This window comes from Pteronotus mesoamericanus, unplaced genomic scaffold (genome assembly GCF_021234165.1).
Source record: "Pteronotus mesoamericanus isolate MK-2021 breed Mesoamerican mustached bat unplaced genomic scaffold, CSHL_Meso_final contig_163, whole genome shotgun sequence".
Lineage (NCBI taxonomy): Eukaryota > Metazoa > Chordata > Mammalia > Chiroptera > Mormoopidae > Pteronotus > Pteronotus mesoamericanus.
In genome coordinates this window covers 26,526-170,704 of record NW_026555064.1, presented here as the reverse complement: position 1 = coordinate 170,704, position 144,179 = coordinate 26,526, and the positions used below count along the sequence as shown (strand labels likewise).

Here is a 144,179-nt window from a genome sequence, read left to right as displayed (position 1 = left end):
CTGTTATGGTTAAGCGTAGAGTGAAGGATTTAAAAATAGGAATGAAGAGAGACATCTTTTCCTCTAACACAGGAGTGCACTGTATATACAAAATAGACTTCTATACAAAGACATCTGAATCATGGGGAAGGAACTGAAGACAAGTGGGAATTCAAAAGCTGCAAAGTGGGTAACTTAATCTTCTATACGAGTCTCATGTCTATTCCATAATACAGCAGACCCTTTTGATTGCCCACGCAACACCTGTTCTCCCCTCCTTTCTTACAAACAGAACAGCGATTTTATTCAGGTTCCTAACCCTCAGGGAAGGTAATCTTATCCCCAAAACATAAGTAAATCTTGGTTAGTCCAAATCTGCTTGGGTTGTCCCATCATTTTGCAAATAGCTGGCTTAGGAACAGGCATGTAATCCAGTTTTAGACAATGAGACAGACATAAATGGAAATTCATGAAGGGAAGTAAACCTGAGAAAGGTTTTCTCATTCTTGAACTATGACACAAGAAAGTAACATAACCTCTTCTTCTGTTCTACCTTGTTCACTCAGGATGCAATGCCTACAACAAGGACATCTTATGACCTTGAGAGAGGCTAATGTAAGGACCCAGCTAACTGGGGATGGCAGAACAGAAAACTAGAAAACACATGGATGCTTGATGACATTGTTAAAACAATGAATTAACCAAACCTGGAAACACCTAGTTCCCAAATTTTGTTATTGAGTTTATCTTTTAATTTTCAGCTAAGACATCCTAATTAATTTTCAAGGAATACTAATGGTATGGTATGTTAAAGTGTGTGACATGAAAAAGACATTCATCACCAGCTACCACAACAAAATACCACAGACTCTGTGGATTTAAAAACAGAAATTTACTTTCTCACAGTTCTAGAGTCTGTAAGTCCAAGATTAAGGTGTTGGCAGAGTTGCTTCCTTTTGAGACCTCTCTCCTTAGTTTAAGGATGGCCATCTTCCTCCAGTGTCTCCACATGTTCATTCTACTGTGTGCACACATCTGTGTCCAAATTTCCTCTTCCTATAAGGACACCAGTCATATTGGATCAGCATCTGCCCACATGACCGCCTTTTACCATAATTGCCTCTTTAAAGCCCTGCCTCCAAATACAGTCACATTCTCAGTTACTGGGGGGTTAGGACTTCAATATACACATTTTGAGGGGACACAATTCAGCTAATAACACTGAGGCACACAGAAGTTAAGTAGCTTGCCCAATACCATATACTAGGTCATAGAGGCTCGCTCCAAAGTCCACACTCAACATTTATGGTATAACTCCTTTCTTCCTCTGTTATAGAATTTACTGTACTAAAAAGGATTTATATCTTAACATGGTCACCCCTTTGCTCACTGATGAACATTTTTTCTGTTTCAAGCCCCACTTCCTGAGTGAGTTCACGCAGACCCACTAATTTAAACACCCGTCTCTTGCTCACCCTCAAACTGCAGTCCTGACCTCTCTGAGCTCTAGATTTGTATGAACACTACTCGATATTTCTTCCTGCATATTGAACGAGCATCTCAAACTGGATACCTTCAGAGCAGAGTACTTGCTTCCTTCCTAGCGGAAATACCCTTCAGTCCACCATCCCAGCACTAGTAGTCCACCAGTGGCTCAACCAAAAAATGTAAGAATATTTGATTATCTCTTTTTTGCTTACCTCCACATCCAATCTATTAGCAAGTTTTATAAACTTCATTCTAAAATATATCCCGAATCTTTCCAGTTCTCATCAGCTTCTACTGCTGTTCATGTTCCCCCAGCTCTGCCTACAACGCATTCTCTACAGAGCAGCTAGGGTATTTTTTAAAGAAGAAGTCGCATCTTGTCTTGTTGCTCTTCTTTTGAATTAATAATAAAATCTAAAATCCTTATTCGGATCTCCACAACAAGCATTTAAGCCACCAGCCACTCCTCTCTATTTCTAGCTAACTCCGTCTAGATCCAAGCTCTGCAAATTTTTGACCCACAGTGGGCCACAGTAGCTAGACCCTATCCTCCACCTCCCTCATCTCCTCGTTCACTTCTTTGGACAGTTTGAAATCTCTGATCAAGAATTATATTCAGTCTTTTGCATATATACTTTCAAACCCCTTCTTCCTTTCTTACTATTTCATATTTATTTGGCAAACTTCTACTGTTAGTTACATTCATCTTAACTGTATACCATGCCTGTGTCCACACAAATGAATAGAACCAGAGAAAAGCAAACGCCCAAGCTGACGGTGCCTCTGGCGTGAAGGAGACGAGACCATCAGTGCTGCCTGGCAACACTTCTGGGTTTCTCTGGCCCATCCCCTTTCCCAGTCCTCCAATCTGACCAGGAAGAACAAAACTTATTTCCCTGGGAAAATAGAAGCAATCAAAAAAAATCTTCATAAGCTTCCACCATTACATTCGTACATCCAGCTACCTGCATGTATGCCCATGCACTCTGCCTTCCCTGCTCACTTTGGATGAGCTGTTCATTTTCCCAGCAAAGCCCAGTCACTCCATCTCTGCACTGGATCCCACGTCCACTCATCTACCCGAAAACATCGCTTCAGGGCTCTCCCACTTCTTCCCAGTACCATCAAATTTCCCTTCTATTTTTCTTTAAGTACATGGGATTTATTTCTTGAATGAATTCTTTCAACCTGGAAAAATTGGAATTCAAAAATGTATCTACAGTTTGCTCAAGATAAAATTATTAGAGATGAGATCTGAAGGGGATGAAAATAATGGATGATAGATTATCTATTTATTAATTTATATTTAGAGATACTATAGGTTTGTTGTGTTTAATTACACATGATTGGGAAAAGGTAGGTTTATAGTTTTGTATGGAAAGTAATACAATAATTAATAAATAATAACACAAGAATAAACTCTGTGTTTCGTGTACTCACAACTGAAAACCTAGTTCTTCCCCATCTTGAATAATTAAATAAATTCTTTGTTACATAAAAAAATGTTTTCTTCTGTACTGGATCTTCCAATAACACATAAATGTATTACTATTTCTCCCATCTTAAAAAACATGTATTAAACTCATATACCCCTCTAGTTGCTTCTGCATTTCTCTCTTCCCTTTTACAACAATATACCTCAAAAGAGTTTTTTTGTCTTCAATATTTATCTTTTCATTCTTGGAGCTGACTCCAATCATCCTTGTCAACTACTGAGGAGGAAAAACGTACTACTCCTGTGTGTCTCCTTTACTCTCACACTGCTACACTTCTTCACAACACTTACTCTGGTCACCAAATGTGTGCAGTTTTTCCCCCACCAAATAATACTGACACCAGCTGGGTGCCCTACAATGTAACTCAATTCTGACACTGCCTACTGGAGATAGCATCAGATTCCAAGGTTCAAGGCTCAGTCCCACCAGAGTGCCCCTCACTTGAGATGCTAATTGCAAGTCCAAGTCCCACGCTTTTGATAACCAGCTATAAATTGGGGTTCTCATAGCCTCCTCCTTGGGTTTGACTATTTGCTAGAACAGCTCACAAAACTCAAGGAAACACTTACTTATGTTTCCCAGCTTATTAAAGGACACGATAAAGGATAAAATGAACAACCAGATGAAGACACACACAACGAGATCCAGAAGGGTCCCAAGTGTAGAAGTTTCTGTCCCCCATAGGGCTGAGGTGTGACACCCTCCTGATATTTGGATAATTCCACCAACCCAGAAGTTCTCCAAACCAGGCGCCATCCAGAAGCCCACCCAGAGTCACCTCATTAGAACAAAAACTCTATCACCCAAGAAATTCCAAGGGATTTAGCAGTGCTGTGTCAGGAACTGGAGTCAAAGCCCAAATATTAGAACAAAAAATGCTCCTAGTATTCTTTTTATAAATCACTACCTGAGCATATGTTTGTTGACTTGAGAGAGAGAGGAAGGGGGAGGGAGAGAGAGGAAGAAAGAGAAACATCAATATGAGAGAAACATCGATCAGTTGCCTCCTTTACAAGCCTGGACCAAGAACCAAACCCACAAACTGGTTTTGATGTACAGGTCAACACCCCAGCCAACTGGGCCACTCAGCCAGGGCAATGCTCCTAGTATTCTTATCACTTGGGAAATTATAAGGATTTTAGGGGCTCTGTGTCAGGAATCAGGCAGAAACCAATACTTTTTTTTTCTATTATTTTACAGCTATCATTTCCACGAAACTGCTCTTATCTAGTTCACAGATTAGCTCCAAGTTGTTAAAACTCAATGCTCAATTCCCAGCTCTCTTTTATAGGACTTTCAGCAGTATTTGAGACAGTTCTCTACTCCTCTCCACTCCATCCCCCACACTAACGTTTTACTCACCAGATGTCTGGCAAACTGTACTCACCTGCCTTTCCTCTTACCTCACTGGCCATTTTTTCTATCTCCATTACTGGTCCCTCCTCTTTCCCCCAACGTACGGATATTGATGTACTCTGGGGTTGAGTCCTCAGACCATTTCTCTTCTCTTTCTACCCTGAATCTTGGATGATCTCATCCAGGCTTATGGGTTTATGTATCATCTATACGCTGATAATTCTCAGATTTATAACCCTAGCCTGGACATCTCCCCTGAACTTCAGATTCACACACCCAAACACCTATTCAATAACTTCACTTATATGTCTAATAGGCATTTCATACTTAACATGTTCAGACCTGAGCTCTTGATCTTCACTCTCAACCATTCTCCTCCTAAAGTCTTCCCCATTTCCATGTATGTCAACTCCATTCTTCCAGAGGCCTCAGCTGAAATCTCTCATTCTCTGACATCACGCATTCAGTCTGTCAGCAAGCTGCACTGCTACCACCCGAGTGTGATCTACCAGGCTTCCTCTTTCGCTACAAACTACTATCATGTCTTGTATGGATTATTGCAATCACCTCCTAACAGGTCTTCTTGCTCTTCCTTATCTTTGCCCCTTTACCATAGTCTTTTCTCAATGCAGCAGTCCAAGTGACCCTGTTAAAAAGTAAGCGATCCCAACAATATCCTGTAGTACCATCCATTTCAGTGATGGGAAAATCAAAATCCATAGGTTGGCCTGCAAGGCCTCAGATTATCTGGCCCCCTCTACTGCTCTGGTCTCATACCCTATTATGTCCAAAATCTGCCTTGTTTACATCATTCCAACACATGGGTCTCTTTATTGTCCCTGGCACATGCCAGCACGCTCCCACCCCAGGACCTTTGTACCCACAGTTCCTCCTCCTACATCACTCTTTCCCCAATAGTTCACATGGCTCAATCCTTTATCTACTTCAGGAATTTTCTTAAATGCCACTATTTAACATTATAACCTCTCTTTCCCCACCAATACTTTCTATTCCTCTTTTTCTGCTCTGTTTTTTCTTCACAGCACTGATCAACTTTAGTTGTTTCTCAATTCCTTTCTCTGGGATTTCTTCAACCCCTGCATACCTCCATGCGTGTGTGTGTGTGTGTGTGTGTGTGTGTGTGTGTGAGAGAGAGAGAGAGAGAGAGAGAGAGAGAAGGAAATGCACGAAACTGAACCTGCTCCTTTAGCATGAATGCAAGCAGAACAGAGTGCAAGATTTAGTCCTGGGTCTCTTATGATCCCCAGTCAATAGTATAAATTAAAATCTGAGAGCCCAAAAAACACCATTTAATAATAAGCGTTAGCACTATTTTTACAAATGGAACATCTCACGGAAGCTTTAAGTGACTTGCCTAAAGTCACCCAGTCAGTAAAAGAGGCTGAGCCAGAATGTAAACCCAGGTTATTCTGACCCCAACTTCACACACAAAATTATTTTTCTAGGCCAACTGTCATAAATCTGAATTATGTAATATGTAACTTTCATGGAAAAGCACTTTTTTTGCCATACGCTAATTGATTAAAAGATATTCTGCCTAAGACTGCTTTTAAAACCTGCTATGACCTCTTTGTCCTTTTTCCGTAATATGTAATTCTTTGTCATTGTAACTTAGAAATTTCATCCATTCTAGACAGAACACCTGTTTACACCTTCAGTACAACAAATATTTATTTAACAACCCACTCTACTCTTCCTACTCTGCTTATTACATTCATAATTGCCATTCTATTCATTGAGGCTGGGATTCATTTTTCACATTCAACAAAGGCCAAATAACAGATGCAGACTTGCACTTCGTGAAAACGAACCATGATTCACAGCATCACAAATTTCTCCAGCCTTTATTTGGGAAACAGCTAAAGATATCTGAAGATGAGTCTCCAAAAAATTCCAACCCCCTCATCACCCTTCACCCACTCCCAGATTGATGACATAGATTTTCGCTTCTCAGCAGGGAGGCAGCAAGAGAGAATCTTGCTTTCCCCTCATCTGAGATGCACTGCACACCCCCGTGGTGAAGACCAAGGCCAGTTCTGTCTCTTCTGATCAGATCCTTTCCTCCCCTGCTTCGCACTTGGCACCTGTTCCCTGACAGTTGGCTAACACCAACCTACTCCTAGTACAATTGCCCAGACAAATACCTTGCATTTTACGGAAAAAGAAAACTTTAGAAATAATGGGGATTCCTGTGGTCTGGAATGGATAAATCATTTTATAAGCTTTTTCAATCCCCGTCTCAATACGCATATGTGTTGAGCTCTAAGAGAAAAATCACGGCCTGAAATTCTTGCTCAATTGACTCAAGGAGTTTGAACGTTTCCTATTGCCTCTCTTTCTTTGATTTAAGCGTTGGACCTTTCCTGGACTTATTTTAAATGTGAATATTTTTGAAAGAAGTAAAACATTATTAGTATCACTTTACTGCTGACTGGTTTATCAAATGTTTTCATAGGACAGAAGGCATAAAGGTGGCATTAGGACACCTAAAGAAAGAGAGGTTTATAACAAAAAAGAGATGGATCTTCTGGTCCAGAAGAGGGAAATAGGAAACACAAGAGTTAAATCTGTTTGTCTTCCAGAGCCCACTAGTTAATTAAAAAAAAGAAGGAAGGAAGGAATGTAGGAAGGTAGGAAAGAAGGAAAAAAAGAGAAGGAGGGGATTCAATACAGTTTAAACTTAGTCCAACCTAATAACTTTAATAGACCCTTTGGTAGTACTCATTGTTTCTTCAGAAAACACACACACCCCACAACTTTCAAGTAGCCTGTGTCTGAGAGTGTAAACAGAAGGGGTATTCACATGACCTCATGGTGGGGGAAGGACTGGAGCCTGGGCATGGGGGTCCTCTTGCTTCTGTGGTCTCTGCTGCAACATTGCTCACCACCACGCCAGACTCAGTCGCGGTGACTGTGAGATGCACTTTTTTGGTTGATGGACCGCTCTCAGGCGCTCCCGCATTCCGACACGCCCTGGCTCCCACTGACTCACTGGGCTCCTCTGGAAGCTGCCTGGGACTGGCATTCAGACCCGGCCTGGGCGGTATCCCTGGCAGCCCTCATTTACAGCTACCCCACCCGCAAAGAACCACACCCTTGGAAAGCTCCCCACCCACACACCCTCGGCTCCTTCTAAAACCTACAATGATCTCAAGAACCAAGTTATAGGTGGATAGCCCACAAGAAGCAGTCTCCTGATCTGAGTCCTAATGTAAAATAACCACAGCAGCTCTTTTTAACCTCAGCGTTTCTCCAAACATGCTCAACACGGGTAGGAAAAGCGGGACACAGGGGCCTAAAAGCTGAGCATTCTTCACGGCCGCCTCCCGCTGCACCACACCCAGGCCTAGGAGGGCTCGAGTTTCCCCTCTACTGTGTTCTTTCTCTTATTGAGTCCTACCTTCTGGCCCACAGGGGTATTTTTCTCTACACAGTTGGAGAAATCTGTGAGACAATTTTTCAAGGATTGGAGGTTGCTGTTCTAAAAGAGGAAATCACAGTTTAGAAAACCTTCTGAAGAAAATGATCTGATAGAAAGGAAATTGTCTTACTGCATAATGCTATTTTGCATTCATGCTATTTACATTCCTACCATAATAAATCTTAATCTCCCCTTACATGAATAGCTATATGAAGACAATTCAAGACAAAAATCATGTCCTCAGAGTAGAAAAAAAGTAAAGCATGTTAATAACTTCCAAAACTATTTTAAAGGTACAGAATTTCAGAGAGAGGGCAAAAAAGCTTACCTAATAAATATACTTAATAAACATATCCTCTTGACTAATCTAAAAGTTTTAGGGAACAAAAGAAAAGTATATGTTTTCATGGAAATACAATGAATCCAAAGATTTTTTTTTTTTCCCCTCTTGAGTCTTCTAAGAGTTATGTAAGTTTCAACAAGACAACATTACTTTCATGTCAATATTTCTTTTTTCTAATAATATCTTGAATCCAAAGTTTCTCTTCAATTTTTTCCTGGTCCCTTCTTTGTCCATCATGCCTCCTCAAAAAGCACTGTGCCATCTCTAAGAACTGCCCCCACGCTCCCATTTCAGACACCTAGGACCTGAAAAGTACATGTTGGTTGTCGGTTTCCAGCCCTACCTCAACTCTTCCCAGGACTAAACTCGCCACAGAAGGATGGGCCCCTTGCCAATAGTTGCCTAAAGACCTAGGTGGTAATCTGCATGCTTTGTACTTCTCCACTGTACAAAGGGCACAGTAATGCCTTGAATTCTTGAAACTTATTCGGGTTTCCTGACATAGGGGAATTAACTCAAAAGGCTTTGTGGAGGTCACGCAAGCCTGATCGCTCCCTATGGAACATTAGAACAGACTTCAAACATCTTAACCTCTGTTTGCCCAGCACCATCAGCAGTTTTCTGCACTTTCACTGAAACTGTCTAAGGATTCACAAGCAGTTGGCTGTAAGAAGAAAAGATCCTATATAAATACCCACGTTGTTTTTGCTATTTCCTTCTTCCAAGTACACTGGAAAGGACAGGGTTTCACACAGGAAACACTTAATGATAATATTTGGAGGAAACCTGCTGACTTTGTAAGACACAGTTGGCCAAAATTCAGGTCAGAAGTACCCAGGGAAGTAAAAGGCTCCTAGAGTTACAGGAATGAGGTTTCTGCAGGCAATGAAGCTCTCTGTAAAGGACAAGGGATAATTACGCTTACAAAGGAAAAAATGGGAACATTAGCAAGGCTGCAAGCAGCCCACGAGTGCACTGCACAGGTGTGCCAATATGTAACTAAAGTATGACGTTGCAATTAATGAAGGAACGAGGACCCTCAGATTTAATGATAACGGGAAAGGAGAAGGAGAAGGAAAAAGGGAGGGGGAAGGGAGAAGGGAAGAGGGAGATAAAGATGAAGGCGGGAAGGGATAATAACTACCCAGGAAGAAATCCAGCAAAATAAGACTCAGGCTTTATGATCTGAGGAGATAATTCTCTAATATGCCAACTGAGAGAATTCTAGAAGAAAAGCCTCTACTGTTGAGAGTATTCTTGCTGTAATCATTAAAATTATTGGTAATTATAAAGTGCTGAGCCCATGGAGTAAAACTGTCACTTCCTGTGTTTGTTTCATAAGTGCATAACTTATAACAAGGGATGTTCATTTATTTCCTCCTAAAGGAATATGAAGAAAAATGTGGTTTTGACCTACTAAACTCCCTGGAGAACAAGTTCCAATTGTCTAATACTGAAATATATGGAAAGATGTTTATACTATGATGTTTTTAAAGCCAGTAGGTATCTTAAGTGTTTTTATGGGTTGAGAAACAAAAGCTAAATGACAACTCAAGGTCATGTCTAGTTAGGAAGAGGTGAAATCTCACTACCCAATTATTGAGACTTGCCATAGGGGCCATTTCTTAGAGTGGCATGGAGAGGAAACGGAGGAAGAGCCCATTAGCCTCTCAACCCAGTGTGCCAGGGTGCCAAGCGCCGGGCAGCGGACTGGGGATATTATGTTGACCCCTCATAGAGTTCACGAGCTGAAGAAGAGGACAAGCAAGAGACACACTTATAAATAACCAAAACCTACAAAGATATATTCATGACGACGTGAGAACCTATTCTGGAGTTCTGGGGTGATTATAAAGGGACCCGAAACAAATGGGGTCATTGTTGCATTACTGTTCTGCCTTTTCTTCCTCTGCCCTGCCCTTAACTCTTGGTCACTGGAGGGGTACTTATCCAGGCCTCATGTCCAGGCCACATAAAGGACTTTCACGGAAAGCAACACTTCCAGTTTCTCCCCAGCTCTGCCTCATTCTTCTCCATGGGGGAAAAATGTGGCTTATTTTATTGCTGAACTTGGGAGAGGGACAAAGATCTGTGACCTCGGGTCTTTTTCTCCAGGAAGTCTACTTCTGGGCCAACTGAGATGACAGCAGTGGTGGACTTTGTGGGGTGGCAGGTGAGGGATATATATACGGGCATGTGGGTATTCCCTGAGACGGGAGCCGGAATCAAGCCCATCACTAGCATGATGATAATTAGCATTTTTCTTACATTAAGTCATTTAAAACCTTACATTGTTCTTTTTAAGGGGTCTTCATATTCCAAAACAACCTGTTTTTGTAAGCAAACATGTGGGGTTTGGTCATAAGTGCTATTGCCTTTGGGTTGTATTGACTAGTGAATGCTTAATGATACTGTATAATTAATGACAAGGCCAATGGCATCCTAATAAAACCTGAGTGCCCTGTTGCTTTTACTTAGAAGTTCAGATTGGTAGAAACCACATAAAATGAGTGAGTAAGCAGTTTTTCACTGTGATTTTATTACCACAGCCATCAGCACCTTTTCTAGCACATTCTTGAAAATGTGAACTGTGCACTGTTGCTAGATTTCAATACAGTCAGGAGCACCTAGTGCCTGTGAATTAAAATCAGGCAGGTAAAAGAAATTATGGAAATTACAAAATGTGCAAATATTTGCATCAAAGATCTTCAGAGACACAGGATGCTATAAATTACAAATGCCTACAAGGCCCTTTTCTGCTTGAGGAGACCAGAGCCTGCTGCGGTATTCCTGTCTGTCAAGGAACAATTAAGGAGATATATACCATCTCGGAATTTCCAAGTGAGGCCTGCAGAAGAAGCTGCAGACAGATGGCCGGGTGCACCACCCGAAAGGGCAGCGCAGGAAGCATCACAGTGAAGGAAACTATTACCTCACTGAGTGTAATTTGGAGCTGTGTTTTCAATAAGTCAAAAGACTTCAACATGTTGGCTGTAACACACAGTTCAATGTCAAGATGTCTGGATCTTCCAGTGAAGCCCCGTAATTTAAACGGCAGGGTTCTTCGAAACAGTTATTTCACATAAGTAATAAGGACATCTGACTGATTTCCCAATTTTTCACTGCAAAAAGATCCAAGGGATGTAGTTCATGAGACGGTGTTTTTACTGGCATCCCCAGCTGACAATGACAGTAACAATGAGATGCACAGAGTGTTCAGCCCTCATTCAAAGGTTCATGATTCAGAGCACCCTCCTAATATCACTGCCGGATACTACATAGAACGTGTCCATCATTACCCTCATTATAGAAGGCCTAGGGTCAGAAGTGTTATTTAATTCTCTAAGGCAAAGCAGGACCCAAATCCCTATCTCTCTATATCTAAGTCTCAACTTACATTCTCACATTGCTTATATAAAGTGCAATGAAAATAGCAGGATTATATAAAAAATTTGGTATTTGTAGTCAACCAAATTAGATTGTTTGAATTTTTTCAGTCTCTTTAACACCATCTAGGTCAACCTAAGTGTGAAAGGTTGTGTCTACACAGGAGAAATCACCATACTTAGACCCTAATAAAAAAACCAAACCTAAAACACAGGACATTTATGCAAGATTTACATTAAAGTTCCCATTACCTTGTTTCCATGTTGAAATCAGGATAAACAACTGTTTTGTTTTGGTTTTTCTTTAACATCAGGGGTATGAACCACGTGGGTCCACTTAGCAGACTTTTTTCAAAACAGCAGCATTTCGCGTGGGTTTCGCATCTGCTGATTCAACCAGCTACAGATGGCAAACAGTATTTTCGCATTCCCTGCCACGGATTCCTCACTGCAAACTCCCAGTTCCTATGGAAAACACAGTTTTCGATTGGTTGAAGCTGGTATGCAGAGGACTGACTGTAGAGTCAAAACTTACACACAGATTTTCAACTGCTGGAGGGTGGGGAGGAGATCAGTGCCCCTAATTCCATGCTGTTCAAGGATCAACTGGGTCAGCCCTTTGAACATGGGGATTCAACCAACCACAGATTGAAAACAGCATTTTCCATCCAGTTGGGAATCCAGTTTGGAACCCTCAGTTGTTAATGTGAAAATACTGTTTTCAATCAGCGGTTGGTTGAAGCCACAAATGGGAAACCTGAGGACAGGAACAGCTGGTTGAATGTCTAACTACTGGGTGAAATTCTATCAACGCCTTTTAGCTCAGAACTACACTAATGTTCTCCAATCAGCTCTATCAGTAATCAAGGTAACATTTCCATCTTTAACTGTCTCACTTCTGTGTCTAGCTACACGTTGCTTTCAAACTCTATAGGGGAAGAGGAAAGTTATATATTGATCGTCTCTGACCTCAGCATTTACATGCACCCAAAGTCTATCCTTTCCTCTGCACATGCATTCCACCCCTTCAGACAGTATGTCCCTTCCAATGACACAGCAGCCCGTCCACTTCTGGGACAGACCACTCCTAGAATGTCACCACACTGTTCAAAATCGAATTCATATCTTTGCTCTGGCCATGATCCCCCTTATTCCCAACTTCAATGTCTGTGTCATTCACCTTGTCTCCCAAACCAAAAACCCTGGAGTTTTCATTGATTCCTTTCCTTTGCTCACATCACATGTTCAATTTTATCTCCATTATGTGTCCCATATTCTTCCTTTCCTCCTCATTTACCCTTCCATGCCCTTAATCTGGACTCTCCTCATTTCTCATATTAACAATTTCCTATACTTCCACCCTGCCACAAATCTTTTCCCCTCCTCTCCATTTGCCAACTACTGTCAGAGTGATCTTTCTAACACAGCAAACAAACAAACAAAATAAAATCAATGTTACATCTTTCCTGGATAAAGGCTGGACTCCCCAGGGTAAGGGCTCCTGTTATTTTGCCCTTGCCTAACTCTCTAGCCCAATATCTTGTGACTAATCTCTGTTGACATGTCCTATGTCTTAGTCATACTGCACCTTCTCAAGAACATTGAGATTTATTGACATGACTGATTAGGAGGTTTAAGCAGAAAAATAATATATGTGATCGAGATGAAATTAATTGTACTATCACCATCAACCCCATCTAATATGAATTCCATCCTACCTAATATAAATAAATATCTTTGCATACTTCAAATACATATACAGATTATTATATTTTAAAGGTAACACTGGTTAAATCAAAGGATGTTTTCCTTTATGTCATGTCAATATTAATTTCCTATTGTCAGTGAAAGAAATCTCACAAATTACCTCTCAAGTTTCATGTCACACTGTTCTCGGCCTGGAGATCACCAAAAGCAGTCCCTCAGTCCTCTAGGCATTGCAGGGTGAGCCCCTTTTCCTGAAACCGACTTCACTTTCATTGCCCTCTTAACCTTCTGGCATCGAGTTAGATCACTTCCTTCACAGAGCCTTTCCTAATCGCTCCCATCCCCCACCACAATTCCCACAACACCCCTTATTTGACTATTAGGATCCTTAATACATGCTGTTGTAATTGCCTCTTTACCTTGACTGTATGTCCTCTCCAAACTCATTTAAGTCAGGTACCACATCTTGTTGGCCAGAGAGTCAGCACCACTTCTCATCATTTGCACATAGTAGGTGTTCAATAACTGTTAAATAAACTAATGGCTAAAGTGTTCATACCACACATTATTTTAAATACAAAAGATAGAGGAGTGAGATAGAGGAACACAGAACAAAGTAAAAGGTACTGTGCTGACTTTAAGAAGCTTACAGTGTACTTTGGGGAACAAAATTAAGTGGGACAGACCAGTTATTTTAATGGTTTTTCCTTATTCTTCAAGTAATAAGTATCACTAATTTTCAAGTGCATTTTAATGAGCAAAAAAATCTGAAGAATTACATTTATTGATAACATGGAGTTCAAAGAAAGTCAATAATTGTGTTTTTCACAGTGTATTTCAGAATTGTATATTGGCTTTAGTGACTCCTAATCAGGAAAATGTCCCATCCCCTTCAGCAGCCATAGCCCTCATTGCTTTGATTTCAAGTGAGTAGAACACACTTGCCACACCTAGTTAATCTTTGTGTGATAGTTTTACATTTAATTAATTTGGACCACAGCTGATGGTATTTTTTTCTGTGTTCTTAAATTTCACTCTTGCAAGTGCTCATAATAATGTCACCCTGTCTTGGAGCATGGCTCTATGAAACATGTCATCCTGAAGCTAATCATAGATCATGTTGCTGTCACTGATTTCAAGCTTCAGTTCTTAACAACTTGATAAAGTTATGGGCGAGTCTACCACTCGTTTAGTACATTACTAGGGCAATGTCACTAATTTTATTCACACTAAAAAGTCAGCTTTGAGTCATTTCACTTTTTGAACAGAACATTGTGAGCACTTTCCACCAAAACTTAATTAATCATATTTTTAATCGGCGTCTTGTTGTAACATGTATGCCAGACTGTTCTAGGAAAAACAGCAGGTCAGTCAGCCATCTAACAAAGCTCAACTGGTAAATTGCTGAGTTTACTTCTTGCTGCATATTATAGCAAGAAGTCAGACATTTCTGGGTCCTTAGACATGACTCAGAGGCTGCAAATGTCCTGCAGGCACATTCACAGACAGCTTACCAAGGACCATTGAGACATTGTGTTGGGTTGTTTTTTTTTTAACCTATGGCTCTAAACAAGCTCTAGGAAGTGGGCTTAAATCAGTTGCAAGGCTGTTTTACCTGATGACGGCGTGCTTGAATTGTGTTTGTTGTAAGCTGGGAAAGAGGAGACTAACCTAACCCCGATCTACCAGACATGTAGAAACCCTGAGATTTGTGCCTGGACTTGCAGCCAACCCATTAAGTTAACGCAGCATGTTCAACATAACTGTTCGGGTTTTAAGAGTACTAAACATAGCCAGCTGAGAGAATAGAAATCCAAACAACATCTAAATGTTGCACACAAATAATATTTTCTTTTTATGCATGTCTCCAATGCATGAGGGTTGCTAGTGGACTTTCTATCTTCTCAGAGCTTTAAGTCAAGGGAATATATCTTTTATAAAGGCCTGACTAGCAAGCCACAAATTCAAGGTCCCCACTGTGTTATGTATAATGAGATAGTTAAGAGAGAAGAAAATGGGAAGATTCTGAGTATTCATCTAACACAATCTATAAATGTAAAATGCACTCAGTTTCCTAAACTGAGGAAATTATTATAGAATCTATTAAGTGGACCACTGTATGATGACAGATGGGTCCTTTGTTATTTAGATAATTTCCTCAAATGTATCAAAATGACTCAGCAAGACATGGTACCTGACTAGGTAAGTCTGGAGGGAACATACAGACTCAGTAAAGAGGCGATTTAAAAAGAGCAAAGAAGTGTTCTAATAGAGCCAAGTAATGGTTGCTTTGAGGACCATGGTTGGGGAATGGGAAATGTTAATAAAAGCTCTCTAAAGGAAGTGATGTCTAACTGGAGATCTAAAGATGAAGAGGACAACAAAGGTGAAAATTTCAGGGAAAGGAAGCAGCCTATGCAAGGCCTGGAGGCCTAAAAGACTCTCTTCAGAGCTGGTGCACTTCAAGTGTCTCATATAGAGTCTACCTAAGTCCCATAAGTATACTAACCAAATATATTGGAAAGGGGGTATGGAATTAGAATTTTGTTGTAGTTTGAATACTCTGCTAAAATCACTGCCATATACACACACTGGAGCCTTGTTCTAGCAATATCCTGATGGCTACTCACTTGGGCTCTTAGAAGAAATATGTCTCTTAGTTCTTTGTTTTTACACCCATTGGATAACAAAGAAGGAGACCTTGGTTAAATTGAAATCCAGTCTCCAAAGCAATGCATTAGCAGAGGCCTCAGTAATATTGCTTTCCCTTGCCCAAACCTCCTTCCACCCCACTCACTCATGTAAGATGTCCAGATTTTTAGAAAATGTTTAACCTAGAACCAGAGACAGCCATTCTAAAGTTAAGCAAAAGTACCAAATTTTTTAAACTTCCATCTCAAGATATGAGCTTATATACTGAGTATTTGTCCTTTGACATAATTATAAACTGGCATTACAAAATAAAATGGCCATTTCTTTGCAACTGGAAATTAAGCATATTCTTTCTAGTGGCATATCTGTTATTCCTTCTAGTTTGACACATTTGTCTTGCGTCCACTAGACTATCAGCCCAGTAAATGTTAAGAACTTGTCAAAAAAAAAAAAAAAAACCCAAAAGAACTTGTCTTAAACTTCTTTCCTCATGGACATAATAAAATTTCTTAAAAACAACCAATAATAAATAAATATCATGGATTTAAAAGGCATATGATATCATGATAATGGGTTTTATTCAGAGCCCAAAGTTGGAAAAAAGTTTTCTAGCCAGAAAGGATGGAAGAGCTTTGAAAATAACAATACCTTAATTTTGTGTCTCAGCAGAAAAATAAAATAGTTTTTAAACTAAAATGATAACCAGAACGATTTCACATATTCTAACACTCAGTCTCAAAGCAAGCTAACAGGATTTGTCATGGAACGCAAAGCAGCTTGCCTACGTAACGAACCCTATTAAAATCAAATCATAAATGTGGAAAGTTTGAACATGCATATTACCTAAGCAAAGCTTTGTTTATGCCAAGAAAGCTACTTTGTGCTTCTAACAGATACATCCCAGGGCTGTGTGTGAGTGTGTATGTGTGTGTGGCGGGGCGGGGGTGGGGAGAGATTATTGATCCTGATTTAAATGTATGCCTATGATCCATGAAGGCACAGAAATCACTATTAAGCTTGAATTTAAAAGTAGACTGGTAATAGCAATCAACACAAGCATTGATACAGGGAATACTACATGCTGGATACTTTTCTCATACTTTACATACATTGTCTCAATGTACTACAACAACCCAATGAATTAGGTGCCATTCAAACCTCCCCTTCATAGATGAAGAAGCAGAATTAAAAAGATCAGGTCACAAGCTCATATGTGACAGGTGAGCATCTAATCTAGGCAGCCTGACTCCAGCATTCACACTACACTAAAATATCTTGAAAAGAAAGACAGGATTTTTGAAGAGAAACTACCCTCTTTATCCAATTATTATGTAATCATTTCACAGTGTTCTAATAAATGGTCAGATGGATGATATAGTGTTTAATAAATGAGGGGAGATAAGGAAGAAAATATTTTTGAAGAGTCCAAAAGTTGAAATATAATGAAGCAAAACATTTACTAGAAAGGGACCAATTTGGGCAAGAATTTCTCACATTGTTCTTTTTTATCTTTCAGTATTTATCACAGGAACACATATCTATCATTTGAGCAGTGCCTGCGAAGGCCGTTCTCAGAGCTGTGTTCTCTTTTCCCATCTCTCAGTCCGATCTCTCAGGCGACTACTTTCAAACCATTTCATTGTTTTACTTTTGCATTGCTTATTTCTGGGTTTCTAGTGCACTTTTATTATTTGTTTTCTATTCTTGACATTATCAACCGACTTTCTAACTGTAATATATGTTGCCGTGGTTTGTGAGCAGCCAGTATTGTTGTTGGCTGTTCCACTCTCATTCTGATTCCTGGAGCTTCATATCTGACCTTCCTCTCTGTGTCTCGTCTTTTTCTATCTCCAAAAGCTTTTAGGCTGTTCTCTTTTTCCCCTGGGATTCTCAAATGTATTAATGATGCCACTTGGTGGGTGGTTTTTTTTATTTTTTTAAATGGAACTCCATGGGCCATTTCAAAATAGATATAACTTGTTCTTCAGTTCTAGGAAATTTTCTTATTTCTTTGATAATTTCCTCCTTTTCATTTTCTCCCTTATTTTATTTTGGAGCTACCCTCTTTGAAGTGTTCAGCCTCATGGACTGATTTTTCCAGTATTCTGATCTTTTCCCACTTGCTTTTCAACTCTTTGCTGTATTACACTATGTTATGGAAGGTTTCCTCAAGTTTTGCTTCCAAAATTGCTATTTATTGTTCTATTCCCATTTATGAGTGCAATATTCTTTTATCTCTTGGAAAAGAGCTTCTCTGTTTTGTCTTAGTTTTCAGTTCTATTCTGCTACTTACATTATCTCCCTTTTCTTTAAGGCCTTTTTTTCCTGATTGTTTTGATTCCTACCTTTCTCTAAGAGCCTTTACTCAGATTCCTGGTATTATTCAGAATTTACATTTAACCATGAGATGCTAAAACTCAATTTGAAGCTCTTTGGCTTGTCAATAGGTAGGTTCACTGAAGGGTTATCATCCTAAAATCCCACCGTTAGCAGGGGGCTCCCAAATGTCTAAGAGACAATTATAACCCAGCCTTTTCTCTTAGGTCAACCTAATTCTTGAGGAAAACTTTTCCAATCTAATACCTGAGGGGCTGAGGTGAAGGTCTGGGGACAGGGGGTGGAGGTAAAGCGTTAACTAGTGTCTCTGTATGATGTTTCTCCAATCCTTTTTTTTTTTTTTTTTTGAAAGGCCCATTTCATACCCTTGTTATCAGCTGTGTTGTTCCCTAATTCTAATTCTGGACCCTGCCTTACTTGTTTTTTTTCTGAAGGATAAATCTCTCTCCTGCCAGGAAAATATATGTATGTGGAGAGGTCATGGGAGCAACTACAGTTTTGCTGAGAGTGGCAATTCCTGGCTGTACCAGGAGGTATGGGAAAGATCTAAGGGTCAAAATATTCTTTATAAAGGCTCTTAGTCAATCTTCTTATTTTTATTTCTACCTATCAAACCAACATTTCATAGAAATCTGGTGCTTCAAATTCCTGTGCTTTTTCCTGGGATCCTGACACGTAAATCATCCTGCTCCATATCACTGACCACGTATCTTTCTGTTCATTGTGTGTGTGTGTGCGTGTGTGTGTGTGTGTGTGTGAGAGAGAGAGAGAGAGAGAGAAATAGAGCTCACATATACATACATATCATTCTTTTTTTATCCTCACCTGAGAATATTTTTTGTTTTGAGAGAGAGAAGAAGGGAGGAGGAAGAGGAGGATGAAGAGAGAGAGAGAGAGAAACATTGATCAGTTGCCTTCTCACACACACCCTGATCAGGGATCAAACCCATAACCTGGGTATGTGCTCTGACCAGGAATTGAACTTGTGACCTACCAGACAATGCTCCAACCAAATGAGCCACATCAGCCAGGGCCATATAATTATTTTTTTTTAATGTCACTCAGCTTAATAAACAAATATTACTAGTGCTTTTTGAAGTTCCCCTTTGAAAATTTGTCCCCACTTATATCCCCACTTCTGTTCTGAAGGTAACCACTGTTTTGATTTTTGTGTGTTTATAATTACCTTGCTTTTTCATGTAGCTTTACTACATATACTATATACCAAGTAGAACAAAACTATGCTTACAGTTGTTTGTATGGAAAATACTACAATAATTAATAAATAAGAATAAACTTTCACATAAAACTGTAAACCTACTTTTGCCCCCCCAAATGTGTGCACCCCTAAATAATATACTATTTAATTATGCTTGACTTTTATCACTATATAAACAGAATTATATTTTGTGTGTCTTCTCTAATAGGCTTTCTTCATTCAATAGCGATTTTTTGCAATTTACCTACATCCATGCTTTTAGATTAGGCTCTTCATTTTTTTTACTGCTATATAATATTCCTTGTATAAATATTCCACAATTTTATTTATTTTTGTCTGCTGTTGACAGGCAATTGAATTGATCCAGCTTTTATCTCTATGGACATTCTTGGCATGTCTTCTGCAGCATATGTGCAAACATTTTCTGAGCAATTAGACAAGAAGTGGAATTACTGAGTTGTGTGGATGGCATCTTCAGCTTTATAAGCAGTTGTCCCAACTTACAATACATGTTGCATATATGTCACTTCCCAGCATTGCTCATCCTCTCCAATTTTTGGTATTGTTCCCTTTGCTTTGCAAATTCTTAAATTTGGTTGGCATTTCTCATATGTTGTGTGTCACTTTTTTCACCCTTGGTGAATCTCTATTTCTGTTGCTCTACTATTATTTTAATTGGCTTTTAGAAAGGAACAGAGAGAAATTAAGTAGTAAATATTTAACTGGAAGATTCACATGTGAGGTTTTATTCTTTCTTTCGGGAAAGTAGGACACCTAAGGAAAGAAAACAGCTTTTTATTTATCCTGTTTTTCTTAGGCAATGATTATTTCTGACATTGAGTCATCCTGTGAGCTATTCAAACCATTAGTCTTTAAGATACAAACTTAATCCTCTTAGGAACAATGGTTAGGTTTGGCAACTCAAAAAACAAAAGAATTACAATGGCTTATCAGTAGCCCCCTTTTTAATTGCTGACATCGCAAAATATTGGAGGCAAAATTTTGTTATATAACTAACTAACTAAATAAATAAATAGCTGTTCACTTTCCTCAGATTTGTGCTGCATTCCCTTCTCTTGTTTAGAGTAAAATGTCACTACAGCTTTTCACATATTCCTTCCAAGATTCAATAGCAGTGTTCTATCTTCAATAATTAACCAAACATTTCTTCTTTGACATCTAGATGATATTCCTCTTTTGTCCCAGAGTTGTCTTTTCTGTGAAACAGAGGAATAAACTCCAGTTTTAGAGCCACAATGTTCAAGTAATAAGGAAAACATATTGGCTCAGGTAATTGGCAATTAAGTTCTCCAGAGACAGCTCTGTATTTAAGTGAGTTCTGACTCAGTGGTTCAGATGGGCCTTTGCACTCTTTTTCTGCCACTGGCATCATCCTGGTTTTTCGTGGGGCTTTTCTCCGCGCCTGCACCTGGACCGACCTTGCAAAAGCCCACACCTGGACCAGCTCTTGCAGCTATACAGCAGCTTCCCATTCCAGAACTCACATTCTGCAATCAGACCATCCAAGTGAATATTGATCTTTTGGACAAATGTTTCCTTGCATCTCTTTAGTGCTGATTGGCTTACAGACCTATTCCTAAACCAACAAAATACTGTGGTCAAGGACTATGAGAAATGCCAATTGGTAAGAACCTGTTTGAGCTGGGAATGGTTATTGTCACACAAACCACACAGTTGAGAATGGGGAAGGTGGTTCAAAGGATATTCAAAATACTATTCGGTGGAGGGATACTGAACAGCCAAAATGCAACGGATGTCTACTGAAGTCTGAGTTTAAATGTATCTTCTCACTTGGATAATTTTTTTATTAAATTTATTGGGGTTTTATATCAAAATAATAGGCCTTCCCTGGGTGTTTTTTAAATACTATTTTCCTCAAATCTGAATGGAATCCTTGAAAGTAAGGGCAATGGAAAATCTGAACTCACATAACTAATTTAAATGTGACCTGATTACTTGTTCTTTGAATGTCAGGAGTCAATTTTATAGCGCCATCTAAAAATGAGTATGTACGTAGTAAGTATGCCTTTTTGTAAGTTCAAAGGGAAAAGATAAATTAGAATACACTTTCTTTATATATAGTCCTCCTCTTGAATCTCTCTTGCCCATCCTTCCAAACAGAATTCATCAACTTCTTCCACTCGTGTCCGAGATGTGTGTCAATGGTAAGGTTTTTAATAAGTAGTTACCTAAATTCTGGGTGTCTTTCCACATCACGTAAGTCAGTTCTCCCTTCCAGTTAAAGATTTTACTTTGAAAAGAGTTTCATTTAAAATGAGATTATCATCCAACCTTAGGAAGAAAGAAAATCCTGTCACATGTTACAACATGGATGAACCTTGAGGACTTTATGTTAAGTGAAATAAGCCAAAATATAAATACTGTAAGATTCCATTAATATGAGAGACCAAGAGCGGTCAAACTCACAGGAACAGAAAGTAAAATTATGATTACCAGGGGTTAGCGGAAGGGAAAAATTAGGAGTTACTTAATAGGTGGAGTCTCAATTTTGCAAGATGAAAAATTTCTGGAGACTTGGTTGTACAACAATAGGAATATACTTAATCCTACTGAACTGTACACTTAAAAATGGCTAAGATAGTAAATTTTATGTCATGTATATCTTGCCACAATTTTAAAAGGAGAGATTGTTCCCTGCAAAAAGAGTTTGAAACACTGAGAGATTAAGTGAGCAAGATTGGGGAATAACTGAAATACAGTTTTGGGAAAGTAAAACAATTATCATTCGTTTCTTGGAGCTCCTGGAGCAATGGAGAGACAGAAAATAAATGAATACGGCAGCAGGACTTGATTTAAAAGATCTGTCAAGACTGCAAATACTGACTCTAAAGCTCCAAAGCTACTGTTCTGTTAGATTCAGATTGGAATCATATATATTTCACTTATCATTTGATCGGATTGCAGGCCTGCCCAGAGAGAACATAACGGCAAGAGTGGGGACTGAGTAGCTGATAGTGCCCAGCCCAGTGCCTTACTCATATCAAGAACAAAGTGAGTGCCTTTTGAAAAGTTGAAGAGAGAGAAGTTGGAGAAGCCAGGATCCAACCACCTCTCACCACTTTCACTTGTACCATCATGATCCAAGCCCCATCACTTCTCACCAAGTTATTGCAACATCAGCTGGCCTCCCTGCATCTTGCCTTTGACCTCCTGAAGCATATTCTTAACAGAAAACTCACAAAGATCATGATAAAAGTGAATCAGATCATGTCACTCCTCTGTTCCCAATTCCCCATGGCCTCCCAGCGCAGCCAGAGTAAAAGCTGATATCTTATCAGGACCTACAAATTCCTGTCGAGTTTAGCCCTCATCACCTGACGCCGTCTCCTACTGCTCTCTCCGTATTTATTCCCTCCAACCACACCGGCCTCCTCACTTAGAGAGTAAAGTATGAGCTCCTTCCACAGCTTTTACCATATAAATTATGGTGCCTCACTTTGTATAGCTGATTCTAAGATTGGTGTGCAATAGTGTGGAAATAACGTGTGTGAGACAAAATATTACCATTGGTCTATGAATATATTGTGCTTTATATGAAAATTTTATAAATAATTTTTAAAGTTTTTACCTTTATTTAACAAACTAAAAAAACACAGAACTAGATTTAAAAATTAAAAAATATATATACATAGATTTTCTCTTTTTCTCTTTAGCAATTCTGTTTTTGTTTTAAACGCCACATTTTAAAAAAATCCTCACTCAGGAACATTTTTTTCATTGTTTTTTAGAGAGAGAGGAAGGGAGAGAGGAAGAGAGAGAAAGAGAGAGGAACATTGATGCAAGAGAGAAACATAGACTGGTTGCCTCCCATATGCACCCAAACCAGGGATCAAACCCACAACCCAGGTATGTGCCCTGACTGGGAATCAAACCCCTTTGGTTACAGGATGATGCTTCAACTGAGCCACACCAGCCAGAGAAACTTCACATATCTTGAAAAGTACTAGAAGTTGGTAGTAGAAAGAGGCTTTAACATTTTAGTTGTGAAATACCTCTATACCTTGTATGCTTAAAATATTAAAGGAAAACTTCAGTACTATTGTACTTAATTTGATAGGTTGTACCTACACACGCACGCGCGCGCGCGCACACACACACACACACACACTAAAGTACTTATGAGTAAACAATGCAAATTAAAACAACTAAAAACACATATATATTTGAAAGAAACAAAGAATGGATATTTTCAAACATACTGCATAGTTGTAGAATCCATGGAATTTTTTGGTAAAGGTAAATTGGGAAAACAATAATTATTTTAATTTTCAGAGATTTGCAATGCCCCACTCTAAGCCACAACTACTATCAATCACTGCTTAATTTTCCTCTGGATTCATCTGCCAGCCTAGGAACAGTGCCCGTCTTCTCTTCTTAAGGTCAGAAGGGACTGTGACCCCTCTGGTCTCAGGGCAGCCGCATTTGGGCTGGGCGATGACAGTCCCCTGCGTCAGCAGGCTTTTCTGCTTCGGCTTGTTAAAGACCCAAGCAATGGTAGAAGCAAGCCTATTTATCCGACCTAACTAAAAATAAATATTTGCTCTTGATTCTAATTTCTAATTCAGTTTTTTTTACCAGGGGGATTAAGCCGTTTGCTCTGTATGATTTGAATTATCAGTGGAGAGCCTAACATACCGGTCTTTCCAGAAACTGCCACAGGTTAAAGTCAGTGCTGTGCTTTTTGTCCCACGTCATGGGCATTAGTTCCATAAGGAACTAATGTATATTAAATTATTTTTACAAAGGGTATCTGTGTTAGCCATGGAGGTCCTCTGTTCTAACTGCCCTTCAAGAGGTTGCTTGGATACCCTCCCTCGTGGCTCAGTTGGTTGGCACATCATCCAGTACACCAAAAGGTCTCAGGTTCAAGTCTCAGTCAGGGCACACACCTGGGTTGCTGGCCTTGATGCCCAGTAGGATCCCCAGTCAGATCCCCGGTGGGATCTGTGGTTGGGGCATGTGTGGGAGGCAACCAATCAATGTTTCTGTCTTATCGATGTTCCTCTCTTTCTCTTCCCCTCCTCTGCTTCTCTCTCTCTCTCCCTTCCTCTCTCTCTAAAATCAATAGATATATCCTCAGGTGAGGACTTTTTTTAAAAAAAGGAAGAAGTTGCTGGGATGGAGGTAACTGGCCAGACAGCCTCCAACTGCCACATCTCCTGATCAGTGGAATTTTCGCCTGAGGCCATCTCTCCACAGGCTACCAGCCAATGACTGAGTTGGGGCAGTGGAGTTGGGTCTTCACTACTCAACTTGGAACTCCACCAATGGACAGTCTTTGTTCTGGAGCTCCCCGCCAGCCTAGCCAAGGCTTTCAGAGCCACACAGCGGTCTGAAGCTTCACATGCTCAAACCTCTTCCCCTCTTTATCAGCATCACGGTCTGAAGGCTTTCTCTCTTACTCCTCCTGCTTCTTCTCCCCTTTCTCCCATAACACCAATTAGCTCATAAGCATTGGGCACATTGGGCAATGTTGTTAGTATACTTTGGACATTGCAGTGACTCATGTGCACTTTTCTGGTAGACTGGATAACCTTCCATTGAGAAGAAAGAGAGCCCTCAGCTCTTCCAGTGCCCCAAGTCCTATCTGCTCTACTTTAGGCAAACTGAGAATTACACTCAGAGCTGCCTCCCCTTGGAGGCCCACCCCACCTCTGCCTCTACACTCCGGGCAGATTCGCCCTTCCTCCTGGGGCTCCTTTGGGACTCCACTTCCATCTCTAACATCCTGGCTGCATAGCTAGCACTTACACCCCACGGGTTTAACAGCAGCTTCCAGCAGCACTGAACTGGCCTGCTCTACTCAGGCTATTACCTGGAATTCCAGCTGTCGGTGGTGGTGGTGGTGTTGTTTGGGGTTTTTGCCTCTTTTTTTTTTTAGCTCTATGGTTACACATTAAATAGATGTGCAGGTTATTACACTATTGTGTCTTGGCTTCAAACCCACCTGTATTAATATCTTAATGCTGTGTAACACGTGACCCAAACTCAGTGCCTTAAAATGTCACCCCCTGATTATTTCACGTTTTCCCAGGGTCAGGAGTCTGAGCAGAGCTAGGTAGATCCTCTGCTCAGGGTCTTGCAAGGCTGTAATCAAGGTGTCAGTAGCACCGTGGTTCTCCTCGGGAGCCCAGAATCCTCTTCCAACTTACAGTATGGGCAAGCCGAGGTTGCCTACAACCTGTTTTCTCGCTAACGGTTGGCCAGGGACGGCTCCCAGCCCCTTCAGGCTGCCCGCGGTTCCTCGCTACGCGGTCCCTGCAGGCAGCTCACGTGTGGATGCTGGCCTTCTTCATGGCCAGCGGGAGAGGGCCCCTCTGACTTCCAGTCCCTCTTCAGCCAGCTCTGAGTCTTGGGAAGTAAGGACTCACAGCAGTGACTATCCCGTCACTGTCTGCCATATAATGTTACCTAATCAAGGGACCCACTGTCCCAGCACATCCTCGGGTTCTGCCACTCGCAAGCGCAGGAGTCACGTACAAGGCGCGTACACTGCAGAGCGAGACCCATGGAGCCGTCTTAGCATTCTGCCCACCCCACTGCCCCCCGGCACCCTGCGTTGTGATGTTGAAGCCGAGCTCTGCAAACCGCGTATCTGCCCCTCCATCTGGCTCCACTCGGTTCTGCCGGTGACGGGCACATAGGGAAACGAGAAGGCTGGGAAAAGAAGGATCTGATTCCTTTCGGTGTGCCCTCCATTCTTGCCTCAGCAACAGCCTTCTGCGCTGGCAGCAGCAGCAGCAGCCTTCAGGTTCCCAGCAGGAACAGCCTCACTGCACCCCGCAGAGCGAGGCCCGCCTCCTGACTCAGCTCCTGCTGAGCTGCCTTCGTGAGCCCGGTAGTGCCCCAGCTCGGAGGTTTTCCTGACGGCCTCATTAGCTCTCTCCCAGTCGTTGAGGACCCCATTTTCTTCCCTAGGATGTGAGCATTGGCCTTCTGTTCCTGTATTTGTATTAATTCAGTGTCCCTTTTTTACTTTTTTATATATTAAATTTGAACACAGCCTCACAGGTCTGTGGGAGATTGTCAAAAGGTCTAGAATACACGTAATTGGAATCCCAAAAGGAGACCAGAGAAAGGAAAGAGCAGAAACGCTATCTGAAAAAAACGGCTAAAATTTTCCCCAATTTGGTAAAAGACATAAATTTATACAACCAAGAAGATCAGAAACCTCCAATTGGAATAATTGTGAAGAATAACGCACTAGGTATTTAATAGTCAAACTTCTGAAAAGCAAGTAACAAGAGGAAATCTTAAACATACATAGAGAAAAACAACATATGAAATATAGTGTTCTCCAGAGAAAGAGAAGCAACAAGATATGTGTATATACAAAGAGAAAGAGATTTATTATAAGGAATTGGATCACCCAACTAAGAAGGGCAGCAAGTTCTAGTCTGAATGTTAGTAGACTCGAGACCCGGAGAGCCAATGTTTTAGTTCAAGTTCACAGGCAGGAAAGAACGAATGTGCTAGCTCAAAGCAATCAAGCAGGAGGAGTTCTGCCTCACTTGTGGGAGAGTAAATCTTTTTGTTCTATTTAGGCCTTCAGCCAATTGGATGAGGCCTACTCACATTAGGGAGGGCAAGCTATTTGACTCAGTCTATTGATCCAAATGTTCACCTCCTTCCTCCAGAAATATCCCACAGACACCCCAGGGTCATGCTTGGACCAAATGTCTGGGCACCCTGCTGACGGCCAAATGAACAAATAAAATCAACCATGACAAGTCCACCCCTTGTCAATTGGTCACCGATTCACATCTCAAACCATACTTAATCTTCAAATAAAGGCAATACCAAGGTCATAATTCAACTTAACATAATATATCTATTCTACTTATACCCAAAAATACACTAACCCCTTCCCCAGAAGAAGTAAAGTCCTTGAATGGTATTTAGTCTTTTCCTTGATGTCCTATGAAAGCGGATGCCCAACATGGTTGGCGAAGAAGAGTGAAAACCTGACCAGTTGCCTAAGTTCAAAACTGTTGAACAGCTCAAAATAAAGCCTCTTCTTTTTGTAAAATGAAAGATAGATCATATTACTATAAAGTGTATCCTGCAGAGAGAGAAGTGATTAAGAATACTTAAATACTTTGGGTTATTAATAATGGAAATAGAACAAATTTAACAAGAAAGCAGTTTGCCTCCTGTTCCATTAAGACTTTCTGAGCATGGCTGATGTAAAGGAACTAAAAGGATCAAGGGCGTTGAATCCCACGGGAAAAGTAAACTGCTAGAATGGCCACAACTCTGTAATCACAGATGATCATTCATGAGAATGCCACTAGCCAATCTCCAAAATTGAGAAAACAGGCGTGGGGGACTGATCTCAAATTTTGCAATGCCAATTCCAAATATTTATGCATTTGTTCAAGAGAAAGAAAGATTTCTCTCACCTACTTCCTAGTGACAATTTAGACATTTGTTTCCATAGAAAACAGGGTTGGGATGGAAAGCTAATGGTACTCAGGATTGTCAGCCCCTCTCAAACATGTGTAAAGAGAACATTCTGATGGATTAAGAAGGCAAAGATTTTTACATCTGAAGGACATAATGGTTGAAGAAGAGTGTGTGTTAAAGAAGACGTTAAAGTCGTGAAGAGCATGCATTTGTTGACCATAAACACAAACCACCAAATCCCCAAATACTAAAAATGAGCTATAAAGGAGGTAGTTCTGGAACAACTTTACTAAACATATGGAATTCATTTCCCCCAATAAATTGTAAGAGACAAAATTGGAACATTCCAAGAAGGGATTGGTTAGAGCTCTTTTGTTCATGGATTTAATATATCATAAAAAAAGAATAGTAACATTAGCCATGAACACCATCAGCGCAGGAAACAGCCAAGTTCCTCCAAATGTGTGTTCTTTGTCCTTGTTAGTCACCAAATAGACTCTAGGCAATGCCATCTCTTATGTTTTTTACCTGCACTGGCACAGTGCCCAGTACATGGTGGATACTAAATGCATATTAATTCAGGACAGCTGAATACAGTCTGTATATCCTAGCTTCTCTGAACCATCGTTAGTCTTCAGTGTGCCCAGCTCTTGGTTGGGGGCCGGGGCGGGGGGAGGGACTAAAAGGCAAAACCCTTATCAGAATTGTAACCCCCAAAATACTTCTTAAATTCAGTAAAAGCATGGCAGTTAAACATTCTCTCTTTATAGAAACATTTAAAAGGTTAAGATAGAGTCATTAAACTACTCTTGAGTCTGCAGAAAAAGTAGAGAAATATTACCAAAGTATTGTATTAAAAGTAAGCACATAGCAGGTATTCAATTAAAATCACCCATTTTTTATATCTGTCATTTGATACAAAAACTCCACTAAGCAAAAAATCCCATGATGCCACATCTTCTCCTTCTTCATCCAACAACTGTTTAAGGAAATTTTGTTACTTACCAACCAGTCAGTATTTTAAAGATCTGTGACAACTACAAAGTTGTGACTTGAGTTCTATCTTATCTTTGGAGAAATGAAATTTATGAGAAAATAAACTCCCCTTCCTTTCCTCTCTACCATCTTTTCTTGTGTGGAAGGCACCCAAGAATATCCCTTGCAAGTAGTTCAAAACTCATGACTACTTTGTCAAGGCTGCCAAAATCTGTCACCGAAAGGAGGCAGACAAAATACTATAAAATGCACTGACGTGATGGATTTAAAAGATGTTCGTGTAAGAAGTCTCCAGGTATTTCCCTCTACCCGTTCCAAGGATCTTTTAAGCCTTCCCCTGAACCATAAGGAACATGCCACATACTCTATTGTATTTCTTCACTGGCCTTCTGGAACCCACTCTTGCAGCTGCAGAGAATAACAAGAACCAAGGTCCTCTCAAAGTCCCTCGCTGTCATTTTGCATATTAATCAAAAAAGAGTCCTGAAAGAAAGTGTATCCTAAAAATCTAAACTTGCTTTCTCTGCAGCGTCCTCATCACTGCTGGAAAATGGGGTGAGTCTCCTCAGAGCTAAACTACACACAAAAGATGAACTAACAAATGAAAGAACTTAAACTTTCTGGAATGATAATGAAGAATAGAAGAACCTGAGGCAAAAAAAAAAAAAAAAAGAAAGAAATATTTTCTCCCAATGATTCCCAGAGGTAGTATCTTTTATCTCTTTTATTTTGAAAAAGTTCAAGTCCACACAAAAATTAAAGAATGATACAATGAACACTGGTATACCCCTTACTTATATTCACCAACTATTAATCTCATTGCACCTGCTCCATTTCTTCAAGAGGTGCCTACAAAAACTTCCTTCTGCCAAGCCATCCAGAGGCAGGTTGTAAACAGCAAGACGCTTCATCCCTAAATGCTCTGGGGCCTATCTCCCACAAACAAGGCCATTCTCCCACACCACCCGATGCCATTACCCAGGCTTTGAAAAATTAATTGAATAACAACACTTAACATCGAAGCCATATTCAAATCCCCCTGCTTGTCCATAAAAGGTCTTTTATAGCTTCTTAAAAACGCAATATCTAACCAAACTCCCCTCACAGTTGCAGGTCACACCATGTAGTCTCCTCTCATCTCCCTCTGGCCTTCATTACACTGAATCCTTTGATGAATCCAGGCCAATTGTTCTTTAAAATGTTCCACCTTCTGAATTTGTTCTATGGGTTCCTCAGGAGTGAATTTAGACAAAGCATTTCTGGCAAGGACCCCACCTAGGTGACTCCGGGTACTTTCCACTAAGTCCCACCAGAAGGCACCTGATGTCAGGCCAGGCCATTGTTGCAATGCCAAGCTTGACCATGTGGTACAGTAGTCACTGCCAGATGTCTCCCATCGTAAAGGCATATTTTGCCCCACTGAGATTAACAAGTACTGTGCGGTGTGATACTTTGAAACCCTGTCAATACTCTGTCCCTCAATAACCTGCTACCCAGTGGTTTGTCACTCAGAGATGTTCCTCACATAAATCAAGTATTTTCTGCATTTATTAGCTGTCATTCTGCTTTTTAAAAGAGAGATTTTAGTTGCTTTTTATTCCTGTTTCTAATATCATTATGTCATCAAAATTGCTACGTTTACTATGCTTTATTACCCTTATTATTGTTTTAGAAGCTCATTGTCCCAATTTTGGTTAACAGAACCTTTTTCCAGTCAGCTCATAAGCTTTTTGACATGGCTCCATCTTTCTTTGAGCATATTCTTGTTCTCCGGCCAATAAAAGATTCCAGGTTAAACCTGGACGTTTCCTGCCCCAGACCCAGAACCAGCCATTTCTTCAAGGAACCCAAACTGATTTTAGTGGGGTAACGGGCACTGTACGTGCTGACACTGAAGAGATATCTATGTAGTTTGAACTAAAAGCAAAAAAGATAAGCCCTGCTGGGCAGCTTCGTTGGTTGGAGCATTGTCCTCATACACCACGTCTGCGGGGTTCAATCTCCGGTCAGGGCCCATACAGGGAGCAACCTGGGAATGCATGCATGAGCGGGAGGACAAATCCATGGTTCTCTCTCTCTCTCTCAGCTCAACAAACAAAAGATAAAAGCATAGGTGATAGACTCCCACTAAGATGTCTAACAATGTCAAAAAGTAATTTGGCCCAAATTTCTGAAAAAATAAAATTAACAAATTCCCCCTGTTTCTACTGTAGTATGTCTAATGTGGCCACAAGAATGTTTAGGATATTATGTGTGCCCTATAATTGAAAACTACAGATTTTTATTGTTAATAAGAAGCATTAATAATATGAACCAGCTGAGAAAATACATCTTAAAAGTTCTCATCATGAGAAAAAATAATTTGTAACTATATTTAGTGACAGATGTCATTGGACTTATTGTGGTAATCACTTCACAATATATACAAGTATCAAATCATTGTGTTAGCCGCCTGAAACTAATGTTGTATGTCAATCAGACCTCAATAAAGTAATAATAATAATAATAATATGAGTCAGGGAAGCTCTATCAGATATTGACACAGGTTACATAGACTATATATATATATATATATATATATATATATATATATATATATATTTGACACTATTTATCCTCCAAGTTATATTTTACTTAAACCCATTATAAAATTAATTTACCTTCTTGCAGTTCACACTGACCACATAAAGCAAAGTGTACAGGGACCTTATCAAGATGTAAGGGAAACTACCTTAAGTGCAATATTTTCTAAAGGTACTTTCCAAATGAGTAATCCACACCTCTCTTACTTCATCCCCTCCCTGTATTGCTCCTGCCCTACCTGAGGCACTCATTGCATTGCCCCTCACTCGGACTTTTACATAACCTCCTAGAATGTCTTTATTTTTAGGATTCACAGGTTAAAGTACTTGGCAATGAAGAGTCGTAACACCTGAAACTTACCTTCAAATGGTTCAAGAGAAAAAAAAATACACAATGTTAACAGTTGAATCTAGAGGCTGGGTACACAGATTTTCATTGTTCTGATCTTTCCACTTTTCTGTGGGTTTAAATTTTTTCACAGTAAAATCAGGAAAAATAACTTCCTATTGGATTTAACCTGTTCATCCTCAGAGGCTTTGTAAGGCAATCAGTCTCATCTTCTTCAAATCTAGTGATGAGCATGTCCCTGTCCTCCTCAAAAACCTCTAAGAGTTACTCACCTCACAGCATTGGACGTGTCGTATATCATGCTGACTAAAGACATGGACGCTGCAGTCAGACCACCTGGCTTCAAGTCCCGGCGTTACTACTAGTAGCTTGCAACCCTGGTCTGTTTCTTAACCGCGCTGTGCCTCAACTTCCACACAGGTGAGGATAATAATAACAGCACCGACCTCTCAAAGTGTGATAAGAATTAACTGGGCAAATAAATGTAACACAGAAAACAGTGCCTAGCACATAGTTATGCTAAGTGTTAACTCTGTGTAGATTTAAGGTACTTCCTTCCATATGATTATGATTTAAAGGAGTCTGTGGCGAGAAGCCTTTAGAAAATGCTGGGTTAAACTCAGTAAAACAAGAATCTTTACTGCAGCATTTTTCCTTAGATTATTAAGTATTCTAATATCCATAATGAATCTTCAAATCTGTGGGCTGTCACACTCAGCGCACCTCATAGGACCAGCACTTTGCAGACCTGGCTAGGAAACTGCTGACCTAGAGAATAAATCTAAACTCTTTTGCTTGATGTTTCTTTCTATTATACTTGGCATTCATTAGTTTCAAGGGTACAGCATAGTAGTTAGACATCTGCATAAACTATGGAGTGACCCCCCCACCCCGCTGCCCCTTCAAAGCCAGCGCCCATGCAGCAACGAGCATACCCGTTACGATACTGCTGACCTTGAAGAGCTGACCCTTATAAGGTTCTACCCACCTGTCAATCTCTGGGCCTCCTGCTTCCACTCATTCTGCTCTTCAGCCAAACTTCAAACTCCACTACTGCCCAATATACCCTTAAGTTTCCTATGAGTGCTTTGCTCTCTGCTGCCAGGATTTCCCTCCCACCTGCACCTCCCCAAAACTAGCTCAGGTAGCACTGCCTCTACAAAGTCCACCAGCTGTACCCAGGTACATTAATTTTTTCCATCCTTGCTCCCCATGAGTATTTTGTTTAAAATACTCTAACACTCTATGAAAACACATGACATTCTCTCTTGCGTTATGGGGCTTTTATCATTTCTTTAGATTATTTATAACAACATAAAAAGAAAGGCACATTTAAGTTAAAAAGGGAAACTTTTACCTACCACTTATCTTTCATTTCTTCGCTATATGCATTGTTTAATCCTTGTGACACAAATCAGCAGTACTATATCATGTTTTGGATGTATTTGCTTCTGGAAAAAGAAGTGTAAATTCTTAGAGTGTAGAATTAAAGCATATACAACTCATAGTAGGTAACAGAGTTCGATAAAACAGTACATGCTGCATAAATGTGTAGGGAGTTATTAACAGTACACAGTCTGTGCTCATAACACCTTTGATTCAGAACAGGAAAAAAAAAAGAGGAGGAGGAAGAGAACCTACACAAATAATTGATATCTTAAAGGCTTGGCTGCGTTCTCTCTATTAGAGACCCTTTGTTTTAAACAATTTAAATTTTCAGAACCGTTTCTGGTTCTCCCGTTGAATGCTACAGAGTAGACAAAGACAAGAATTCTGTAAACAGACTGAACACTTTTGTTGCGTTTCAGTCACTGGCCACAGGCACGTCATAGTAGTCAGAACTTACGAAGGAGAAAGTAATGTCCTCTGGGCAGAAGCGCAGCCCCAGGCTGGCACGGGTTCCAGTGGGAAATGGTAATTAGATATGTTCCGAATCTGACCATCTGGAACTATAGGAAGCTTCTAAATTTGATTTGTGTTGGAGGAATTGTGGTCAAGAAAGGAACATGCACACGATGACTTGGACTTACTCCAAAATGTGGCCTTTGGGGACCCAGAAACATGTAATTCTAGAAGAAAAATGTGAGCAAAGTAATGTTCTTCTTGGCCCCAGAGCCGTCTCCTGGAAACCTGTCTGAAGAACACACAGAGTTAACTAATAAGTATCTACCCAGAATTTCTAATTTCACAGGCAATAAGCAACTTGATATTTTGCCTTTACATTAGAATCAAGATGTTCTACAAAAAAAAACAACAACAAAAAAAAATCGTGCCTCTGTAGGTCCTGTAAGTGTTACGCATTGGGAGTGCCCACGAAACAAAGAAAAACAGCCGAACAGTGTACCAACAACATTTCACTCCCATGTGGTAGTGACATCAGCAGGGCCTCCTTTTAGCCATTTCCCAGCAACGCCGGGGAGGGGTCAGAGATGTGGCTTTGGGCTGGTTTCAGAAGGAAGCTAATGGCATTGGTAGAAAATAACAACCTGAAAGTCCAGTGGAGGCGTAGAGATTGGATCCCAAGCCGATCTTTATGGAATGCGAAGGCTTTGCAAAGGGCCCCATCGTCTCTCTCGGTGCCAGCGTGGTATGCGAACGACTGGACAGTGTAAACTGACACAGAGAATGATCTGGCTCAGCTTCTCCGGTCATCACTGAGCCAATCACTGACTTCAGCCAAATGGGGTGCTGTCAGCCAAGCTCACATGTCCTAGAGGTTTGGCTGTGTTTAGTAATCTAGGTGGATGTGAGAAAATTGCCCAGATTTCAAGCTCTTTATGGAAGAAAATATGAGAATATAATTACCTTGTTTTCTGCAAAAAAAGAAAAGGGTGTATGTCTGTATTAACATTCAAAGTAACAGGTATGTTCTCACATGGTTTTCTTCCTACTCCTCAAAGGTGAATTACTACGCGAAAGCCTTCAATTATGAGCAGTAAGGGTTGGATGTGATCCACTGAAATCCAAAAGGCTCTGTCGTCAGAGACAGCGAGGAGCGTGGTTTGAAAAACTTGAAAGACTAACAACTTCTTTCAGATCCTGTATCTGCCATTCATTAGTTGTGTGCCTTTGGTGAAGACTCCAAACCCCAGTTTACTGATCTATAAATTAAGGTGAATTCTACCTACCACACAGGATGGTAAAGATAAAGTAAGATAATACATGAAAGGTGCTTCACTTGCATTAAGTGCTCAATAAATGTCTGCTATTATTTTCAGTCTTACTGTTTGAGAGTCTAGGTAAAAGCAAGTGGGAGTCAATGCTAAATGGCAAATAGATATTTTATTACCCAACGTGGTCTATTTTTCTAAACCAGAAATACATCCGATGCTTTTCTCTTCTTCATCTTAAAAACTAATTCCATGGTGATTCGCAGCCATAGCGTAATTACCTACTATTATTGAAGCCTTACTGTGTTCCAAGCATTTGAAGTAATTTACCATACTCTCATTTCATCCTCATAGCAAAACTAGCAATCTGTTTGTTATACGAAGACAGAAACTAAAGCACAAAAACGCTTAAACAACCTGCTTCAGCTTTCACAGCCTGTACATGGCAGCATGGAACTCAGCCCCACACGGCCTGCCTCAGGGGCCGGTGCTCTCAGCCACAACTGCCTCCCTGACGACCTACCAACCAGCACTCATAAGTTCCCAGAATGCTTTTGTTCCCGGCGAGGGAGCAATGTATGCTGTCACTAGTCGGTGACAACTACCCTCATTATGTCTGCCACTTCAACACATAAATACCACAAAGTCATTTTCAGTGATAAAGATCACACCTCAGTTTGATGTGAGACACTTTAAGAACTATCAGGAACTATTCTAGGCTGCCACCTACTTTAACGTCACATTTGAAAGTTCATAGGCCTATTAAAGGAAAGCCACCTTCTCACCCTGACAAACTAGGATTAGACTATTCTTCCATTCCTCACTGTGTTACTGGACCAGTGTACTAGTGGTACCATTGAGGGAGAGGACTCTGCCTCCCACGCTCCTCCCAGCCAATTTACTCATCTTTCAGATCTCTGCGGGGACATCACTTCTTCACAAAAGACTTCCTGTTCCCCCTCATGCGTCCCTGACTAAGCCATTCAATTAACCAACTTTGTGGCTTTTAATACCATCTAAATGATGTCAGTTCCCAAATTTACACCTCCAACCCATACCAAATGAAACAACATATCTATCTTTGGATAACTAACAGACATGTGAAAGTTGACACGTCCTAAATTGAACTCCAGATCTTTGCCCCCAAACCCTGCTCCCACCTCAGCCCTCCCCATGTCGGCTCATGGCTCCGCTACCCTTCAGTGGGTCAGGCCAAATGCCCAGCCATCATCCAGGACTCCTCTCTTGACCATGTAAGTCCCACCAAATCCATCAGGAAATCCTGTTGGCTCTACAAAATCCAGCCTGAATTCTACCACTTCCCCATACCTCTGCTACTTACTACCACCCAGGTCCTAGGTCCTATATCTCCTCCCGGATTGCTGGCCTCCTCACTTCTCTCTTTGACCCCTTAAAAGATTTTATTTTAACTCAACCACTAAAGTGATGCTCTCATAAATAAGGTGATGTCTCACCTCTGCTCGGAACCCTCAGTGGCTCCCTGACTCAGTCCAAGTTTAAGTTACAAAGGCCTACAAGGCCCCATATGATCGGCTGCTCATTACCTCTCTGAACAAGTGCCCTAAACTTCTGTTCACTACTGTCTAGACACTTTAGGCTCCACGCAGTTCCGTGAGCTCACCAGATATATTTCTGCTCCAGGACCTTTGCACTTGCTACTCTGGGCCCAGACCTTTTCCTTTATTTCTCTCAGGCTTTCAAGCCTATGTCACCCTCTGAGGCAGCCCTCTGTGATCAAACTATTTAAAATCACAGATTCCTCCTCAATCCTGCTTCCCCTTCCCTGCCTTATATTTTTTAATAGCACCTTCCAATGTACTATAAAATTAACTTGTTTTGTTTTATGTCTGTGTCCCTCAACAAAAAAGTATATTTTTTACATGTATACATAGACACCTATATATGGAGAGGAATCTTCTTCTGTTTATTCCACTAATGAATCCACAGTACCTAGAACAGTACCGAGCTCTGAGTAGGCAGTCAATATGAGGATGTATGGAATTAATCAAGTCAGCCCTCCCATTATATAATCATGTGGTATTGTATCTTTCTGTAGGCTTTCTTATAATTGATTGCTTTTGCTAATTGTGAGATTGTTTACTTAATTGCTCTCTCCTCTGCTAGATTATAAGTAACATGAAGACTGAGGCTGTATCTTTACCCCAAACAACTAGCAGAATGCTCATGACTTCGTAGCTGCTCGTTTATGTTTGTTGATGAGTAGACTAGACAAAGAAGCATCTAGACACAGGTTCTAGTAGTTCAGGCTTCATATTCTTGACTGTTACAAAGAGATCACCTGCTCCAAGAAGTGCCCTAATGGGACAACAGAGTCGTCTGTGTACATTAGGAAGAAACTGAAAACAGATGGGAACAAGTAGGTAACAAGGACCTAAGGCAAGTATACACATAGTTATACCTCAATACAGCTGGGCGGGGTTGTTTGGGTTGGGGTGTGGTTTCCTTTTTTCCTATGGCAAAAACAGAGTCATCTTTCTTCAAAGGCTTGTTTGCATCTGAGAGGTCATAAAACTTCTTTTGAGAATTAGAAAGAAGAATGTTACAAGATTATTTCAGCTCGTTCAAAATGGGAAAATCAAGTTACAAACCTTAATTTTCTGAGAGCTAAAAAAAAATTTTCACTCTTGAGAATAATCTGGTTTGCACTTTAAATTTTTAAATATTAAGTGTGTATATATGTATATATTTTATTCTTAGTACACAGTTACCCTCTCTAGAGAATTTTCTTTAGACCGTCATAGCATAAAAATACATTAAACTTGCTTTGAACGAAGGAAAATAGGTTTCCTAGTTATTTCCTTGGTGTTATGCTGCCACCTAGTGGACATAATGTATATGACTCACCTGCACATATGAAAATAAGTGACAGCTGCCCAAGGCAACAAAAGGCAAAGCAGCTGACCTAGCCTATCTAGGTTTCTTTCCATAAGACACCCATTCCCAGACAACTTGTTTGGTCAAGTGTTCCTCCAGACTAATGCTTGCTACTGATATGTTGCATCATGGAAAAGGAACTTTCATATTTATCTTCCCTGTACCAAATAGGCAATTTGTATGTGCTTTATAAGTCACTTTAATTGGACTCAAAGTAAATGCCCTACTTGGGCAGATGTAACTAATTAATATCTCTTCTACTCTGACTTAGTAGCAATCAGAGGATGTTTCAAATCAGGTGGACTTCAAACACATTCCTATCCATTTAAATACAGACAAACTGGTAACACAATTGTGGTAAAAAGCATAAGGCAACCATTCAAATATATGTGAATACAAACACTTCTGCATATTTTCTGGCATCAACTACAATAAAAAAAATGCCTGAATTATATAAAATTATTTATCTTCTAATAAATTTAAATCATCACACTCAACATACCTTTAAGCCTCCGCAAATGCCTAGCTTTTGCAGACAGTTAAAAAAGAGTCTTCAATTACAATATACTGTAGCACAGTTCACAAGATTATAAAATCTATAGAGAACTATTGTTCTGGCAAATAAGCCCAAACTGCTAGTTTATTTGCCTTTCATTTCTCATCACAATAACTTTGTACAATAAAGGTGACTTGTCTGTTTGATCTGCTTCATCTTTTTCTCAACAATTTCCACATTCATTTCTAAAAATAACACAAAAAATATGATACAGAAATTGGAGTTCATTCACTTAGTTGCTTTTCATCTAAACAATAAGGGTCAGTGTGCCCCTGCAGGATCATCTTGTCTGGCGAGCATCGGGCACAGACCCTTCTAGACAGTGAGAAGGTCGCCACCTTTACACTCCCAGAGAAACCGCTCTAGAAGACCAAAAGCAAATTTACAATATGAAACAGGGGATGGCGGTGCAGGCCTTATAATCCAGTAATCCATTGCCATTGAAGAAGCAAGGAATTTTTAAATTTTAATTCAAGGGGATGAAATGTATGTTTCACATGTGGAGGATCGTTAGAATTGAGGATGCTGGATGCTGCCTCAGTCTGTTCGGGCTGAGGCGTAACTACCATCAAGAGTGGCTTGTAAACTGCAGGCGGTTTCTCTCAGTTCTGGAGACTGGGAAAGCCAAGATCAAGACGCCACTACGGCTTCCACTCTTCCCAGGCCGAGATCATGACCACTCCTTACGCTTCCACGATGCTGTCCACAGATAGGCAGAAACTGCCACCCATAATGCTCTTGGTTTGTGACTTACTTGCCCCTTGATTTCTAGAAGCCATGGAGAGCCTCTTGCCTAGCAGCATACCTAGCACACAGTGACTACCTAATAAATGTTTCTTGGATGAAAGAAAGACAGAGATATTAAAATCAGCTGACTGACTTAATTTTCATATCAAGGGGACCTTTCCATGAAAGAAGACTATATAAAAATGTTTTAATCCTCACCCAAGGATATGTTTATTGATTTTAGAGAGAGAGGAAGGGAGAGACAGATGCATATATGGAGAGAGAAACATCAATGCAATAAAGAAACATCGATTGGTTGCCTCCTGCATGCACCCAGTCCTGGGATCGAACCTGCAACCTGAGTGCATGCCTTGACAGGGAATCAAACCCACAACCTGTTGGTGAATGGGGCCAACGCTCCAACCAACTGAGCCACCCAACCAGGGCCTAAAGCAGACTATTAAAACAGAAATAGATGCTGTCTTAGTAAAATGGTAAGATCATGAAACAAATCTTAATTTTAGCCTTGTATCCCCCAGAAACCTGTAGGTGTGAATTTGTCTGCATCATATGCAGCTGAGCATGTGGTAAGCAGTTTCCATATGTCGTCCCCAGTGACAGAGCAACTGCCATTGTCTGTCTAAGAAAAACACCAGACATGCACCTTACCTCCTCAGAAAAACTCCCTTCTTCCCCACCTCTTCCTAGCCCACATATCTAACTGAAAAACAAAAAATTGATTATTTTTCATGTTAATTAATCTCAATGTATACAATATATAATCCAAATGTTTACAAATGAAGAATAATGCAATCAACTCTTAGCTTTCAGTAGTCTTCACCCTTTTAATTAAAATGTCGGTTAAGACTACTCATCTGCAAGGCAACGTGGGGCAAAATGAGGATAAACCAGACCTGTGAGAGCTAAAGATAAAATAAACTGTAACTATTCTACAAAGAGGAGGAAGTACTCAAGAAGAATATGAAGATTTAGACGAAGCTGCTGCTTTCCCAAAAGTTTAAAGTCAGCCCTTAACTCTTAGCATTTCCCTTGGGAAACTCCTGGGATGGTATACACAAATTTCTGGAAAAGGCAACAATTTGGAACTACAAAGTACCCTTATTGTCACCAGCAGAAGCTGTCTGCCACTGAAAGAAGACCAGGGAGCCACCTTCCCAGATACCCCACGGACAGCCGGCAGCAGCCCCTGCGGCTGTTAGAGGAGAGCTACCGGCCAGAACCCCAACCACCCGACACCCTGCGCTGGCACAAGGCAGGGAGCGCTCCCCGGCCCTGAGGACACACAGCACACGCGCCTGCGTGCCAGACTCTGTACCAAGAGGGGACACAGAGCATTCTGCCTGTGAAGAAAATAAGGAATTTCAAAATATTTGTATCCCTCTGGTTCAGGCCCTTAGAGCATTCCCTAACATGCTAGAACCGGAAAACCAAGAAACCTTCTTCTCCCGCTACCGGTCTTACACCAAACACCAAAGAATAGTCATCTACCAGTAGCAAGGACATGGGGAAAGAGACCCCCCCACCCTCCATGGCAGAGTCATGCAAGAGCTGCTGAAATTAAAGATTCTGAGAGGGAGTCTGGCGCTCTGGGCCTCATCCAAGCTCAGGACAGCAGCAGTGCCCCGCTAAGGGAATTGAATGACTTTCGTGCACTGAAGCACCGATAAAGCCCAAGCCCAGCTCAACGACAGTCCGGGCTGACTGTACGTCTCCCCGCCCCATACACACTAATGGCTTCATAGAAGAAAACGCATCCCTGTTTCTGGGCATAAAGTCATTTGCCTCCATCTCTACTGTTGTTTTATACATAATTTCCAGCATTCAATAACAAAATTATAGAACATCAAAAAATATATACGACCAATCGTCAAGATATAAAATAGTGACATTGTCAAGAGATAAAAGATCCAGCAGAATCACACCCATAAATGGACTATGTTGTTGGCATTGTCTGGCTGAGACTTTGAAAGAGCTGTGATTTTTTTTAAAGGGGGGGCGATATGTGTAAACAGGTGAGGAATTCCAGCAGAGAGACGGAAACTCTTTCAAAATGCATTAAGTAAAAAACACTATTCCAAAAATGAAGAATTCCTTCAAAGGGTGAAACATAGCAGAGGAAAAAAATTAACTTGAAAAATGATCGAAACTGAAACAAAATGAGGAAAGTTGAAAGGAAAAGAGCAAGTTAAAAGAAAAAGAACATAAGGTTTCTGAGAATCTTAAATGGTCTTTAAAAAAACAGGTAGTTGAAATACTAGAAGAGGAACCAAAAAAATTAGATCAGAAGACCTATTTGAAAATATAAAAGTCAGCAACTTTTCAAAATCAATCCAAGACAATAGGCTACAAACGAAGCTCAGAGAACTTCAAGCAAGATAATACAAAGAAAATCTCTCTTTAAAAGATAGTAAACACTGCTCTCGGTCTCTCTCTCATGGGTTTATTTTAAAACATAATATATATATGGCAAAACTTTTGCATGATTTATAGATATTGTTGTAATTGCCCCAAAGCTAACTTTTCGAGTGTGGCTCAAGACGGTTTCAGACTCACTCTGAACAGTAGAGTGAGGGAACTAGTAATTCAGGAGCCCCTACCGCTTGTCAGACACTCTGTTATATTCTTCAGAGATCTCACCTCTTCCAGCCACAACAAATCATTCATTCACTCTATAAATATTCATCAAATGCCTACATGTTGTGCCGGGCGTGGCATCTCTGAGAAAGTTAACAGCAAGATGAAAATTAAAAGGATGAGGAGAAACCACACGGGTCTTTGCTGGGGAGGAAAGGGGTAGCCTGTCTCCAGCCACAGGAAACCACGCTGACTGTCCTCAGGTGGGAAGGAGCCTGACGCGTTCTAGAGACTGAACTGGTGACAGGAGAGAGGCTTCAATGCAGCCACTCTCGGAAGACGAGGCCTGAGCGCTCGGAGTCCCAGGCCTGTGGAACTCCGCACGGTGCTCGGCAGAACAGGAACTTGAGCGCCGTGCTCCCTCCTCCGCTTCTCTCCCCTCCTCTGGGGTAACCAGCAGCTTGCGCAGAGCTTCATGGAGTCTAGGACACTCCCCTACTCCTTATGTGTCTGAGAACCCCAGAACTGGATGGCCGATTTGCAAGTGTCTTGGGTCTTTCCTCCACTGCCTAATACCACGCTTCAGGGCCGAAATCTTAGTGCCGGCCAGAGGAGAAAGCTAAGAAGCCTTCCAACTTAGACTCAAAAGCTTGATGTTTTGAAGGTCATGAGTGATGGCTGCCTTTGCATGATGTTTTCTGTTTTCTGTGTAACTAAAGGACTCCGCATCAACTGCTTGCCACAAAGGATGCAATGAAAGGTCATCTTTATCTCACCTTTCCCCGTGTTTATCGATGACACGGCAATGAAGACCCGCAGGGCAGCGGCCGCCGACCTTTCGGCCTCATGGCACACGCAGACTGACCGCTAACGTTCTGCACCGCACCGGAAAGCATGCTGTATTGTTTGCCAACTGACAAAAAAAAAAATAGGTGCAATTTTTATTTATTCATGTTGGATGGCTATTGTTGTGTTGGCTGTTGTCATTTTTTTTATTTTACAATTTATATTTGACCATATAAAATTCAGAATATCTGTCCCTTTATGTGTATCGGTTATGTGTTTTGATGATGATGATCATTATGATTAACGTAATGATTCTAAAACATCACATATGTTAGACCAAATAGGAAGTATGAGACTAATTAATAAAACAGTTCATCTTTTTTTTAAAAAAAAAGGGTAGAAAAGGAGTTTCCTAGTAAATGAACACAAATTATATCACTTATGGAAACTAGTTAATATTTATGATTAATTATTACACAGCTTAGTTACATATCATGAATATAATATTTTATCATAAATTTTATTTGACCAGAATATTAAACTATACAAATATAGTTCCCACCCCCTAGTCTGGCTTTATCCAATTAGCCCATTACCTTAGAATGCCAGCAAAAAGTAGAGGAGCGTGTCGTCATTCCGCATGTCAATCAATGGAAAAGCAGGAACGCAGGTTGCCAGTCCCAGGCTACAGCTGCAATTCTGCTCTTTCACCCACGGCTGTTTGGTGGCCATGCCAGGTTTCCTTTACCTGAACACCTGTGTGGGGAATTCACTGAGAAAAGTGGGATGTGTTGCCCTAGTTCCTTTTTCAATACAATTTTGTAGGCAAGTCAGGACAGTGTTTCTTCAATGAAGCCATTTAGAAAGAGATCCTATGATAAAGTTAATAATCTGCTAACAACATCACAACATGATGAAAGAACGGTAAGAAGCTCTAATACCGCTGCAGTACGGGAAAGAAATACCTATGCTCACTTAATCTGTTCCATTGATTATTTTTAAATTTGCCAACAACAATTTTAAAGAGGTTGTTTTATTTCTTAATAAAATTAGAAGAGCACAGATATACACAAAAACAAACTGATAGTAATTTATTAAGTTGTCTGAAAGGCTTTAGCTTCCTTTCTTTGAAATCTTACAGCTATGCAAAAATTTGCAGTTGACCTCACAGAGTCTGCCTGCCAAACTACCTCTGATATCTAATTCAGGAAAAAGTTAAAGCAGCAGAGTTGGGGAGGGGGTGTTTGTTTATTTTGCCAAATGCTAACATAACCAGAGACGTTATTTGGTTATCTGGAACTCTTGTGTTCTAAGCAACAGCAGCAGTCCTATCTGACTTGCACTTTGACTTGTATACTATTGATATTGAGCTAGCAACCAGCAAATCTTAATGTAGCCCCTGGCCGGTGTGGCTCGGTTGGAGCATCATTCTGTAAACTGAAAGGTCACAGGGTCAATTCCTGGTCAGGGCACATGCTTAGGTTGCGGGTTTGGTCCCCAAGAGAGGTGCATACAAGAGACAACCAGTTGATGTTTCTCTCCTACATTGATGTTTCTCTCCCTCTCTCTCTCCCTCTGTTTCCCTCTCTCTAAAAATCAATAAGCATGTCCTCAAGTGAGAATTTAAAAAATTAAAAGGTCTTCATGTAACCACAGAGATAGAGTTTAAATGGGTATAAACCCCTATCAGGTTGTCTCCATTTTAGACGGACACTGAGATTGAAACCTTGTTTGTATTTTCCTTTCTTGTCATTGCAAGTCTGAAAACAAGAGAGCCCTAAGTTTCAGGTTTTTAAATCAATAGTCATCACTGTGTGAAAACTATGCGTAAGTGTGTGGAAAGGCAGCCAGCATTTAGGGAATTAGACATGGTCTTACAATCCAATCAGGTTGAGTTTGAGATCTGCTTGCTCACGAGGCGGCTGTGTGACCATGAGCAGCTGTCTCTATCCCAGCGGCATCCACATGGAACATAAAATGTACATGTAAAGAAGGAAGATGGAAAACACTTTTGAAATAGCCTTTAATTTTAGAATTTGCAATGTGACAGTTTAATTTTAAATATCCCTATAAAGCTTATTGATTCCCTAATAATGAGTTAACAGAACCCCTCTCACAGGAGGTGGAAAGGAGAAAGAGTAGATACCTCTCCTATGTGTTATTTGTTAATGAACAAAATGTTTATATTAATGGTTGTTTTTGTAAAGCCAAGACTTCCTGTAAATCACTCCCATCTTACCTTGGCATTCTGTAATCGGATCATCGAATTGCCTCACACCCAGCTAAGATACAAGATACGCAGCAAGAGAAGCTTGATGGGGCAGGGTCCCGCTAGAACAGAAGCTCCGCGAGGACAGGATTTGGGTCTGTTGGTTCAGTGTGGTCCTCTCAGCACCTGGGACAGATGATAAATAGTTGTGTGACTGAAGTTTCAGTCTTCCAAGGGAAGCACATTCTCTTGTAGTCCAGAGATAATATGAGGTACATTAGGTACCTGTAAGATGAGAGAAAGGATTAGGTGAGGTTGACAAATGGAGGCGGAGGGGTGAACTCTACCTTGAGGTCTAGAGGGTAGAATGATTTGGCGCCAGATCTAGCTTGCCACTCTAAGTTGCCAGTTGTTAAAACATCACAATATCATAGAGCAGAAACTGTTTCAAACAAAACACTGAGTATATTATAATGTTTATTGACATATATTTGAGAGAGAATGCAACACAATCCTGAGTGTAAGCTATACAACATACAAAGGAAATGTTAAGTGAACTAATTTTTCATTGCAATTTATAAACTGGAATCAGTCTTTCTTACAAAAAGGAGAAATTACTGGACAAGTTATGTTTAGTGAATATATCAATACGTTAAACTTGTTTGAATTCTACAAATTCGGACAAGGCCAGGGAGTATGCGTGTGTGTGTGTGTGCGTGTGTGTGTACACACACATATATGTTTTATATATTTATGGGGTGTATATATATATTTATATATGCAATAAATAAAAGGTGAAATTTAGATCATACCTCAAAATTTCCTACTTAGATTCCTAAATTAATAGTTCCCTGAGATGACAATAGTCCCCAGTGGTGTGGTATATTTCTGAATGATATTTCTAACAGGTAGGCAGTGTGGAAGTACGGGATGATCAAGACTTGGTGGTGGAAAGGTCTGGGTTTCAGTGCTGTTTCTGCCATTTTTAATAACCTCTGGCAAGTCATTTAATCTCTCTGAGCCTCAGTTTGTCATCTCTACAATGGGCACATTGATAATATTTGTACAGGTGATTGTGCGGATAAAAAAAGTAGAGAAGTGGCTGGTTACCAAGGGCCGTACAGAGACCCATCTTTCCCCATCACTTCCCTAAGTGTCGTTACCGCATACCCAGCCACCCTGATTGTCCTAAGGTGCTCTTTACCTGATAATGTAGTCAAGAAACTCATTCAAATGTTTGCTCTTAATTGAGCCACGCTGTTGGACTCAACTGACTCTTCAAAGGAATCAAAACAGTTCAACGGGTGCCTTTTAGAAAAAGCCTTGGATTTCAGCAGAACATTGGAGCAAGTTTTCTGGAGGATTATGTGCGTCGTTCTCTTTGAAGAGAAGCGGTGGCGTGACTGAATGCAAATCCTCCCAGGGCTCCTGGACCCTGACAGTATGAAACTTGTCCCGGGTGATTGCTCCACTGTGCTATAAAACATCTAACATTAGCTTCAAGGGGAGAATCCTGTTGTTATTGCAGCTGTACATTTTTTTCCTGGGATTTTGAAACCTCAGGAGAAAAACAGCAACAATTTAGAATCTCTAGAGAAAAGGTCAGTGTGCTACTTGAATCTTATAACTCACCCCACTGCTTAAGTGTAGGCCAGAGGCCTGTGGAAATGTAACTTAAAATCTAAAGCTAGTGGTTCTGGCCAGTGTGGCTCGGTTGGTTGGACCATTATCTCATACACCAAGAAGTCGTGCATCCAATTCCCAGTCAGGGCACATACCTACATTGTAGGTTCAATCCCCAGTCAGGGTGCATACGGGAGGCAACTAATCAATGTTTCTCTCTCTCCCCAACCTCTAAAGATGTCCCAGGTGAGGAATTTAAAAAAAAAAAAATCTAAAGCTGAAGTCTAACTGCCCACAGTGGGCTCAAGAGCTCTTGGACAAAGAGCTCTAGAGAACTTAGCCTCTGCCATCTGCTCCTGGTGGGTGGAAAGGCCAACTCAGTACAGTTAAGGGTTTGCCCGAAGACAAGGTTAAGACTTTTCAGTCTCCACAACCCTACCCTTGCCCCATGCCACCTGATTCAAGTCCAAGGTCTCTCAGTTGTTCCTTCTCAATCCTGCTGCTTCTTCCCTCAGTGGACTGACTTCTCCCAATTTCCTCCCACTTTCTAGATGCTATGATTACCATTGTTTTTACTGCAAGATGCCTGGCAATGTCTGCTGTAGTCAGTATATTTCCATTAGGATATATAATAGTAAGTGATTCACAGCATTTTGTGTTACATATGTATGTAGTTATATGCAGTCATGCTATAGCGTTTAAGTTCCATTTGTGTCTCTGTCTCTGGTTACTTTGAACAGGTTACGTACATGGAGTTAGGCTGCTGTGGAGTTTGAGAGCACAGCCCTGCTGGCTGCCGCGTCTGCTCAAGCCTTCTGACCCTGCTTGCAAAGACTTAAAATCCAACAGCAAAGTTATAGGGAAAAGTGCACACAAGAGTCCCACTCATTTCTGACACCAACTCAAGTTTGGTGGGTCCTCCAAACTACCCTTGAGTTTAACAATTTGAGAAAAAGACCCACAGAACTCGCTGAAAGCTGTTATATTCATGGTTGTATTTTCTAACAAGACAAAGCTACAAATTAAAATCAGCAAGGAAATTGATGCCTAAGGCAGAGTCTGAAGGGATTTCGAATGTAAAACTTTTGTTGTCCTTAGGACATGTTACCTTCTTAATATTGATGTGTGACAATACACACAGAGTATTGTCCACCAGGGAAGCCCAGTCAAGCTTATTCAGAGATTTTATCAAGACTTCGTTACATAGACACGATTGATGGATTCATTGAACTCAGCCCTGAAGGTGACTGGTACAGTTGGCTCCCAGCTTACCAGCGTTGACATACAGTTTTTCAGCTTTACAAAGGTGCAAGAGGAATAGGTACTCAGTAGAAACTATGCTTCAGATTTTGAATATCAGTCTTTCCGGAGCTAGTGACGTGTGAGCAATCCTCTCCGGTGCTGCTGGGCAGCGGCAGCAGCCCAGACTCCCAGCAAACCACGCGACCGCAGAGGTCAACAACCAATTCCCTCCAGTGCACCGCGCTGCCAGCATGTTTGGGGGCATTGTGTTTTCACATCCTGCCATATCTACAAAACATTCATCTGTGTCTCCTGCTTCTGGTGAGAAGAAAAAGGCAATTAATCTTGAGATGAAACTCAGGATAATTGCCTGACTGTAAGCTAATGTAAGTGTCCTGAGCACATTTAAAGACAGGCTAGGGGAAGCATGATGTTTGATAGGTTAGGTGCATTTAAATGCATTTTTGACTTACGATGGGCTCATCAAGATTTAATGAGGGCTTCAAAGACTTTTTTCAGAGCATGCAATACTTGGACGTATTGCAGTGAGATTCCATCTCCCCTGAAGCCTTTTATACTTCCAGGTACCCAGAGGCCCTTTTTTATGAAACCTGCTGTTGTCCTAGGTCACCGTTCTTCACTCCCTGGAATCCTGAGAGAAGCAGCCCAACTCCCACCAGCGGGCAGTGCCTTCCAGCTCTGCTTCCTTTCCTGCACCGCTGAGCTGGCTGAACAACCCACAAGGGAGGATTTCCCTTGAGTCTTCAGAGCCAGCGCCTGTTTCTTTTCCACCAGGCCCTGTGCAAGCACCACAGACGTCCACAGAGCCAGAGAGACATGAAAAGGGAGGCAGGAGGGTACACTCGAAGGCCCCCAGGAACCTGGGCGCTGCCTTCAAGCCAGATGTCTGCGATTAAATCTTCCACAAGCCAACAATGCTGCAAATACACCAAACCCCATAACTACCCTCCATTCTCCGAGACCTGGTGTTTTCTCTCCTCTTTCCAAAGACCCCCTCTCCAAGACCTGCCCCCTCACCCTCTTTCACTTGCCTTTAAAATTAGAAAAAATGAAGCAGTAACAAAGAAAGAAGTGATATTTATTATGTGCTGCCTTTACCATCAACAAGGTTGGCATTCTTCCACACTCTCCAGTGCTTTTGCCAAAAGGCTCTAGTGGGTGGGGTCAGATGTAGCCCAGGCCTGGTACCCAAGGAACAATGTCCATTCACAGAAGGAAGGATAGAGGGAGGGAGGGAGCCACGGAGTCCAGGCTCTGACATTGTGTTACCCGCCACAGAGAGCTGCTTCATGGCACTGAACTTGGCTCCGGCTGCTATGGGTCAACCCAGAAATGCAATTCCCTGCTATTTTGAAGAATGATTTATAAGCTTTCAGTGGTTTGGTTCCAAATACTAAGAGACCAATTTTCTCACCTATGCTCTGCTGCAGCCAAAGGCGATGGAGGTTTCATAAGCAAAACCAAGGGACAGATGCAGACATGACCTGCTCCCGAAAGAGAAGCCTATTCCCCCACAAAGGCCAGCGCTCCTTGACTACAGCCAGGCCAAAGGACCCAACAGGAGAAGACCTCACGTCCTCATCTGAAAGGGCCCAGAGCCAACTTGTCGGAAGCTTTGCCCGCTCATGTATTGTCAGAGTGGGGGGAATGAATTTGAAACAGAGCTTTTGTCTGTAATTCCAAGAAGCAGGCACAGACTTTATTTCTAAACAAACTAATGCTGTGTTTAGTGTTGTGATCAGTCAGACTCTGGCAGAGATCAGAGGGCACATCCCACTGGCTCAGGCAGTGAGTGTAACAAGGGAGGGTAGACTTGAGAAAGCCAACAAGGATGGTGCATCACTAGGGCCAAAAACAACAGAGCCATGTGTCCCCCCCCCCCAACTCCCCCCGGGCCCAGGGCAGGGGGTGGACCCAAGGGAGCAGCTGTATGGTGATAACCACCTAACAGGAGCTCTGGGATTTAGTAGGAGAACACAGCCAACCCACAGCACCAGGGCAGGGAGGTGGCCCAGTGCATAAACACGTTCCCCCTGACCTCCAATTCTGATGCCTCCCATTGGTGTTACCTAACCACAGTTTTGAAAACAAAGGAGCCCACAGATGCCATCCAGAGCAGAGCATGAAAAATGAAGAGTGGATCTGGAAGAATAAACAGAAAATGATTTGTGCAAGGATTCTTCATATGTTCTACTTAATATGGGAATATGCCATGTGTTGGGGGTTACATTGTGCCCTCCACAATGATATTTTCAAGTCCTAATCCCTAGGGCCTTTATTTAGGTGACTTTATTTAGAAATAGGTTCTTAACAGATGAAATCACATTATGACGAGGACTTGCTGGCTGAGGGTGACCCTAACACAATGATTGGTGTCCTTGTAAGAGGAGGAAAATTTGGACACAGACCCAGGGAAAATGCTACATGACTATAGAGGCAAGGTTGAAATGATGCATCTACAAGCCAAGACATGCCTAGGACTGCAGGAACCCAGGTAGAGACAAGAAGGGATCCTCCCCTAGCGGCTGAGAAGAGACCATAGGCCTGACTAACCCATGATTTTGGATTTCTAGTCTTCAAAACAATGACGTGGTACATATCTATTGTCTTAGGCCATCTGAATTTGCGGTCATGTATTCCAGCAGCCCTGGAAAACTAATAGACTATGTAGACAATGGATGACAGGTCATATGTCAGAATCAATGTGCAATTGTTACTGTGTGTCAGAGAGAATACGACATGAAAAACTTCTAGAAGCAATGATTTCAGGAAGGATGAGTTACCTTTTTAGGACGAAAAGGGCAATGTCATTAGTATTCACATGTGTTCATAAATGTTATGTTGCTGACCATCCCAGTACCTAGGCAATACAAGATGTATGTAATATTTTTGTAATTATCTTAGAAGGTTTTCTAAAGGCTTTTCTAAAGCAATGGTTTTCAGCCGGGGCTATCGTATCGCCCGGCACCATTTGGCAATGGCTGGGACATCTTTGGCTGTCAGACTTGGGAGAGTGCTGCTTGTGTCTATTGCATGGAGGCCACGGATGCTGCTAATCATCCTCTAATGCAGAGGGCACCCCCCGCCGCCCCCGCATAGAGAATTATCCATTGCAAAATGTCAAGAGTGTTGACACTGGGAAACCCTGATCTAAAAGAATATTCCAGAAATGTCAGGTGGGAAAATAGTTCGTAACTGCAGAAACAATGAGCAAATCTGCATTAACCCTGATGGAGGTTATTAGTAGAAAGCTTACAAGGCTACGTCTCAGAGATACTAGATGGCTACTTCCTACCCCACATTGCACACATGGGCTTCATGGGCTGCCTCTCACTGTTAATTAATAGCATGTTTAACTGTGCATTGGTTTCCTCGTCTGTGAAGCAGGGATCAGAGCTAGTATAGATTTGCTTGGAAAAGTAACGGAAAAGAAAATGTAGAAAATGTGCTTAACGTGTTCCCTGTCACACAGTAACTTCTCCAATTATGGCAACTACAATGGTGGTTATCACGGTGATTATTATTACGATTACCACCACCTGAGTCTTGGGGACCATCCATCCCATCACTACCTTGCCCCAGAATAACCCTCTCATCCCAGTCTTTTGACATTCACCCGACTCCATGAGATTGCTGGAAAAAAGGAGTGTGATCTTAGACAAAAATTCTAAAACCAACCCAAAAATCCACTTGCACAAAAACAGATCAAAGTGTAACTAAATGCTAAATGGAAGGCTTATTTTCCTTGAACTACCAAATATCATTACCAAGGCAGACTCAGGCTTCTGTTCTCCATTTTCTTATTTCATAAATAAAAAAGAAAAAAGAAATCTCTACTCTATACTTGTTTTTGTCTTGGTTTGGCCAGAACATTTCTAGAATTTTCACTACTCACTTATGTGTCTAAGAAATGTTTCTATTATTTTATTTTAAGCTAGTTACACAGTTCTTTAAACATATTTGTTTGTTTTAAAAGAGGCAGGAGACTGCTTTCCGTAAATCATGAATTTGTCCCGAAAGAGACATTGATCATTGTTTATAAGCTGAGGTTTGTTTACTTTGTCTCAAGTCATTCTTATTTTTAAAAAAGGCAATGGAGGTGTTTTTGCTTTGGGGTTATTATTTTAAGTTTCCAAGTTAAGTAACTTGCCCAACATCACACAGTTTCGAAGTGGCTGGATTTGAACCTAGAGATGCCCTACCCCATTACCCATCCGCCCTTTCCAGGATGTGTCATGGTCCCAAAGAGCAGCATGTACTCCGGGCCCTCACCTGTGATGCTGAACAGGGCAACCAGAGATCAGTATGGGGCATTCGAAAGGTAACCTTAGCGAATGTGGCTCACCTAGCGAACAGGCTGCAGGTGCCATGGGGGCGGGTTCTACCTGACAGTCCCTTAGCAGCTACCTGCCGAAAAGCAGTTACTCCTCTTGCCAAAGTCTGTCCTCTAATAACTTTAAAAACAATTTTGAAACACCCCATACCTTTCCCTTGGATAAAATCTACAACTCTTTGCCCCTTTAAATGCAATTTGCTTCTTGCACCCACCCTTCCATCCCGCTGCGGTTAGTCCTGGAGCACAGAAGTCGTGAATGCTGGAGCAAACAGACTCTGGTTCTCAGACAGAGGATTCCAAAGAAACCCAGGCCAAACCAAATCTAAACAGGATGGGGAACGAGCACGGGAATGTTCATCTTCTTTTCCTCGTGACCTCTGGTGGCTGCAACCTGAGTTCTGTGACACCATAATTTCTTCTATGCCCCAGGTACATTTGGCTCATTTGCCTGACAGATTCTGTGATGCTTTTTTTTACACATATTGTAACTCACTGTTCAAAGGATGCCAAAGTAAGCCAGAGGCAAACAATAGGTAGCATTTGGGAGTCATTCACCATGACCTTCACACTGTGCTAAGCACTCCCTGGAGACCATCAGTGTGTGCATAGGGAGGGAAGAGAAAAGAAGAGGGAAATGAATTCCCTCTGAGTGTGACTTCCAGCAAATGAGAGGCACCAAATATGATTTGCTAGCGGCGGGGGCCTGCTGTTGTTTAAGTTTATACTGGCAATCCTGCCGTATTTAGCCAGGGGCTAACCAGCATCCTTGGCCTTCTTCTTGTCTCCTGCTCTTTAAAGGAAGGGGGTGGAGGGTGGGAAAGACTTGCAAGAACAGGACAAAATCTGACATTCAAAAATTATGAGAATTTTACATAATCTGAAGTCTACAAAAACTTCAAGGCAGCTTGAGGCAGGGTGCCTTTTTCTCACTTGGAGACCAGTATATACTTAGTCTTTTAGTAAAACAACCTACTACAAGAAAAATTAAATATCCCTTTTAAAATTCAGAGATACCTTTTGCTAAGCAGTTATACGCAATTTCCCCCCAGTAGCATCTTAGCGGTTTTGCTGTTACTTGGCACACATCGACATGGAAATACATCATCATCATCATCGCGCGCGGATCAATAGCACAGTAGCTTTTTCACACAATCTAATTTGTTCTTCAACGTTATTCTGATAAGCAAGCAGGAAAGCTATTTTCAAAATGCTGTGTAAGCAGTAGTGAGAAGTTTAAAGACAGCTTATTTCAGCGCTAAGAATTGGTCATTCTTAACACAAGGTTCTTAAAAGTGAAAAAGAAGCAGGTCTCTTTACGGCCTAGACCGTAGACCAAGGCAGAAGTGGCATCATCTGCCTGCCTGTCCTCTCCCCTCACATCTCTGGTTCCAGGACAGAAGTCGCTCAGGGCTCTAGTCCCTCCAACCCCCAGGGGGTGTGCTTGATGCTGCATGAGGTGCTCACAGCTCCTGGGCATAGCTGGCTATGGAGAAAGACGATGGAGATGGAGAAGGTGAGGAAGACAGACATACAGACAGACAGACCTACATCAGAAGGGCAGGATTGGCCTCAGAGCGTCATCCCACACTTTAGATTTAATGCCGGCTGCAGCGTTCCCGCCCCCACCACCTTGCTCCCTCTTGCCCTGGCTGTGCCCGCCCCCCCCCCCCCCTCCCCGTTATCAGCACCAGTTTCACTGATTCCTCTCCCCCTAAAGCTGCTGCATCAGCCTCAGAGGCCTCATTACATTCCTGAGATTCACTCCATAGGGGTGTGGTGGTGGAGGGAGTGTGTCTAAGGATTTGATGGTTTGTCTTGCTCAAGGAGTCAACATTACTGACATTTACGAGTCATAACATTTTATGTCCAGATTTGCTGGCAGTACAAAGCTATTTCTGAGCCATGGTGCGTTTGAATCAAAATATACTCAGCATCCCAACCTCAAGATTTTAGTGTGCCTTCCATGTTGACCTCCCCTTACATGATATCAGGCATTTCCTATTTGTAGACTTATGAGATAGTTAGGAAAAAGGACTTTAATAAATATCTTTAAGGAACTATACCATCTCGTAGTTAAGTATGAGAATACCAAGGTTCTAAAAGGTGCCAAACTCACCTGACCTATTATTCAACGAGTTGCAGCTTCTGTGCAGGTAGGTGTTCTGAGCTGAGTCTAGGGCTCTTTCTCCTCTACCACACGGCCTAATCAGAGTTCATCCTTCCTGATGGCTCATCAGTTTGGCTGCAGTTTCTCATGTTTGTCAATAGTGAGAGAAACAACATAATTCTTTATGAAAATTCAGTTTCATTCAGGAGACTGATCTCAGATGAAGCAGGGCAGACTACAGAATGAGGATCTGGGCTCCTGGGGTCAGGGCCCAGATTGGGGGTGTTATAAGGGCTGTGGAGAAGGTCAAGGTGGTTCTCCAGAGAGCAAGCTGACCAGAGAACGGCTGGGGCCAGGGAAGACCCTTTGTGAGGAAGACCCTTCCAGAGGCAGGGCCTGTGGGTTAGTCTGTGCTGCTGGACTTCAGCCGCCTTCCTGGCTAAACGTCGCCACAGTGACCCAGAGGGGTCCAGAGAGGCAGAGGGAAAAAATGCAAAGGAAGACAGAGGGGCAGAAGAGGAGGAGAGAGGACAGGCAAAGGGAAGATACGGAAACTCAGGACAGACAAAATGTATATGAGAGGCAGCTGGCCAGAGAAATAGAAATGCAGAAATGCAAGAGCAATCGGCGCCATGTTTTATGTTGCAAAGACTCAAAAATAAAGCACTAGGTTTGCATGTGAGTCCAAAGAGGGGGAAAAGTGGCTTTCTGCTTTTCCATTTTTTGTTTGTTTGTTTGTTTATGTGCAAACCCCAAGGATCTGTCAACGCTGGGCACACTAGCCAAACATCTAAGCCGGCCACGAGCAACGGGCGTGGCTGGGTGGTTCACAGATGCCCGGTTAAGAATTTAGTCTTGTACTGTGATTGCCAGGGATGTGTTCTCACTTCCGCGTGGGTGAGAAAAAGGAAAGGGAGATAACACGACCCAGTCTGTGCGGGCAGGAGCCTGCAGGACCCACTTGACAAAGGACTCGGCCCCACATCCAGCATTTAATCCTGCTCACATCTGCCTGTCTGTTTGCGGGCGTCTCCTGTGGACCGACAGAGAGCACATAGGGCGGCCTGGACCTGCAGCCGTGCACATAAAACAGGCACTTTCCTATTTAATTATACATATCCTTGGCTTTGAAATACGTCCATTTAATGCACAGGGAAAAATCTTTCAGGTTTACAGAGAAAAATGCTGCACCGCCCACCACCTGGATCTTCCGTCACCAGATCCCCAAACCCCACAGCAGTGGTTCAAAGCCAGGTCGGCCATGGCAAAAACGTTACAAAGCCCTGGTTAGATGCGAGGCTATTGGCTCACCATCTTGCTCTTCAAATTGAACGGTGACAATAAACACAGAGGAAAGGCTGCAGTGGCGTTTCTGGAGCAAAGGGAGGCTGTAGGCACATGACGGGGGAGCCGCCTTGTGATTGCGTCAGCACACGGGCAGGGAAGGGAAGAAAAGGGAGCCTGGTAGTGTCGGCACTGATCTTTCAGGAATTCATAGAATAAATATTAGTGAAAATGTGGGTAAGAAGGAACAGCACTTTCAGCCCGGGGGTTCACCGCGAAGTTGTAAAAGCCATTTGATCAGCACGATGACAGCAATGCACCATTATGATATTCACACTCAGGGAACATGACTACGCAAACACAGGCCCAGCTATTCAAGACAGTTGTATCACTTTCTGACTTACATGTTTTGTGCATGTGTTATGTTTTGTTTTAGGGTAACCAACTGTGATTTCTTAGGAATTCGTTAAATATCCTGTTCGTCAGCTTTCTGAAGTCTAAGGATAGGATTTCAGCCAGATCAATTTTAAGACACAGAGCCAGAAATAGCTTAAATCTGAAAAATTATAACAAAATAAATGTGAGAGAGAAAAAAACTACATTCCCCTTGGTTTCGTAGAGATTGCGGTTGGTCATTTTTTAAGTGCTTATAAAGTAAAAAGGGAGTGATGTGCACGTCTGTTAAATGTGTCGGGTTGCTCGCTCTGATATGGCTCTGATTTCATTTCTAGGTTAATGTTGCAACATCCTTGTTCAAGTGCATGCTGCTCACCGGAGAACTTTTAAGTTCTACACTCTTAGCAACTTTCAACTATGTAGCACAGCATTGTTATGGTGACTGCACTGGGCACACTGCGTGTTACATCCCCATGACTGACTGACTTTGTAACTGAAAGTTTGCACCTCCATCTTCTATCACTGTTATCTCCACATGGATGGTTAGATGTTAATGTTTCGGGAACCCCAAGTTTTCACAGTGTAGGTTGGGTAATAGTCTCACAAATCTTGCAGTATGAGTCATTATGGTTTTCTCTCTCTTTTTTATCATTTTTGCTATACTATTAAATGGTTGCTGATTAAACACAACAGTGAGTAGAAAAAATACAATTTTTAAGTTATTTAAGCACTACCACAGTTGACACTGCAATCATTACTAGAGAGCACTTTTTTTACATGAGGTCCATACCTCTTTATCTTTGCCTTCCACTGAATACCATCAGCAGACTCAAGTCGACTGGAGATGCCTAGGCCAATCGTGATTTGACTTAGGGATATTTTATAAGCCCCAAGAGTCTTACCTATACCTTAATATTACACCGTAGCTCCTCCAATAGATAGATTTTCACTTCGTTTCCAAGCACTAGTCCCACCTGTGGATATTTTACCTGCGTTTCTTCCATGGTCCCCATTTCTCAGTACCAAATCTCCTAACTTCATTGCGATGATAGCAGTAGTAATAAAAATAATAATATGTTTGAAAAATAGTAATACTACATCTTTGAGTAGTAATAACACATTGTCGAATCATAGTAATAAATACATTTCTAAGCACTTGCTATATTCCAGGCAGTTTTCCGATTGCTTTCCATGTATTAGTTCATTTAACACGAGCACCACCGCCCTCCTTGCCGGCCTTCCCTCCCGGATGGCAGACTGGCCGGGAACCTTCATCCAGGAGCAGAGCTGCATGATACACAGACAGCCTCCTTGAAGCTCAGGATCTGTGCCCCTTTATCTGTCCCTTTACTGAAGTATTGTGTACCTCAGTTTTTCACCTGACTTCAGCACTCATAATACCTCATTTTATACCTTCCCGCTCTACACCTGCTGAAGGTGGCTGGAGAGAGCTTCCAGGCAGACAGGCCTTCTGCAATCAGAACCTGCAGCTTTCCCGGGAAATCCCTGCCCTGAGGGGCGGGGGGAAGTGGAGGATGAGTGGCAGGTGCCGAGGCCGGGTCCCTGCCCTGCCCTGCTCTAAGTTCCCAGCCATGCCCTGGTCGGTCTTGAAACACATCTCTACGCTGCATTCCTGTCAGGGCCATGCACACGCCTGTGCCAAGTATCACATGTCTACAGGGAACTGGATCAAGCTCACTGGATTCACAGTAATTCCCCACGACAAGAAGCTGTAAAACAGGATTTATTGCATTCATTTGCAAAATATTTTAAAATCATCTTTAAAGGGCCTTCTTTTGGAATAGGTGATAAATAGGTAATAAACCCAACATATAGCAATCAGCACATGTGAAGCAGTCTAAAGAATAGAAAGCAGAGATATTAACTGAGAAGGCTACAACCCTTTTCAGATATGCTAAAGAGGGAAGGTGACGTGGAAACAGGATGGACTTTGGATCAAGCAAACAGGAGTTTTAATCCAGTTTCATGCCAGCTGTGAGGTGAGGAATATAAATTCTGAGTCTGTTTCTTCCACTGTTGAATAGGAATGTCGCAACCCTTCCTTCTCTTAGTGTTATAAATGGTTTCAAAATATTGCATTTCAAGTACCTGGCAGGGTGTGACCAAGATATATGCTCAATGGTGGTGATGATGCTGGCAATGGCAGTGACGAGGATTCCAGTGACGGTGGCAATGGGCAGAGACCATGGTGGTGTGCCATCCTGTTCTCTGAGAGAGACCACAGGGTAAGTGTTCGGTAATTACTGAACAAATCTCTGAAAGAAAAGAAGGAACAAAAGCAAAGGAAGGGAATAGAATACTAACAAAGCTAGGATAGATTAAGAAACTGGAAGAGGTAGAAGAAAGTGCAGCAACCTACAAAACCAGCCGGTGGCCCCTCTGACATCATGGAAATTTCCAATCAGCTTCATCAAGGTGATGTTTCTTCGTATTGTCTGTATAATAGGGATACCAGAAGGAGAAGAGGATGAGGAAGGCATAGAGAACCTGTTTGAAAAAGTCATGATGGAAAACTTCCCTAATTGGAGGACAGAAAAAGTCACACGAGTCCAGGAAGCACAGAGGGTCCCACTCAAGAGGAACCCAATGAGGCCCCCTCCAAGACACATCATCATTATAATGGCAAATATCAAAGACAAACAGAGAATCCTAAAGCAAGCAAGGGAGAAACAGGTAGTAACATATAAGGTGGCCCCGATATAACTAGCAGCTGACTTCTCAAGAGAAGCACTACAAGCCAGAGGGAGTGGCAAGAAATATTCCAAGTAATGAAAAGCAAAGGCCTGCAACCAAGACTGCTCTACCCAGCAAGGCTCTCAATTATAAAGGAAAGAGAAATAAGGAGTTTCCCAGACAAAAGAAGGCTAAAAGAATACACTTCCACCAAACCAGCACTGCAAAATATGCTAAAGGGACTGCTTTAAGATGAAGAAAAGGTTTCTATGAATACCCAGTTCCTTTTGCAGTTGCCAATACTTGATATTACCAATATTTTTAATACTCATTAATCTGATTGTGACAATGATGTTATTTTAACTGTCCCTTTACTATTTGTTGAAACTAAACTTGATTTTGTATATTTCTTGCTTATTTCTATTATTTTTAAGAAAGCTTTAAGTGACTTTTTGGTATTCTTTATCCATTTATTGATTAAAGGTTTGTAGAACTTTTTTCCCTAAAAAAAAAAAAACAAAAAAAATCTATTAACCCTTTTTTAGATGTGTTGCAAATACTTTCCTATTCTATTCCTTGTCCTTTAACTTTTTGTATGTTACTATACAGTCTTAAATGTTTAATATAGTCATATTGTCAATATTTACTTTATAACTTCTGGGTTTGAATATTTTACTTCAGGTCATGAAAAATATTAGTTCTATTTTCTTCTAAAACTCCTTAGATTCTACATATTGATTTTTAACTCACCTGAATATTTCTTGTATAATGTGTGAAACAAGGCTCTATATTTGTTTTATTTCAAGTAATAGTGGTCCATGCACCTTATTTGTTGAATAAGCCTTATTTTACCCATGGATTTGAAATATCAACTTAATCATATATTATATGGTTAGACAGATATATATGTTTGTCTCTAGAATGCTCATTATATTTCATTGATCTACTTGATTATTTCTGTACTGGTGTCATGTTGATTTAATTGCTGAGACTTTATAATGGTTTTAAATTTTTTAAATATTTTATAATTGACTTTGACATTTAAAAAATAAATAAAATCAATCTGCACTTAGAAAGAAGGAAAGAAAGAAAGAGAGAGAGAGCTGGAACTCCCACCTTTTGCAACAACATGGATAGAACTGGAGAATATTATGCTAAGTGAAATAAGCCAGCTGATGAAAGACATATACCATATGATCTCACCTATAAGTGGACTCTAGTCAACAAAATAAACTAACAAACAAAATAAACCACAGGCACAGAAACATGGAGCAGACTAAGAGTGACCAGAGGGGATGGGGAAAGAGGACAATGGTGGAAAGAAGGGGAAGGGACTAGACAAAGAACATGTATGAATGACCCATGGACATGGACAACAGAGTGGGAATTGACTGTGGGAGTGGGGGGTGGGGGTGGAATGGGTGGAGGGGGGTAAAGGGGTAAAAATTGAGACAACTGTAATAGAATAAACATGATTTATAAATTTTAAAAAATAAAAATGTAAAAAAATTAAAATAAAATTTATGTAGTGAAAGAAAATAAAAAACTTTAAGAAAAGGTGATGCTTCCTGTCTGAAGCATTACAACCCACATTCAATATCAGCGTGGGCTGCTCCGGTGACCCAGTACCCAGCTAAGCCAAACCTTTGCCCTGTTTTTAAGAACTCTGATTCTTAGGGAACTTTGCACTGATTTCAGTTAATTACATAAAACTAAAGCATGTACTACCCTGGAAACCCATGTTATAATTGAGTTGATTCATAGGCTGACTGTCCAGTAGAAAAAAATAAACAGTAAAGAAACAGAACATTTGTAAGTACCTAAAATGATGTTCACCTAGCAAGAACAAGAATAGCCCTGGCTGGTGTGGCTCAGTGGATTGAGCACTGGCCTGCAAACTGAAAGTCCACTCGTTCAATTCCCAGTCAGGGCACCTGCCTGGGTTGCTGACCAGACCCCAGTTGGGGGTGTGTGAGAAGCAACTGATCGATGTATCTCTCGCACATCGATGTTTTACTCCCTCTTTCTCCTTCCCTTCCCCTCTCTCTAAAATACATAAGAAGAAGAAGGAGAAGGAGGAGGAGAAGGAGGAAAAGAAGAGGAGGAGGAGGAGGAAGGAGGAGGAGGAGGGTAAGAAGAGTAGTAATAAGATGCAGTGTATTTACAAGGTAATGCCTAAAAGTCCAGACATATTCTATCTTGACATTTCTGAGGCAGAAACTGTAAATGCCCATCCATTCCTAACCACAGAAGACAATCCTTACGAGAATTGTGAAAAGAGAAGTTGAGTCATACGTTGGAACAAATACTGGTTTTTAAGACTCCCACAACATCAAATGATGGAAAGATTTCAGAAGTTGTATAAATAATAGATGAATATCAAAGTTCATACTTCCCTCTCTGCGAGTAATGTTTATCTTTGTTTTTATAAAGAATTGAAAATCAAAATGTGAGTTTAGATTAACTATTCCTTCCATAGTAATGTGCCTGGTTTTCATTGACAATGGAGGGGGTACAAAGTTCAAAATGTGTTCATTATTTCATTGAAATTAACTGTCCAGTCCCCTCCCTTTCTGGTTTTTGTTACCTAAAACAATTTTCTCCTGTTGTTCATAGTCCAGATCGCTTCAACCCTCAGCTCCCATATCCTCAGCATTCTTGTCTGCTCTAACCTTTAGCTTCAAAACAAAGCAAAGGCCTTAATTCAGAGTTTGCATTTTATGCTAAGTTTATATGAGGCAATAATGTGACATAACCTCCAGTGTCATCTTGGATTATATTAAGAGAAGTACAGTACTCAGAATGTGAGGTGTTGGTCCCATGTTACTTTTGCAAAACAAAACAAAAATAACACCACACTGGTTGAAAATAAGACACAAGAAACCAACAGACAGAGGTTGAAGTGTCAGCTTTATTGTTGATAAACTAATTGGAGAAAATGACATTTGATATGTGAACCAAAGATTAACACTGTAGGCCCACAAGCCCTTCCTCCATCCCTGCACACACATGCAAAGCACAGCACCTGGGGGAGAGTTTGGGACCGTGTCTGCCTGGGGCAGGGACTGTTGGGCAAGAGGAAGCTTATAGTCCAACTAGCTCGCTTGTCATCACCTGACTTCTCTGTAAGAAGGAATGAGTCAGGATAGGGACCAGAGGCCATGAATCTTTTTCCAGTGCAGGTCCTTCAACACAGAAACATTGACCAAATGAAAGGAACTTCCTTCCCAACAGTACTCAATCCTAGATCCTTCATTAGATTAGCTCAGAGCAGGTTGAGTGCATGACTGGGATGGTGGGGACCTTTGAAAACACAAGAATACGTGAAAATAACACCTTCCTTCCAACTGCTGAACGTGTAGTTGACTTGGTCATAGATATACATTGTACTTGCCTCCCCCTGCCATATTTGCTGCATCCTGTCCAGTTATATGAGGCCATGCAACCAGTCCTGGCCAATGAAATACAAGTAGAGCTGATGTGTGTCACCTGCAGGTGAAGGCAACAAAAAATCTGTTCTTGGCTCTTCAGTCTCACTGTCCCTCTCCTGCAGTGACTGCAGAGGTCTCACATTCCAGATGGGGCAGCTATGCCAGGCAGGGCCTCTGCTAACCTAGGTCCTGAGGGAATGAGGGGGAAGGAGCTCAAGAAGGCAAGACCATGGCCATGGAGAACAATGAGGGAAGGAAGCACTTCCCAGCATATAGAATCAATTCTGAAGCCAGGAACAGTCTTCATCATTGAAAGAGGCAGCCTATAAAATATCTGCTCAGCAAGACTTCAGAATTGCTGCCGAGTGGTGAGTGCTGTCACTTCCTATTCCTCACTGTTCCAAATGGAGTGCTCACTGACACTATCTTGACCCTATCCTACCATTATATGCTGGCAGTGAGGGATGCACACCCGTCTTCTTAGTTCATATGTTTCTGGAGCAAGAGGGGCCACATGCACACTTGATATAGAGGCTATTGTGGCATCACTCAAAGTCCCAAACTTGAAGCTCAAAGCCTTGATTTGGTATGATTGTAAGTTGCCTCCCCTGTGAAAGAGTGACGTGAAACCTATATTTGAAAAAAAATGAACCAAGTTATTTTGGAGACGAGAGGGGAAGACTATGGCGAGGACAGTGTTCCTCACCAAACGTTGTGGCTCAACAAAGCTGTGTGCCTAGCTCTGGCCAATAAGCTGTGGGTGGAAGTGACTCCAGGCATCTCTTCCTGCGACCAAGACAAGAGACTGAGGAAACCTTCTGTTGAGATGGCAGAGCCCCAGGGCAGACGCATTCTGCATTGCAGAGTCACTACACATAGGACAGATTTCCTGGCAAATTACATGGACCTACAGACTTTTCATGAAAAATCAATTATTGTTAAGCCAAAGACTTACGATTGCTTCTACTGCAACATAGCCTAGCTTATCCTGTATAACCTCCAGGGAGCAAAATTCCAAAGTTCCCCTGAGCTTAATCCCAATCTTATCTCCCCTAACCCTGTGGGCTCCTCTCAGGGGATTTATATATTCCCATGGCTTCAAATACCATCTACATGTAAGGGGCCCTACTCCAAACTTGTCCCAGATAGGTGTGGATTATAGTTGGTGTGCTGGTAAAATTAGTTGTGTCCCTTTCATTGTCAAAGCTGCCTCAGTTTGGATAATGAAATGATATAGTCGCTTTATGTGTATGGTGATTATGCCCAACCGCAGGCCTCTTCTAGAGCTTCACACACAGCATATCCAACCATACACTCAACACCTGTACTTGTCTATCTCACAAACAGGGGCATCTCAAGCTTAACATTTCCTATATTGAACTTTTCTTCTTCTCACCTTTCCAATCTGCTGCTGCTTCAATATGCTGCATGCCATGTACCCATTTGCTCACGTTAGACATGTGAGGTCATCTTTGACACCCGCCTCTCCCTCATCACCCACATGCTCTCTCTCACCAAGGCCTGTCAGTTCTACCTCTGAAATATACCACAAACCCGCCCACGTCTTCTCCTCTCTACGGCACCACCTGACCCGAGTCACTGCTCTCCTGGACCTGCTGTGGCCTCCTAACTAGGTCCTACTCCTGCTTCTGCTCTCTGCATGGCAGCCAGCATGACCTTTAAAACATAAATTAGATCATGACCGTTCCTAGGCGAAGAATATTTAGTGATTCAAAAAAACAAAATCCTCATATCTCAATTCTGGTCCACAAGGTTCTGTGTGATTTTGTCCCTGTCCACTTTCCCGGGCTATACTCCCCGCCTCCCACATCTCCTGCTTTCGTCCTTCTGTCCTTCTTTGTCCTCCAGCAAGCCTAGTGCCTTCCTACCCTGAAGCCTTTGCACCTGCAGTTCCTTCTATCTGGCAGAGACTGTTAGATGCTCGCCAGAGACCACATTTTTCTCATTCACCTTGGTATGCTGCTAGACTACATTTCCCAGGCTGCATTGCAGTTATTGTGGCCAGGAAATACAATTCTAGTCAATGGGACGTGAGCAGCAACTATACCCCTTGCAGGCCTGGCCCCTAAGGACACCCTCCATAGCATTCCTCCATGGCATTTCTGCTTCCCAGCTGCCTGCGATGGGACGACCGCCATGCATCTTCGATGGCCACATGCAGAAGTTCGCTGACCTTCTGTCAGCATGGGTCCCAGAACGACTGGGGAGAGAAAAGCCATCTCATCTTTCTGTCTTCTGCCTGGTACAGGTACCTGAGTAAGAAATACACTTCTGTTGTGCCCAAGCCATTATACATTTGGGAATCTATTATTAACAAAAGTTAACACTATTTTTTTTTTAAATCCTGTACCTGAAATGTTCATCAACCATATTGACACACACAGACACACACAGAAACACACACAAGCACCCAGCACCCCTACACTCAGTCACTCTGCACGACTCACACCTACTCATATTTTAGGTCTGGGCTTACATGCATTGAGAGGCCATCATCCAGTCTAATTGAAGTTGCTCTGACGTTCTCTTTCTCCACACACTATTCTTTCCTGTCATTTTACCCCTCACAGTTCATAATTACATAGTCATTTGTATATATATTTAAAGTCTGTGTCTACCGCTGACCCATAAGGTCTAAGGAATCAGAACCTTTTGTCCACCACAATAATATACACAGAGCTTACACTACGCTTATCATATAACAGTCAGTTAATAAATTTAAAAATGGAGAGGATGAACAAATGAAAGGCTACCATCAAGGCAATACATTTTTTTTTTATCACGAGACCACCACTCTAGACCAAAATCATAAGAGAATTAAAATACAGACGATGGGGATATTTTTTAACCTTTATTAATTTAGAATGCAATTCTGGGCCAATCTACAACCAGAGAAAACCCTAAACTTTGAAATAGTGTTAACAGGCTGAATAATACAGGAGTATAAACCCTACATGTACAAGTCAAGAAGCCAACTTCCATTCCCTTCATAAAACCTCTTGCTAAAAACACTTACATTTTCTTCCCATCAAAAAATGCATTACTAAGAAGATGCTTATATAGCTGGTCAGCACAAAAGACAAATGACAATTTATACTGAACGATTTAGGTCTTTCAGTGTAGTGCTCACAACTCCAAGCTATAATTGTTGACCTTTCCTATGGCATTCATTATGTGACATTGTCACCAATTACATTAAATGGACTTTATTAATTTTTAAAAGCCATATGACTCAAAAAGTCCTGCCTTGTAAATAACCACGGAATATTGCATTTAAGTCTAACATGGCCAGATCACTTAAATCTCCTCCCCCGCTCTTTGTGTGCTATATGTAGGAAAATGGATGTTATATAAGAAGAAATAGACCACATTATTGTATTTTTACCTAAGAGTCTAATTATTTAAGTAATGTCTACTAATATTTAAATGATTAAAAATAAGTCAATGTTAAATATTAACTGCACAAAATCTAAAAGAAAATGGCCACGTTACATCAGACTACATTATACAGACAGAACAAAAGCAGCTAATTAGAGCCTTTTTAAAAATTTAAAGTTTCTGACATCATTTTCCACCATTCCATCAATTCTTCCTTTTCCTCTTCTTTCCTTTCAGAAAATGACTCCAGTTCAAAATCAACCTAGAAAAGAAAATCAGGCATATATCATTATCAAAGTGCATATATGTCCTTTAAGAGCTGAAATTTTTTTTTAAAAAAAGAGTAATTTCAGAGCTTTTAGAATAAACTCAATCTAGCCACTTGAATTAAAGTATATCCTTTAAAAGAATCTCTCATGATAAAAGATACTTTCAGGGAGGAAGAAAACCAATCAAACGCCATTATGTTTGAAATGTGCTTTGATATAATAGCTTTGTAGGACTATTTAAAAGCAGATTATTTAAAGGCAGCCTTCCCTCGGCCCCCAGTAAAAAGGTGTAATTTATAATTACTGTTCTGCCTTTGAATATTCAGGGACCTTCTCCTTTCGACCTTGAATTTTCTCCGAAGAGCTAGAGGGACAAGCAGCTCTGTGTCTTGACATCCCAAACCACAAAATGTTCTGCTTCCCAGAATCCTGAACACGCTAAAGAAACTGACAGAAGCACATACACAACCAAACCGCCACAGAGGCCAGTGCCCCGAAACTCAGCCCTTCTTGGAAACTAGGTGTCCTCATCAGGTCCGTGGAGAATCCAAACACGTTCGCATAAAGGATATTCAACACATGCAGCCCCTGACCCCGGTCCCCCTCAGGCCCTCTGGATGGCTGCGCCCCCTGCAGACGCAACTAGGAGTTCCTTGATTTGGCCACTTAAGCCCCTGGCTATTTAGGGATCTGAGGACACTCACTGACTCTTTGAAGGAACACATACTATAATGGCTAAGGATTGAAACAGTTGAAACTTTCACGACCTGTGTCTGGGGCTACTTTTTTCCAGATTTCATTTGCCTAAATCTCCCTCCTGATTTTAATACACATACAGCCAAGAGTATATATACACATGATCAAAACGAAAGCACCAGTTAAAAACTCAAGATATTTTTGTTTGCAAAATCCAGCACTGATACTCTAAACTGTGGGCATGTAAACAGAAGTAAAATAAATTCTTTTCAAGTAAGCCTTTTGATTGGAAATCCTGTAAGCCATTCCAAGGTACTGGTAATGTGATACAAAGGTAGTGGCAAAATCCTGCTCAAAGGGAAGTTTTGGTCTCATCGCTATCCCCTTCCTAGCAAAATAAACGGTATCTACTTAAATTGAATATAGTTTTTGATACTGAGGGTCTTGCTCTTAGTATGTGCTTAATAAATGTTAAGTCAATGGCTAAAATTATCTTGCAGACATAACTTATTTTTCCAAATACTCATTGAGTAAAGTATTATACTAGGCGCTAGAGATAAAAAGATAAATGGAACACAATCTCATTTATATTGAAATCAATGGGGGGAAAAAAAAGTCTCATTTTGTTGTTTATTTGATTTTCTTATGGATCCCATCAAAAACTGAGAAACAGGAACAGAGCTTCACATTGAGTGGTATTAAATCAACCAATGAGCCCTTGGTCAAGTTAACTTTGCTGGGACTCAGTTGTCTTATCTGTTAAATGGGGATAATAATAGTATCTACTTTATGACGTTATTACAAAGATTGAATAAAAGTCCCTTAACTATGCCTGACACACAGAAGTGCTTAATAAATCCTATCTGAATACAATGACTTACTCGAACAGCAGGGCTGTAAGGAACCGCCACTTTCTTGGTGATAGCCAGGTAGCCTGGAGCTGAGACTGTAAGTTTATAGTTCCCAGGTACAAGCAGTCTCCAGTAATCGCCATCCTTTGCTGTAAGGAAACAAAACATCAAACCACAAGGCACGTATGTGAAGTGCACAGTTCTTCCAGCCAAGGAATACCCACTAGACCTCAGTTCAACTCCTTTTATTCCCAATTTTTAAGTAGATGTCAATGGAATTTGATGCCATTTAACTGAAGAAAGTGTGAAACTCTCTAATAAATCTCCTCAGGTAGTGACTCTTCATAACCACATCAGGAATAAAAAGATACGTACAGTCCCCAGCAGTGGGGTCACAGCATCTTTCTAATCCTTGCCACGTACCTTACCAGGTGAAGACCTAATGGTCTGAGAGTCTAGATCGGCGTTTCACATAGTGTGGCCCAAAGACAATCTCACCAGAATCCCTGGGGCGCTTGTTAGAAATTTCTAAATATTCAGGCCATGCTGGTCTGGATTGCCTCCCAGGAACTCTATTTTCAGCAAGTTCTCCAGAAAATTCTTAAGCAAAGTTACATTTCTCACTCTGTCACTCTCCAAGTATCCGCAGTTCCCTCCTCGCCTAGCTGAGGTTCCGAGCTCCCCACGACAAACACTGTCACGCATATGCCTTCCACTCATTTGCTTTTCCCGCTTGGTGATACATGCCTGGCAAGCCACCAGCTCTGGGTAACTCCCCGCTGTCCGCGCTCTGCCTGCCCCCTGTGGCTGCGAAGAGCTGGAGAAGGCACACCCATGCCGGTCTGTCTGATTCATAAACACCCACCTTACACAGGTCACGGGGCTGTCCTGACTCCTGCTAGTCTTTCCCTCTCCCTATTTTCCTAGATCAGTGCAGGTCACTGGGAAACTTGTAGAGATGCAAATTCTAACTCACTAGCCCTGGGGTGAGGCCTGAGGTCCTGCATTTCTAACCAGCTCCAGGGTAACGCTGAATTCAGCTGCTGGTGGGGGTCTGTAACTCGAGCAGCAAGGTCCCATGGGGCAATTCACAGTCTCCCTTGTTTCCTAACACCCCTAAGGCTGCGCTCATCCTCACCCTCAGTCCACGCTTTACATCTTATTTCACCATGAAAACTGAAACAATCCAAAAGAAACACATCCCCATCACATCTCTTCCAGTCTACTTCTAGACTCCACATCTCCTTCCAGCTCGCGCCTCATTTTATCTTCTTTGCTTTATAGAAAAAATTCCTTCAGGATTTCTTCAATGGCAAATTCAACAAGTGCCCAAAGACAGTACCATTAAAGAAGAGTAAAATGGCTGGTGAAGCAAAAAAAAAAAAAAAATTCCAGAGAGGACCTGGCCATATTCCGTTTCTCAGTCTCTCCTCTTCCCCTTCCTTGGACCTTCCCGATCGGGTTCCCACCACCCACTGAAGCCCATTTTGTCAACGTTCTGCACCCTGGTTCATTCGCAAGGCTCCTCTGACTTGACAGTTTTTATCACTGCTTTCTTGAAACAGTTCTAGGATTCCAGGGAAATGCACTGAGTTCTCTCTGCCTGGGACTCCATTGCTAGTTCCTCCTCATTGCCCTGCCCCCAAAAGGCGGGTGTGTCCCAAAACCCATCCTCCATTTTTATGCCTTTCTACCTGTACTTATTTCCTAGGCGAGATTTTACTAACATTTTCACATCATAGACTGCAGAGAAAATAATATCTGTATGGCAGGCACACTAGGGTTAACAGGTAGGAGAGGCTGCTTGTGGTCAGAGGGGCTCAACGCCTGGGTGCCATCTTCAAAAGCCAACTCCTGAAAGGCTAAGGGGACAGGATCTCAGTACAGATTCTGGTATATGTTTGGAAAGGTGAGCTGATACCTAGTGGGTTGTTGGTAGGTACTTGTTAGTTAAATAAATAAATAAATGAAGTTTTAGAGGATAAATGATAAAAATTAAAAAAATACAATTTATAAATGTGGAGATTAAGAAAGAGGTAATGGTACAAAGTGGCTTGGGGAAATTAAAATGTGGTCTAAGCTTCAAAACAGCTAACATCAATCTCAGTCCTGTAACATCCTGTTTAACCTTGAACGAGCCTGGATTTACTATACAAGTAAATGAAGAAACGTATGAGAAATTCTAGACATACAAGATGCTGGCAGTTATATTTTTCCTACTCTTTTTGTTCCCTCTGAGGTCCACCAATGCACGGCTCGTTGGTCCCTCTTCTTCAGAGAGATCAAAAAGACGCTGGTATCTAACGCCAGCGAGGGCATTTTCCTGCGCCTCAGCACGACCAAGAATCCCCAGTGGATGGCACTACCTCGCAGCTCTGCAATGAGATGCCTGAGCAAAGGGCGCCATCTGCTGTACCCTGATTTCTACACACAGCAGCCACCCATCCCGAGTCACTGCCTGAATGCTCCCACTAAGGAAATGTAACCAAGATCTAAGCTGGGAAGGAGGAGGTAATGAGATGTGTTTTGCTTAGAACAGCATAAGAACAGCTTAACAATCATAAGAATAACTATGACAATAAGGGATGGTGCTCCTGAGTATAGTGCTAGAGCCTCAGACCACAGCCAAAAACACCCACCGGATGTAACATCGTGGTCTATTCCTTCCACAGAGATGGTTGCATTGGCAATTGGGTGGCCTTGAAGGTCTCGGACAAATCCTTTAACTCCTCGGTGTACCTGTGAAGGTCAAGAATAATAAAAAAAAATTCATATTTAAAATGACCTAAAAACCCATCTCATAGCAAGCAAGATTCTCCTTATTTTCTAGAAAAATACTGCAGATCCCCAAACATGCACAAAAGGTCACTGGTTTTTTGTTTGTTTGTTTGTTTGTTTTTGCACTCTTTACTCTGCTTTTTCTCAAGTGGGCAATGAGAAGTAATTCCCCCCAAAACTGTTATCTTGTTCTGAGTCAAAGAAAACCTTTGAATTACCTTCTAAACCACAAAAAAAAAGGAAGTTTGTCATATCTGTAAAATAGTTCTGATCTTAGCACATTTCATTACTTTCTCTCTATTGTGATTATCTTACATGGTCACTTGTAAGATAAAAAAGAGACATACTGAGACTGCTTTGGCATTAAACCCATTAACAATATTATTTTGGTTGAAAGTGTACGTGGCATGAAAGATCAGGGAACTTCATAACTGAAAATTGTAGTCAGAAATAAAATGGAAGAGCATCATTGAGAATAATGCCCTTGAATTAAATTGCAGCCATCAACTAATTACTGCAATGCAAACTACAAAAACAGCTTTTTTCTTAATTTTTAAACAATAATTCAACTAAGTCAGTATGTGTTTGAAGTGACAGAGTCACTTCAGGTCTTTGAGAAAGTACTGCCTCTGGAATATTAAATGGTAAGTTATTAAGTTTAATTACTTAACAAAATATGTCCCAACCTTCCAAATGCTCAGGTTACTTCTCAATCTGATCCCAGAAAATGGTTTTTCTTTTGCTGCTGATGACATTTGAGTATTTCCTACAGGAGACAGGGTAAGTTTCATGTATCCCTTTGTCATTGGAGAACAAATTTGTCAGTGGTACAGTGTTTTATGGAAGAGATGACCTGACGTGTTCACCAAATGTTTTGCGTGCTCTATTTTAAGAAACCAACCAACCAACCAACCAACCTCTGGCGTCACCATGGTGTGAGAAAGCCCAAAGTAAACCACCAGAAGGGCGACACGGGGAGCGGCCCCAGCCCGCGGGAAGACGCAGCGGTGCCCCGGAAGCCCCCGCCGCTTCAGCAGCCGCACTGCTCCAGCGCCAGGCACCATCGACTTTCAACCACAGGAGAGACCTGAGTCAAAACTGCCCGGCCAAGCAATTCCCCAGCTACTGACTCCTCAAGAACTCCGAGCAGTAACACAATTAACTGTTAATGTTTTAAACCACAACCTCTGGGGGCGATTTGTTATGTAACGAAAGGTAATTGGACCACCCTTTCTATTGAAGGTAAGTGCATTTGGTTAAAAATGAAATCTATACAATTATAATAGGTAATAATTGAAAAGGTGTTGAGATTGTTAAGTTTATATTTTGGTATATTTGGTTTCCCAAATAGAAATATTCTTCCTATGATCTAAAAATAAAAATAAAAGAAGCCCTGCCTGGTGTGGCTCAGTGGATTGAGTGCCAGCTTGTGAACCAAAGGGTTGCCAGTTCAATTCCCAGGCAGGGCACATGCCTGGATTGCAGGCCTTGTCCCCAGTTGGGAGCGTGCGAGAGGCAAGCAATCTCTCACACATCGATGTTTCTCTCCCTTTCTTCCCCTCTCTCTAAAAATACATAAATAAAATCTAAAAATAAAATTCTGAAACTCCATAGAAGTAACACATAATTCCCTTCTCAAAAGCAACTTAGAAATGAAAAAAATTACACATGCCGTAGTAATAATAAATGATCATTTTATTGGCAACCAGTATGCTGAGAAGAGAGTTAATACATTAAAAAAAATTTTTTAGGACCTAGTGAATCTCTGATTATTCCCCAAAACTGAGTTATGAATTAACCAAACAAAATTAATGGATTAAAATTTAGTCATTGGAAACATAAAATGTTAGTTTTCTGAGTGAAAGCCACATGGTAAAAGAGTCACTGGAGATGAGGAAAACTGTGGAGATGAATTTATTCATCTAGAGCCACTGTAATCCTGGTATTATCAATATTATAAACCTTAGAGAAATGAAAGGTTGAAATTTCCTCATCATTGGAAAATAAGTCAAACAATCACTTCTGAAACATACATGTAATTCACCTGCATTAGGCCCACATATACCCAGTTAATAATCATGACTTTACTTTTTTAAACTTCTGCAACCCAAGACATTACAGTACGTAGTTTAACAAATAAATATGTAAATGTGTATCTCTGATATGCCAAGTGTGGAGCACAACGTTTCTGTTTAAAAAATTCCACTGTTGTAATAAATCTCAGTCGAAGTGTGACAGGCTGTGACAACTCCAGATGAATGCAAATTGGAAAACTCTGTCCCTTCCCAGCTTTTGCAAAAGAAATCACAGAAGTGAAAACTTCACTCTTGACTGGAGAAGCTATTCAGTACACTTGTTCCTTCTGTAATGCTAAAAAAAAAGATCCAGAAGATTCTCCATTGTTGCTAGGACTGTTGACATCAGTCATCTTTAAACCCTCGGGTACTTAAATGTCACCCTGAGAGCTTGCTGAGATGAAGAACTGGGGACCTGCTCCTCAGGAAGGACAGGAAACTCATTTTTAATAAGAACCTACATGATTCTGAAGCAGGTGCCCATGAGAAATTCTCTGGGAATTTTGAGAACTCAACTGTTCCAAAGCTATTGGGTGGGGGCCTCTCCTTTGCAAACTATCTACCCTAATTAACTTTAGAGTTCCAGTTCCTGTAAACATTCTTTTAGAACTCTGCAAGAAATTTCCTGTCAACCAATTACAGAATCAGATCTCCTAATCACCTATTTTCCAGGAGTTGTAAACCAGTCCACGCTTATATTTCAGGCCCAGGTGTTCAATTACCAATCACTACCATGCTCTGTTTATTGTCAAGAAAACAATTTCAACACAGAACTTCTGGCAGTCTTCACTGATCTTTCCCCAGACTCTGGGTCCCTAACTGGACTGTTCCATGAGGAGCTCATTGTAAATACCACTCTTTCTGCTTCTACCAGCTTGCACCTTCACACTGATGCCTTATCAGGGCAGACCACACAGATGTGAGCACAGGTCACATTCTCATTCCAAGTATCATAAAACAGGCCTGCATGACCTGGTTCCTCTTCTTCCCAGATTATTTCTATGTAAATTGATAGAGCTTTTAGATCAATTGATACATACCCACCTGCAACAATAAATAGGACAAATATTCTCTTTCCTAATGGCACACATTTGTGTTTTACTCTGTTTTGTATTGAATTTTTTATCAAGAACTGAGAACAATAATAATTTTATTGGAATCATCTATAATAAATCTTTTAGTCTAGTTCCAACCTTTTCTGAGTCCCACGACTGGGTTAGGGACCCTTCCATGTACTGCCATTGTTTTTTGTAGTTAACCTTTATTTTTGCATTTATCATCCTCTCTTGTAATTAGGTATTCATGTTTCTGAACCCCATGAATATGAAGCCTTCTTAAGGGTCCACTATCCCCAGGGCCTCACACGATACCAAGCACAAGAAAGTAGCTCAATAAATTTTTCTTGAAAAAAATGTATATAAAATGAAAGGCATCGTATTAAGGGGGCATTCTTTGACATCTCAGTGGAAAGCACACCAAATAACCTCGTCTCATTTCCTATACCTCCCAAATACATTTTTCAGTTAACTCTGCTCTTAGATCCATTCCAATACAACTCTCCTCAAAGGAGACATTCTACAGGGGTCCCCACTAAAGTTGTTCCAGGGTCACTGTGGCTAATTGTCCTGTTTTGTTGTTGAAAATACCTTTTTATGTTAACCTCCAGCAAGAGTCCATTGAGTGACAAAATCCTCTTTAATGGGTGTTTCTGAACATGAAACTGTCATGAGTTGGTGCTATTATTCCATGACAGCCCCTTTTAGTCATGCCCCGCATATGGATAGCTGACATACGTAAAAGAAATTTTAAGCTGACTTTACATTTCGTTAATGCATTGGGTTTATATGGGTGTTTTATGTATGTGTGTGTGTATGTGTGTGTATACACATGTGCAAATAGCTATGTGCTTATTTAAATAGAAGTTGTTTATGTCAAATTACTTTAAAACTAGTCTGGACTATCTGGCATGTGGAACTAACATCATTCTACTTCACTCCGGGTATAAGCGGCCACATACAGGATGGAGTCTGAAAACTGTCGAGGCACTGCATATAAGGAACAGTCTCTAGGCCTTTTCGCCATCACCGCCCTGGTGCCGATGTCTACACACACGGAGAGGTGGGGTTGCCAGGGTTAAAAGGTATTTTATTCTGCTAGATGGTGCGATGCCCCCAAATTCTGCACAGATCCCATTGGAATGGCTACGAAGGTGGCTCTCTGGTGAAGATCTAGGCTTATGTCATGAGAGGCGATACGGCATAGCGACGCTGGAACTAGACAGCCTAGATTCTGACTGAGTGCCTTCAGGCAGGCTGTTTGATTTCTCTGATTCCTCGTTTTTAATTCAAAGATTTTGATGATGAAGAAGAAAAAGAAGATGATGATATAACTTCCCTCATAGAGCTGTGAGGATCAAATATATTAATCACTACATGTAGGACATTTAGAAGGATGCCTGGGAAAGAGTAAATGCCCGATGAATGTAAGCTATCATTATTATTATTACCTCACAATGAGCTGAGTTTGGTGGGAGACAAGCGAGGCATGTGGGGCACAAGATTTAAGGATGCACTCGCTCTTAGGTGCTGGTCCCATGCCTGCATGACTTTGAGAGCGAATGCCTCCTTAAATCCTAGATGCCTCACTTAGCTCACTCTAGTCCTAGTTCTGCCGGGGATGTCAAATGGGCCCAACGTGATCAAGGTGGAGGACAGTCCTAGGACTGCCCCTGCTTAGAACAATATGAATGAAAACAGGGTTTTATCTCACTTCTCCACAAACCTCCAGGTTAAACAGTTCTCGGTGCATATTCATGAAACACAACGCCTATGAGGAACTAACATCTGTTTGAACCACTACTGACACATTTTCCAAATGTAGCATCCTCATTCTGGGCCAGGTGGATTCCCCGAACCTGGGCTCCTCAGAGGAGGGTATTGGACGCTGGGTTTAAATGCTCTTACATTTTCCAGTTTACCTGGAGACTGTGTTTACCTGCTCAAGGTAGCTAATGAGGGAATTTTTGTTATCCTCCCAGTAGCTCTTCAAAGTCTCTTCAGGTGGAAACTTTTCACAGCTAAGCTCCACAGTGATCTCAAAGCAGTTGCTGCTCAGGTAATTGAAGTCTTGCATTCCTGCCAAAACACCAAATGGAAAGTCTCAGCATGCACGCAGTGACTAAAACTGTACACAGGCTGTTCTATTGAATTGAGAGCCGAGTAAAAGATAGATCAAACCATATATTTTGGGGAGCCTTAGGGAAACTGTAAGAAAAATCACCAACCTAGAGGACAGAACAACATACTTGGGAAATTGTTACTACCTTAGGAGCACAAACTCTTTCAGGTTAAGTGATCATGTAGCTTAATGCCTTGCTGCTATAAGGTGCTCAAGCATCAGCCACATTGCTGGAGTCAACTTCAAAAAATACAATGGGAGTGATGTCATCAAAGTGGCAAAACAAGAGTTTTTTATGGTCTTCTCTCCCCAAAGAACACCAATTTTGACAATCACCCATGAACAGAGTGTCTTTGTGGAAGTCCGGGAGTTCATTGACAAAGCTCCAGTCCTGGCTGGGATGGCTGGAACTTTGTCAATGGTTGGAGTGTTGTCCATAGCCAAAAGGTTCAATTCCCACCCAGGACACATGCCTAGGTTGCAGGTTGATCCCCAGTCTGGGCATGTATAGGAGTCTGTGGTATAGCAACCAGTCGATGTTTCTCTCTCACATTGATGTTTCTCTCTCTCCCTTCCTCTCTCTCTAAAAGCAACAAAAAAATATCTTTGGGTGAGAATTAAAAAAAACGCTCCAGCACACCACTGGATTGGACACACTGAAGAAGGTAAAAGGAACATTTTCACTTTCCCTGCCTCACCCCTTCTCTAAGGTGGCACAGTTCGGTACCAAAAGTAACACAAAAACATCCAAAAATATACAACACACTGGTAAAGGTCAGTCAGAATCAGAATACTCTAATACAGTAATATGGTGGTGTGTTAATCACTTTACTGTAAAGGTTCAAGGACAAAAATATTAAAAATACCTATACCTACAATTATTTGCTAATGGATAAGGAACAAGGGCACTACAAAACAAACAGGAAACAATATAAGATGGCATTAGTAAGTCTTTACCTATAATAATTACTTGAAATATAAATAGATTAAATTCTAGAATCAAAAGGCATAGAGTGACTGAATGGATTTAAAAAACTAAAACCCAACTATATGGTGCCTACAAGTAACTCACATCAGCTTTAAGGACACAAATAGGCTCAAAGTGAAGAGACTGAGAAAAGATATTCCATTAAAAAGGAAACCAAAAGATAGCAGGGGTAGGTCTACTTATATCAGACAAAATACCCGGTAAGCCAAAAACTGAAACAAGAGACAAAAAAGGCATTCTATTATGATAAAACAGCATATCAACGTTTATACATATACAAAACATATATGTAGTCAATACTGAAGCACTTAAATATATTAAGCAAATACTAACAGATCTGAAGGAAAAAAATAGACAATATAGTAATAGTAGGGGCCTTCAATAGCCTCACTTTGTGTGTGTGTGTGTGTTTGTGTATGTGTGTGTGTGTGTGTGCGTTATTCTTACCAATTTTTAATTTTTCAAAAATCAGCTTTTGCTTCTAAATATGTAAGGGGTAGATTTTTTAAAAATCCCACAACTTTTACTTTTTATTGACACAACACTCAACATGTTGTGTTTATAGGTTCATGGAGTTCTCACAACATTGAAATTTACTCCTTCCTTGCCATCTAACAAAGGATGTGAAACCAAATATTGACTCATATCAGGAAAATGAAGCGGCAGGTTCTCTGTGGAGAGAAGGTCTCCTTTTATCAGAAGACTGTGTCCCCTTAAGGGAAGTGAGTCCCACTGGCATCTGAGGCGCTAGCTTTCTCACACTGACACTGGGGAAGGAGATCCTTCTCCCGTGCTGTGATCAAACATTTCTCACCATTAGCCATACTCAGTGTTCCCAAAATACGATATGGTGAATATTAAAAAAAAAAACAAAAACCCCAACTTTTTTTCCAGATCCTGGAGGCCTCATGGGCCCACATTTATAACTCTAGGGGTAAATGATTGCCAACATTAATCTGTTATTTTTTAAGAGCTCTTCTGTAATATAAATATAATTTTAAATCTAAGAAATGTATATTCATTTTTTTCTCAAGGCATATCGAAATTAAGTTTAAAAATAATTAATTCTGGACATCCAGACTTTTTGTGATAAATTGCCGAGGATTTATTATATCAAAATGGTGAGACACACTATGAGAGTCAAAGAGAAAATCCTGGCATCTTTCGGGTCCCCAGTTCCACCTGTTCTGAGACCTGGTCACATTTCTGCCAAGTTTCGAAGATGCCCAGTTATATTAATTTTTTAAATTGTATTGTTTGGCTAAGCAAGTTTAAGTTGGATTCCTGTGGCTCCTTGCAAATAAAAAGAGCCCTGGCTAATGCAGAGATAAAAGGATTCTGAAACAATCTCTCAGCCTAGATTGGTCTGTTTTTGGCTGCAAATGATTGAGCTAAACCTGAAAGAGGTCTCACACTGTAATACTCCTTATCTCATTTAACTGGAAGTCTGGAGATTGATTATTCAAGGCACAATGATATCATCAGGGACCCAGGCGGGTTTCATTTTTGCCCTGCTGACCTCAAGTGTTGGCCTTTGTCCTCAGGCTTGTCCTCTGGTGGCCGCCCCAGCTACAGCCCTTACACACCCTCCATGAGCAGGAAGGAGGCTTTCCCCTCACCTACATTTTTTCTTTTTTTTTTTAAGGGTTATTTTGTATTTTTCAATTACAGTTCACATGCAATATTATATTAGCTTCAGGTGGACAACTTGACTACATATTATATTAATTACTAAGTGATCATCCCAATAAATCTCATATCCATCTGGCACAATACATAGTTATTAGGGTATTATTGACTATAATCCCTATGCTGTACTTTATATCCCCATGACTATTCTGTAACTACCAATTTGTACTTTTTAATCCTTTCACTTTTTTCAGCCAACTCCCCAACCCCCTTCCTATCTGGCAACCATCAAAATGTTTCTTGTATCTATGAGTTTTTCTGTTCTGCTTGTTCATTTATTTTGATTTTAGATTCAATTGTTGATAGGTATGTATTTATTGCCATTTTATTGTTGATATTTTATCTTTTTTTAATTCATATTCTTCTTAAAGAAGACCCTTTAACATTTCATGTAATGCTGGTTTGGTGGTGATGAACTCCTCTAGCTTTTTCTTGTGTGAAGCTCTTTATCTGTCCTTTGAATCTAAATGATAGCTTTGCTGGCTAGAGTCATCTCAGTTGTAGGTCCTTGCTTTTCATCACTTTAAATACTTTTTTGCCAATCCCTTCTGGCCCACAAAGTTTCTGTTGAGAAATCAGCTAACAATCTTAGAGGAGCTCCCTTGTAGGTAACTAACTGTATTTCTCTTGCTGTTTTTGAGATTCTCTCTTTGTCTTTAATCTTTGGAGTTTTAATTAGATATATCTTAGAGCAGGCCTCTTTGGGTTCATCTTGTTTGGGACTCTCCGCAATTCTTGGGTTTGTATGTCTATTTCCTTCATCAGGTTAGGGAAGTTTTCCGTTATTTTTTCAAATAGGTTTTCAATCTCTTGCTCTCTCTTCTTCTCCTTCTCGTATCTCCATGATGTGAATGTTGGTACACCTGAAGTTGTCCCAGAGTCTCCTTACACTATCTTCATTTTCTTGGATTCTTTTTTCTTTTTGCTGTTCTAATTGGGTGTTTTTTGCTTCCTTATATTCCAAATCGCTGATTTGATCTCTTGGCGTCACCTACTCTACTGTTAAGTCCCTGTAAATTATTCTTCATTTCAATTAGTGTATTCGACATTCATGACTGGTTCTTTCTTATGATTTCTATGTCTTTTTTCATACTCTTGAAGTTCTCACTACGTACCTTGAAGAATCAGAAGCTATGGGGACTTCTCTTCCTGGATATGGAACCCTGGGCTAGGAAGCCTGGTGTGGGGCTGGCACCCCTTGCTCCGCAGCAGGGACCTCCACAGCCAAAATATCCCTCCCTATTTTAAACTGCCACGTGTGGCTTGGGAACTAGCCCATTCTGCATCTCCACCTCTCCTACCAATCTCGATGTGGCTTCTTTAAATCGGTATTTCTGGGTCTTCCATTCAGTTAGATTTCAGGTGGTTTTGAACGAGGGTTTTTCAGTAGTTTAGATATAATTTTTATGTCTCTTTTTAAATGTTTTAAGTCAGGAATACCCCACTTTCAACAATAGGTAGATAGATAAATCAACAGATACATACATACATCATCCAATAAGAAAACACTGGCCTGGAACTATACTCGAGATCACATGAACCTAATAGATACATACAGAACATATCATCCAACAGCAGATGGCAGAATATACATTCTTCTCAAACATACATGGAATTCTCCAAAATAGAGCATATGATAAGTCACACAGAACAAGTCTTAGCAAACTTAAGGAGACTGAAATGATAGCAAATATCTTTTATAACCACAATGATATGAAACTAAAAATCATGACAGGAGGAAAACTGGAAAATTCACAAATATGTAGAAAAGTAAACATCATAGTCCTGAACAATCAGTGGGTCAAAGAGGAAATCAAAAGAGAAACCAAATATCTTGAACAAATGAGAATAGAAACACAACATACTAAAAGCTATGGGATGCAGCAAAAGCAGCCCTACGGAAGAAGTTTACTGTGATAAATGCTAACATTAAGAAAAAAAATCTCACAGACAATGACTGACTGATACCGAGCCACTAAAGCCTGGTCCCCTGACCTCAAGGCAGGACAACCCTGCCTGTAATTTATGCCTGAGGTTCTCCTCCCAATAGCTCAGGCCAAGATTAGACTGTACCTATGACTACATCCTTGTTTAATTCTATCTCTTTCCTTACCCTTCTTCCCTCATTTCTGTATAGCACTTTTCCTAAAGAACAGTCCCTCAACAAATTGGTACCCAAATTCCTGTCTCAGGTTCTGCTTCTAGAAAACCTGACCTAAGATACTGATTGTACTCATTAATTATATTGCTAGAGAAAGTCACAGCTTTCTTTGACTATTCAATTATTGTGGGACATAATTTTTTAATATGATTAAAATCTTATTATTAATATTATTGTTATTTTACTGATCTAGATGACTTGATATCCTATAGATAATGTACTATTTGTCCAAAAAGGTATTCTAAAAGGACTACTAAAGTTTTTAGAAAAACTGAAGTATAAAATTACTTCCCATTTGATTTGACATAGTCTAAATCCTAAAATCTGATATAGACATTATTTCTCAAGCCATGGCAGGGGGTGCAGGGTGGAATGTGTTAAGTTTGATCTAAGCTGGTACAAAATGTTAATTACAACAGGATAAATGTGCATCATAAAGAAAGAAATCAGGAAAAATATTTTTCTCAGGGCATAATTCAACAAAAGGGGCATATTAAATGAACCAAAATCCTATAATTAGGTAGTGCTGCTACTGTCCTAATTAATTCTCTCTTTCATTTCCAGGTAAGCTGTTGAATATTGTTCTTAGGCAAAGAAGAAAAAAAATCAGTATCTTTACATTTCACTACTGGTAGAGGCAAGTATTACACAACTGTGATTGGTCTGAGTAGCCAGAAAAATGAGACCTCTGAAGGTTCATGTTGGGGCAAAGGGAGCCACAAGAGCTACACTGATGTTTTCTCAAAGATGCTACATGTGGGCTTTTCCCTTTTCAGACTCCATAAAAGATTAAGAGCTTCCTGACCCAAGAGTCCTTACAACAGCAGTGAGTATAAAATAAATATTCCATATCAAATAGTGTCCATTACCCCATCATTAAAATAAAAACAAAAAAGTATGTGGACCAACATATGGATAAAGCCTAAAGCCTACCCTCTAAAATATACAGTTACCTATAGTCAAAGCATGACTAATACATATAATCAGGATGCTGTCTTATTCCTTCAGGCCTGAAAGAATTTCAAAAGTAGAGTAGTTGTTGGAAAGCACCTCACCTGGTTTCAGGGACTGTAACCTCACCAACAGGCAAGAGGGCCCCAAGGCTGGAAATAATCAAGGAGGCCTTGGGAAAATGGGCCACTGAGGAGACAAAACCTGTCCCCCTGGCCGGGGTGCAGCCCCTGCCTCTTACATCACACTGCTTGGCCTGGCAATGGTTGGTTGTTGATGACGGGTAAGTTCTCTCGTGAGGAGAGACGACCTAAGACAGACATCGGCTGGTATGGGTAGCGGGAGAAGGACTTGGGGGACACAGAGAAAGGGCAAAAAGGCCTGCACCCCTCAGCTTGGCTTGGACATGGCCGGAGTCCTCATTCTATCTGAAAGAAGTCTCCTTATCTCTTGGTGGCTCTGCCCCACCTGCCTGGTTCAGGCTTGAAACAATACTAAAGGCAGGTACAGCCCTAAATTGGATCGGATGATTCCTGGGGACAATCAGACCTAGAAGTAAATTCCTCTAAGCATGCTTTGTTCTTCCCTTAAAAGCGATGATAACCAGCTCATACTGGGAAGGAGATTTACATTATTCAATAGACCCTAACCTGAGGCAGATCTCTTGTGTTCCTTCAATTGTTATCTACAATCTCTATTTGTTTTCTGTAAACATAGCCTTTTGACATTGATTGATGAGCTTTGTATCCACACCCCTGTGCATATGGTTCTCAATAAAAGCCTTTGGATAGGGGGGCTCAGAGCCTTTTCCACTAGAGGGAAGTTGCCCTGTCCCCTTCCTAGCAAACAGAGAAGTGTTTGTGATGACTCGTGTTTACTTCCCCCATCTGTGACAACCCCAGGACGGGCTCTGCGAGACTCAGAGCCCCGTTCAGACCCAGGAGCACCCATGCCCCGCGCTCCCTGCAATGAGTTGCCCCCTGCAACAGGTAGTTAATAGTCAATGCATATTTTTCCAATCGACATCTTCAGTTCACTTCCTGTACCTCTTCAATTAGTATTTTGATTTTTAAAAACAAAACTATACATAGGAATCATTCATGCAGAACACTAATTTAACAGATGAACTATAGACTTGGACCACTTCTTAGTGATTGAGGAGAATGAAAGGTTCTCTAAATCCAAACTGCAATCATAAATAAGCCACTATCAGAGAATCAAAGAGTGAAATGGAAACTCACCGCCCGGTACGCTATACCAAGCAGCACCATTGGTTGTCCCATCTACAAAGCTGCTGTCATCGTCGTTCTTGCGACATGGTGGCCGATTGGGGTCCGACATGGGTGGGTTAAAAGAGGAGTATGCCCTGGCCAAGCTTTGGAAAATGGCATCATCCGGACAGGGGCTATATTCATGAGTACTACCTAGAAAGTAAAGGCACAAGATTAAAGAAATGGACACAAACCAAGAAGACTGTGTGTTTTCTGAAAGGTGAGTCAGTGCTGACCTCCTGCTGATTTTTTTTTTTTTTTTTTTTTTTTTTTTTTTGCTACATCACTATGAGAAAGAAATGAAGGTTTAAGTACTCAGCAATTACACTTAGATTTTAGGTTATATAACTTCCACTGCTAATACCATAAAGTAGAAACCTCATGGGATATACATTCTACTTATGAATTCAGAGCTTCACAAGAAAAGGCAATACGCTTATAGTAAACTGGATCTGGCAGGACTGTAAGGAGATTTCCATTGCTGAAATTTTTAATCGAAAAAAATGTACTTGTAAAGTTGGCAGTTATAAAATAGCCACAAGGATGTAAAGTATAGCACAGGGAATATAATCAACAATATTGTAATTACTGTGTATGGTGTCAGGTGGGTACCAGACTATTGGGGTGATGACTTTGTAAGTTACATAATGTCTAATCACTGCATTGTACACGTGACACTAACAATATTGTATGTCAAGAGTGACTGAAAAAAAAATTTTTAATTTTTTTAAAAAATGTACTAACCTCATAGCCACTAAAAGCCACTCTCACCCACACCTTTCAGTATCTGAGTTCAGAGTCTCAAAAAATATGCTATATGTATTGTGAAAATAAATAGTATTTTTAATGCACTATATTCTGATTCATGTATTATAAAATATGCCAGGATTTTACATTTCCTAGTTATTGACTTAACACAAAAATCTCTAAATTTTAACAATATTTTACCAAAGACTTTTTTCAAAACTCAAAGTTTCCAATATTCAAAATTATCATCCTGTGTTTTCAAAGACCTAACTCTTCAAAGGCCCCTGAGAATCAACCCAAAGCAGGAAATTTCCTGGAGCAATAAAAATTAAGCTGAAATTATCTCTCTGGCTAAAGCTCACTATGCCTGAAACCTAACAAAAACACGTCAGAGAAAATCAAAGCACCACTTGTCCTCCCTGATACCACCACAAACGGTTCCAAATGCAAGAGCGTGACAGCTCAGTGAGACACACGTGGACTTCCACATGGGCCCTGGTCAAGCACCCAGAGGCTGCCTCCATTTTTAAGCCATTTTGTACACAAAGCTATGTAACATCCACAGCCTCTCCATGTTACCAGTGTCCAGGAGTGACCCAAGTTCATGACTTCTATTTTCTCCCTTTCTTTTTGTCTGAGTACTCGGTCAAGATTACGTTTCTCTTCCCATAAACTTTTTTAAAAAAGTTACAGTCCTTTTCTGCCAAATATATATGGCCAATGCCATGTGAAATAGTTAGGGGATATTCCTGTTAAACATACGTATTTCTACAGGCAAAATCACTTAATGATGAGTCCCTTAGAAGAATACCATAAAAGTCATCCTACAAAGCCTTGTAAAGTAATTGTAAACTTTGACCTAATTAGAGAAACGGAAAGAACACCTACCACTCCGCGTCTCATCATATGGGTAATTTGCCACAAGGTCTCCTCCGTGGAGATTGGCAGAGAGCACAAACGGAATATCCATAATCCAATGGATGACAGCCTTGGTCTCAGGAGCAAGCTGTATTAAACATTAGCAATTAAAAGGATTACAAATTGGTAATCAATGGCGAGATCACTTGACAGAAAAGACAGAGGAAAGGTTTAAAAACCACCTAGAAGCTGGTCAACAACTGTGTTGTTGTTTTCATTTCTTTTTTTTTTTTAATTTCCTCTATGAACATCATGCCCCTTCTCTCTCTTTCCCAGATTTACAATAACAAATATTTTAATAGTGTTTGAATTTCCTTACAAGATCTACTTTTGTGGGCTGCCACCTTTTCTCTCTTTGAAAACGAGCATGCAAATCACTTAAAATTTTGGAATATAGCCATCTGATATTTCAGTGTTAATAACAGCTAAGGATAAGACAAAGAGAGAACGGTCAAACCCTTTTAAAGAGAAAACCACAGGCCCAAAATGGCATCACTTGTGCTAAAGGCCATGATACCAAACTGAGATTTAATACCTGACCTATTGCTATTTTCAGTCTTTCCCAGAATACAATCTTAACGAACCAACCAGTCAGGAATTCTCTGGTCAAGCATCAGTAAGGTAAACTCCATCATGCAAAGAAAGAAGAGGCAATTTGCATGATAAAAAGCCTGGCTGTTCACTTTCCCCCAGAAGTTGTCCTAGTCTAAAAGAAATCCTTTCTTTCCTTTTCTTAATAGCTCCCTTGCCTCAACCTTCCACGTTGTACAACCCCTCCAAGTGCCCCTCCACTTGCTAGATCTGATTCATGAACTGCTTAATAATAAAGCCAATGGAGATCTTCAAATTTACTCAGGTGAATTTTGTTTTTAGCCCCACAGAAGAGTTCTTTTTCTGTGGAGTTTCAATTACAGAAACGTGACGGATTTTAGTTCCTATTTTTGCTTACTATTTTTCTAATTCCTTTTAATTACTTTAAACATTGTGACCTTAAAAAATATTAGACTGGGCCTCTTTCAGAGCTCACTGTGAAATATCAGTTTACGTTGAAATGATCCTCTTAAATTTTGAAACATGGGCAATAGTTTTAGGAATTCACGTTGTCTTCAATGAGTCACAATCTTTCATATCTTCGAAACAAAATAAAGGAGGAAAGAAATTTATACCAAAGAATTAATCTGGAGCCAAAAGCTTGATATTTTTTATGTGATGAGTTTTTAACAGCAACTAGGCAGACTCTCAAATTCCCAAGGACTTCTTTGATTTAAAAATAATAAAATAAAAGCTTTCATGGCATATTTCCTTATATTTATAGCTTGATACATGCATAAAAAATAATTTTTAAGGCTACGTACCTAAAGGTAAATGGTGGTTATTTAAGACTGTAGGCTAATAGGTCATTTTTCTCATTTATATTCGCTTTAGCTTTTTGTTTGTAATAAAATATTAATTTTGTAATAAAAAACACTTTCAAGAAACTGTATTTTGAAACAAATTTAAAGATGCAATCCTGGTTTGGCCTATTGTCAGTTCTTACACTCGTATGTATATTGCTGCTTATATTCATCTTATCAGTATGCTCAAAAGCTAGCAAGCAAATTCCACAATTTGATAAAGTGAGTTTCTCTTTGAGTATTAATAGAGTCTTTTAGGCTGACTAAATGCTGGACCCCTAGGTGCTGTAATTATATATTTAAGTGATCCATAGAGAAGCTTCTGGAGCACCCTATGATCGAGCCCTTAATACAATCTAGGCTCAATTGGAACCTATTTTTAAAACTAACATTTAAAGAGTGTAAATATAGTTCAAATGTTATGCTCTACAATTAGATGGCTTTGGTCCTTAAAATATATTAAAGCTATATTTACTGTTTTCTTCACAACTTTAGCTATCGAAGACAAGTATAAATTTAACCAAAATTATTTGCTCTATTTTAAGCCACTTTGTTTTCAAGCAATCCAGGCCAAGGGTCACATACTGAGCCAGGACAACAGTGGAGGTGATCCAGCTGAAGAGCTCAAGAGCAGAAGAGAAATGACTTAGCAGGAAGAACCCCAGGAGAGCGAGAGAGCGCTTTCATTCCGAGGTTCAGGGGAGAAAAGGGGGGCACCTAAGAACTTGGTAAAGCACAGGTACCTTTCTATCACCCAGCCCTGCTGCATACAAACTGCAGACATCCTCAGTGGGAGTCCACAGCAATCTGCATTGTGGACCCCTGATTCTAGCACACCAAACATAAATAAACCTTGACATTTAGGAACCACCATAAGGGCTATGGATGGTATATGTAGATCCCTTCTCAGGAAAAGTGGGAAAAGAAGGATGTGTAATAACATTAAAGAAATGCCTACCGTGCCTACAGGACCGTGCCTAGTACCAGGCTGGGTCTAACCACTACCTCAGTCTTAACAACAAAGAAATAGGAGAAGATGAACGAGAATGGGCAGTATCATCTGGAGATTCCGTGTAACGTAAACAAATCATGCTTCTGTTCCAGACAAGAGACTAAACTTTAATTTTTACATATTTCTCTTTAATTTACACTTACCAAGAAGTACTGGTATTGAGATTTTTAAAACAAGAGCTTTACTATTTTAAAAACATCATGAAAATGCATCTTTTCAATAAGTATTGCTTCAGCTAGAAATACGAAAACATCTAATAGATTGTACAAATTTGACCCAGGTTCAGCTGGAGAAGAGGAAGGTGGTGCTGGCTGAATGACAGCGGCACTTACACAGATGTCTTATCCACTGAGTGCATCCCACAATTCTGCTCACAGGCAGCGGGAATCGCACTCCTCGTTTCTTGGGTCTCCCACAGCGGCACAGGCAGGTCGACCCAAGCCCCACGGCCAGTGTGTGGGCGGGTGCCAGCACAGGGCTCCACCCCACTGCTTCTGTCTAATCCTCACAGCTCATCACACAGGACTGCCCTGCGGTCACCTCTGGTCACCCCAGGTGGCCGAGCCCTCTGTCTTTCCAGCTCCTCCTTCTCCCCCCAAAATGGTTTTGTGGGCTGAGAACCTGCAAATCTGTCTATCTATGCTCAGAAGCAGGAGTGTTTCAGTCACTCACTTTAACAGGTGCTCAGCACCCCCAGCCCTCTTCTCAGACCCATCCCCTGCCTTGTGAACTCAGCCCAGGTTTCTGGAACCAATCCTAAGTACAAGCAAGAGAGTTTTAAGAACTTTAGACAAACAACCTGGAACTGCCTATTTCCTGGATCCCCTACCCACTATCCCAACCACACAGTGAATGCTCGTCTGGAACACAAACCGTTGATTTTCAATGGCTACATTTTTCGGATGTCATTTGCTTGCCAGGCTGGACTGTGTGCATTAGTAACAGGCCCTCAGCCTACTATGTGTCAGACGCAAATATGCTTTTTTTTTTTTTTAATTTTCAGAGAGAAGGTAAGGGAGGCAGAAAGAAAGGGAGAAAAACATCCATGTGTGAAGAGAAACATCCATCAGTCGTCTCTCACACGCTCCCAGCTGGGGACCAGGCCTGCAACCCAGGCTTGTGCCCTGACAGGGACCCAAACCAGCAGCCTTTTCGGTTCGCAGGCTGGCGCTCAGTCCACTGAGCCATGCCAGCCAGGGCTCAAAGATGAATTCTAATTCCTGCAATCAAGGGATCGAAATCTAGAATCAAAGGGGAAAACAGCTATATAGACAAATACTTATAACAAAGCTCTCTGTAACAATTAGCACCACCCTGGAAGCATGTGTATACCAAGAACAGAAAGGACGGCTCTGTCTGGAATAGCAGAGGCTGGCTTCACAGAGGAGGTAACACAGAAGAAAAAGAAGAACATCCTCGACCACTGGAACACATACAGAGACATAAAATTATTAGAAAAACGTATGCTTAGAGAGGAGCTGGTGGGCTGTAGTGTATGGAGTATGAGAGCCAGATTAACAAGTGGGTCCATCGGCAGCTGCCATAGGCCAAGGGAAACTTGGACAGCCCTGGAACAATGATAAAATGGAGAAATTGTACTTTCCAAGTTCTCACCTAGGGAAGGCACTGAGAATAGTTGCTCAGCACACTATTTGTTGCCCAGGCACAGCAGCATTGCCTGGGATAATCGAAGAGAACTGAGAACTGCCCACAGCACTTCTTCTCACCTTCCATACCTGATGGGCTCTCCCTCTCCCCTGAGTAACTGAAAAGTATTCAAACGATTTGGTTTGTAGGAGCATCAAATGTTTAGTGGATGTCAGTGTGTCCATCTAAGCCTGAAGTACGTAACAGAGAGTACTGAGAAATCATGCCGAAACAGTAATAATAGTTCAATCTTCATGACCACCCTATGATTATCATCTCCATATTTCAGAGAAAGAGGTGGAAGCACTTGGTGCTTGAATAACTGTCCAGAACTCACACAGAAGTATGGAGCCAGGATTGAATCAAGGTGGCCGCCTGCAGGGTCTCCATGCTAGGCCATCACCCAATTCTGCCCTATGGAGTTTCCACTTTACCTCTGGGCAGTAGAGAGCTGGCAAGGTTTTTTAGGCCACAGAGCAATAGTGTGTGTGTGTGTGAAGATGATCGCTCTAGGAGAAATCAAGAAAACCGAATGGAGTTGAGAGAGGCTGAACCCAAACAAGAATACAGGGCCTCAGTACTCACCAGGGCAGGGGACAGGGGCCTGCCCTAGAGCCGTGGAGAGAGTTTGCAGAGCAGGGGAAGACTGGACAGGTGAGAGGGCGGTGAAATCACTGAGATCTGGTAACTAAATGTTGGTGAGGGTGACAGCCATGAGAAAAATCAAAGACTTTGATGATGCTGGTTCAATGAGGGAATAGTGTTTTCTTGGGGAAAATATTTGGTTTGGGTCAGGCTGAGCTTGAGGCGCTGGGTACCACCAGACAAAAAGACACCATAGCAAGTGAAAGAGAAATAGAGCTCCATATGAGAGCTGCCGTTACAGACATGGATCTAGGGGGAATGGAAGGTGCAGGGAAGGATGGAAACCTAGGGAGAGACAGAGAGGGAGCAGATGGGACCCCAAAAGCCAGCTGTGAGGCCAAGGCGGGAGAAGCAGGGAAAGAAACCAAACGGTGATTTGAAAGGCAGGAAAAGAGATAAGACAAAGTAGAATTGTGTAAAGCAAGAGGAGAAAATTCTGGAAAAGAAGGAAGGTCAACAATGTAAAATGCTATAGGAGGAGCCAATCAGATGTTCTGTCAAGCATCTCTGAAAGGGCCATGGGGACTTTCTAAGAGGCACACAATTGGGTTCCACTCTCCTATCCCCATTCCCAACTACCCTGCTGGATTCTAGGGGCAGGACTAGCAGCAAGGCTCCAGCCTTGCCAGCCTTGACCTTCCCAGCCATAGTGGCATCCCACACAGGGCTGGACAGGACTCCTAATGGTGAAGACATAAGAACATATTTCCTTAGGCTAGAGGACAGAATCCAAGAAATGATACGTGATCTCTACCTTTGTGTTTTGATCCACAATCTTCTTCAGATTTTTCAACAGATGATTATTGGGACCACCTTCTTTCTCATTAACATAAACTATCCTATCCAGGTCAGGAAAGTTCCTGTTCAGATCTATTCCCTGCGCATTGCTTCGACCCACAAACCAGTCCTTGAGCTCACCAGGCTAAAAAAAAACAAAGAGAAAAATCATCAGTTATTTACTATTATTGTTACTGTGTATTTTAAGGACTCCATTAATAATTTTTAAAAGAATTTATTAAGATTGATTATTTCAATAGCATCACCTCATAATGGCATTTCCCCTACTTTACTGCTATAAACATGAAGGAATCAGGTTTAAAATAATTGTTATGGCTATTTTGAAAATATTTTCAATAATAATAAGTTAAATGTTAACAATAATAGCATTTAAAAGATATTTATCACTAAGTTGCAAAAATGTCAATATATAATAGCTGGTAACAGATGACATGTTTCAAATCATGCCATTCTATAAAGGTTTAAATAAATATTCATTGCCTCTTTAAATCACAGCAATCTATTTTTAAATATTCAAAAGAATAAATTACTAAATAAGATCAGAAGCTTAAAATGAGTTTAACATTAATTATTTATATATTAATAATATGTATCCCTCTTATAGTTTTCATGAAAAAAATACACAAACTCTGGAACTCCCATTCTATAGTCTTCATGAAAAAGATTATGAGTTCTAGAACAAAAGTCTAGAGCTTTATAAACTGAGAAATTTCTCTTCAACTTTAAACCCTTCATTTCACTAAGTATAACCAAAAATGTAATGAACTTCTAAGATATTAAGTAAATTCCATGTTTTACTATTAAATTACATCAAATCTATTATATAATGTTCATATTTCTGAGTCATGTAAGCTCAGATACCTTAGACTGTGTGGAATAAAATTATAGAAGATAGAAAATAGCAGTGACAATATTTTGTCCATTCTGTCTTATAGTTCTACCATTTTAAATATTAAATGATTTAATTCTCTATGTTACTTGAATTCTTCTCCTGTAACTTTAGAAATTATATATGAATATTATACTTCTTTACAGAAATTCACTGTCTGGGGTTTCTTACAATGTCAAACTATCAGGTCGCTGGATATATTATTTGTAAGGTACAAATTGACTTCTTAACTTTATATGTACATAGAAAATATATACTTTATTATGTTTTCATAAATAAGAAAATGATTTGAATCTGTAGAAAACAGCAAATACAATGTCCCTGTCCAAAACACAAAGGAAACACATACCATATATCTTCTCTTAAAACATCATTACTTTCCAGCTTCTCTTACAGCTAAAAAGTATTAAATTAATTTTAGTTTAGGTGTAGGAGGGGGTTTTTGTTTTGTTTTGTTTTTCTACTTTATTCATCACACATAGACAAGGATTAAGCATCAGTGAACCACTGATCCGGCCAAAAATAAATCTTTATTCCTTGATTTCAGTAGAGGGCGCTATGACATCAATTAATTCAGACAACGCAACGATTTTTCAACCTGAGCCACAAGAATTTTTAAAACATGAGATACCTATTTATCAGGGCACTGACTTCTTTTTCCTTAGGCCATTAAATTAAAAAATGACAGACAAAAGCCAGCACAACAAGAGATGTCTGGTGTGAATGAATCAAAATTATACCTTTTTTTTTTTGTCAGATCAATCAAAAATATTTTTTAGTGCACCACAGAATTTTAGTAATTTGTTTATGTGTGCTGTGAGATGAATCAGGTTGGAAATTGCTGAGATATAGCAATGGCAATATTCTCCAATACAGAGCAGCAGATATTTTTCACATTTGTAGATTTTTAGGATATTGATCTAGTCACAAACATGGATGAGTAATATGATTTATTTAACAACACATAAAAATATTGATTAAATACTGATTTATTAACATTTCGCATTTGCAATCTCTGCTGAAGAAACCCTCACCCATCATCCTTTACCTTCTGAATTTTTCTCTTACCAGCAAGACATGTGACTTATACTCTCATTATACTGCACCATCTGTAAGTCTTATGTGAGGGCACCGCTTATAGATAAGCCCATGAGTACAAACATACAAAATGAACACAAGCCCTGCTCTGAGCTGGCTCGCACTCACCTGAGATGCTGCCTTCTCAAAGCCATCAGGGTTCAGCGAAGGCATGATGTGAATCCGAGTATTATGGATCAGCTTGACTATTGTCTCATTCCCTTTCTGGTATTCATTGCACAGGTACTGGGCCAGGAAAATGAGCAGTTCCCGTCCAACTGCCTCATTACCATGCATATTCCCAATGTATTTAAATTCAGGCTCACCTACAAGATAAAATAGCATAGAGACGTTTTCTACAGCACCCATTAAAAGGTAAATGACATACAGAGCCAAAAATATTGTGTATCTACTAACTTATTACACGTAGCTGACAACTTCTTTTCTCTCCAGAACTTGTGCCTAAGAAATCTACCTTGAATATCAAAATACTCCAAACTCCCCTTCTGTTCTTCTCTGTCTCTCTCCCTAGTTACCCACTTCTTATGGACTGAGTTGTGTCTCCCAAATTCATATGCTGAAGCCCTAACCTCCAATGTGACTGGATTTGGAGAAAGAACCTTTAAGGAGAGAGTTAAGGTTAAATGAGGTCGTAAGAGTGGGGCTCTAATCCAACAGGACTGGTGTCCTTATAAAAAGGGGAAGACACATAGATCTCCCCCCCTGCCAACATGCACAGGGAAAGGCCCTGTGAGGACCCAGGGAGGAGGCAGCTGCCCACAAGCCAGGAGGAGAGGTCTCATCAGGAAACAACCCTGCCGGCACCTTGATCTTAGACTTTGAGCCTGCAGAACTGTGAGGAAATTCATTTCTGTTGTTTAAGGCACCCAGTCTGTGATATATCTTTACGGCAGCACAAGCAGACAAATATACCACTGCTTCCCCAATAGCAAATAATAATACATAGCATGCCTCCTATTGGTTAAACACTGAGCTTTGCATGTTTCCTCATTTAGTCCTCACCAAACATCTGAAAGTAGGTATTATTATCCATCTATTTTAAGATGAGCACACTGAAGTGCTTAAGAGGCCTGAGTACAGTTACACAGCCATAAAGCCAGGATTCAGACACTTATCATTTAGTTAAAAGGCTATCCTTTCTTAGCTTGTTTTCCTTAACCATAGTGATTAAACTTCTGGAGTCAGACTATGTGGGTTAAAATCCTAACACCAATTCTTAATGGCTGTCCGTGAGCAAGTTACTTCAGCTCTGTGGCTCTGTTTACCCATCTATCAAGCAGAAGACAGATTCTACCTCATGAGGTGACTACAATAAGTTAAATAATAAGTGAAAATGCTTAGAACAGTGCCTGGCAAATAACAAATGCTTAAGTGTTTGCCATACTTATTTTAATATTATTATGTGATATTGTCATTGTGAGGTGCTCCAGTACACATAACCTAGTTTTCTCTTTGCAGGAGCCCACTCAAATGGGGAAGACAGGTATTTGTGTTAGCATTATTGTACAGATGCAGCCCAAAGAGGATGTTTTGCTGAAGGGCTCAGAATTCCAACATAAATCATGCTTGCCCAATTCTACTGCTCTCCATTGCATTTCAGGAGAAGTAAAACAGCAAAGTGACTATAGCTAATCCTGTTGCTCTGCTCCTGTCTGCTTCATCCACCCTACAGGCCTGATTTCAACAGTGGGAAAGATTCTCTCATTTACAAAACCACTAGGACTGCTCACCCCAGTTAAAAAAATAGTTGGCATTATATTTCTCCTGGAATTATGTCATCTAACTATCCTTTGCAGCAGACTCTTGAGTGTGTGATTTAAGCGAGTGCCAACCACAGAAAACCATGTCCTGCGTGACCTCTCAGCGGAGCTTAAGCTGATCTTCTAACGATCAGATGGGAGCAGATCAGTGCTATTTATATATCCTTCATTTTTTCTTTCAGGGAAAGCCTCTAATAAAGCAACCTCTAAGAGACTTGCCTAGGAGATGTGCAAGAAGAGTTTTTGGGGGGTTTTTTGCTTCTGATTTAAAAAAGCATTAGAGCCTCCTTCCTTTCTGTCAAACGCAGGTGCCTTACAGGCTCCCCTCACTGGATGTATTCATTTGACTGCAGCCCAGGAGAAACTGGAGCAGTCCATTAAAAAAGGAAATAGAGCCCAAGTAGCCAGAGGAAGGTCAGAGTCTGCTTTGCAGCTCTCAGAACACTGTACTGCTGCAAGTATTCCACCCTGGTCCATCAACCCAGCACAGCTCTGAAGCTTCGGTCACTCAGAACAGCTTGGCCCATAACCCGTGAGAGCACACTGAAATTCTCTATGACTTCTCTGGGTTAAAAACAAACAAACAAAAAAAACAAAACAAAACCTTTATTCATTAAAGGAGATGTCCTGGCTGATGTGGCTCAGTGGACTGAGTGTTGACCTGCAAACCAAAGGGTCACCGGTTCGATTCCCAGTCAGGGCACATGCCTAGGTTGTGGGCCAGGTCCCCAATAGGGGGCACACAACAGGCAACCACACATTGATGTTTCTCTTCCTCTCTTCTCCCTCCCCCCTCTATAAATAAATAAATAAATAATCTTTTTAAAAAATAAAGGAGAAATGGCAAATGCATAGTCACATTGTCCCCCACCCCAATGTTTCGTGCGGCTGTTGCAGTATACTTTGTATTTGAATTTGAATGCTTTGGGGTAACACAGGCCCTCCCAGCTCCGCCACAGGCAGCACCGCTCTCTAACCTGCTTCACTCATTTATGTTCGCAACTCTTGATTTTCAAGTTCAGAAAATTTCCAGTACAGCTTTGCTTCTTTGACCCTGTAGGAAATTGCCGTCAGGAACAAATGTCCCCCAATATGTCTACAGTATTTGTGAGGAGATGGTAATAATAAACAGAACAGCAATGCTTTACGTTGACATGGAGATAGGACTACAAAGGTCATTTTATAGAAGATATTAATGTGTGGAAGTAAAATGCAAGGCACATTTGAGTTAGCAAAAGGCAAGGGTATTTTTATCTTCCTCTGTCTTCAGGAATAAATTAGATTGCTAGATAATGCTATCACCAGAATACAGAAGAGCTGTCTTCTTTTAAGCCTGCAGACATGTCTTGAGATCGAGAAGAGCCACAGATTAACTATAGCATTTGCTGGAAGTATATATGCAAATTCCGACATCAGACACCACAAGGAACCCAAAAGTGAATAAAGCAGCATTCCTAAACTCAAGGAACATAGTTGGGAGAACACAGACGTGCCCAGAACAGTGTTCAGGAGAAGGACAACAACAAAAGAATGTTGGATCATAACTAGTTTCCAGGTTCTAAACTGGAGTATTCCTACCGCCTCTCTGGCCCCTCCCTGGCCCTTTGCCCTCCCAAAGCCAGAGTTAGTCATCTTTTCAAACATAACCACTTTCGGGTCCCCTCTAATACCTAAATATCTGGCAGTTACTTCCCATTTGTATTACCATCAAGCCCAAAAATTCTCTACTAGATTCCTAACTCCCATGTGGTCTTGGCTGATCTCTACTTCCCCCACCTCCCGAGGCACCATGTACTCCCCCACCCCCACCCTTCAGCCACACTTCCCTTGGCCACAGGGTTCTTGCTGATGACACACTCTTCTCACATATTTTTGGACCTCCCATCCTTCTGATCATGGGGAAATACGGTTTTCTCAGAGTATGTTTAGTCTAAGTCCAGTTCCTTTGTTATTTTTAATATATCAGTTTGAAAAATATACATAAATCAGTGTAGTTACTTGTTTAATTCCCCTACCCCAATACTGCATGGTCTATTTGTACCGAGATGGCATCTATTTTAGCTTACTAGCATATCATCCTTAAAGTCACAGCAAGAGCACAGTAAATAGCCATAAAATAAATCCATGAGCAAATGAGTGAATGAAAGGTCTTGCTTTTAGCCCCATCCTCCCAGCAGCATGACTGGCTCTACATCATGCCCTTGAGATGCAAGGGCAGCTGGGGTGCCTGAACACCTTTCTGAAACAGGGAGGGGCACAAATGAATAGCTGAAGGGGACTTGATTCAGAGTCCGGGAGCCCGGGCCCCGTGCAGAACATTTAGAGGACTCAGTGCTTGCTGCTTATCCAAAATTCTCAGGCAGGACAGGAAATTCTTCTTTGGGAATGAAGACAGCAGTGTTGTGAACAGCTGATTCACCAGGAAGAAGATTAATCTCCATGGTCACAAAACCTTTCTAGGCAAGCAGCCTCCTAGGCAATTTTTGTTGTAAATTCTAAACAAAGGGTTCCAACGAGACTGCCTTCAGAATCCTTAACCCAGAAACAGAGATAAAAAGACTTTGGACTTTGAATAAGCCTCCCTGTGTCAATTTCAATTTACCTAACAAAGGAATGACAGTTTTTCATCACCACTTAATTTCCTGGGGCAATACAGATAGAGTTTACAGCAGGTTGTTAAATGGATGACGCATGTATGCCTGCTTGCAGTGTCTACAGAGAGCAAATCCCTGGTTTAGCAGGTAAGTCATTCCTTGTGGATGCTGTCTGTAATGCACAGGTGCCATGCTCATCCCTCTCCTAGCAACGAGGAAGATAAGGCATTGAGAACTATTGTCAGTACACTTGAGGATGGTTGTTTTTATATTCACCTTACTCTCCTCACCTGCTATCTAATGAATTTTCCATTTTACCCAATAGTTACCCTGAGTTCCTGATCCTGTAACCAAGGAATCATCGTATTTGCACAGGGTGCATTGTGTCGGCTCAGGAAGTATGGTTTCCCTGTTGCGTCTATTTTTCCACAATTTCATGTAACTATCCAGTTTACAGTCACTTCGCAGAACAATCATCAATCAAGCCATCGCTAAAAGATAATCACCTCACAAACCAAATCCAGCCTGGTTGGGCCAAGTTTCTATCTTCTCCATCTGTATCACAGAACAATTAATGTACCTGACTAGGTTTGTATTCTCATCAGAACGAGATAAGAATAACTTACACGTTTTTAAAAATAGGCTCCAAAGTTTTATGGAAGTCAGAAATAGTTCAATAAATTCCAAGCCAGAGCAAATGATTTTAAGATTCATACTTATAACCCTTAATTTGCCCCACTGTGTATTGTATTTTGAAATAACTAAATCAATAAAACCAACCAAAAAAAAACCCTTGAAGAAATTACACCCCCAGAAACTCACACCCCGTATGCTGGGCATGTAGGTGAAGTCTGAAGCTGGCTGGTAGATTAACAAAGTCCCCAAATGGTAGGAATTAACAGCCCTAAAGTACCCGGAGAGCTCCTACAGCAGAAGTCCAAAGGCTCAATAGGCTGAGCCTGAAAAAAATAGTCAAATAAAGGGGCAAAAGGAAAAAAATACTGTCTGCCTTTCCCATAAAAAGAAAAATTCTCTTTCACCCCTTTATTTGGTCCAGTGGTCAGTCTGTTTGTCTCTCTAGTATTTTCTCCTATTAGAAACAATTGACTGGTTGAACACTGAGGTGGAGTTATTGACCAGAAAAGTTTTAAGTTTCCTTTGAAATCTTAGAGTCGATTATTCAATGATCTCCATATGGGAAGAAAACAGCAGAGAGAAAATATCTAGTGGAAAATGAGGTAAATGTGAAAGTTGTAAATTGTGAAGTTCTACATAAGTATAGCATCGCTATTTAGAAAAAAGAGATAATGGTATTTTAAGAAAGAAATTTAAAAATTATAGTTGCAATACAATATTATATTAGTTTCAGGTGTACAACATAGTGATTTGACATTTTTAATTTTTTTTTAAAGATTCTATTTATTTATTTATTTATTTATTTATTTTTAGAGAGAGGGGAGGGGAAGGAGAAAGAGAGGGAGGGAAACATCAATGTTTGGTTGCCTCTCATGCGTTCCCTACTAGGGACCTGGCCCGCAACCCAGGTGTGTGCCCAGACTGGGAACCAAACTGGTGACTCTTTAGTTTGCAGGCTGGCACTCAATCCACTGAGCCACATCAGCGAGGGCTGACTGGCCATTTTTATACCTTACAAAGGGATCACCATGATATGTCACCTTACAAAGTTATCATGATATTATTAACTATACTCCCTATGCTGTACATCCTCATGAGTTGGATGATAAAGAGAGAACTTGCATATAGTCACAGAACACTTCCATCTTTAATTCTGTAAATAGAGATGAACTCACATTCAGATGATCTCTTCTTTCTCTAACATCAAATTATTGCCAAAACCTAAGTCCACTCCTTCAAAATTATATGCTCAACTCACTGATTACACAATTCTTAGAGACGGTGACAAATTCAAAATACATGTTCCTAGCACATGTAATGTACTAAACACATTGTTGAATTAACTACAGTATCCAAAAATAAAACCCAATTTTTCAAACATATCATGGTAAAATGTGCATACAACCAATGATTTTGAGAAATAAACAAACAGCTAGACAAGCCCCATAATCACCTAACTGAGCTGATTCACAAACGACTATGCAAGCAAGTCGAAAACATGTTTGGGACAGATGGGCCTTTTGATCAATGATCTTCCTCCCTTGGTGGCAAACCTGGGGTTCAGGCATTAGTGCTACCAACTGTTTCCACTTGTTTGGCCTTCTAACATATAGCCTATAAATTATTCTTGCAGAATGAATCCTGCAAGTTTCCAGTGCTCATCAATAAGAACATCACTAATTCGCTCGTGTTTTAGTACATCTTAGCAGCCTAAAATACTGAGCATATTTCTAAAAGAAATGCAAATCTCCAGAGGCCAAAGAAAGCATGAAAGAGGGTAAGTATGGCTATAAAAATACATTCCTCTTCTACCTAAGAGAAGAGGGAAAATAAAGAAGGGAGGGAGGAAAAGAAACAAAGGAAAGGCAAAAGAGGAAAAACAAACCACAGTTCTCAATAAGTGTCAGTTGACAATTCTGGCAGTTCTCTGAAGCAAAGAGAAAATGTTAGATCATCGTAGTGAACCAAGTCATGAGTACAAAAAGTAATGGAAAAACACAAGTCCATTTCCACCAGTCATCTTGCTTTATACCCATGAATGAACAAATCATCCGATTTCAAAAGTGAATTGATGGGAGGATGAGTAACAGCGATGTCATCAGAACCTGTGGGGGTGGAAAATGTCAAGCATTTTAGCAGACACGAGTGAATGAAAAAGAAAAACTTCAGTTTGCTATTAAGCAGGTAAAATGGTGGCAACATTAACTATCCAGAACAAAATGAACAATGTAAAATCTTAGTTGAACAATCTCTTTCCAGAAATTCCTGGGAACTGCCTTTTTGCTTTTCTCAGGAAGAAGGTAACTCGAATGTCAAACTGGTTTGTCAAAACATCTTCAGGATGTGATTTTTTTCTAACATCACAACTAAAGACTTGCAGCACTAAACATACACCAGTCTCAGAAGCGTTAAGGAATGCAAAATAATCGAGTAAAGGGCCAAAAGACGCCCGTGGGTCTTTCTGCGTGCCTTCTTTAGCACAAGGGAGGCTGTGCCTCACTCATGGTGATTTCCTGTGGGAGGACTGGCCCACTCAGGTCTCCCTCCAGATTATTCCATACCAGAGCATGCGCGAAGTACTCTGTTTTGCTCCAAGTTTTTAAAGAAAATTGTGTTGACTTAGAACTCTCTGTGTCAGAATCATTGTGCTTCTTATTCACACAGATTTCTGAGCTCCATTCCCAGAGATCATACGTCAAAAGGTCTGAGAAGGGGCCTGGGCACCTGTATTTCTAAAGGATCTAGAAGTGATTTCGATGCCCTTCCAGGACTGAAAAGGAATGCATTTGGAGGTAAGTGCAGGGAAAATCTAGTTATGAAAAGAAGCTCAATGACACCAGCAGACAGGTGAAATTCCAAAGGCTGAAGGTCACTGAAATACAGACTGCGTGGGATGATGATTCTTAACAAAGTATGGGTCATGGACTTTCTGAAAATTTGATTTAAACAAAACGATGAATTCTCTCCCTTCACATTTGCAAAAAGAATCCACAAAATTATGCGAAGGTTTTACCGACTTAAGGAACCTTATACTAGGCATTTATAAAGAGGGAAATCGCAGCCACATAAATATTGATGTACATCTCTTACAGAGGCTTTTATTCTGATCCCATTCCACGTCCTTCGTACTGCAAATGAAACACAGCAGCCCGGCAGCAGCACAGCGCTGTTTTGTAAAAAGTTAGGGGGTTGGGGAGCATGGGCTCGGGTGAGACAGACTTGAGTTTGAATTTCAGCTCTAAAATAGTTATATCAACCTTGAGCTTACAAGTAACCCTTTATCCTAATAGTATGTTTTTCTTTTTCCCGCAATGACATCCAATCTTTTATTCTACAAATATTCTTTGAATTCCTATTGGGGAAGGATTGAACGAAAAGGAAAAAGGCCTCATGGACACGGACAACAGTGTGGTGATTGCTGAGGGGAGGCGAGTTAAAGGGGACTAAATGGTAATAGGAAAAAGAGACAATAAAGATTAAATGTTAAAAAAAAACACACACAATGGTATTCTTTTCTGTAAATTGGATTACTAAAGTCTCTTGTTGAGTTGATCAGAGGATTAAATGAGAAAATATATATTTTGCACCATATCCAACAACTAGTAGGCAACCAATCAATGGATATTATACTGCTCGTGACTCACACTGTTAACATAATTAAACAATCTTCCCTATTCAAGACACATAGAAGCTTCCAGCAGGATTATGAGGTACCCCTGGGATCTTTCAAAGAGCTATGGGACCAAAGCGGGTTTCCAATCCTTTATGAGGGATTGGAAAATTAACCAATCCTTCAAGGAGTATAGAAATTATCAGCCTACTGTCCACCGATCCCTTATGGCAGGTTCCTCAAACTTGGATGGGCCCGTGAATCACCTGAAGATCCTGTTATAGAGCAGGTTGCAATTCAGCAGGTCAGGAGCGTGGCCTGAGAGACTGAAGCTCCGCTAAGTGCCCAGGGAGGACCACTCTTTGAACGTCGAAAGGCTATCTGGAACTTCCCAAACCAAGAGTGGGCAGAGAAGGACGGAGCAAGAGACACTGACTTTTAAATAATAAAAGAATTCTTTAGGAACCTGAGTGCTTTTCTTTCTTATTGTTGGCTCAGTCCAACCAACTTGAGTGCCCACCCACCAAAAAGCATACCCAGCATAACTCTGCAGGCCACTATGTGGCCTCCGCTTTAAGATTCACTATATGTGTTAAACTGTATGACCAAAACAACATCTGCTAATGTGTGCTGAATCCACTGTTACATGCAGGAAGAGGCTAGACTATTATAGGGCTTACTGAAATACCCCTACCATGCTCCAGAGCGATTCCAGTTTCAGGAAAGTGCACCGCTCCTCTCAATTTTTAAATTCAATTTTTAATATTTAAGTATACATTAAATAATTATGTACAGTTCTACATTTTTAATGTAGTTATGAATAAATTATGAGTAATCATGGATTCTTATAGGACATGCACTATCATATTTTGTTTATAGCTCTCTCATTACTTTCAAGATTTTTACTGATTGCTACTACTCTGATTTTATTTCCCACTCCGTCTTACTCTTCTACTACTCTTTTATTTATTTCTTCGGGACTAAGCCCTTTAGAGGATTATTCTTTTCAATGAAGAGGGGAGGGTAGCAAAAGGATGGATAAAATCTCATACAAGGTCAAGTAGATAATTAAACAGATACATACTGCCTCCAAAAAGGCTAGAGATTTCTGACGCTATATTTGTTAGTTTGTATTAGTATTTCACCTCTCCCTTCCCTTAGGAATTCTTTAATGTTAATTTAACTAAATATTTTATAAGCATTTAAAAGTAAAAAGAATATTGAAATATTTTGCAAAATAAAATATAAAGCACCTGGCTTTAATGAAAAAATAAAAAGTTACTAAATATTAACCAATCACCTTTCATTTCACATGTACTCTTAGTAAATAGCATCTACAATTCCAAACACAGCTATTTAAGATTCTGCATTTGGATGATTTGAGATATCTTGTCAAAAACATTCTTAATGAAACATATGAATTCAATTTCTACGGACACAACTCCTGTCGATAAAGATGTACGTTTTCTTCACTTAGGAGTTGCACCTTTCTTATTAAATCTGTTCCTGGGTATATAATTGTGAGAAAAATATTTTCCCACTATTATATATAACTTGTTACTGCTACTATTTTTAAAAGCTGTTAGCTTTCTTATCATTTCTTTTATATTTTTAAATCCAAAGAAAACCCAAAAATCAGCCAAAAGTAGGTAGGAGCAGGAAATTTTTTAAACTATAAGCAGAAATTAATATTTGAAACACAACAAAAAAAACAGGAGAAAGGATGGATAATAACATCATTAAAATAGAAAATATTCATCCTGCTGACTTCCAGCCTCTAAAACTTAAGAAATAAATGTTTGTTGTTTATAAGATACCTAATCTGTGGTATTATGTGAAGCACAGATGGCTATTATATTAAAAAAAAAAAAGACAAGTTTCAGTGAAGATGTGGAAAAACTGGAACTCTTGTACACTATTGGTGGGAATGCAAAATGCTACAGTCACTATGGAAAATAGTACGGAGTTTCCTCAAAAAACTAAAACTATCATATGATCCAGCAAACCTACTTCCTGAGTAAATATTTACTCAAAAGAACTGAATTCAGAATTTTGAAGAGATATTTGCACTCCTATGTTAATTGTAGCACTGTTCACAATAGTTAAGGTGAATGGATTAAAAAATGTGGTATATATACACAATGGAATATTATTCAGCCTTATATTAGGAAGGGAGGGAGGGAGGGAAAAAAGCCAGCCCAGCATTATGTGACAATATGGATGAACCTTGAGGACATTACACTAAATGAAATAAGCCATTCTCAGAAGAACAAATACTGCATGATTCCGCTTATATGAGGTATCTAGAATAGTCAAACAAAGAAGCATACAATAGAATCGTGATGGCCCGGAGCTGGGGATGGTGGCAATGAGGCCTCAGATGTGTATTAAATACAAGAGTCATCGTAACAGAAGCCAAATGGGCACCGTGACCTCATGTTAGTCTTTGTGGGTTCCACTGAGTTCTTCAGATGCTGGAAGTAAGGAGCTGTAAGAGGGGGGTACGCAACTTTGAGTATTAGGTTGAGGCACATGAAATTGCCTTTTTTTGAAAGTCAAGAGTAGTCAAATGTAGGCAGTTCCCTATAGCTCAGCCTGAAAGTTTTTCTTGCAAAATTTGTGTCAGTGGCTGCCAGTCAAAGCCTACAACTATCTCTATTTCCCCTTGATTCTCCTACTTGCAGCAGTTGCTCTACTCTCAATTTTCACATTACAAGTCGAAATTAAAGACTTAAATTTATTTATTTAACAAATGTTTGCCAAGTGCCCACCATACAAGGAACAGGATTAGATGCTGAGAATTCACAGCTGAACTTCAGAAATGTTCCCAGACCTTCAGGCTTTACAGCCTAGCAAGAGGCTAAATGTTAGACAATTATACCAGTATTTATTCAATTAAAATTAAGATAAAATTACAGGGAGAAAAAAAGTATGGATATAGCAGAAGAACCTATATGAGTCTTTTAGGAAGGCCAGGGAAGGCATCCCCGAGCAAGTGACATTTGCGCTGAGAGCAGAAGGTTTTGAGGGGCAGTTAGGAAAGAGGAGCTTTCCAGGGAGAGGAAAACAGCTTGTGGAAAGGCCCCATGTCCGGAAGCAACCTGGAGCTTTCAAGGACCTGAATCAAATAAGGCCAGGAGGACTGGCTAGGAATGATCTCGGAGGAAGAGGCTCCACAGAACAGAATAAAGAAGCAAGGCCTCACCTACCAATGTGTTCCCACGAGCAGCAGTGAGAAGCGCTTAAATAGCTTTAAGCGAGGGTCTAGCACGATTCAAGTCTCTAGCCCCAGTACAGAGCATGGATCCTCAGCAAATGGTGGCTCCAACCCCAAACCCTGCTGCTGTCTGTTTTGTAAATAAAGTTTTACTGGAATACCACTGCCGTTTGTTTATGTGCTGGCTCTAGCAGCTTTCCCCCTTTAACGCAGAATTGAGAAAGAAACTGTAGGGCTGGCCAAGCCAAAAATATTTATTACCTGGCTTGACAGAAAACGTTTGCTGACCTCTGGTGTAGAGAATGAACTGGAGGGACCAAGAAGGTAATAAAAAGGAGTCAGAGGAATTGTGGGGGTCCTCACAGCAGGTGCTGTTGGCTTGGTCTACGATGGCAGTGGGGGTCACAGAAGGAGCGAGCAGACGTGAAAAGTGGAAATAGAACTGGCAGGCCTTGGTGATGCCGGGGAGAGACGGATGGAGGCATCAGAGTAACTCCCAGGTTTGTGGCAGGAACAGCTGGGAGGTGGCGGGGACACTCAGGCGAAAAACAAAGAATAAACAGCGTTAATGGGGCAGAACAGGAACTGGCCCCTGCACTTTAGAGATAAATAAGAATAATCCATCAGGAACATGTGAATCTATCACCTGTGCCCAACACAATGACTGCATATAGCTGGGCTCACAAAACACTGAGTAAAGGAACACAGGCACTAACAAATCTCCCTAAACCCATCAGCTTCCAACTTTTTGAGTATTTAAAATCAATGTTTGTCTCTACCCTGATTGTTTCTGTTGCTTTGTTTTGCCCTGTTCTGGGGTGGGGAGAAGCAGGAGAGAAAGGGAATGTTTTTGATTTTTCTGTTTACTACATTCGTCTCTCTTGCCTTTGTCACATGTGTCCTCCATGCAATAGACAGAAATGTCTCCTTTATTCTGCAAAGCCTTCGATATACTTCCTTCCCTTCAGACCTTTTCTCATATATGCATCCATTCTTTTTACTCTCTGGGATCTTTATCATCCTTTATCACATTTTAACGTCTTCATGTTCAAACAAAAACCTAATCAGCTTTCACGTTTCTCTGCCCCAGATTCTAAGTCCTTCAGTACTTAATTCAGTTACTGCCATGGTATGTTATACAGAAAATGCAGAATCTTTCCACTTTAGATGTTTCAAACTAGTGAGGACACAGCATGTTGTGGAAAAAGCACAGTCTTTGTCAGGAAAACACTTCCTATTATTAACTGTGTGTCCTTACTTAATGGGAATATGAACACCTGCTTCATAGAGAGTTATGGCAATTAAATATAGAGATTGTATATGGAAAGTAGCTGGTCTAGTGCCCCGAAGAGATTTTTTTTCCCCCTCTCTGCCTTTCTTCTTCCCTCTCGTATACAGAAAGGCAGTCAGTGCTGCTACTCCTTCCCCCTTTTTTGCAAGGGTGATTTTTAGTATTAACACAGCCAGATTGGTAGGGAGCAGGTGCAAAAACAAATGCCAACACCAACCCAGGTAAGCGTGAACAGTGGAAAACAAAGGTATCGTATTAGGACAGGTAAAGCCTACCAGAGCAGAAACTGATAGGTAAGGAGGAAACACACAGCTCTTGAAGCTTAGTATAAATACGGCTCCCAGGTCAAGATAGGTCCATCTAAGACAAGAAAGGCAAGAGGCTGGGGAAAGGCGGGGTACACGTTGCAAACTTACTGGGAATGGCTGAGGCTCCTTTCCTGAGTGAGCAGCTCAGCAGAGAGCTGGGCCAGGTGCTGAAGGACTTGTCTTTAGAATTAATGATCACAAAGTCTCCATTCAGGTGAGGCAAGTTTATTGGAAAAGGTCAAGAGCGTAGGGCTGGTGGAGAGAAAGGCCAGACTTTCTTCTGGTAGGGCAAGGCGTGGCATCAGTCATAATGCGATGGTGACAAAGGCCTGGTCCTCAAAACCACTCAGTCCTCAGCTTCCTCTGGACTGTGCCAGCCTTCTTCAGATTAAATCCAAATAGTTAACTTAAATCCTTTTCTGATTATTCTTTTTGCTTTTTCTGAAGTATCACTTCTTCACCCTAAATTTCACTTTCTCTTCATAGGCCTAAGAAGTATGTATCCCTAAATCAATTTTTTTTTTACATTTCTTTTGTAAGGCATATGTTAAATATAAATAAAAAACACTTTCATACATATCTACATTTTTTAAACACCAAAGTGGAGTGAAAACTATATATTTTACTGCCAGATAATTTTAACCATCAGTCATGTTGTGAATTTCAGGAAGTCCTTACCATTTCCCTTTTGGGATTTGTACTAGCAATGATGAAAGTTAAATAGTAATTGGAAAAACTTTTAGTCTGTTACCTTCAAAATGTCACAGAAATGGGATTCTGTAGAATATATCTATAAACATCATTCTGAAATCCCATACAAGTTACTTAGGTTTGGAATCAGGACAAAAAAAATATTTCTTACGTTGGTTTTTTTTTTGTTTTTTTTTTTGGCCACATGTTGTTTTGCATTGCTTTTTAAATTATTCTTTGTGCAAGCTTCCCAAAGTGACATTTTCCTCAGAGAACAAGAAGGTCTTGTAGTAAATATGACTAAGATTACTTCTTCCAAAAATTGCATCAACACATGCAATCAATTTGGCCACATATGGTTACTTGTAAGCAGTAATTTTTTTTTTAAATAAAAACTACCTCTAGGCTATGTGATTTCTGTAGCTATTAAAAACGGGTAGAAAAATAAAAAGACTAGAATCAATCCATTTTAAAGAGCAGAGTAGGAAAAATAATAACACTTTCTATTTTTCTTTGATATTTTCACTCAGCTTTGAAACAATCTGAAATTCTCCAGGTGCATAAAAATTACCAGCAGAAGGCCTCCCAACACAACTATGGCTGGTCTTGTGCCAGTGGTTATGACTTCCCTAGGGATTAAATGTTAAGGATAAATTTTTTTCTTACCTGTTAATCATACATACAGCATGAAAATTTAGCCAAAAACACAAGCACAACATAAACAAGGACTTGTAATTCCTTATCGTTGTCTTGGTTGCTTTCTATTGTTTTTAAATTTTATATATAATATAAATTTAGTTAATCTTTCTTATAAACTTGAAGTGTTGGTAACATGAGAGGAGTTCAATACTTTTTAAAATGTGTATAAAAGAACAAAGAATCCTTCCAATATACTTATTCTGGGAATACTTTTGTATAAACTTTAATTTCCAAAAGTATTAAAAATGGGAGATGCAGGAACTTGTTAAATTAATGGCCTCTAAAGAATCACAACTCCCTGAGTTCACAGGCTTGTGTAGTACCTTCTGCTGCTGGAAAACCACAGTCTGCACAGGCAGATGAAAGTGAAGGCATTTGAACCAGCCTGCTTCTAAGTGAACTCAGGCAAGATGAGCAGAAGAACGGCCCTACTGAGCCCAGCCCAAAATGCTGACCTACAGATTTGGAGGATGGTTCGTTATGTAGCAATAGATAACTAATACAGGGAAAAGAGTAACAAGATTGGGTAAGAGACAGAATAAAGATTGGTATAGTTAAAAAATAAGCTGAATCATGTTGAAAATGTTAAGAGTTTATTTGAACAAAAATAGATTCAAGTTAGGCAGCATCTAATCTAGCAGATAAAAAGGGGCTCCAAAGAGCTGTACAAAATGAAAAACTTACAGGCAGAAGGGAACAAGAACAAGGAAGTTACACTTGGCAAAAAAAAAAAGAAAGAAAGAAAGAAGGAGGGCTGTTGTATCGCAAAGTTCTTTGCAGGGATGTCCAACCTTTTGGCATCTCTGGGCCACACTGGAAGAAGAGTTGTCTTGGGCCACGCATTAAATACACAAACACAAACAAAAACTGATGAGCCAGAAAAACGGTTTTAAGTAAATTTACGATTCTGTGTTGGGCTGTATGTGGCCTGTGGGCTGCGGGTTGGACACCCCTGCTTTAGGGGACAGCAGGGGCCTCTCAGGCAGCTGACCTCACAAGTGCTGATAAGGTGATTCCTGACTGACTGGTTTAGATTCCATTCCTAGGAAAGCCCAAACTGTAATCAGGTTAAGTTCGGTGACATGGGGTTTAGCATAGGTAAGTCCATTTTGAATCTATTGTCTTAACGTGTGGTGGGCTGGAAAAAGAAACAAAACAGCCCTTTCACATTTTTCAATGTCCTAATTCCTGGAACAGGTGAATGTTACCTTATACAGCAAAAACAAAAGGGTCTCTACAGACATGATTAAGAGTCTCAAGATGGGAAGATTATGCTGGATAGTCCTGGGTGGGTCCTAAATGCAAGCACCTGCATCATTATAAAGAGGGAGATTTCACATAACGGAAGAGGAGAAGGCAACCCAACTACCAGGCAGAGCCTGGGATGAGAGTGGCCACAAGCCAAGGAATGTGGGCAGGCACCTGAAGCTGGAAGAGAGAAGGTTGGGATTCCACCCTAGAGCCTCAGAGGGGAGCAGCAGCCCTGCTAACATCCGTGAGACTAATTTCAAAATCCTGACCTCCAAAATTGTAGAGAATAAAGTTCTGCTGTTTTAAACCACCAAGTTTGTGGTAATTTGTTACAGAACTCAAGAAACTACTACAATGTGTAAGACATGTATATGGGAGCCTAGGCTGTCTTTATGTTATGATGTCAAGAGAAAAAAATGACATAGACAGAAAACAAAAAAAGATCTCACAGAATATGTACATGTGTATCAAGCAAACACAAAAATTTTTTAAAAAGCAAGAAAGATAAACTACTTATGCACAGTTGACTTTAACATTTTCTAGAAGGCAGTAAGTAGTATTTTGAAAAGTTATACTATATTGAGTATATAACTCTGAATAATGTATCAAGAAAAGTACATACAACAAAAACCTATGGAAGTATGAGTAGAAAATAATCAAAGCACCGTTATATAAGAGACTAACCTGTCTTCACAACAGGTCAAATAGACAAAAAGATTAGTGGAGTGTTTTTTTTTTTAAGATAAAATTAATCAAATACAAAACTCGATAATCTAGAAAAAGGGAATTTATCTTCTAATGTACACAGGAAACATAATGACTAATTACAAAATTGGTCTTCAAAATTTTTTTGATAAATTTTAAAAAGCCTAATTTTACAAATATGAAAGAATATAGATCACATTCTCAGTAACCATATATGAACTGAAAGTTCATTTAAAAAGAGGCATACAACTGGAAATTTTTTAACTCTTTCTTAAAAAGTATAAGATTAAAGAAAAACATTAAAAATAAAACATTTTATTTATGAAATAGCAGTAATAAGATTGCTAAATGTCAAAATCTTTAGGATTGGTCAAAAGTACACCCAGATGTTGTCATAACTTTGTTTTTTCTATTTTAATTATTAAAATGAATGAACTAAACTATTTTTAAGTTGTTAAAAGTTTAAAAGTTTCCTATAAAAAGTAAAGAAAAATATAAGAAAAAAGTAAGAAGAAAGAAAATAATGAATTGAATAAATAAGCTCCAAACCTCATTATTTCAGTAAGAATGATGATGAAATAGACTAGCACTTCTCAAATTGGTGTGCAGGAAAAAATCAATAGCTGTGCCAAGAAAAAGTCTTCCTCTGCACAAATGAGTTCTTTATTTTTAAGTTCTTTAAAACATTAAATAGACTTCACACGTTTTCCCTTTTAGTTTAAAACTTCTCAGATCTTTTCTTATGTTAATATGTACTTTGACTTTGAATCCTCAAGAAGGGTATTTAGTACAATTTCCCAAGCTCACTTGCCACCTTTTTTTTTTTTTTTTTTTTTAGTATTCTGAGAACAGCTTGCAAAATGTTGAACTAAACAAACTGCTAGCAAACCTATTAATGGAGAAAACAGAAATAATTGGATTATAAACAAGAAAATGAAAATAATGTGTTAAAATGGAATGTTATGCAAAATTGCACATTAATTAAAATGGGAGAACATAATTTTAGAAAGCAGTCGCAGGCCAGATATGCCTTCTTGTTTACATATAATTTGGAGTTTAAATACAAGGTGATATTAACTAGATATTAACTTATAAGCTGGGTGAAAATGTGAGCACAAAATATTTAGCCTAAATCAAATCTTAAATGAGTATTCTATAACTACAGCTCAAACTGTCTTTTCCTGGGTTAAAAGCTATTCTATATAAAGGAAGACAAAGAAACTTCAAGGGTCCCTAATGTATGTAAAAGCAGGAAAGAGAGGGTTTGTCAGGTTCTTTGGTCAAACTTGGAGAAGAACACGAACTTCACCATTCTGGTAATGAGCCTTGTCTCTGACAGCAAGACGCACAGGATGGGTGCTGTAAACTGCCAATTTGAGAGGTAGAACAGAAGCAGAGGCTGTGTGCTGACCAACCAAACTAGGGACATCAAAATTCAGATTCAGTCCCTTCTCTGCCCACTGCAGGACAAAGAGCTATCACCAAGTATTTAGGTCCTAAAAGAACACCTTTCAAAAGAGCAATGAATAGCCTCCAAATCCTAGTGCAGGGAGATGGAAAAAAGCAGAGGGGGATTACGAAGTATTTTCAGCTTTGCTACTGCACACCTAATAAGTTTCCACATTAACATCACGCTTAATTTGACCAGTCTTAGGCAGTTAAGGGAAAATAACTGATCATCAGGCAGAGTGTTAGGAACTATAATTTTCCTGTATGATGCAGACCCAAATAGAGCCATTTCTCGTTATAGTAATACATACGTAGACCTCAATAAAATAATTTTCTGGAAAAAAATGTGTAATATTTGTATAGGAATGACTAGAATGAGAAGTATACTATCAATATTAACAAAACAGCTAGAATTTTCTGAGAAACAAAAGATATAAAATATTTTCATTTTGCCCAGATTCAGGTTTTGATGCTCTTTCAGTCAAAATGAAAGAAGGTGATTTTTGTTACCTGATAAAATGATTCTGAAGACCTCCTTGAAGACAGCAGTCATGGGCATAACAAAACAAAGAATGTTATTGAAGAGATGAGATCTGAGAATGAGAATGAGGATAAAACTAATAATCCTCTGAGATATTAAGAGATACCAACACATACAGTCATAAAAGTGAAAAATATATAAGCACAGGAAGAAACAAATAACTGTATGTATATACAATACATGCCTCTCCCAGAAATAATTTTTCCTATTTCTTAATACCTTTTTAAAAGGATATTTTAAAATAATGTGGCTTAAAAATATTATTCAGTGAAGATGTTTCAATTAATTAACTGGCAACTTGCAGAAAATAATGTTTAAATCTTTATCTACCACCAAAAAATAAATAGACTGGGTTGGTGGGTTTGGTTGGTTGGTTTTTGAAATTTTGGATACAGCAGTCCCCAACTAAAGGTTAGAAACAGAACCTCCTCCGAAACTTTTTCCATATAGATATGCCTAGGCACCCCCTGGAAATGTGCAAAGGAAAAGCAGTCTAGTGGACTACAGGATTAAGTAACCTTATGTGCAAAACCCCATCCCCTATTAAGAGGCACTGGGATAATGGAAAGAGTTAGGAGACACAGGGAACTGAGTTCAAAGCCCGACTCCATTACTTATTAGGTGTGTGACGTTAGAACATTGACTTGGTTTATATGATCCTCTGTTTCCCCAATTATAGAATGAGGATGATAATAATAACTATGTTAAAATGTTGTTTTGAGGATTAAATAAAGTGACTTAGGTAAAGTGTCTAGATTTTGTGATTCTGGTTCATTTAAAAATATACTGACCCATAAGCTTGTTTCTCTCTCTGGAAAACTGTTTTTAGACATAAAGTACAGTTTTATAATATGTTTAATTTTTTGCCTTCAGTTCTCAAGGAAAAAGTCAGAAACATCACCACACAATCCACCGCCCAGCCTTTTACTTTATTCGTTTAAACTTGAAACACAGCACTTTCTCTTAAGTGTTAAAAATCCAAGAGTAAAACAACTAAAATAGATAATAATTCAATATATCAAATGATTATTGACTACTTCTAAAAAAAGAGAGGGAAGCAACTAATATTTCCAATGAATGAAATCAAAGACATATTCAAGCAGAAATGTTTCAGTGGCCCAGAAGAGGACTGTAAAAACCCAGGTTTATTTGATTACTTAGGTTGGACATCGCCATAAGAAAGTGGAATAAGTAGCTCTGAATTAAAATTTAAGCACAGAAAATTAGGCCCTTTATTTAAAAATGACTCCCAATTCTAAATGTTCAGCCACGCCTATCTTACAAGATTTACAATAAACTTTTTTTTAAATTCCCCTAATACCATTCTATATGATCAGTCTTCTCTAATTTTTTTCTCAACTTTCAAATTAAAAGTATTTACCTTAAACCTCGACATTGTTATTTCTTGTTTTCTACATTCCAAACACCTTTCTTTAGATATAAAAAGAGAAAGAAGAATGTTTTGTACATTCTTTCAGTTAGAAAATTATTACTGTTACCACAGCAACCTATTAACATTCTTAGGAGAGATCTTTCTTACATCAAAAAATGCAAAAGGCACAGATTTAATAGAAATCCCACTCTTTTTATGCAAGACAAAAAACACTTTTTGTAATTTTGGTCACAATCTCTGAGCAAACAAAACTCCTTTTCTGATGGAATACTGCATCTCACACTTCTAGCATCCTCACACATACACACTTACTTAATATTCTGTTTCTGTACCATCACCCTTTCTAGTAATACTAGCAAAGAGCTTTAATTTTTCCCCAACACCTCAAACTACAGATGAATAATTTTACAAGCTTTTGTGATTTTAGCACAGTCACCCCTCACTGAATATTTCCTGTCACCATCTGTCTCATTTAGTGCCAAACAGGACTTTCCTTGGCTCGTTTCTCTTCCTCCGCAGTCTGCTGTCTGGCATTTTTCGCGCCGCCTTCTGCCTTCTGCATTTTTCCATAGCCGCCCCCATCTAATGGCTTCCCGCTCTCGTGTCTCCTGATTTTCCCCATGGGTCTCACATGTCAATCAGTGGACTAAGTTCTCTTTCATACAAAACACGCTTGAATCACTGCTGGCTGATGCCAACGCATTTATTCAACTCCTGCATCTATTAATTGAAATAATTACCTACATTGGTGTCATCTGCCTTAGAGTAAAAGCTTAGAGGACAAGAAACTGCCAGCTCCCCCTAGGGACTCAGTTCTGACAAGTGAGTATAACAGTGGTGTCTGACTTTGATCCCTCAAGTCCTTCGTAAGTTACCCTCAGTGAACTGCCCCTTACACAGAAGCAAGAAAAAAAAATTCCGACTTTGTTAATACTGAAGAGGAAATGACTTATGGTTCTAATTTCTCTCGTCCACTATAAATTACAAAGTGCCCAACATGTTCCAGGGGCTGGGGATTCAACGGTTTAAAAAAAAAAAAAAAAAGACAAACAAGATACTACAGTTATAATAAAAGGAACTGAACCTAAAGCCCTAGACACTTTTGGATGGGTAAAATGGTAAAGTTTCACATTTATATTCACATGACCTACTTAATTTTGTGCTCCTTCATACATAGCTTTCTTTGTATTAAAATGGTGGTTCTAAGCCACAGCATAGGGAATATAATCAATAATATTGTAATAACCATGTACAGTGCCAGCTCGATCCTGGGAACATCAGGGAGAACACTTTGTAGAGTATACGCTTGCCTAACCACCATACAGGACACTTGAAACTAATACAGTAATACTGAATGTAAACAGAAATATTTTTATTTTTTAAATAAATAAATAAATCATGGCTCTAAGTGAGATGCAATTGTTACCATCAAAACCACAAAAACAATGATGAAAAACACTGCCAATAAATATTTGTTTATGAGTGAATGAATGAATTATAAAAGAAAAAAAAAGATAATTCAAGTCAGTTCTTACGCAAAAGCTCCTCAGAGAACAACAATGGACTCTACAAAGAAACACACCCTGTCGGCTGCCCCCAAGTTGGGGGAAGAAGGAGGTTAGCTCACTGCCAAGGAAACCTGTAAAAAACTTTCTTCAAAGGTTATTCCACCAGTTCGAAGCTCAGTGATCCAGAGATGGTTTCAGGTTTGGCACTATTAACATTTTCACTAATAGTACTTGTTTATGATTTGTGAGCAGCCAGGTTAAGAATAATATAAAGATTCTAGACCAACATCTCATGTAAACATATTCATCTGGAATTAATTTATAATAATGAGATTTTTTAAGTGGAAGGCAGCCTTGCAGGAAGAGTGTGCATTGTGGATAAGATCATCCAGGATTTGGGCTCTGCAGCATCTGGATTCAAGTTCAGGCATAGCCCTCACCAACTCTAAAGCTTTATTCCTTGCAATAACAAGATAATTACAGGAAGACTTATTCTTCTAGTATTAATAATATTTTGTTTAAAAAAAAAATAGCTTCCTGCTCTCCCAGTCTGGCACTTTACAAAGTCACTTCAAAATGCAATGTAGTTCCCTTCAAAATGCAAATATTATCCTAAGCTAATAACCAGCTGTCCCTGCAGTCAAGTGAACTGGTACTTTTAAAGTTCATTTTTATTTCTAGATGCATCTTATGAATCTTCACTTCATATATACACATCATCTAGGTTATTTCTGTTCAACATTTCTTTGGACAAATTGTGTACACTAGTTGATTTTCATCAAATTACCATAAGGATGGAGCCAAGTAGCCTACAAGGGAATACGTTCAGGCTATTACACATGCAATATATGCAAGAAAATGTTCATAGCCTTCTGAGTGCATCAGCATTTTTATTTTTCTTACATAAAAAATTATTTTTAGAAGCATAACAAATTTTGGTTTTCAAATAAAAACATCTGGCTTTAAGTAGTGTACAAATATACTCAGATTATTTAAACTCAACCTTCTTTAAAGCAAGTCATCCTATTCATTATAAGATTCTTAAAATGTTATAGCTTTGTTTTTATTTGTCATAAAAAAAAGGCTCCCTTTAGGATAAAATAGAATTTCTCTAAAGACAAAGAACTCTTTCCAAGATGTGTCCATCCAATCAATTTGATAGATAAAGACCCTCTTCGAGTAGTAATGAATTATATTTTGCTATTATATTCAAATATATGTATAAATCTTTTGAGAAAATAACATAGCTAAGAAATTTTCCCAGTATGCTATAAGCAAGCATACTTATGAAACAAAATGTGAACATTTTTGTCCATATTAAAAATAGAATATTTCTCCAGATGCTATTAATAATTTAACTTAGAACAGAATCATAAATATCCATGAATGGAAGATCACTTGCTCTATCTCCATGCTCAGAAAGATCATGGGCTATACTTTTCAGAAAGATCAACAGCTGGCCAATTCTCAGGTGTCTCCAGGCACATCTATGCCAGAAGCTCCAAGGAAGAAGAAGAGGCTTCACTGGCATCTTCCTCAGTCCCCGGGGATGGGCTTGTTGCCGTCCACTGAGAGTGTCTGTACCGTACACATAGCACGCGCCATAATTATCTACTTACAAGTCAGTTGCCCACACAGCAGGTCCAAGCCATTTTAGTGATCCTCACTTTTTATTTGAGGAAACAAGTTCAGAAAGGTTAAGCACCTGGCTGAAAGTCTCAAAAGTAGTAACTGATGAAGCTAACACTAGAATTCAATTAAGGGCTAACTGATTACACTCAAATTCTCCATTAGACTACACTTCTGCCCAACATCTAGCCAAAGCAGACATTCAAAAGATGTCTGCTAATTGATTAAGTATATTATCAATTTATCGACTGTATTAATTCCAAATGTATTATCAAATGCAACAGACTCTGCAATACCATGCTGGGTGCCAGACAGAACTGTGAGAAGCCCACCCACCTTATCCCTGCACCCCACTGCGCCACATCATCACGGGGTTTCCAGTCCAGTGAAGGAAGAGACGAACAGGCGACTGCATTACGTAAAGGTGGTCCCCAGACAAAGACTGAAAAAGGAATAGGATTTAGCCATTTTAAAAATAAGGGAAAAGAGGGGAAATGGGAAAAAAAGATGTTTGGGGCAGGAGGAACAGTATATGTAACACGAAAGAGGCAAGAAAGAGAATATCTTGTTAAGTGGTCGAAGTTCAGTAGGACTGTAGCTCAGAGGGGGAGAAGGGTTAGACAAGACAAAGCTACAGACTTGGCAGGGCCCACCAAGAAGTCTCCAAAGCATAGTGATTATAGCCAACAATATTGTACTATAAACTCAGGAGTTTCAAGACTAGATCTTAAATGTTCTCATCACAAAAAAGAAATGGCAATTATGTGACATGATAGAGGTGTTAGCTAAAGCTAGGGTGGTGATCATATTGCGATAGATAAATGTATCAAATTAATACATTGTTAGCCTTAAACTTATGGAATGTTCTATGTCAACTGAACCTCAGTTGAAAAAAAGAGAGAGAGAACACGCTGAGAAGTTTGGGTACAAGTGAATCATGAGAGGGTGTTAAGCTGAAGGGAAGCCAGAGATTTTTGTGTTTGAGAAAAATGGCTCAATGATAATGGGGAGCAGAGAAATGGAGGGATGTGGCTGCTGGTGGCTGTTAGTTTGGAGACCGAGGCATTAATCAAGGAAAGGGCTGAAGGAAACTCTAGAACTTCTTCCTGGCATACAACTTTAAGTCACTTAATTGTTTTCATATTTTCTAAATATGAAGAAAAATGCCCAGTGCCTTGTTTTCAAGATTAAGCACACAGTGACAGTGACAGAGAGAGGACAGTGTGGTGGTTGGAACACGGGCTCTGGAATAAGAAAGTCTGACTCCTCTACTTCCCGACTGCAGGATTTTGGGCAAGTCATATCATTTCTCTGTGCCCCAGTTCCCTAATATGTAAAGTTGCAATAATACTGGTAACTGATTCATAAGGTTTGTTCAGAGGAATTAATGGAATAATGTGTTTTACTTATCACCTTATCTCCAGCATCTAGATTATTCCTAGTATGCAGTAAATGCTTACCAATGTTAATGCTTTTTTGAAAATTATAAAGGATTATGTAATTGTAAGGTGTCATGATAATCATACATTTAATGTCTAAAATTTTCCTCACCAACAAACTATACATTTTTTAGAAGTCTACAGTCTCTATGTGAATCACACATCTGGTTTTTTTTTTTTAATATAAAAGTTGACATCCTTCTCTTCTGTTTCTTCCTTAACTTTTCTATAATGTGATTTACTCTTTTAAGCAAAACTTCTGCTGAATGCATTTGTAAATGCCCAACTTTCAGGCTGGCTGGGGCCCAAGTGCCCTCTAAAATCACCTAAACCTGTTCTACATGTGGACAGATTCTGTTCCACTAGAAAAGTTTTCCCTTAGGCTTAGGTTTGACATCTTTAAAGACATATTAGCTCAGCCAATGGTAGCTGCTAAGGGGCCATTTGCTGTAGCGAAAGTTATGAATGATTCCAAACAAAAGATTATTCCCTCGTGGACAGAAAGTGTGTTCATATTTCAAGATATGGTTTTATTCTCATGGAGGAATTTAAAGATACTCAGGCCAACTCTCTTCCCTAAACCACTCTTATACCCACTTCTGATAAAGAAAGGTTTTCTCCTCGATTCATCAGCAACAGGTGTAGTGTTTCATCCAGCAGAACCACAGTCCACTGAACGATTTAACATACACTGTAAAAAGGGCACGTTGTTCACTATGAATAAAAGTGTCTATTATATTAATCATTTGATCAAGTAAACAGAAGGTGTTTGCCATGTACCCTACGCCTTACAGGTATCCAGATACCCATGAGAAAAGCACATCACAAGGTTTCCATTGCGTACCATAAAGAATTACCATTGCATAATATAGAGAATTAGAATTCAAGTGGTCATACCCCAAAAAAGAGAAGAAAGCTGGTTTCCACTTCATTCAATGTAAAATGAGGAGGAGGTGATGCATTCACAGATCAAGGCTGCTCCTAGCCAATGACTGAACAATTTATATGGCACTGATTTACTAACTGTATAGAATGTCAAGTGCACTCTCCCAAATGGTTGACTGTGGGCTACACAGAAAGAGATAAACTAAATAAAACAAGGGATTCAGAGAAGATAGAAAGGAGGTAAGAGCAGCAAAGAGAGGGAAAGAAGGAAAAAAAGTAGCAGAAGAAGGAAAGAATGAAGGAAAACAGTTAACAAAGAATGTCCATTTTTTTTTTTCAGTAAACCAGTACCGGGAGCACTTCTCCAATGTACCAAAACAAACTCTCTTTTCAATAATGCCTTTTTGTTTTAATAATCTATTTCCACAGAAGAGAAAAAAGAGGGGGAAATAGTCCCTCCAGAGAGAAGAAAGATGCCAGCTCTCAGAAATGATGAGCTAGATTTTAATACTAAGTAATATTATGGTCAAGATCCCCTAAGGTAATACTGAAACAATTACTTCCTTATTTGCTTCAGGATCGGGGAGACTGTGTAGTGTCCCCCATTTGCCACTCTCTCTGGTCCTGGATTCACCTACCAGTGTAGCCAGGAAATTACCTTTGACATCCCCTGAAATGACATTTTCTGCTATATTGTTGTCCTTTAGCCCCAGATCCTCTAGCATGCGCAGGAAGGAGACCCCAGTACATACACATACCAGGGGCACTCACATGCGCACGCACACATGAGAGGCACAGCAGTACTGCGAAGGAAGAGAAAATTGATTTGGAGCAATATTTTCCCACTCTCTAAACTATAACCCCAGGTTCTCAGCTAGGCCTTTAAAATGTCTTCTAATAAATTACCCACCTTCCATTTTGGGAAAGAAACAAATGCAAAGACAAATATGGTCCTCTCTTCTTTATCTTTTCATTTTTTCTTCTAATTGCTGCAAACTCATAAAACCTCTGCCTAAGTCAAGTATTACTGAGATTTTATTTTAGCACCTCCTAGGATGACAAGATTCCAAATATGTAATAAAAATAAATCTCCATTAATAGCTGGGTCTTTGGCAGCTGAGAGAGTTACTGGTCTCTTTCGTTTACTCACCCAGCATGGTGTGATTTCTACTTTGAGCACAGCTGTGAATAGGGCCATTAATAATCAGGTTGCATTAAAAAGAGAGAGGTTCATAGCTCTGGGTCTCAATGGTTATTTTTTTTTGACCTTTTATATATTGAAGCTATTCTTCTGAGTAAATTGTTCATAAAGTTCAAGATCTCTGATCTTTAAAAAACCTTGGATGGTTAACAGACAAAAATACTTCAGAAAGAGGAGCAACTGGCAAACAATCCTGAGAGCATATATATCCCACTAACATTGAGTCTGCAATGAAATTTTACAGAATTCAGCAATATGAAAGTTGTGGGTGAGTATAAAGCTGAAATAAACATAGTATAAATCAATTCAATAAAGACTGGCCCATCCATGTTTGCTGTAGGACTATGTCACCACAGCATTTCACAGCTTCCTGGAAAAGCAGTGATATACTACAATTGCCAATATTTTCCTTATCAAGGTTTCATGTACATGGAAAGCCTCAGAGCCAAAAAGAATCATCAAGTTAAATCCACTATTCCCTTTTAGTCTCTTGTACAAATGGCATCAGTTCCCTGAGACCGAGTGCCTGGAAGTCTAACCAGCCTCGCCCGCATCACTCTCCTGTGTCCAGTTTCATGATGTGGCCGCTCCCTCTGCACTTCTCACACTAACCACTCCAGAACCACCCGCTCCACAGTGAGCTCGCGCACGCGCCAAAGAGCTTAGCTGCTGCAGGCACATTTGTGACAAAACAAAATTAAGAAGGGACAGTGGCTGCTTCATAATTTCACCAGTTGGGGATAAAGGCTTGGGATTATCCACGAATGAATCCATCCCCATGTCTCCTATGGAAACTTTTTCCAATCCTCTAATCAGAAGTAATGTTTTCCTTCTCTAAGCACTCTTAAGCCCTTTGTAACTATTACTGACTTGAGACTATTTTCTTGAATCTCCTTCCACCCCAACTGAAAGCTCTCGGCGAATCAGGAACCACACACAGGGGAATCACCACAGAGGGTTACAAGGGCTCTCAGAGTGTAGTCCACCCCTGGACCAGCAGCATCAGGGTCCCTGGAAGCTTGTTAGAAATGCAAATTTTCAAGCCACACATCAGACCTATGGAATCCGAAACTCTAAGGGTGGGCCCAGCAACCTTGTGTTTCAACAAGTCCTCCATAGAATTCTGACACAGGCTCAAGTTTGAGAACCCTGAGACATGTGAACTGTATGGGTTTTGGAAACAAATAATCTAAGGTTTTAATTCCTGCTGTAGTACCACTGATGACTTTAGCAAGTCATTTGACATTGCTAACTTGGCTCTCCTCATCTATGAAATGGAGAGAATATTAAACAATGAATTCTAAGCAAACACTACTGTCTTTATATTTCATATCTTTATCCCCTGGTATCTAGTCAGCTCTCTGAAAATAGTTTGGCTCCCACAATGATACTTAACTGAAGGAAATGGGAAAAGTAGGCACAACTGGGAAACAACCCTTAACGTGTCTACAAGAAAGACCACTGCTACGTATAGCTAGTGAGTAAGGAAGAAAATCAGATAAAACACCAATGGGGAAATACACTTTGTTAGAGAAACTTATCCTACCAATTTCACAAATTCTGCAATACTCACTGGGAATATGTGATGATACTCATATTAATGTTATATAGTAGTTGTTCGCTAAACAACTCCCTTCAGCTGGAAATAGATCATTTTCCTCTCATACTGTAGTCTGAAATGTAGAAAACTTTGGCCTCAGAGAGTTATAGCAATCCCTGACACCTGAGAAACCAATAAAACCCATTAATTACAATTGAAAGGGCTGTGACACAGGGTCATTTTTTTTAAAGAATAGTCTTTTGAGACAACTAGATAGCCACATGCAAATGAAGAGAGTTGGACCCCTATACAAAAATTACCTCAAAATTGGATCAAAGATCTAAGTGTAAGAGTTAAAACTATAAAACTCTTAAAAGAAAACATAGCTATACACTTTTGTGACCCTGGATTAAGCCATGGTTTCTTAGATATACCAAGAGTACAAGGAACAAAAGAAAAATAAACAAACTACATTACATCAGAGTTAAAAATGTTTGTGCTTCAGAGAATACCATCAAGAAAGTGAAAAGACAAACCACAGAATAGGAGTAAAACTTCCCAAATGATATGTAGGATAAGTAACTTGATTTCAGAATATGTAGAGAACTCTCACAACTCAACGATAAAAAGACAAATACCCTAATCAAAACTGGGCAAAAGATTTGGAAATACATTCCTTCAAAGAGGATACACATATGGCCAATAAGCACATGAAAAGATGTTCAAAATCATTAGCCATTAGAGAACTGTAAATCAAAACAGCAATGAGATAATACTTCACACCCAGTAGGATGGCCATAATCCAAATGGCTGAAAATAAATTTAGGAGAATGTGGAAAAATTAGGACCTTCATACACTGATGGTGTGCAGGAAGCTCTAAACACAAAGTATGCTGTTGTTATTCTCTGAACGGTACCTCAGAGCCCACTCTTAGAGCAGTTGATGTTATAACTTTAATGAATGTTACTGCTTCATATAAAATCCTCTCTGCATCCACACTGGCTAAGGTCCAGGCCAATAAGGCACCATTTCTTCCAGAGGGACCTCTTGGTTATCCTTATTGAATGGCTCTTCCTCCATTCCTTAATCTCAAACTTCACTTTGTATTTCCCTTAAGGTCCCTGCCATATTCTGTCTTGATTATCATAGACATGCATCTTATTCCTTCCTATATATATATTGGAAGCTCCATCAGAATAGGGTATGTCTCTTAAGAAACACACAACAGATATTTATTATTTAGAATGAATAGTTATCATTTGCCTAATAGATGCATTTGACCACTTTTCACTGTTTATTTGAAAATCTATTATGTTTACCATCCTCAAATGCAAAAGAAAAAAATGACATCTATTCATATTCCAACATATAAAGCATCCTCAGTAATCATTATTTTAAAAATATCTCTCTATATGGTTTAGGAACATATAATGTGGGAGAACAGTTTATCAAATGGGTTCATTTTTAGACACATCAAGATTGACACGATCATGTACACATGTATATCTAGGCAATTAAATTTGTATACCATAAGCAAGCTCAAAAGTACAGCCTTTGATTCCTATGGTCAAAGCCAAGAATTATGAATTAATAGGCTCTACTAGGCAGTGATTTGAAGTGGAACCTCTTAGTCACTGATTCGTTAAAGCAACTAACGCCTTGTAATACTTATTTTTAATACCTCAGTGTACGTGACTCAGTATTCTTTCTCAAACAGAACTGTGCCTTTAAATATGGCTAATGCCAGATGGTCTCCTCAATAAAAAAGAGCAGGAAGCAGCATATTAATGCTGCTCAACAAGCCAGTCTGCAGACACTCAACCAATGAAATTAGTCTTCAGTTGCTAAGCCATTCTGTCACCATAGCAACACCTACTTTAGAAAAAAAAATTTGTATTTTCAAGTGAAATGAGCCACCTATCTTAAAACTCCAGTGTCCTCCAAGGTATAACTATCACTGTTTTAACTAAAATATGCCTAGATCTTTTCACTCACCTCAAATCAGGTCTACCTATGAAAAACCATTTGCTCTTCCAATTAAAAATATTTATGTACACTCAGTTTCTAACTTTCTTGGTTTCCTAGGTAATCATACTTCATTTAAAGTAAGTATATATGTGTAAGTGCATGCGCTTGTAGGCTAATGATCCTAAATATGATAACAAATGTTAATGTCTTAGAAAATTTTCACTGGTGCATACTTTTTTTCCAGTTATAGGGAGAAAAGGAGAGAAACATTGATGGGAGAGAGAAACATCGATCAGTTACCTCTTGTAGGCGTGTGAACGAACCTGCAACCTAGGCATGTGTCCTGACCAAAATTTAACCTGCGACCCTGCAGTTCACGGGACAATGCTCCAACCAACTGAGCCAGGGCCACTGGTACATACTCTTATCAGTCTGTTATTAATATTATGTCTAATTAAAGAGCTTCACCAAGGAAACAAAAAATGTGGACAGTACCAGAATTATATTCTCATTGTTATCAGCCTCTAAGTTATCTAATATGAATGTTCAAGATAACAATTAAATCTTATTGTTAATACGGCTCTATTTTTAAATTGAAATGATCATTTGCCACAAGGGAGATGATTTTGTTTTCCCTGATGAAATTGCAGAGGATCTGAGATAATGTTTGGAAATATATTGTAGAATCAAGACATGATGGTGGGGCAGAAAGAACGTTTACACTGGAAGCAAGGAGAGAGGACATCTAATACGAGCATGGCAGCAGCTCCCACTCAAATCACATGGCAAGGAGGAGAATTTCTTCAAAGAAGAAAGGGAGGAAGGCAAGAAGAGAGGAGCTAGTCTCAGGAGAGGGAAGGGATGATGCAAATGGGTGTCTAATGTACTGATTTGGAGTATTTACTTAATAATGTAGCAACATATATATTCATATTCTAATATTGGTTCTGCCACTTACCAGCCTGTGATGGTAAACAAATCACGTATCTCTTGTGCTTCGGTTTTCTAGTTTGTTGAATGAGGATAATAGGTACTGCCCATATAGGGGTTGAGAATTATATGAGTTAAGCCTTTAAACAGTGTGTGGCATATATTAAGCATTATATAAATATGAGCAAAAAATTCCTATTTTTCTCACATTTCAATATGTTTGCTTATCCTTATTATTTCAGCTCTAAACTTTATTTTCTTCCTTATTTATGCTGTTTGTAATGTTTTTTGTTTTCAAGTTTGGTTCACTTCTGTTTTAAGTGTTACATGTCAGGGTCTGTCTTAATTTTTTTTAACCATCTTTATTGCCTCCTTATCTGGGTAGTCCCAATATCTGATGGCTCCTTTGAAGGGAGTGGGGAAAGAAAGGAAAAGTAAATGGAACATCTTTGGGGCACCTCTTTTTTGTGAGAAGGGGAAAACAATGCCCTTATTTTTGTGAGGAGAAATAAAGTATCAGTGGTCTTAGAATAAATGGTAGGATGAAAGTCAATCTAGTTTTTTATTCACTTAAGACAAAGAAAGATTCTTCTTCATATTACAACTAGCCCAGTCCTCTGGCCCACATGTGCAAGGCTGGGTTGTCACAAACCTTTCACTCTAAGGTTTTTTTCTGTCATTTTACTTCTAAAGTACTTCAGGAATCCACAGGCCTTGCATGTGCCCACTTGGCATTCTCTGAAGTTTAATAAACATTTCCAAAGATTCTTGTACTATTCCTATATGCAAAATAACATGTATACCTTCAAACTCCATAGAATACGCAGCATTTACAATTTCAAGTTTTATCCTGAGCTATGTGCCCTCTAAGCTGAATATGTAACTTAACAGAAAGCTAGAAATAAGATGAAACTTAGTCTGCACTCTTTTCTTTTTATCTTAATCCAAATAAGAGAACTCGGAAAACAACCTTAAAAAGTCACTTTTTATTAGACTGGGAAAAAATTGGCAGCTAATAAAACTCAAATCAATACCAGAATTATTCACTGATCCTTGACACACGTAGAACTCTCTCCCTCTCCCTTCTTCCTGATCTTGCCCTTAATTAGGCTCTGAACTCTTATTCTCACTAACGCTCAAGGGCCATGATCATGCACAGATCAAATGGAGAATTAAAGCATTTATCTGAATAATTCAGACCAAATACTTTCACCCGAAATAATGATAGTGAAAACAAAGTTATTTTATCCTGAATTCATGGTAAAATTATCATTGTATAATTTTTCATTGTATAATTAAGTCTGTTTCCTCCTCAGGAGAACACACCCTCTCAAACAGCCGAAAGATTTCGGACTTTTTTTTTTTTTTTTTTTTTGCTTGCCCGTATCCTGACTCTAAATTACCCCTGGAAACTTTCATCTCATCATCCTGGTAGAGTTTCTCAAAGGCAAAAAACAAAACAAAAAAATTTCACCTATATATATTTCACATATATTTTTAAATTCTTATAATGTATACCACTATTTTCTTTATAATAATTTAAGGGGGCGCTTTATTCCAGGTATAGTTCCTATACATATCTATCCTTTTTAATATGGTTATTTATTAGATGTGCAATATAATACTACTATAACATGTTTTATAAAACATTCACAAATATGGAAATAAAGTTCTCTTAAGAAACTGTGTGTTGATTGGTGGTTTAGAAAAATTCTCAACAAATATGTAACCCTCTTTAGTACAAATAAACTTCACATTAAAATTTAATGTAGACCATGAAAAAGTAAACAAAAGTAGCGTTTTTTAGAAGAAAAGTTTACCCAGTTTCAGTTATTTATATTCTGCACCCCTAACCTCCAGCAACACGTGATTCATTCTGCATGGTTCACACAATCCTTGAGCTGGCCTTAAAAACCAATCACCCTCCCAAAGGCCGTCTCCCAGTGTTTCTGTTCTCCTGGGACCAGGATTTGAATTCAGAAAACATAGCCCAGGGATCTAAGACTTTACTGTAACTGGTCAGCGGAGAGGGAGGTTTCTGGCTCACATTCCCAAAACTCTGCCTTCGGGTATTCCAGGAAGCACTGTGGTACAGCGCACAGTCGATCTTTGCCTAAGTTCTCACCATTGTACTGTCACTTGTATATAACTGCTCTTCCTTGGACAATCAGGCTTTACCAGGGCTGATTTGAAACAAGAATAAGTACATCATCCCACTTCCCAAAGTAATCTAACTCCAAGAAGATCCTACTGCCCCTCTCCCCACCTGACACTTCCCTAATCCCCAGCTTCTCTTCAGCCACCAGCCATTGAGTCTTTCTCTCTTCTGACTGCACATAGCCTCTGAAAATGTCCCTCTCCTTTCTATTCAGCCCAGGCTTCAAAGGAGTTCATCAGAGCTGTCTTCCAACAAAAGCTTGCTTCTTCCTAGAGAGTGGAGTTGACTGCCAAGAAAAATAGTATTTTCTACATATTCTTGCAGTATGCTAACATGAATTATTTCAGTCCTTTCCTGATTTTTTTGCCACCCAACGCTTTCTCACGCCACCCCAGGCCCTGTCCATCCACCTCCGGCACACCCGCACCCATTTATAACATATGGTCTGGAAACGCTGCTCTACGGAATTGGGAACACACTGATAAATCACATTCCTGTGAACTCCCTCACAGGCTTCAGTCCACGTAAATAGTTCATGACCGTCAACGGCCACACAAGAAATAGTTATGTTTATTCCCACATCTGTAGACATCACTTTAGGAAACATTCTAAAAAGAAAGCCTAACCGTAGAGCAGGAAATGAGACTCCTAGGTTATCCAACCTTGGGCAGGGTGTTTAATCTCTCTCTGAAGCTCGATTTAATTGACTTGTTTTTAAATGAGAGTGTTCCTTCCAGCTCAGAAAAAAAATCTATAATTTTAATGTTTTGCAATTCTATGTAACACTAATGAAGGTTGTGTTTAACATTAGGAGTACTTCAAAACAAATTTCCCCTAATCAAAAATCTATAATTGGAAAAATTAGTTAAATGCTAAATATTTCTGCATAGTGAATTTCTCTCCCAAAAGCATCTGACAAACTACATGATCATTACTCAAGTGTTAGACAAATGCAGCTGGAGAAATGTTCTGAAATGGCTGCCAATGGAAGGAGAACAGCTATGGGCTGAATTCTCCTTCAGTCACTCAAATTGTAATTGCTTTTTTGTTGTTATTTTTGTTGTTATTGTATTGTTAAATGTGGTTTTTGAAATGCATCAGCATAGAGAACACTGATTGAACAGTATTTAACTCTGGGAAATTGGCCTAACAAAATCCAATGATTTAACTTTTTACTATATGACTTACTAGACTGTGTTCAAAAATATTTTTGGGAAAGTGGGAAAGTATTAGTAATCAATTGTTGCTTATTAAAATATAGTATCTATTATATGCTTAGTATAATGATATATAATATATTATATGATTAATGCTTAATATAATTATAATTATTTGACAAATACTGTAACCATGTTATATTCTATGTTTAGCTTACATATAAGGAGAATGTTAGCATAATCTCCCTCCCAAGTAGTTTCGTTCTCCTGAATAGTTTTATTCTCCAGATGATGAGCGCAATCAACCCTCAATGACAACACCCTAAAAATGACATTCTCTCTAACACGGTGGGAATTTCACAAATTAATAGAATGTAATTATGTCACAGTTTTTATTGAATACTTACATGTCATCACTGTTAGGGACAATGAAGAAAAAGACAAGAGACGCGTGAATGATATTCTACAACACACAGGATGAAGCCCTCTCTTCTGCTCTCCAGTAGATCCATCCCTGAGGTCCGGTCCTGCTCCAGGCCGCCTCCTCCTGAAAGCCCTCCCTTGATGGTCTCTCCCTCAGCTCCCCGCAGAATTTGAGTCAATACCTTCATATCAAGTATTTGGTAAAATACTGCTGTTTGTTGCTCCTTTTTATAAGTATCTCTTCAATTTTCAGAATGCCACTCATAGAGCAGGCACTGGTTAGTATTTTAAATAAGTACATTACAGATACGACTATAACAATGCGTAAAGTAATTAAAGTACTTCATTTGTTCTCTCTACTACTCAGAATTTGATTTTCAAACACGAAATGGTTTCAGAGCACCTTCTACCATTTGGTATTTCCAAATGTCTAGTGAATGAAGTGTCTACAGACTTCTTAGTAATTTGTTCAGTTAGAGAGATTTGTACCTGAAAGTGTGAGTGGGGCCTTTTTGACTGTAAAGTGTTCTTATTACCTTCGTCCGGGAACTGAGAACACCGTGGAAAATATGGAATGGTCTACACCTGAGGGCCTCCTTGGACCTTGGAAACGTTGGCACAGACATAAGTGTTTTGCTCCTGCTACTGTCTCTACAGAGTCTGTGAACACATGACCTTTATTCTATGAATTATGGAGGAAATACCAGCCAGTCTCACCCATATGTACATTTATTTAAGAAACACATTCTCATTCATTCCCTCTCCCTGTACACACAGCTCAGAGAATTACAACAACCAACAGTTCAGCTTCAGTGTTAAAGTGACAACAGCAACAACATAAGAGGTTTAAAACTAGTCAAGAAAAATATTTGGTGTAATTAAAAAATTACATATAATTTTTTAAAGGTATCATTTGTGCTAATTGGAATGGAGTCAAAAGAGAAAGGGAACTGTTTATTACAACACTATAAGACCCCTTAACTTTCATCTATCCAGCAAATTAAATCAACTATAAAAGGCACGTGCAGAAGTCTAGAAATAATAAAAAAGAGGTCTCAAAAATATTTAAAGAAATTATCACATAAGTCATGGTTTTTACTGCCAGTGCAAGGCTTATAGTTGTCCTCAACATACAGCCTACCAACTCTGACATGAGTAAAATGAATATACTCAATGTGGGCATGTGACCTTTTGCACACCAAAGGACACCATCAACAAAATGAAAAGACAACCCACTGAAGGGGAGAATATATTCACCAATGATACATCTGATATGGCATTAATATCCAGTATTTATAAAGAACTTATAAAACTCAACACACACACACACACACACACAATCCAATTAAAAAATGGGCACAGAATCTGAATAGATACTTCTTCAAAGAGGGCATGCAGATGGCTAACAGACATATGAAAAAAATGCTCCATGTCACTAATCATCAGAGAAATGCAAATTAATACCACAATGAGTTATCATCTCACACCTGTTAGAATGGCTATCATCAGTAAATCAACAAACAACAGGTGTTGGTGAGGATGTGGAGAAAGGGGAGGAACCCTTTTGCACTGTTGGTAGGAATGCAGACTGGTGCAGCCACTGTAGAAAGTAGTATGGAGTTACCTAAAAAAATTAGAAAAGGAACTGCCTTATGACACAGCAATTTCATTTCTGGGAATATATCTGAAGAAACCCAAAACACTAATTCAAAAGAATATATGCACCCCAATGTTCACTGCAGCATTATGTACAATAGCCAAGATTTGGAAGCAGCCCAAGTGCCCATTGGTAGATGAGTGGATAAAAAAAGCTGTGATACATTTACACAATAGATACTACCCAGCCATAAATAAGGAGGAAATCTTACCTTTTGGTACAGCATGAATGGACCTGGATAGCATTATGCTAAGTGAAAAAAGCCAGCCAGAGAAAGACAAGTATTATACAGTATGATTTCACTTCTTTGTGGATTCTAAAGAACAAAATAAACTAACAGAGTAGAAACAGACTTTATAGATACAGAGAACTGAGTAACAACTGTTAGAGGGGAGAAGGGTTGGGGACTGCGTTAAAAAATGAAGGGATTAAGCAAAAAAAAAAAAGAAAAGAAAGAAAGAAAGCTCATAGACACAGACAACAAACAGTATGATGATGACCAGAGAGAAAAGCGGGTGGGGGAGGTAGATGAGGGTTAAGGGGGGATAAATGGTGACAAAAGGGGACTTGACTTGGTGTAGTGAACACACAATATGGTATAGAGATGATGTATTACTTTATTAACCAATGTCACTTCAATTAATTCAAAAAAATTAAATAAATAAGTAAATAAAATAGCAGGACAGGTGGTCTTCTAGAGACTAAGAAGACTTCAGCACAAGCAATGCTTTAAACTATTAACTTGTAACTGAATTTACAATTGTATTTTTGAAGCCTCATCTTACAACTCTGACTTTTGTCAGAAATAAAATGGAGCGTGTCAAGGACATGAAAGCCAGAAAATTGGGCTCCTTTATGGAGCGGATAAGCTGCCTCCATTTTATCAACAAAGGCAGTACAGCCTTAACCAAAATGTGCCTTCTACACCTCCATAGAACCTCTTTCAAAATGCCAACTATACTTTAATACGGAAAAAAATGTTTTAAACATCTTAAAAATTAAACTCATCAAGTTACCTTTTTTATAGTATAACTATTCTTAATATATTCAAAGGTTTTCCTAGTGCACAAATAAGAACAAGTTAAGTGCATTTTATAGGGAATTAAGATCACTGTGATAAATTTTTAAAAAACAAGGAACTTTACATTCCTAATTTTTCTTTTAAATACTTCTTTTCAACAATTGGCAGACTCTTGATGCATCTCTAAGTCCCCATAAAGATAAATACTGTCCAATTCCTCATCTATGATAGGTATGGAAAAGCAGTTCATTTGGGACAAACTTAGAGGTTGCTTATACAGAGATGGAGAGCTAAGGAATAAATAGTTGATAGTAAATGAACCTCTACACATCCTTGTGTGTTAATGACCCAAAATTATCAGGCACAGGCTTCCAATTGATATCCAGATGACTAGTGTCTTATTTTAATGTCCACAGAAGAGAAGAAAAGCCAAAGAGGGAAAAGGAGGAGAAACTGGGGGGCCACATTAACCCATTAGGTTCCGCTGAACTAGCTCAGATAGTACAGGATCCTTACTTAGCATCTTTACATGGAAGTAAAGGCAAGTTCGGCCAAGCACATAGAACCCTGGTAGAATACCTGAACATGGTCAGAGAGTGCAGTGATAGCCCAAGAAAACTTCCTGAAAGAAAAAACTTTTGGAGAAACGATTTTTTAAAAAGAGTAAGCCACTTAGATAAAAGAGAAAACTCATCAATTGCTGACAATAGCTAAACCCAGCAGTAAAAACAAGAGAAATGAAGGCTATTTTATAGATACAAATGGAATCTATAAATTCATACATCAGTTTGAAATTTAAAATAATTTAAAATGACTATTCCACTGATGATTATCCTGCCATCCTCAAGGCCTAGACAAAGCCCATATGTCTACATGGTATGTTAGTCTATCCGTCTATATAGTATATTCACTACACATCTATACAATAGTCACATGAGAATTATCTGTCCATATTTTCTACTGCCTCCATATTTTCCAAAAACTGAACTTGACTCTTGAAAAATACATTTTACAAGTGGATTTCTCATTGTGTGAGTGCTATAATGGTCCTTTTGATTTTGTAAAGTTAATACAGTTTCCAAAAGTGTGTTAACTTAAGTCCCACGATGCTGATTATGTGGGGAATTTGGCTTAATGTTCACTGAGTTCCCACAACGAGTAAGACTGGTTTCCGCCAATAAACTTAAAAAAAATGTGTGCTGAACAATGTCATGACTTGAGACAAATAAAACTATTTCAATAGGACTGTTGTACTTTAAAATCAGTTGCCCAACACTGTACCAAAAACACAAAGAGGACAACAATCACATTTTAGTTTGCAAAATGGGATTGCAAGCAGCATTTCCAGTAGCTTCCCTTGGAGGTATTGTCTTTATGCTTGCTACATCAATTATAGGCACCTTTGACCTTGAACACACATTTTCCAGAATCAAGTAATGTTCCCACTGATTACACAGTATGTCAGTTAAGCTCAATGTGCATGAAAGAGTGACTCCAAGGCAAGAAACAAATTAACACATTTCAATACATGCAAAGGCTCTGCCTAAAGGAGCGAATGACAAAGTAAAATACCATATACATAGTGGATATTCATTAAATATTCCCTCACTTAAATTGCAAGTATTAGCTATATTGACAGCAGGTTACATTTTCTTCTCATATTGGAAAGTTGATTTTAGTGCGGAATACCATGCAGCAATTTTTTGACGGTCATAATAGGCTGTTGCAAAATTACCCATAAGATAGAAAAAAGAAAAAAATAGTATTCAGGCCATTCATTCGTCAGGGAGGTAACAGTCCAACATGTACACTGAAGTTTTACTATCCTGAACTCATGATCAAAGTTTATGATTTATGTAAGTTGTTGAACTGAGCTCTGGAAACAAAATATTTCTTGGGGGAAAAAAATTACACAATGGCAGCAAATAGCAGCTGCATATTAAGGAAAGATTTTCTGGTTTGGAACACTTTCCAGGGGTGTCCAAACTGCTGCCCATGGGCCGCAGGAAGCCCAAGATGGCTGTGAATGGGGCCCAAGACAAAATCATAAATTTACTCAAAACACATTATGAGAATTTTTTTGTGATTACATGTTGCAATGTATTTCATGTGTGGCCCAAGTCAACGCTTCTCCTTCCAGTGTGGCACAGAGATGCCAAAACACTGGACACCCCTGCTTAGGCTATGTGGGAAGAAAAATTGGGTAGGCCCAATCAGACAGCATCACTTTGGGATCAGAACATGAGTAGCTCCCTACATATGAAAACACATGAGAGAATTGTTGGGTTTTTTTCAATTACCTTGATATGCATAACCACAGGATAACCAGGGATTTTTTAGAAACCTGGTAAAAGTTATAGTTAGTCTCATTTTAAAAATAAGTGATCTGCATCCATTTTTTAAATAATCATCCTCCGTTTGAAGTCAAATGTCTTAAAAATAAGGGATACTATTATTATTGTAACTGCTAAACCAGCTCAAAATGGTCCTATGCCATTTAACGAGATCCTAAATTGTTTTTCAGAGATCAGAACAAAACCACAAGTCACACAGCTGAAGGATGCACCAAGAACTTGGACCTCCAGCTGCACCAGGAACCAGTCAGTCTCTTTCTCTCTCTCTCTCTCTCTCTCTCTCTCTCTCTCTCTCTCTCTCTCTCTCTCACTCTCTCACACACACACACACACACACACACACACACACACAGAGGAAACCAAAGGGCCGGGATATAACAAGAACTTGAACACCGGAACCCTTTGAGAAGTGAACAGTCCATTGTCCAGGAAGGTCCAGTGCAGATGCCCCTTATCCTAAATGGCCAAGTTCCAAGATCCTCCAATTCAAACTTGCCCATATGTGTTCCCTGTAAGCGCTTAAAACCCTTAAACTAGCCCAGCGAGCAAGAAGGGTTTGAGACCTGCTAAGCCTCCCATCTTCATCATTGGCGCCTCCTTGATCAATGAACCTGTCCTTACTCCAAACTCTGATATTTTGAGTTGTGGCCTTTCAAAGCCTCAATACAGGAACCATGCTCAGCAGTAAACAGCTATCTGAAAAAAGGAAATATTTACCAAGAGTAGAAAGTTGTTCCAGGGTTTATATAATTAACTCATTTCTTTTTAAGAATCAACTCTGTAATACTTACATACGCTAACTTATCCTTCAAAGATTACAAATTGGAGACAGTTAAAGATGTAGGTCAAGCATTTGAATATAATAAAAGGTACTGGTAATACCAACAGGCTCTTCTCTGAGGCCACACTTTATTGAAAGAGCTGGCTGCTGGGTTGCTTACAAAACACCATATCCTGAATTTTTAAAGAAAGAGAAACATTCACAGAGCAATACTGGCAGCAATTCAGTAATTAATGAAAAGGGAAGGAAGGAGCAAATTTAAACATGTTTCAAATTGGAGCTTGTTTGACCCATCAGCTACCTTTCAGAAAAACCTCCCCCTACAATGGCACTTTCAAGTGTTTGACCTGAATGCCTTTTCTTGAAGGAAGGGGAAATTAAAACCTGCAGATGCATGACGTCCATGTTCGAAACAGACTCAGTTCTTAGTTCGTAACACTAAGGGCTCATGCAGATTTTTAAAAGGTCAAAAATTTTACAAAGTGACCTTTCACTGATTATCTTTGGAGCTTCTATTTAATATCTTGAGAACTTTTACTTAATCTTTAAAAAGTAGTGTGACTCTAAAGTGTCTCGAGAGAAAAGCAGCCTCATACTAGTGCAGTTGTGACAGACAACAAACACAGGCACTACACTTGAGACTTGAAAAGACAAGCACTTGAGGGGTCTCCCCATAATGCAAACTGGGTGCACCACATTAGTATCGGTGCATACATATGATATCTCTATCCTTTCTTGGTTCATACTTCTGTCGCGCTAACATACATAAAGTCAACATTGACCTTCAACATGGCTTTGTTTTGTGATGCACATTTTTGCTGAGTTGAGAAATTTTATTTATTCCACAAATATTCACTGAATGGCCACTATGTCCTAAACATAATACTAGACAGTTTGAACAAAATACAACTCCTGACCCCAAGAAGCTCACAGTCTAGTGGGGGAACACTTAAACCAACAATGGAAAAATGCCATCATAGAGGTAATAATAATTGTTGACACATTGAATTAAGAACATTATACTTCCTACTTCATTTAATCATCACACTATTGTCATTTCATAGGTGAGGAATTCGGGACCGACAAGTTAAATGACTTGCCCAAGAGCATGTAGTTAAAAATAGGAAGAGAAAGGATTTGAACTCAGATTCCCTGACATCAAAGCATATACTATAAACCTTTACATTACAGCTCTTCAAAGAACTGTGGAAGCACAAAGACAGGCCCCCAGTGGGGGTAAGAAAATAGGGAGGGATGACAAAGCTGGTTTCAGAGACCTTTCACTTGCACTGAGTCTGCAGAAGAATAAATTAGTCGGGTCCTGAGTAGTTTCATCATAAATTCTTCAGGAAAGTACGTCAGTTTGCCAAAGCAAATGTCGGAATTGCCCTAGATTTATTTAATAACTGAAGAAAGAACCATAAAAACATTCTCAAATAATGATGAGCAGTTTCACTGTTCCTGTTGAAGAAAGCAAAATAAGATGTCAAACTGAATAAAAGTGCAAGTGGTCTGCATTTCTAAAATCAACAGAGGGCAAACATTTGTGAACACGGAGACAGGGAGGGGAGGGTGCAAGGCCTTCCGGGCCGTCCGCTGGGCCTGTGCGGTGCCGCTGTGACAGGTAAGCACTCAGCAGGCCCCAGACGGTGACAGGCCAACTCACCCCAAATGAGCGCCAGGCCAATGGAGCACATTATGCAGAAAGACTGAAAGCGAAGAAAAGTTTTAACAAGTTAGCTCATCATCATAACTAGATGCAAGCAACCTTATTCAATTCTGTTCTATATACTATACTACTTTGGCCTCACGGCAACCCTATGAAGTATGAGTTTTTAAAGTATTCCTATTTTATAGAGAAGAAAAAGAGGCAACTAGAAGTTAAAGCATGAAGCTACTTAACAATAAAAGAATTGGATGGCATTTATTACTTTAATCTTTCTAGTTGAAATTATCTGCCCTCTGTCTCGTTGCCTCAGAATCGTGTTCTTAATTCAATAAGCATATCTTAAGAGCTTAGTCTACATAAATCACTATGCTGGCACTTAATGGGCAAAAAGCGGAAAATATATGCATCCTACCCCCAAAGAACTTGTATGAGTCTCTCTGCTAGAAAATGACCAAATTACTCCTTCATAATATAATGAATGATAATGGGCTAATGCTGTTATCAAACTAGTTTCTCAAACTAGTGTAACACTAATTCCAAAATAAGCTCCTTCTAAAAAAAAAAAAAAAAGAAGAAAATTCCATGGTGAAAGAAGGCAGGGAAATACCATCTAATATACATCTGACTTAGAGATCTGAAACGTGTATCACCACATGAAGGGCTCTGACAAGGCCTGCAATGCACAAACCTGTTCGTCTTTATTTATCTAACTTACCAAACCAAGCTGAAAGAATGTCCCCTTAAATATACTTCAGGGAAAGCCGGGTGATGTGTCACCCCTTACATGGGCTATTTTTGCATTTGTCAAAAATATCTCTCCCAAGGGGAGTGACTGTGAAGGCAGGGATTTCACCCCTATGCTATGCCAGCAAGGGAGGGGCTGGCAGATGATCCCTTTCCCACCTCTCAAATCAGTTTCCATAGAAAGCTGCCTATTTTATCTTAGCATAGGATATGATGTTAGGGACCAGCCCAATTTCTTCTCTTCCGTTAGCCAATCACAAGTCAATCAAGTACATTATTTCTGGCAAGAGCTGCACTGACTCATTCAGGTCTAAAAATAACTCTTGACCACATGTGGTACATCTACATCCTTCTCCAGAATCTAACATCTATATCCATTATTATAAGGTGTTACTCAGTTGTAATCATTTTCCACTAATTCACACTGATCTGATATGAAAAGAGGTCATATAAAATAACCAAAATCCCCACTTCTTTTGTATTTGTTTGTTATATAGAAATTTTGCCAGTATTAAGTGTTCCATCACAATAGTTGGCAAATGCATACTGGCATTCATACATTTTAAATTTTAACAGATTTTGGGAGGAATGGGTCCAAAATAATCATTCCAGCCTTTGAGAGAGAAAAATCTATGCTCTAAAGAATGTTTCTAAGATAGCATTTTAGTTATAAATCACTCCCCAAGAGCAATCTTAAAGTACATGTAAAAGAATTAGTATTTTAAACAAACTAATCTTAACTCATGTTTAACTCTGGGAGGAGAGGTCTGGGAATATGGATTCAATTGCTTTGACATAAATGAAAAAAAGGATTCTTTTATGCATATTGCAGTGGGAATGTGCATGCCTAGGAGAGCAAATGTTTGGGTTTGAGCACATGACTCCTTATGTGAAGCAGTATTTTAAAAGTATAAAATATAAACAAACATAAAGAAGAAAGGGGAATACGATGAGGCCTGGCAGGTATCATAGCTAATGGAAGCTCATTTGAGCACCGACAATCAGCCCAGAGGCCAGTCTGAGAGCGAAGACTCAATCTCAGCTCAGTCTTCAGCCCAGTCCCAGCTCTGGGGCCCAGAACCACCGTGTCTGAGGGATGAGACTGGTGTCAAGACTACTCGCAGTCTTTCCAAGGATGGCCGATAGCCACGACCCTCCTCCACTAGATTTTTGCAGGCCTCCAAAGCGATACAAAATGAAAACTAACTCCCAACATTCAGCTAGTGAAGAATCAAGATGATTCCTATGGTGCAATAACAGAATAAGTATGGATATTCCTCGCTAATCAATTCAAAATGGAATATTCTTTCCCTTTTGTTGAATTCTAATGTAGAATATCGGAGAGAATGAATCTTTTTCAGGAGATAAGTTCAAGTGCAGACCACACCCTGGGACCATACAAGTATGACAACTCCATCTTTCTGTTCAGGAAGAGAGCTGGTGGTATTAACAAACACCTTTCTCTGCATAATCCACTAATCCAACCAAGCAAACCTCTCACTTGCCAGTTCTACCACAGGGAAAGGCTTTATGTGTGTATGTTGTTGTCTCTTGGGAGCATGTCCTCTATTATGCTAACTAACTTCTTACATATTAGCTATATTTTACAATTTTATTTATTTATTTTTTTAATCCTCACCAAGGATATGTTTAGTGATTTTAGAGAGGAAGGGAGAGAGAGACATCGATGTAAGGAGAAATATTGATTGGTTGCTTTCCATATGCACCCTGACCAGGAATCAAACGTACAACCTAAGTATGTGGCCTGCCAGATGGATGGCGGGGTGCGGGGTGGGGGAATAGAACCCTCAGCCTTACAGTGTACAGGATGACGCTCCCACCAACTGAGCCACCTGGCCAGGGCAAGCTACATTTTATTTAACCCAGAAAAGGAATTTAGATTAAGAAAACTAACAAACTTGATACCTGGGCAACTGCATCAAAGTTTTAATCAAGTCAATAAATTTGTCAAGCTAAATATCATTTCCTATTAGCTTAACCACAAATGTTATTTCAAACAAAAAACAGTCTTATAAGATGAAAATAGTTAAGACAGTTGCCCTCTTTCAAAAGCAGGGGGCTCTTAAAATATCTATCCCACATCAGCCATCCCGGAATTGGTAAATTTCAATGTTCAGCATTCTGTAAATATACTTCCTACTTTCCAGGCATCCATTTTTCAATGACCAAATCCTCCTAAACTAGTGTCCCTGGTCTTCTTTCACCAGTCCTCCCACACCATTCTTGCAGACCTTCATACCTTAATACTGTCCTTTAAGCTCCTGATTCCCAGTTTCCCAAAGGGCAAGGACTACCTTGTATATCACTGCACAGCCCATAGAACCTGGCCCACCTAGAGTGGCGGGCTGTTCAAAAAACATGAAAGCATATATTTCTCATTCCTTAAAATATCTTCATCTAAAAGGAATTTGAAGGCCATCTAAGAATGCTTTCCTTTATCCAAAACTTCCTAAAAAGTTAATTCATACAAGCATTATCAAACATGTATCGATCAGACTTCTCTATTTTCTAGGGTTAAAAACAATACAACAGGCCCAAAATGGAGTCGCTTATGCTAGGCTCCATGTCCCCAAACCAGGACAGCTACAGTTTCAGCTCTCCCAGAAGTGCAATCTTAAACCAGTCAAGCAGGAACCATCTGGTGAGCGCTAGTTAGTTAGGTCAGCCGCCTGATAAGCCTTTGCCATCCTCTAAAGGAAAGTAACTTTGTAATAACCAACTTGCTCTTTTTTGCCTAGAACTTCCTTGTTCTCACTCCTTTCTGTGGGAAGTCTTCATTTTGTACCTTGTAGCTCCTCTGGATCTGCTGCCCAATTCATGAATCGTTGAATAAAGCCATAAGACCTTTCATATTTCCTCCGCTGGATTTCGTTTTTTAACACTAGTTCCCTAAATATTTCTAACTTATTTAGCTCCTCTTAAAAGAAGGGGGGCGGTGCATGGAGCTGCGGGGGGGACGGGGTAGCAGTCACCCTTGTGATTATTTAGTGTTCATAATAGTTACTTTCTACCTTTAAAAATACAATGAATAGACTTTCTGTATTCAATTATTAAGTAATACCATGAACTTAAAGTTTGCTTCATTTAACAAGAAATTATAAAGCACATAATGTAAAATAACATTTGAGTTCGCCTTCATAAAATGAATTAAATATGTATTTTGTGTTTACAAGGAAGAGAACATTACGTTTTTAAATACTGTGTTATTCAACAAATGACTGATTAATTTTCTTTTTCCAAATGTGTACTGGGTGCCTGCTGTGTGCAGACCTGCACTTGGTGCTGGGGATACGTCCTTACCTCACTGAGCTTTCAATCAGAAAGAGAGATTCACAAATCTTGACAAGCTATACATTCCGGATATTCAAGCAAAAGAATTCTTGTTTTCATTTTCAAAAGCACATCACATTCTAACAGTAATATTATGTTAGACTTTTACTTCTAAACTTGAAACAGGACAACAAAAGTGAACATTAGCTTTCATATAATCTCCTTGAAAAATTACTTTCTATCAGGAGCCTTGGTCTTAAGATAACTCCTAAGAGCAAAAACATAAAGGCGGGGGGGGGGAGCCCCAAGAACACTTTTAAATACCTCTAATTAATACTAAATGAATCATATTTAACATAAATTAAAATTAATAGGAGGAAGATGCATAACATAACTAACTATAAGGAAACATCATCTGAAATAAAGACCTGGTCACAAACCAATCGTCCCAAGTACCAAAGGGAGGGGGAAAAAAATGGAATATTCCTTTTTCCTTAGAAATGTGGAGTCCAGTTTCAAAATCCGAATGCCTTTCAGAAGCCACTTTCCCACCCTCGAAAGAGGGTCTACGGGGTCTGCGCTGCTCCATGTTGCTAATATCCCTAACATTTCCTGCGCATCCACAGTGCTCTTCTGCCTAATCCACACGTACAGGTAGAGATGGGTATGCAAAGCCTGCAGGATCCAATAAAGCTGGTCCTCTGGAAATTAGGCAACAAATAATAAATGACTTTTCTTCGTTCCTTTAAGTCCCCGCCTTCTGCGCCTTAGAGTTCTACTCCTGTATGCAAGGAAGGTCAACCTCCTTGCTGAGGATTCTGTTATCCCCTCGGGTATTTGATACAGCAAAGTGAGAGTGACCACTCGGCTGGCGAGCGCTCAGATTTGCTTGCTACGTTCTCCTACCTCCCTCCCTCTAGGCTCTCCGGCCTAAGCTCACCAAAAGGTGGCCTAACGACTGGTGCAGGGCTTGGAGCTGGGGAAGGAGGAAGAACGGGGGAGATCGGAACGCGGCAAACCACAGCGCTCTCGGTCAGGTTCATCCTCATCTCCATCGCTCCCCCTAATTCCCACATTCCACCCCAAACGCCCTTTTCCACTGGCATCGGTGGGCCCACCTTTCCCTCGTACCCCCACCGCCAACTGTCCAACCGTCTGCGGCTCTCGAGGGATAGTAGCGCCCTTACCAGGCTCGTGGACACCAGGGTTGTCGGACAGCTCGATGACCAGGAGCTCCCGGCCCTCGAAGCTGCGCCCCACCGTGTAGATCCGGCTAACGGCGGTGCACTGCAGCCACACGGACACCAGCGCCTCGCGCAGCTCGGGGTAGCGGTGGTACTCGAAGGAGATGCCATCTTCCTGCTGCAGCCGCCGGCGCCGCCTCATGCCCGCCGCGGGCGCCCCGGGCTCCTGGGCTTCGGCGACCAGAAGACACGCGCAGGCGGCCAGCGCCCCGCACAGCGCCAGCAGCGCCCGGCCTCTCCGCCCGGCCATCTCCCGTGCGTTGCTGCGCGGGCGGCCTCTTTTGTCTGCCCGGCCCCGGGACTGAGCTGGCCGGCGCTGCGGGAGGGCGGCAAGTTCCGCACCAGCCTCCTCGCGTCTCACCTTCCCGGGTGGAATGAGTGTCCGCCCGTGCGCGGGGGCCACCCAGAGGAGAGGGGCGAGCCGCGCTGGGCGGGCTGCACTACCCGCCGCCGAGCCCAGGGGAGCTGCAGGAGAAACCACTGCGAGGAGGGGCCGCCGCGCCGCGAGCCCAGCTGATGCTGATCTGCGCGGCTGCTTGCGTGATCTGTTGGCTCAGAACCACGTCAAAAGCCAAATGGCTCAGGGGACCACGCAGGTGAAATGACAGCTGAGGTCTGGGTTTGGAGACGTTGTTTTCATTGGGAGACCCCATTACGTTGCGTGTGGAAAAAAATACTCTTGGGAGTGGAGCCTTCTAAAGTGACTTCTAGTTCAAGCCAACCTGGGTTTCCATTTTGAGGCACCAAGAATTAGAGAATATTCCAGGAAAAAACAAAAACAAAAATGAAATATTAGCAACCACTTGCATTTTTCCCGTGATGTATCTTTAATAGCGGTATTGATAGTTCAAACACAAGTCTAAGGGATTCATTTTCATTTATTGCAAGGTCTGGCTGGAAAACTGAACAATTGCATTTACAGGGTTAAGAGAATTTTCTTTAAAAAATCATTCTATCAGTTTGCAGATGCTGTTGTTAATTGTATTATTCACATTCCTGGATTCTTCCAGAAAAAAAGAAAAAGATAAAGTACAACTCTGGGGTGCACTAGACAAAGGGTTTAGTTTGGCATTAAGATGAAATCTTTTAGGAGCACCTTATCTGGATGGTTCTGGCTCAGATTGTACCCAAGATGTTGGCCAGGACTGCAGTCACCTGAAGGTTTGAATAGGGCTGGAGAACTTTCTTCCAAGATAAAAATAAAAAAAAATAAAAAGGTTAAATCCTACTATAGAAAGAAAACTCTGATCATGAAAGACAATATCTGCATTCTTCTCTCAAAGTTACTATGACTATATAAAATCATTTACAGCTTTAAATACCCAGCCTTTAGACAGGACTGATATTCCTGGAGCAACTCTGGAGCAGATGTTATTCTGATGAGGTTGCCATTTGGATTCAAGCACAAATCTAAATAAATAAATAATCCATTGAGCAGTTCCACCAAGCAGAAAAACTGGACACTGTGTAGGTAATTTTTCATATTAGACATTTTTTTTCCTTATCTTTCTCTTTCTCTATCTACTAATGCATTGCACTGAATTTAAAAAAGAAAACTGTCTTCTGGAGTAGAATCCAGATATTTGAATGATTTCGTTGGATTAAAAAAAAAAATGCTGCTGGACAGGCTGGTTCCCAACCCCCTTGACTGTGTACATTTCCCCCAGCCGATGGGTCTTCTTTTGGAGGTACTTCAGGGGAAGGCTCCCACTATAAAGACATGCCACTCGGTTGAACTTGGATCCAGCCATGTTCTTTGTCAATGTAAGCAAAGCTAAAAACTGTATATTTTCAACTGTGACCAGCCTGTGTTTGATTACATGGTCCAGAAGTTGAAACCAGAGTTATAATTATGCTTCTAAAATCAAGCCCAGAAGAGCAACCCTGGAAACCTAGAGAAAGAAAACAGAGTAGCTAAAAACCAATAACTTCAGAAGTGGAAGGTTAAGATTTTCATGTTAGCAGTTTACAGTCACCACACTCATTTGTGGCTAGGTGGGGCCTATCAACTAGTAACTACACACGAAAACAACACAGTCTGTGTGGCCCTTCCGCTGTCTCTTTAAACAAAGGACAGGTCTTCTATTTTTTTCTCTCAAATCTCAATATTACGGGTTGTTTTTTACTTTTTTTTTTTAATGGGTGGAATCTTATCAACTATGTGGTCTCACTTGAGAAAACTCTCTTTGCATCTTAAAAGTTTGTCTCTCATCTATAAAATGAAATGTTTGGATTGGATTGTTCATTTGTGCAAGGTGCAAATTACTAGACTTCCAGCAATCCAGTAGGTCTGAGACGGGTTCCAGGTTTTAACAAGAATACCAGATATTTCTGACCTTGATGTCTGATTAACAAACATACTTCAAGAAATATTGTCTTATGTTTCCTAAAGTCTCTTTCTGATCTAAAATGCTATGATTCTGGAACTTTTCTTTTTAAAAAAATTCCTGCTCATCTGGTAGGTGTTAGAGCTCTCCGCGTATTATTGGGCATGCCACATATACCAAAGAATCAATTCAAAGGAATTAAAATTGGGCTCTGAATTTCTGGTCTATTTTAGGTATAGGTCAGCTTTATTGGAATGTGTATTACTTGTCTGAGACTTCATAGGCAATTAAGTATAAGGTAATATGTCTATCCTGATTACTAGATAGGAAATCTTGCATGTCAAGTCTCCTATATATTTAACTTTGTGTACCCATAGTAAAATATGGTAGGCAACCCATATTTTAAATTGAGTATGTGCAAGAAAGATCATGTCACTTCTGGACATCTGTATGGTGTATGAAGCTCCCCAAACCTCCATTCCTACATTACCTCTACTATTTTCAAATCCAGGAACTATCTCTTTCTATATCTCGAATCTTTTATTCACTCCTTCCAAAGGCCTCTCTAAAATTCATGTATGCCACAAAAGTTCTGTAAACACTTAGTTCTATAGCCCTCCAATGGTGTGCTGGAAAAATGCTTAACAGTCGCTCTCTGGAATGGAGGTGGGAAACACTCCAGAGTGTTTGCTGATTTCCATGGTGTAAATACTCCCACCAGGACTGATTTCAAATTAACAATGTGACATCACTGATCATGGCAGTTGAGAAGAGATATGTAGCAGCACACCTTCATATGGTGTTGCAGGATGTACAAATTCTTTATACACCTCCTGTTCAAGAAGGGTGTTTCATTCCCTCCCTTCCGTGTGAGTGTAGGCAAGACTTACTGACTCACTTCTAGTGAACATAATACAGCAGAAGTGATAGAATGTGTCTACCAAAATTAGGTTATAAAAAGACTGCAGCTTCCACTTCTCTCCTTCTCTCTCCCCGTGCTGCTCCCCCCATCTCTTCCTCTCTCCTTCTCCTTCTCTTATCACTTGTCCTTGGGAGGAATTTGGTTGCCATGTTGTAGAGAAGCCCACACACAGCAAAAAATCTGGCGGAGGCCTCCATCCATCAGCCAGTGGGACTGACATCCTCAGCCCAACAGCCTATGAATTACTGAGGCCTGTCGACAACCATGTGAACAAGCTTGGAAGCAAATCCTTCTGCCTCAGCTGAGCCTTGAGATGGCTGCATTTCTGCCAGCTTGATTTATTAAAGACCCTGAGTCAGAAGGACCCAGCTAAGCAACAACCAGATTCCTGACCTACAGAAACTCTTCAGGAATAAATGTTTGTGGTTTTAAGCGGCTGTGGTTGGGGTGATTTGTTATGCAGCGCTAGATAAGTAATACATATAGCATCTCTCCCTTACAGGTAAATAGACACAAATAACCCCAAGAACAGCAACAATAATAAAATCTGGCAACATAATGAAGAAGTGATGACTTTTGAATGTTTATTGCTTTTATTCTTCACGTAATTTATTTAACTGCAAGTTTATATAATTGATTTTTTGTAAATAATGGCTGTGTTTAACAAGTGATTCATCGAATTCCTGCAGTTTTGATAGCTGATGCTCACAGTTTGGTAGGAAGCGTCTCCAGGCGCCACTATATCCACCCCTAGGCTCCGTTTCTCACTCAGCATTACCCCTCCCTTGCCGGCTGGCCCTGCTCCGCATTTCACGTAGGGGCAACACTACATTGCGATTCCATTTTCATGAACCTTCTACATCAGGATCACCAGGCGACGTGGTCCACAATCCAGACCAAGTGAATCCAATTCTCTGGGGATGGGACTTGCAAATCTGTCTTTAAATAAGCTCCTCCCACCCGCTTCCCCTACCCTCTTCTGGTGACTCTGGTACACAATAATGTTGGAGGAACAATGGTTGAAGACACTGGTTTAAAAGTTTGACAGAACGCTGTTCTAATCCCAGCTCTATTGTTTCCAGAAGTTACTCAACAACGTCATCTGAAAATGAGGGACACTATTTCATAGCACGAAATAGTGCCTGCGGGGGCTGGGCCCCAGAGAAGCGCTCGGTGAACGGAAGGCGCTGGGTCCTTCCACTCCTTGCTGGGACAAGCCCCCAGGCACGGTGCCCTCGTACTGGCCACTGCGGCGCCCATCCCGGCATTCCTGCTTCCAAATCCTCCTTCCTGCCCGCTGCCCTCCCAACACCGATGCCTGTCCTTCCTTGGTAGCACCGAAGAAATTCTCTTGGCCAACCTCTATCAACCATCTCTCCATCTGCACTCTGAGGTGCCCTGACCGAGGCCCCTGTACCCGACCGGGGCTGCGGCTGCGCTCAGGCTGCTCGCATGTCGCTCATCCCTGGGCTGCGCGCCCCCCAAGTCAGGGAGGCGCGCCACCAACACGTTCATGCCACTTCTGCTTGTACTTGTGTAATTTAAAGTTAGGCAAACTGATAAATACAAGGGTAGGAAAAAAGTTAAGTGCTTTCGGAAACACTTGAATTTTTAAAATGAGTTTAGATATAGATGAGAAAACAGTGAAGGACTGAGAAAAACTCATAAAAGTCTCTCAAGATTCTGTTCTTAGGTTGGTTCAAAAACCTGCCTCTCTATGTTAAAGAAACTGAAACTGATAATGGTAGAAAATACGTTATGGTAAGAGGAAAAAAAAAGGCACTACTCCTACAACCAGCAACCGATCGATGAGTAGGAGGTCTGTCCAGAAAGTATCCAGCCATGCGCTATGAAAAAGAGACATTTATTAAAGAAGATACAAAATACAAGAAACATTGTACACAGGACAATGACACCTCAG

At 40.1% G+C, this 144,179-nt stretch overlaps 1 protein-coding gene across 1 annotated transcript; it reads right to left on the bottom strand.

Annotated features, from left to right (window-relative positions):
• Positions 1 to 64,659: 64,659 nt before the first annotated feature.
• CPE (carboxypeptidase E) lies at positions 64,660 to 139,460 on the bottom strand. Its single transcript, XM_054562204.1, has 9 exons — positions 138,953 to 139,460; positions 91,374 to 91,570; positions 89,235 to 89,402; positions 83,753 to 83,870; positions 82,088 to 82,270; positions 74,875 to 75,014; positions 69,667 to 69,766; positions 67,058 to 67,176; positions 64,660 to 65,473 (listed from the first exon to the last, which is right to left on the bottom strand). Exons 1-9 carry the CDS (start codon positions 139,257 to 139,259, stop codon positions 65,375 to 65,377), a joined length of 1,431 nt encoding a protein of 476 aa, XP_054418179.1. The 5' UTR covers positions 139,260 to 139,460; the 3' UTR covers positions 64,660 to 65,374.
• Between the last annotated feature and the right edge of the window lie 4,719 nt (positions 139,461 to 144,179).

Coding starts and splice junctions, on each gene's coding strand:
- CPE (XM_054562204.1), bottom strand. CDS start 139,259: ATGGCCGGGCGGAGAGGCCGGGCGCTGCTGGCGCTGTGCGGGGCGCTG. Junction 67,177..69,666: donor AGACCACGATGTTACATCCG/GTGGGTGTTTTT, acceptor GTTTCCTTACAG/CAAAGGATGGCGATTACTGG. Junction 65,474..67,057: donor CTTACAGCCCTGCTGTTCGA/GTAAGTCATTGT, acceptor TTTCTTTTCTAG/GTTGATTTTGAACTGGAGTC.